Consider the following 105,783-nt stretch of genomic DNA (forward strand, 5'->3'; position numbering starts at 1 on the left):
TGACAGTTTGCGTTCTTCTCTGCCAAAAAATATTCACTATTAAATACTGGGGCCTAAATTAATGCCCTACCTCGGTGGACCTCCTAGGGCACTAATCATCTCTCTATCCATAAAGGCTGGCACACCCAGTGCTGTGTTGTTGACCAGTAACTTCCCCACCAATTAAGTTAAAAAACAACATGGGAGCAGGTAGGCTATGTAACTGGGGTTACATTGCAAAGTACAGAAGACATGAAAAGGCATTTAAAAACATGAACATAACATATTTATATAACGTCCTGCTTTCCATATATGTTTTCACTAAGATAGGAGACACATAATAAAGAGCAGTGGTTTAAACTATGAACTTGGATATGTCACAAACTCATGCACAGAAAACTAAATCATTTTGCAATTTTCTCTGCCTGGCTGGGACATTACCCACTCTTAGTCAGCCTTTTCATAATTTCTTTCTCTGCCCAAAGTAATTGGAAAAATCTTTCTGTATAATAGATAGTTTAATATTTGTTTTATAGCTTTAAATATTAAAGAAGGCTTGGAAGAAATGTCTACACTCACTCCACACTCTACTTCTAATGTCCACTTTCACATCCTCATTTTACGTAAATCACCTGTCCATGGACATAACTCAAGATGCTGTGAAAAAATATCTTTTTGGAATACATTAACATCATTTAAAATTCACTACAATGGTCCAAAGAAAGTGTGGAGTAATATAGAACTTTTGACAGTAAAATGACATTAAGATTTTGCCTTTAGGAAATTAAGTACGGCACCTTTTTGCACACACAACTGTGAGATCTTCAACAGACAATAGTTTTTGCAGTGGCTGAATCACATGATTCAATGGTGTCATAGAAAGAAACCATAGCATCACCACTAAAGTCTCCACTCCTCAAATGGAGATTTCAGTTGATTGTTATGTTTTAGTAACTACACCCAGACGTGGATAGTTCCGGTCCAGAAAGAAAAAATCCAGACCAAGGTTTTGTTTAGGCCAGTCAGTTGTGACTGTGACACTATACTCAACTGGCTGGTTAACACTATACTGTAGGCGCATATATACTGTATGTATACTGTGCTTTACCTTACAAAACAATACTGACCAGAGAAAAAGTGGCAAGTTTGATTTTTGAAAGCAAAGCGCCACAGTCTCTTGCCAGCTACTAATGTACCCATATAATTTTAAACTTACACCAGACGGGCAAAAAGTGAAAGTCAACAGAATTTAATAAGATAAAAAGTGCCTTAAAGTAAGAAGTATGTAAGGTGAAAGTCACTTTTCCTTCAATGTCCTCTATCCCTGTGCTGTGATTTTACACATCACCAGCTTCGGGTGGGGGCAGATATGCAGACATCCCTTTATCTTAAGAAGGTTGAATAGTGAATTTAATTATTCAGAATGGAGAGGTAGAACATGTGTCACTGGAGAAAGGCAGGCTGCGAAAACAGCACTGTGGGAGAATTAATCAGGCTTCTGAACACTCAGCACAATCCTGCGTGGCAGGGAAATGAGATGGAAACCCAGCAGAGAATGGAGTGTTGACATTTGCTCTCCATTACACTTTAATATTTTCTTTTTCCTTTTTGCTTAGATGTTCCTGCATAAAGAATTTCATGTGGATGCTATATACATTTTGGGAAATGTCCCTCAAATTACATATTCATTTAGACTTTAACCTGGGGGTTCCTGGCTGATTTGAGATGGTTCTACTTTATTAAACAGCTCCATTTAATGCCATGGTAAATTGTCACATTTAGTCCAAGGCCATTTTAAAGCAGTGGTAAACCAGCACGTTCCTTAGCGGGAGCAATAAAGGACACGACAACAATATATGTCTTTGTTGTGACTTTTCCCGGATACCTTCGCCTAAGCGCTGCTGTTCTGTCTACGCACTGTATGTTTTCTCTTGTCATTACCATTGAAGATATTAATAATTCTATGGACAAACTTTAAGGGCAAGTCAAGTGACACGTTTACAGTTTTAGACCATTCTGTTTTGATTAAATGGACATTTTTCTATGCGAAATCATCATTTTGTCATTTTATCTTATTTTAATGAAGATATTCAGGTTAACAACTCTTGTCAGAAGTACGACGGACGGGCATCTTCCGACTGTCAGCTTTTTGTGGTACGCCATGCTACAGTAGGCTACACTGCCTCTGAACAGCATTAATTTTAATAAAGAGCCCATTCAAACCGATGCCAAAGGCCTGTTTCTGTATCACAACATTGCAATTGTGAGGTGGTAGGTAAGTAAACAGTAAGCTACAGTACCAGTAAGCAGCTGGATCTGGCTGGTCTTGTGCATCGTCTTGCCAGTTGATCAGCAGCTCATGCCTAAAAATGCCACATGTAATAAAAGTCTTGGCATGATTGGTAAAGATCAACAGTAAAACTGGTATTTCCACTGAAGGTATATGCAGCAATATGGCTGCACTGCAGGACAAAGCAGAGAGACGCCTAAATCAGGATGGGAAATATGTGTCAAATGGAAAGTGCATCTTTTTTTGGCCCTGACTCATCACTCTGCTGAGAACATTGGGGTATCACATTTAGTGTACTTAGTATGTTAAACCAAGCTTCCTTCCTGGGAAGTTATTTATATAAAGATTTAAAGGTTTATTGGATAATGCAGAAATATTTTCTGAGTTTTTTTTCCAGTTAATAACAGAAACATCTTCTCTCCCTACGCATCCAGCTATATCCTGCGAAAACACGGCCTGTCCTTGACAAGTCCAGTCTGCTTTCTGAAAAGCCCGTCTTCCCCTGTCTGTTACGTAATGTTGCTGCCTTGGCTCTGGATTCAAATGCAAGGGTCCAAAGTTTGATCTTCTTGCGGCTCAGGGGAGGTGGGGCTCAGCTGCTGGTGCTGACACACCACATCTTCTGGGCGTTAGCTGCACTTGCCAGCCTAGCAAAAAAAAAAAAAAAAAAAAACTGTGCTAGGTATATTGGCCTCAGTCAGAAATTTAACATTATATTATTCACTTTCTTAGCTGAGCATACAGTTATACACAATTCCAGTTTATACGGTTTGCAGTGTTGCAGTCTTTTCCTTTAACTACATCTATCTTCCATGTATACAGTCACAGTGATGTTACTGTTAGATCACAGTAAGGTCCCAGTGATGTCACAGTGAGGTCCCAGTGATGTCACAGTGAGCCCAGATCCTATCACAGGGCACAGGCCACACACAAGATATGGGTAACTTACTGTACAGTATTTAGAAATCAAGGTTTTAGAATGCAGGAGAAAACTCATGAAAACACAGAAAGGACATACAAACCTGGGGGTGAAAGCTTATTGGACTCACATCCTTGAAGATATGAGACCACAGCACTGCCCACTGAACCACCACATTATTAATGCTTCTGGATATTTTTATTTAACTCATTTAGGTTATTAGTGCACAACAGCATAAATCCTTCTGTGATTCAGCTAGAAAACCCTTTGGTCACTAGTCCAGACCCTTATTCATTATGTGAATGTATGACTTATGCATTTGTTTCCAATCATAAAATTGCCTTCTGAATGAGGATTTGTGATTTTTTTTTCTCCTCCAAGCAAGACCAAGTCACACAGCATATTTAAATCCAAGATTTTAAGAAAAATGTGGCTTAATGTGGTAATGAGCTTAGGCAATATGCATGCATATAAACACTGTCACAGACAGAAACTGGCTTTAACAAATTAAAGAATTAATGACGCTTGTGCTATGCTCGTTCCAGTTATTCATCCCTAAAGCCCATCAAAGGTGTGCCAAGTGACAATGGTACCTTCAGGCTCCATCATCAGTGTCTGTTGGGGAATCTTAACATCTTATAATTTGTTTTTTTTTTCTCTCCCACGTCAAAAAGGTTTCACAATTTATGGCGATATGTTGGTAGACAACAGTCAGATATAGTATAAACACCTGCAGCAACTGTACTATCTATTTTGACCTCAGTGGGCATTTCAGGTATACTTAAACCAAGCCTGTGTTGGGAACATCAGTGCAAAATAGATGGATCGCATGTGGAAATCATACGTATATGATTCTTTACAGCGTTACATTACAGCATAGTTTCAGGCCCAAAATGGGTAGATACATCTATGGAGTTTGTATGATCTCCCCGTGTCATCATGGGGTTTCCTTAAGTGTGAATGTGTGTATGAATGACGTGTGTACCCTGCAACGGGTAGGTGCCATATTCTGGCCTGCCTTCCTCCCATTTATTCAGGATAGGCTCTGTATCCCCACAACCCTGTATAGGACATGTGGTATAGAGATGAATGAATGAATGAATGAATCCTTGTCTGTGAAGCAGTATTAAAAATCTGTCATTTTCTGTGAACCATGCTGTGTGTTTTGGGGCCAAATGGGTTTACAGCTCCCCGGCTTTTAAAGGGGCTCTGTCAGGTCCTTTAACCCCCTTGCTGCATAGTGAAAGGACACAATGTAATGTTTCGTTGACCTTGGCGTTTTCTGTTCCTGTCTCTGAAGTATGGTCATGTGGTTCATCCCTACACAGATGGTTTTTGTTTGTGCAGCTCTCCAATTTAAGCCAACCGTGGGACACCCTGCTTCTGGGTATGCTTGAAGCAATCAACAAGGGGCTGGTGCACATAACGAATTTAATGACTTGGTGCTGCTGACCTCGATTCTTGCTATTCTGTGAATGTATTGAGGAGCTGCATGCCGTCTCCATGCCATGCAAAGGCAGACATTAACATCGATATATTCAGTAAAACATACTAGAGAAAAGGTGCTGTGGTCTGATGGTGTATTGCAATATAATGACAAATAATAAGAAGAGATTATTACTATGCTGCAGATGCATCTGTAATACATACATGGGTATATATATACAAATGACTGACAATATGCACCATTACTTTTCCTTATGAAGCAATATTTACATAAAGAGATACCACATATAGCAGTAGTGTCAATTTTAACAGTATATATGGCTTTAGTTCTTAGTCTTTTGACAAAAATGAATTTAGTTTTAGTCATATAGTCATCTAATTTTTTTTTAGTTTTAATAGAAGAAAATTACCGGATATTCAGTCGACTAAATCTACAGTACATGCAGTCAATGAAACCAACAGATTTCGTCGTAGTCTAATACATCATTTTCATATTTCTTTGAAAATTTTATTTTCTGTATACACACAATTTCACTTAACCTGCTCTGTTACTTTACGTGGTCCTGCCACTTTGTGGCTGAATTTCTGTTGTTCCTAAATGCTTCCACTTTGCAATAATACCACTTACTGTCGACTGTGGCATATCTAGCAGGAAGGAAATTTCACAAACTGACTTATTGCAAAGGTAGCATCCTATGACAGTAGCATGCTTGAATTGGTGTAACATGGATAATAAATATTTCCACTAGCCACTGTGTCAGAGGTGAATATAAAGTGTGCATTTTGGTTTAGTGTCCTGTAACTTTAAAATATTTGGGTAGTTGCCTTTAATAAAACGACGCACCTTACGTTGTGTGTGTGTGAGAGCGGGTTTACCTATCCTAATGGAGACATAATGTCCCCATAACATGATAAATATCCGTTTTTTTTCCCTTATGGGGACCGGTTTCTTGGTCCCCATAAGGGAAAACTCTATTTTATAAAAATCGGTGACTGCTATGAAAAAACTAAAAATGCAAAAACTCTTGTATTTTGTTAGGTTACTTATGGTTATGGTTAGGGCAGGGTAGGGGTTAAGGTTGTCATAATTAGCGTTAGCATTTTTCCCATTGAAATGAATGAGCGGTCCCCATAAGAATATGTTTACCCTACGTGTGTGTGTGTGTGTGGTAAAGTGAGTGTTCTTTATATTTCCAGAACAGTGCTGTGATTGCACTGTTGATCTATTCCACAGGTCCCTATTTAAACAGTAATTCATATTGCTCAGAGGATGCTTTAACCTGTCTGAATGGAAGTCAGTGGTTCAGTGTGTTGGATCTTAGAAGTGGATATCAAATACCTATTAAGGTAGATGATAAAGAGAACAGCTGGACAGAGCTTTCATCTGTCCAGCTGGCTTGTACCAGTTTGAGCAGGTACCAACGGGAGTGTCGCCCCCCCAACCACATTCCAGTGTCTTATGGAAAGGACAGTGGGTGACACGAATCTGTTGGAAGTATTGGTTTACTTAGATAACATCATCATTTTTGGCAAGAGCTTGAAGGAACATGAGAAGAGTCTGGTGAAAGTGCTGGACAGGTTGAAGGAAGAAGGTCTGAAAGTTTTTCAGAACCTCTGTCAGTTATGTGGGGCAAATTGTTTCTCGGAGTGGGATTGCTACGGATCCAGGCAAGATAGAAGCTGTAAGAAGGTGGCCTAAGCCTGAATGTCTGCTTTGAGGTTGTTCCTTGGATTTTGTGAATATTCCAGGCGATTTGTCAAAGATTTTGCAAAAGTTTGTCATCCGTTGAACCAGCTTCTGCAAGGCTGTATCACCAAGAAAAGGCCAAGTGAGCATGATGGCCAAAGGCATTATGCACCCATAGAGCCATTTGGATACCATTGGTATGCTATCTGCGGGGAGCAGAGTGAAATTAAACTGTGCCAGCTGTGGAAGCTAGCATGGATCGGAGTTAAGACCAGCAAAATTAAGCTGCACCATCAGCCGAAGCTAGCCGGACCTCAGCCAGCTTTGGACCTAAATCCTGTCCTGAGTAGTGGACCATTCAGCGTACTGGACTTGGTTTTGTTTACTCCTGCCCAGTAAGACCTCCAACGTGCACCAACTAGCTGGCAAAGTGTGTGATTCAGCACAAAACCTGGGTGTTTCATTTCTTTTCCTTTAGTGATCGATTGTCTGTGTTTTTTGTGGGGTTTCTCCATGAGGGAGAACATTGCAGGTAAATGTACACATGGTTTAAATGTGCCTTGGTTTTATTTTTTTTTGATTGCTTAGAATTGGATATGAAGGCCTGGGGAAACATCACTACCCGAGCCAGTGAGGGCATTTTCTCTTGCACATGGCAGTGTGTGTTGATGCCAAACATCGTGCCACTGGAGAGAGGCACTCTATTAACACGAGAGGGAGGAGCGAAAGGATTGCACAATTTCTCGTGCCTCACACATCACCCGAAACGGACATGGTAATGAATAATGCAATGTTGATATTTGAATATGCTCATTTGATTAATAATATATACCATAATAATTCAGGCAGAACTACATATAATCAAAGCATAGGGGCCATATAATAACCAAAGCTAAAAGAGAAATATCCATTTCATTTTGCTTGACGTTAAGTTATAGATACGTTTGTGATGTATGCTTGTTTGTTCAAATTAAAGTTTTTCTAAGATAATAAAGTTGTGGATTCAGGGAGGTGGCACTGCTAACTAATTACCCATTGGTGTTATTAAATTGTCAGCTTTTCTCTGTTACATGCAGTGAATTATAGCAGTAGAATTTCATAATTGTAAACAATATGAAAAAAGAAAAGCTTTTATTTGCTTTTGTTTGTTCACCTTTGTCCAAAACAACACACAAGTGAGGCAGATAATTGCTTCTTTAGCTCTTAAGGAGTCAGCTTAGGTATAAATGCTGCTCTCCAAAGCTTCCAGTGACTGACCAGTACCAAGTGCAAGATAGTAAGTGAGGGAACATGAGCTATACAAAACAGAACCTAAGATGTGAGCATTACACTAACAATACAGAGATCATGGGTTCATATCCCAGGGAGCATGCATATATTATTACCTTCCCCTCTACTGTAAGTCACTTCAGGTGTTAGAGAAGTATTAAAGAAACAGCATCTGTTAATAATATCCATTGATTCATAAAAACCACCAAAATTGACAATAACATTTCACTATCCTTTTTTACATCTAATGGGAACATGGAAAAAACGTCTTGAATGGTTAATATGTAATATTAATTTAAAATATCATCCATCGATTCACCGACCCATCTTTTTAAACCAGTCGGGATTAAGAATACCGCCTATACAATTTACATTACCAAATTTGATTGCAATTCCAAATTTGTCCACGAGATGGAAACATATATAAGTATCTGTGTCACTTTGCCATTTAACCACAAGATGGAAGCAACGTTTGACTGAAAAAAAAACCGGAGTCCTCAAGATCTTGACAGTAATATCCCTAATTATGATCCATTTCATAAATATACAACCTTAGAAGTAGCACTAATTTCCAAAAACATGTAGCGGCATTGTCAAATTATATAATAGCATAATTATAAGAAATGTCATACAAGTAAACACAGCCTCTGGGTCACAAATCAATTAATTGTTGTGTAATTTACTACCTTGCCATTTCATTCTTTAAATTGATATGTTTGGGGTTTTTTGGGCCAAATATGGCTGTAAGATTTAATAAGAAGTCTGAATATTTAAGGCCCTAAGGAAGTTCAATTTTGGATGTAAAACACTTCATAATGGGCACATTTACAGCTGCATTACCTGTGGTGGCACGTTTTAGTTTTAAGTGTTTCACTTAGTCATAGCAACTGTTTTGCATTTTTTTCCTCTCAGGATGAAAGTATATGTATTATATGTCAAAAGTACTGAGACAACATCTTAACTAACATCTCATTCCAATACCAAGGTCATCGGTATGAAGCCTTTTGCCGCTGTAATAGCCTCTACTCTTCTGGTAAGGCTTTCCACTAGATGTTGGAGCATTGCTGATGGGACTTGTTGCCGTTCAGGCTGGGTATTGACATTGGGCGGTCAGTGCCCTGTACTACGGGGCGGAGTTACTGGCTTATCCGCGTAACCCGTGCCAGCAATGGGCCTGGCTTAATTAGCCAATGGAGGTGTGAGTTACGCTGTAACTTGTTTTACAGAGCATAGATTATCTGAGCTATAATTACATGTAATTTTTCTTGTGGTGCACTTCAGCCATCAAAGAACCACATGCTGTATACCTTCAGTTAAATCAGGTTACTGAAGTATTTCCTTATGGCACAATGAAAAAAAAATGTAAAAAAAAATGCTGTTGTTGAAGTGCAAAATGCAATAAGAGGATTTTGATCCTAGATTATAAAATTTGGATTGAGACACTAGGGCACCTTGGTGGGTGACCATAAACATAAAACTAAATATTATTGTCCTTACAATATACAGATACTATACAGTGACACACGCATATAGATAAATATGTCCTTATAATGAAAGATGCCCTTATAATGAAATGGTGAGGCATTTGATGGCCAAAATATAATAAGTACTTTAAAATATATACACAGCTTTGGAAAAAATTTAAATACCATTCTATATATATATATATATATATATATATATATATATATATATATATTTTTTTTTTTTTTATCTGCATTTTAAATTCTGGTTTAATCCTGGTTCTGCTGGCAGAGGCTACACTGCATGACAGGCTGCTTCCAGGCTCAGAGCTTCTAAGACAGCAGTACATGAGAACAAAGTGAAGCAGGAGACACTGGGAATGACCAAAAACCAGCCAACTAGAGGGCAGAAGCAACTTTCTATGTAAGAGATGACCGTCAACTTATCCATCAGTGCCTCATAAATCAGAGGATGACCTCAAGTGACCTTCAAAAAGAATGGGTACCATTAAGCATTGTGAAGTGCACTGCTAGGACAGTTCATAACAGGCTCCTAGAAGCAGGACTGAAGACCCATAAAGCCAGGAAGAAGCCCTTCATCAGTGAGAAGCAGGGAAGAGCCAGGCTGGAGTAAAATGTGTATTTTACACAGGTGCATAACCATAAATTGAGAAATGAGTGAAACAAAATTTTGCTGTGGTCTCTTAATTTTTTCCAGAGCCGTATAAAGAAATGCAGCATGATCCTGCTAGGAGCAGACAAACGACAGCAAGGAAAAATGTCTGTTTCTCAAACACTATTTCCATAACTTCCAGTACAGCATGATGGTGAGCTTGTTAAAGGGCCCAAGAAGCACAGATGATGAGAGATGAACTCTACCCAGGATGCCATTCAAGTGAGTGAGGTTCTGGATTAGGCCACTGTGCCTGTGATGGAAGGTCATTGGTTCATATCCTAGTGATTCCCTTGAGCAAGGCCCTTAACCCCAATTGCTCTAAGGGTGCTGTTAAAGCCTGCTCTCTAACCCCAGAACTTGCTGTCACTAGTATGTGTGTCCGTGTGTCTCTTAGAAAGCAAGATGCAATAGGAGTAAAACCCGGTTTCCCCACAAGGGTGAATGAAATCACTATTCTTAGCTCACCATAACTCATACAGTTACGCCTACGTTCCTGCACCATGGGATATTTCAAGATGCCCATTCACCTACTGTAACTGTATGTCTTGGGAAAAAGGGAAGGAAACTTGGAAACCCACACAGATACAGAAAGGACATGCAAACTGTACATACACACTGAGATGGGGCAGAAATAAAACCACCAACCACCATTGCTGCAGATGCCTGGGTTCTGTCTTTGCCCACTTTGATGGCTCACCAGAGAATTTGAATACATTTCAATTAGATTTTCTGATCACATACAGTATACTGTATATGCACATACATAAATAAACACTAACTTAACAACAATGCTGTACACATTGTGGGCTCCCAGTGATGATAGTTTACAAATTTAAATTTCAATTTCACTCGAAGGAATGATTTTACAGATCACGTTTCAGTGAGAAATTGATGGTTTTGAATTGTTTTTGTGCTTGCGGTTTAGAGAGTGCAGTGAGCTGTAACCCCACAATGAACTGTGAAAATGAGCCATTCCAAGATGGGAGAACCAGCATCTTTGTTGTAGTTGAACACTACAAATGAAAGTATTACCACCCATATATAGAAAGTATATTTATTTGCTGGTAGCACAGTGGCTGTGACTGAATTCAGGGGCTGCATCCTTTTAAGGTTGCACTCGAAGACCAAGTGTGTCACATCGGCGGGACAAGGCTTCCCCATTTCAAAGGCTCTTTCAATTGTAGCCTAGAAATCCGTCGTCCTATTCCCACGGTGCCAAGGATGCATCCGGTGGATCCGTCGCAGCCCAACATATCCCAGGATTCATTGCACGGATTTTTAGAGAACTTTCAAAGGAAGCAGCCTACAAAGGCTATGCAGAACATGTCCTTCGAAAGATGTAGCCCCTAAATTGGGATGCAGCCAGTGCCTTACACCTCTGCTGTTGAAGGTTTGAATTCTCCTCTGTCTGTGGGTGTGGAATTTGCATGGTCTCCCCATGTTATATGAGCTTTGTTCAACAGCCCTAAGCCTACTTGGTATCATTAAGTTACTCGTATTGTTTGAATACAAGTGCTCTCTGACGGACAGGCATGCTGTTTATAGTATACCCCAGCCTTGTGCTTGGCTGGAAGATGGATCAATAAATTATTTCAAATACACCCAAGAGATTGTACTGCAGATACCACAAAGATACTCAACCATTAAGTCCTTACTTCTCACAAAGAGTACACTGATTAGGAATACTTGAATACTTGATTGAAGTGCTGAAACTCACATTTCTGATCCCCCAGTCCTTATCTTTAACCAAAAAACTCTTCATGTTTTAAGATATTTTCTCAACAGGCCGCCTCTACACATGAATCGATAATCAGTTTCAATTCATGTTCAGTATTATTGCCATATTTAGTCATCTGTCTAAAAACACTCAATAAAATAAATAGGATAAGAATAAAATATATAATTATTGAAACATTCATAGTAGGTTTTACCCACAACACTAAAGTCACATTTCATTAAATAATCAGAAAGGAAAAATATCTGAATAATACTGTAGCATATCGTATTCCGATAAGAACAGGCTACACTGTCACCGAGGACTGGCTAATAGAACTAGCAAGCATTTTTTTTCCATCAGTAATTTTATTTTGTCTAATTTGAAAAGGGACATTTTAGGAATAACTGGACAATGTGGCTCAGGAACACTTCACATTCAGCCCATAACGATATAATTTTTGTCACGAAGGAAATTATAAATTGGCAGAAGGAAAATAGGATGCAAGATTTTGCAGTTTCTGTTTCCTACGCACCTTTTTGTTACAATGGGAACACAGTGCACTAATGTGTTTCCTTGTTAGCACAGATATGAGTAAAGTAACTATTAAAAGTCAAGATAACACTGTGAATATGTTACAGATTTTATTAATGTGTGATATATGCAAGATTTTCTTGACTCCTAATCAAATCCTGTTTTGTGCCAAAAATTATTTTTCCATTTAAAGACCTGCTTCATAAAAACTTAATATTGCATTTATAGTGACATCCAGGATGTTGTCCTGCCTTGTGTCCTGTGTTGGCTGGGAGAAGCAGCACCCCCTCCCCCCCCCATTACGCTGTACTGGATAAAAGGTCAAAAAAGATTGATGGTTGATTATAGAAAAGTGTGTGTGTTTTCTCATTAGCAAATAGACAGTAAAATTGCTTAGAAATCAAAAACCTGACACACATTTGGCATTTTCCATGATTTTTGGCTGCTCTACTCTAATAGCAGCAGTACAGTAAATTATACTAAGCAGCAGATTTCATGTGCAGATCCATTTGCCCTTCTCCTTTAAATTGCATGGTGTGTTTGTTAAACATGACTGTGTAGGCTGATAGCAATGGAATGAGTGTCAAAATGACATCACAATGCGTGACATCACCATCACTGTGACTCATGCCACCACTGTTTCCTGACAGACGAACAGGCCAGCGTGGTCTGTCCTCCTGTACAGCTAGTAGTTTCCGTATTACGGCCTGACTCACTAAGAACGCTACTGTCATTTCTCACACTCTTCTAAAACACCTACCATGACAGAGTATTATAAATGTTATCCATAAAAAATTGTAAACCCAAAATGTCCTTTTCAACGCAAACTCGGTCTAAAGTCTACAACAAGCATTGACATTTCTAGATGTCCTAATCTGATTAAGGATTACTTGTGAGAGGTAAGGAGATCTGTGCTCTGTGACATAATCCCTGATTATAGGCAAAAAAGAGGTGATCAACCTCTACATGTGACTAGCAGCATTTGGGTACATTTCAGTACCCAAATTGCTCTTATGCACACATTGACACTTAATTACATACAACTACACAGTATAGCAAACAGCCTCCTCCTGTTGGCAACAAACCACGAGGCTGAAGCTGAATCTGATGACTAACTGACCATCCACTCACTGTTCAGCTAAACAGGCTAGATGTGTAACTCGATATCTGAAATGGCTGCCCTCCTGAGATTCACACACTGCGGCGGCTATAGTTTAGAGAGAATGGTGCAATAAACGAGAACCACCCAGTTGGTGACGAATCTCTTGTTAATAAGAGACGTCTGAGGAGAATGTTCAGAATTGTCAGAGCTAACAGGAAGGCTACAAGTGTCAAAATAACAGATCCATACAACAGTGTTTCGCAGGAAATAACGTTTATTTTGAGGGATGTTTAATTTCTAATCTGGGATTACACTTCCAAGGTACAGTACCAGTGAAAAGTTTGGACATGCCTACCCGTAAAAAGGTTTATTTGTACTATTCTTTACATTTTAGAATAATAATGAAAATATCAAAACTATAAAGTAACATATGGAATTATTCACTGGCCAACAAAAGTATTAAAGCCAAAACTCTGACCTAAACCCAATACAAATGTGGTGGAAAGGACCTGAAGCATGCGGTTCATTTGAGAAAACTGAGCAGCGGACATTCCTGTATGGAGGAATGTGCTAAAGGTCCTCCAAGCCGATCTGCAGGACTGATCAAGATCATTTTCCTCAATAAGTAAATGACCAAGAAAGATATTCTTGTCTCATTTGTTCAATTGTGTTCTCGTCACCTACTTTTAGGACTTGTGTGAAGATCTGATGAGGTTATATTTACACAGGAATATGGAACTACCTTTCAAGCAGCACTATATACACACACAGACACAGACACACACACACACACAATTTTTTTTCCCGCTTATATTTTAAATGACCTGTTGATACCCGTTGTCAGGTGCAGTATTTGCTCTCTGGATGAAATGATGTAACCCTCTTTGTAGCTGGATTGGCACATCCAAACTTTTGACTGTTACTGTATATAAAATAAAAACTGGGATCTGTTCTCACTGTTTTAGAAAATTCTTAAACTCTTTGTATAACAAACGATCTGCCCTAGTATCGTGACACAATTAGGTGAAGATAGGACCAGAATTATTCAAGTTAAGAAGAGGGGGTTCTTATAGTGATAAACATCATATAACCATTCCATCGGACCTGTGGAACTGATGTCAGCCTAGTTAAGGGCAAACCAGTTTAAAAGCTTTTTGTGCCAGGATATTGTATTACGGCTGCAATGATTCCAGCCCCACCCACCCACACACACACACACTCTCTCACTCACACACACACACGGCCTGCTTTGATGTGACAGGAGTTGTTAAGCTAAGCTGGTTTGAACAATAAGCTATGACCATAAGGTAAATAATTTTGTATGAACACACGCTCAAACTAATATGTTTCTTAAGATTTCCTTGTGCATGAAAACCCTTTTATGTACTTTTTTCATTATTATTACTCACCTGAGCAGAGACTAAAAGTACTAAAGTATGATTTGATTTTTTATCCATTCTGTCCTGGCGTTACGTGGAGGACCATCAGCACACTGAACTACAATTAGTGTTGCTATTTTGTTGTCTAATACTTTATTATTGCTCAAATTAAGGTATTTCGATGAATCATGACTTACTGCTCATCTAACCTAAGGTAGCAGACAATGATATGTATCAATCCATCTTCCAATTACTCATCATGGGAGAAAATTGCACTTAAAGAATTGATTATACATTTCAAGCAATTTTAAATAGAAAAATTGTGAAAAATATCAAAGACTTCTTTTAAAGTATCAAATCTTGTGTAATGAGTGGCCAAGCATAAAAAGGTCTCCTCTCTTTATAGCTACCGATGGACAGGACCTCCACAGTGGCCAGAGAAAGCCGCTTTAATCTCCCTCATTGCACTGGTCATACTCTCATCATGAGTTGCAGTGACTTTGCCAAAGCCAGCCAGAGCAAAGCTGAACAGTCGCATGTCACAGCTGCACCCGCAGTGCTCTTCCGGCTATAATGACAACGAAAAGGGTGAACACTTTCAGGGATTGGTAAAATTCTTATAAAAAGGCTAAACACAATAGGCCGAGGTTTTCGTTTGATCCACTATCTTTCTTGTCACTTCTCTTTAAGATGCAATGCCCCCTGTTGGGTGTGACGTGGAGGCGTCACAGGCATTAAAACAATGAGAAATACGTTTATGAGGCTATTTAATTGTATTAAGAGGCAGGTCAAATATCGAGGACCGAAGGGTAATGGCTGACAAGTTAGCAAGAGACTCTATGCACAGTTTGCAGTGTGACCTTGGCACTGATCTGTAGAGTGTAGCTGTAGTTGGGACAAAGCCAGGTGTTTCAGTCCAAAGAGCTTTTGGCAAGATGATGAACGGATGCCAAAAATGAAAGGACATGCACTCTGCAGATTCCCTCATATAACACGAATCCTTTCTGTTTACGTGGACAGGTTTAGGCCCCATAGTAACCGCCCAGAAAAACACAGATCAAAAGTACCAATGTCAGCAAAACCAGTACAAACAAAGCGCAGGTTCCACAACTAGTTTTGAAATTTATACCAGTGTGGAGGGTCATTGCTGGAGATTTCGGGCCCCATAAAAGCACATTTTATTGGATCCCCAGCCCAGACTAATCCAATTATATTCCAAATTATTTAGGGCCCCTGACTGACAGGAATGGTCATAACCATACACAAAACTGATTTAAAATATTCTACACGGTGGGGTCTTGTAGAAGATCTGAAGTAGACACAAAATATGACAGGTAAAGACCAGGTTATTACAGTTCAAAGTACAGAATTAAGTTCTAGATGGCGTAATTGAAGAGGAATACCACACATATTACCACATGCCACACTACACCCAATCAAGATTAGCCAGTCAGTCCAGTGCCCTAAGATAACCAACTTAGCTATGGAGCAATACATCACCGTGAATGTAAACCTACATGTCGCAATTAGGAAAAACTTGGGGTTAATTACATCACCTTGTTATTACTACAGAGAGGGCTAATAATTATTAAAGAAGTACTCTCCCATAACAGATTAAGCTATCACTCATTTTCCTTCCACAATTTAACCAACAAAAGCAGAGTTCTGTTACAGAATGTTATCCACACCACAGTCCATATTTTCACCTCCCCCAAAAAAGTCTACAAAAGACTGGACTTCAAAAGAAAGTCGCATTTTAAATTGTTATCCATCATTTAATAATAATCATGCCAATAATGAAAAACACATGAATATATAAATAGGACGAGTGTCAGCTATTGTTCTGCGTTTCCTCCACAGCCCTGCTCAGCTGCACCTGTGGCTGAGGGTGGGGAGAGTTTGCAGGAGGGGGCAGGGGAGGGGGGGGGGGGGCAGGATCGCACGAGAAAACAATGGCGAGGCCGCAACATGGAGACAGAGCGAGACAGTGAGTCTGCACAAGGCGCTGGCCATCCAGCCTGCGGGGAATCTCAAGCGGCAGAACAGGAAGAGGTCTCTCTGGGCCACGGTGTGCAGTCAACCAGCGAGAACAATGGAGGGGGCTCTCCTCTGCGTGTGCTGCACCCGGCCACACTGCTGGTGACCGAACACACCCAGCCATACGGACAGCCTGTCTCTGCAGATAGGAAGGGGCACTATCATCACGGGAGCTGAGGCTAGGACAGGCCAGCGCAGGGCTCAGCTCTACTGCCAGCAGCTCTGTTCAGAGGGAACACAGATGGCGCTAAGTGATTAATGGGTGGCATTACAAAGTGGTAGATCACTCATGGCTTGGTCATGTAGTGGACAGCTATATCCATTCACTGGATGGAAAAGATGCCTTCCTTTTGGAGTATTCTGTGTATCTGCATATGGATGACTCAACTTGTGGCCTACTGGGTGTCTACGTAACACTGACGTGTCTGAAACCATGCACTTAGAAGCAACTGTGTCAACTGCATTGTTGCTTCCCACAGTAGGGCAGAGGTCAGCTTATCACAAGACCACATCACAGGTCACGCTGGTTACGGTGTGGGATAAGTCCAGAAGAAACCTTCATCAATGTTTCTTTAAAAAAAAAAAAAAAAACAATGTTCAAAACTGATTCAACATCATCAGAGGCTCTCTAGTAAATGTAAATGTATTCACCCCTCAATAGTATGCATGAATATGTAAAAATAATTTGCTATATGTTCAGAATTATCTGACTGTTCCCTGACTGATTTATTCACTTTTCAGCAAAATATCCCTGCATTCCAGAATGGCATCTTTCAAGAAAACACATAACTCACACAAGCACGAGCAAAAACAATGATGTCTTTGTCTCTCTCATGAATTACTGCCAATTTTGTCCACTATCACAATATATGGCCTTGAGTTATGAAAGCATGCAGCAATTGCTGCTTTCAACATTGGCAAATAGGGACAGTGAGTGATGTAGTAGGACATGACATTACAGTTAAGTTCGTTATATACAGCACTGTGCAAAAGTCCTTGCCGGAAAAAAAACAGATCTTTCAATGAGTTCCTGTTAGTATAAAACTTATACCTTATGCCTGTCAAAGTGAATTAGCCATTTCAAAACTACTACTAAGATCACTCTGATATTTGCAGCAACCATCCAATACAGCCATGCATTTCTTTTATGTGACCGTTAGCACACCTCGTATAGCTAACTAATATTTCATTAACGTTTTTTTTTTTTTACTAATCAAGATACAGAATGGCTGAGGTGGCACGGCGTAGAACTGTTGATCTAGGCATCCAACTAGATTAATAACTTTTTGTTGCTCTTAATTTGTGTATGGTCGAATGCTAAGTTGTGTTTTTTGTTCTGAGAAACAGTGCGCTTACAACCCAGATAAATAGCTTTAAACGTGTCTTTTGGCTGCCTAAGACTTTTGCGCTGTTCTGTATGTAAATGGTAAAGCCCTGAACAAGAAGAGTTCTTTTAAGTTTTGTAAGCTAACACATGAAATAGTAATTTTGAAGCTGTCTGTTTTCGTTGTTTGCTTGCGCATATTAATCCCCTTCTTTTTGTGGGAAAAAGTCCTTTAAGGTTAGAAATAATTCCCCATATTACTCCATTTATTAAAAACCCACATTTGATCTATTTTCAAAATATCTAACTCGTAAACTATGAGGCAATCATGTCTCATTTGAGTTGTCTGGGTGTTGATGCTAACAAATGAGGCAAATTAAAGTTCTTTGGAAGACGACATTTAACAAGGAATTCTAGGAACTGGGTGCTGGTCTTAAGAAACACAACGGTTTCCATTCTGATGTAGATAATATAATTTCGAGGTGTATACATTGCAGTGTTACTTGCTCTGTTTGCATGTGCCGTTCTATTAAATTTGTACTGCTTTGAATTTCTCAAACCATGCTGAAGCCTGTTCTTCATACTGTATTTAGAATCTGTCCTGTAACCTTCAGGATTTTAGGATGTAGTAAGGTGTCATCAGAATAAAAATATGATCACAGAGAAGTCCTACATTATGAAGGTACTAAAGCCTGCACCCACTACTTAACAAAGAACCGCGCAGCTAAAGTTTGCTCTCCATATAAAGGCACTTCCTGTTCGGAGGCCACTGTCTGCATTTTTCTGTGCTTCAACCCGGCTTCCTGTCACCCTGGAAATGGGCTAAACACACAGGCTGGGGAGACCCGTCTGCCATACTGTCTGTGGACATCAAAGTGCCCACCGCTGGAACTGAAGGACAGGAAAAGGGTGGGAATAGCGCAGGCAGTAACATCAGACTCCACAAATGACAGTTAGGACAATTGCCACTTTAAACATTTACCTCCTGTTTCTGGACAGCCATAAATACCAAAGACTGTCAAACAAACCAGGAAGTAAAAATTCAAAATCATTAATAACTGCATTTCTTTTGTAATGGTTTATTATTTCATGTTATAAAAGAAGGTATTAAATATATCAAAAATCCACCCTTGCTGGTTCTGGCTGAAGACAAGAGCAAACAGTTATTTGGAATAATGTTTAAGCCAATGTGTGAGTATGTGAAAATATGTGTTACACGAGAGTATCCTGTTCCACACACACCTCCAAGTACGTGTAAGTGGCTTCACCCACCCATCAATCCATTGTCTATGATCGCATGTCTTATGTACTCACCCTGTGCATTTCAGAGAGGGGGGGGGTGAGTCCTCTCACTAAATTTAGTGAGATCATGGGTGATCAGTAAGTTTCCTTAACTTGGGACCCCATCAGTCAATTTTTCATGATTGAAAAGGGGCAGTTAAACCCTCAAAGGGGAGGGGGGGGGGGGCATTTTCAATCATTTGGCCTAAAGGAGCAGGTGCTTGGGCACCCCAGCCCCCTCTCACATGCATGTGCCTACACACACCTGATTAAAAAATGCCTCAGGGCTGGGTTTCATTTGGAAGGACAGAACAGGGGTCAGGTGACACCTCACTGTTCTCCTCCCTCAGAACCGGTTTGGGCCAGTGGTTGGAATGTCAGCGTGATGAGATTAATAGACACCCAGTTGCCTGCATCTTAGCTATTGAAGCTTGAGGGAAAGGCTGACGTAAATCACTGGCCCTGCGACTAACATTTACATTTCAATATACACTTTGAATTTTTATACATCTCCCAAAAAATGCCGTTTCTGGTGGGGATAGTAGGCCTTTAAGCCCAGAAATATCAGGGGACTCAAACAGCTTTAATTTTCCAAATTCCCAAAAAAATTGTAAAAAGAATTCAACTAATATAAAGCAATATAGTTTGATTCTATGATGTCAAAAGTTGTTCTGCTGTTATTCAGGGACTGATGTTAAATGAATTGTACGTAACACTCATTGACGGTTCCCACATGCAGATTCAAAGGATGAAGAAAAAAAAAGAGAGGACACTGAACTTCTCCCTGCCTCAGCAATGTTCAAATAACAGGCCGCTTATCTGCGGGGTGGGGGCAGATGTAGCACACCTTACACAAATACAGCCCCCGCAGGCAGTTTCATTCTCCAAACTGGTTTGTGCTGGTCAGATAAGCCACAAAACAAGGAACTCAATGGATATGAATGACCTTAGGCAGCCTGTAACAGTACCTCTCCAAATGGCCTCATCTGACACAGGGAATGAACTGAGGCAGTTTCTCTCACTGAATTATTTGCGGTCATTTAGACAAGATAGTGTATGTCCACGACATTTGCTCCTCTTGTTTTTCTTATTAGTCTCTCAATATGTGTTCTTTAATACTAATTGAAAATTTGAATGTGGAAATTGTATGTAGGTAAACAATGACGAACAAAATGTTTTGTAATTCATTTGTTTAATTTCAGATGCAAATGTTTATTTAAACTGGATTTAATATAATTTAAGATGCAAATGTTCATTTAAGCTGCATTTAATATGATTTTAATATGTGATTATATTTAATGTATAACAGCAAATATAATCGTCAGCTTCCTAAATTCAAGTAAATAAATTGAGACGCTTGGGATGTCTGCGGTTTATCAGAGTATATAATACTATCCCCGGCTCAGCCGACAATCAGCAGCTATAGCTTTACTACCCTCATGAGGTGTTCCGTTTACAGGAAGGTCAGAAAGTCAGTGGCTATTGGTGAAATGCAAAACACAAATTTCCATAAAAAAGAGCGGGCAGATTTTGTATAAAGGAATGCTTTGGCGTCAGTTGCATTTAATGTATTCATGCCTGTGGCACGAGCCAGATTTCAAAACATATATATGTGGATATATGTGGCGTAGAATATGCCTTACTGATGAACTGGTATTTTTTCAGATCGGTATAAATACCTGTATTACCAAAAAAGCTAATTAACTAATAAATGTCCCATCCCTCTTTTTTTATAATACTTATAGGCTACATATCTACCGTTAACACCTTTAAGATAAGACCGTCAACAAGGAACAACTTATAGTCAATGAAAAGAATAAAGCGAGTGTTAAGTATAATAATTTATTATCGAAACTGCAAGGTATATGAAACATGTTTTTATTTAATCAAAAATAAATTAGTGATCAATAGCGAACAGTGTTAGAGTATCTATAGCTATGCTAGTTAACAGATACAAAAAGGGCTTTGGCATTGTTCTCATAAAACTGAGGCGTATATCAAGCAATGTCGTCGGCACGAGATAATAGGCAATTTTTGTGTCACCTCTGAGGTGAATTTTACTTCTTGCATTATAACAAATGCATAGGGAACAGCGATCAGGAGTCGTCCGGGGGCTGCATGTTCTGTCCAGGCCATCGATCTCCATCTGTCCGATTGGGATCGCTCATCTGGTCCGGCGCCGCTGACAGGTGCAGCGGTAGCGCCATATGCATGTAACAGTCTGCATCTCGCTTGCTGTCAGCTGGAGGCATCACCTCCGCCTTTGCTGACGCCATTCACTTTCTCCGCCGTCGGCCCCGACTCATCCCTATAGTTCTCTTCAAATCATCTGAGTTTCCCGGAGTTCATACAAGATTCAGCGCAGTTTCAGAAACTGCCTGATTACGCCTGCGATCTGCAGGAACTTGTCCTTCTTCCTCTGCTTTAGTGCCATGAGAGCTTTGGCCGTCTCCTCTGGGTCGTAGGCATAGGAGTAGATGCTCCTCACCCTCTCCTCTGCCTTCATGTCCCCCGTTTTCTGGAAGAGCCTCATCAGCGCATCTTGATGGACGTTCTCGAAGATGTTCGCTGACGCCTTCTTGCGGTTGGCTGTGTCGAATCGGTTCCCGTAAACCGAAGGGCTCACACGGTGGGAGTCGGAAGACAAGTAGGTCGACATGTCTGTCTTTTTAATTTTCCGAGACGCTGAAGCTGTCGATTGCTTCACAAGGTCTTTGGAATAGGTGAATTCTGTGTCGCTCGGTCATGAGTACGAGATCATGGGCTCCGATCGTCCTATATAAAGGGTTCCCGGGATTACTCCAGCCTCCAGACTTATTTACAGAAATGACATCACTAGTGTTTTACACCCCCACCGGGAACGCCCCGCTTGGAAAGCACACGTCGGATGGTAGAAGGTTGCAAAAGAAGTGAAAGCGCACTATTTTAATGCACGATTCCGTTGGTAAGCTTGATGTCATGCTTGTTGTAACATATTTATTGTGGTGAAACAAAGAACGTTTATACCTCATTTGAAATGGTTGCGTGGATTCATTAGCTTTATTTTAATTGTTCCTCAAAATGGCATATTCGGCTTTTAAGGACAACTGAATTGGTACCCTAAAATAGTCAGTGCTTAATTTGCAGCAGTTTGGCAATGAGTGCTTCATTTACACGTTATTAAATTACCGAAATATGAAAACCGAATCATACACTTACTTTTAGAAAAACAGACCAATGAATTAAGTGCTATTTCTTCCTGTTTGTCCTATAAACCCCTGCACGGGTGATAACCAACATACAGCACAACATTTTGTTTTTTCCTCTCGTAGTCAATGTTAAATGTCCACCGATTATTAGAAAAAGGCATCCTCTATGAATCATTTGTTAAACTTCCAGAGAAAAGTATCTAAAATGCCACCAGACCCACAGCTTCATTGGCTATTAAGTTTCCACCTTGTCTAGAATGAAACTCAAATATCGTTACAACTAGTTTACTTCTGTTAAGTACCAATCTTATGTTATAAATGCTATGTTATTCATTTACAGAGAAGCCAGATGTCATGCCTTTCTTCTTTCAGCAAGTGTGGGTGATTTAGAGACGCCTTTTCACCTAACTGCAGAGGCAACTGTCCTACCTGCAGAAGATCTGTGCAACACGGGATGAACATGCATGAACACAGACCAAGGGCAGGACCCTAACTCCCAAACGTGGAGGTGTGAGGTTGCTGAGCTGTCCTCACCATCTCCTCGACCCCACTGGCTAGCCTCATCCCATTCCCATTTTCATACCACGGGGCAAATATCAAGGTAGTACTCAAACATGATCAAATCTGTGATAGACATAGAGCTCAGGTTTGTTGTGATATTGCCATGAGATCTGGGTCAAAATGGCATTACTAGCAAAATCATACAGGTTAGGAATCACACAAAAGGACATACACTCTAGCAAGGTCTTACTACATAAACCATAAGCAGTATTGCAGAAAATATGGCCATTTTCTTCATTTTTGGCAAAATTTATATAATCAACATTATGTTTAAGTTTTATGGTGGGTGAGGTTAATTTAAAAATAATCACCCTGCAATTTTAAGAATCATAATTCACAGATCCTTTCTTTTTTGAACTCCGATCAGCATGCATCTGTGTTATGAGAATGACACAATGCTCAGAAAACAATCTATAAATAGACTGTGTTTTTAAGCTGGAAATCTGTGGGAGAACACAAGGGGGTTTTCTGTCCTGTGCAGTGGGAAACCCTCTTGAGAAAAGGTGTTTTTTTTTCTCTCCTACAGGGTATTTCCAAACCAGAGTTTTCATTTATAATCCTTCCAAGTGGAGTCAGTTCTCACTGTCTCTGGAGAATGGTTACAATCAAATAAGTACGAGGTGCCGTTTCCGGCAAAAGTAGACTTCGTTAGTAATGATGAATAATATTTCACAAGAAGAAGAAGAAAAAGCTGTGCCAGGGATCACGATTATTCTTGCAAAAGCAGGGTGGCTGATCCTGTAAATATTTCTCCAACTGGATAAACAATTCCCAAAAATAGTCCTGTGAGTCGATATGGTCTCATTCCAGGCCCGAAAATAAGTTTGCATCCTGGCAAGTAAGGAAGAGGAATGGCCTGTCTCCTAACCCTGATATCTGTAATGATAAGCAAGAAGGTTAAGCTCACTGGCTACAGCTTCGGAAAGGAATATTTAAAAAGGCAGGCCTAAACATTCAAAGCCTGCGAACAAACTTTCCCAGCTTGTGTTTTCAACATTTCCAAGTGCCCCGCAACTGGGTGTTAGATTAACAGAAAAATTACTATATGCCAGCTTTTGACTTTAAAAATATCATGTTGTCCTTGTTGATATGAAATGCTTATTTGTAACTGTTTCAATTTGGCATATTGCTGTTATATGTCATTTCCTTGCTGGCAACTGTTAATACCAGATATATAGCAACCAGAAGCGATTCTGGGGGCCCTCCAACTCACCCTCCCCAGCATGGTAAAATGTATTATCTTTATTTTACTATGAAGTATAAATTAATAAAATCAACAAAGATAATTTAATAAACACAAGACCATTATTTTCACTTTTGTGAGAAACAGAATAGACAAATAGAGCAGATTTGTCGTTGCAATGTGCTATGCAATCGGACGCCCTCGGGGGCCCCCCTCCCAGCTCGGGGCCCGAGGCCATTGCCTGCCCTGGCCGTCCTGTCACTGCGCCTCTGATAGCGACAGTACTGAAGTGGCTAGCACGGGCTTTAGCCAGGCTCAATTCTTTCTGTATCATAATAGCCCATTCACTTTCCATTCCATTTGAATTTATCTTACTTAAAAACTGCACATTCTCAGACAGACACAAATGTGCCCAGAGACCATAAAGAAAACTAAGGGTCAGGACCGTAGCACATTCTTCACATATTTATCATATCAGTAGCCCAGACTTTGGTTAGGCAGACGGCCCCCAAACAACAGGATCTTACTGCAGGCAACAGGAAGTGGTGACCACAGCTGTCGACCTGGTCCTGCTAGGCCAGCCAGTGCACATCTACAGCCTTAACAAAGAATAGCTAAATAAAGAAGCAGTTGGGGGTTCTGTCATAACTCCCCCCAGAATCGAGCCGTAAGAGACAGGCAGTGGTCTCTCACACGAGTAAACAGTTGCATATAACATTATTCCACTTAAGAGTACATTTCATTTTATACTGCAACTTAGACTACGTGCATTGACTGAACTGAACTACTTACAACCGAAAAAATGATGGGAAGTTAAAACATTTAAATATCAATGAACAGTATTTTTCTATATGTATATGCGGGGGGTGGGGGGGTGGATGAAAAAAGCACTTTCGAAGTGCAATTTCAAACTCAGCTGCAGCGGTGAGTCATTTTAGCTTTCATGGTAATTAGCAGTATTGTTTGACAAATCGCTCTGAAATATGAGCTGGAATGGGCATTATTTTCAAAATAGAATGAGGCAGTTCAAAAGAGGAGAAACTGCCAAATTACAGATGTGTTGGTCACGAATCTAATAAAATATTTAATGTGCCAAGGAGAATAGTTTCAGCATCATGACAGCATAAGTCAAAGGGATAGACTGACCTTTGACAAGATGACTGTTAAACTCCAAGGAATTATGAGGAACACCTTGTAGCCCTACAGTGATTAACTTGAAAATAAACTTTTTTGATGATTAAAAACAAGATTGATAGTTTTGGACCACATTGACTGGGTTAATGTTTCTCATACCACTATGAATTTTCAGTATCGCCCCATGATAAGTGGGATTTATTGGCACAGAAATGTAGCAGCAAAATTTAAATGGACAAACATTCTACTAATAGATCCTATCCTTAGGCTGAAAAGTCAATCATACTCACAGCCAGTTGAGCACATGGGACTATGGGGGTTAATTAAGATTTTAAAATCAGTATGAGAAATGTGATAGATGCAAGTGCGCTACATAGTTTCTACAATTTAATTAATTAATTTCTCCCTGTTGGGACACATTTTTAACGTCCAGAGGTTAAGTTATTAACTATGTCAGATTTTGCTTTGTTTAAAATTTCTTCGAATTCAACTAAAATAATGAAGACATGACCTAAAGACATATCACCTCTGCCGGTCATTTTATTATGTATACCTGCTTTTAAAACACAAAGGCAGGATCAGGAGATTCAGTTATTGTTCACTAAAGCTGTGCAATGGGTACTATGACCTATGCAGTCCTGAATGGGTTGTGATTGTTTGTGCCAGACATGGAGGTTCCAGCATCTAGGAAATAGCTGCCTTCTGGGGATCTCCATACACTGGAGTTGACAGTAAATGGTGCGATAAATGAAACCATCCAGTCAGCATCAGTTTTGCTGCCAAGATCAGCTTGTGGTCAGAGGTAAATAGCCACACTTGCTAAAGCTAACAGAACAGGCTACATTTGCCATACGCAGGGAATATTCCAGCACAATGTTAAATCCATGCTTCAAATAGTCCAGGATATTCTATAGGCAATGGAGCATTACTACTACTGAAGTGGCCAATGAGTGTCGTTAAGTGACCCTTGTATGAAATTTAATTATGAGTATTCATTAGCTGAAAAAAAAAGTTGTTTTTTTGACAGTGATTTAAAAATATCTTCAAAGTAAAATAGACAGACAGTTAAATTTCTTTGGGCATGATTCATGTTTCACAGAAGTTATGTATATCTATTACATTCCCAAAACTACACATGAAAATCGCTAAGAAATTATTTGACGTCTTATAATTAAAGAGAAATGAACACACCTGACTTTAAATCCAAATATACAGTACTTACTTAATTAGCTCGATTTTTTTGACATTTCACTTTCAGCTATAAGCGGATATTTCAGTGGGTTAAGTGGATATTTAAGTGGGTTAAGTGGATATTTAAGTGCATATTTCAGTGCTATTTCTGCAGGAAACACATTGGTGCTAAGAGTACAAATAATTAACTATCATTTAGTATCATAAAAAATCAGAAGCAGCACAGGATAAAGCCCAGCACAGGCTGAGTCTGACATCACTGGAACATAATGTGGGCACAGTTTTGTTAGCATTCTCTCTGGGTCGGAAGGAATCTCAGGAAAGATGGTATCCGTGTGCGGATCATACACAAATACTGCCCATGGCATTGCCCTGGAGAGACCGGGCCCAGGCTGCTGGCTGGACTCTGTGTGGATTGTATCTCCTTGGATGGCAGGTCTATTCCTGGGAGATTAGCGTGTTCAAACAGCACTGACAGGAGCTGTGGGAAGGATCCCTGAGGCCACCATGTCCTGGCTGACAGTGCAGGCAGCCTAGAGGAGTTTCGTTTTATACCTGTACCTCTCCTCTGCAGGCCTGGCCTGCACCAAGCCTGCATCACTGTAAACAGTAGTGGCTTAGCTTTGGTTCAGGAACACAACACCCTCATCCACCAGAACTGCATAATTTACTCAAAGCACAGGAATAATCCACATTGACATTGAGCCGAATGAAGTTTCCTTTACCAGTGTTCCTGTGAAATGCTTAGGCAGTTGGAGTAATAATAATACTAATAACGATAAAATAGTAAGGTGGAAAGTTCAGGTCCAGACAGTACAAATCCAGACCAGGTTTTTTCTTTCAGCCAAACAGTTGAGTATAAAGAGTCACATTCACTCAAGTGGTTGGTTGAAACAAAAACTTAATCTGTATTTGTAGCTTTGAACCTGAACTTGCCATCTCTGATCATACATTTTATTTTAAAACATTTAAATCAATAATCCTCTGTAATTGCCAGTGATACCAAGACTTGTTTAGCTCTGTCATAGTGTAGAAATTGCTCGGAACCAAGAAGAGTCAATGTAATCTGTCTCTGGGACGAGGCAGATGTTCCTGCGTAAATGGCCACAGATGGTGAGCTAGCATGTGTGTACCTGCGTGAGTGCCTGTGTGAATGCTTGTTGCCGCTTTGTAGCACACAGATTAAATGACTCATCGGACCTCACATTAAGCTGGGGCCAGTGGTCTTACGGAGAACCAGCTTAGACCGGATGTGTGCTCTGCTGAACGGGGAATGCCGGCACTGAGGTACATCATCCTGTGCGTCTGTCTCTGCCCTGTGTCACAGGCAAGGTGTTTAAGCACAAGCTAGCGTCATTTGAGGTGGGGGTCACATTCCCCTAATGATTATTAACACGATTAACATACCTCGACCTATTCACCTTATTGTTCTCTGAAACACGAGTTATCTGACCCCCTCCTCTGGAGACACGTGAACGAGACAATGACCCTACACAGTTCATGACTTCTATCTCCTTTGTTCAAGCAAGCTTTTTTTTTGCTGTGGTTTCCCTCAACAAAATGGCAGCATACATGTAAACAATTTTAGGAAAATAAGTACATGCATGAATGAAGGTAAAAAAACTTCCTTTAATACCCAAAATATCTTGAATTAAATTTTTAAGTTGTTTTTTTGCAATTGCATATATAGACTATGTCAAATGTAACATTTAAAAGCCAGAAACAGCACGTACACAAACGCTGACAAAGCCATTTGACTGTATAATGCAGCTGTATAATAACCAGAACTGCACAAACAGCTGTTCGTCATTTGCACTTGCTTGAAATTGGCTGCACTGGGGCGTTTAATAAGTGTTTGTCAAAAAACAGGTACATCTCTGTACCCATGTGCAAGATGGCAGGGTGTGGTCCTCTCCGGTTACAGGCACATGTTCCAGAACAAGGGTGGATCCTGCACCGTGATAGTTGACACCAAACTCCCCATAAAGGATGCATGCGTCCAACAACAATGTATTGATAAGTTTCAGGCTCCTTTTGGACAAAATGAGTGAATCAGATGTTGGAATGCAGACATGAGTGAAGTCAGTGATGTCCTTTCAAGTTATTTTAACACCAGTGAAGAGAGGACTTCACCACTGAGATTGGCTATTAATGTAAATCTTAAGTATAACATTTTAAGCGTATGCAGATTAAATCTTAATACATGAAGAAAACAGACCGCTTTAAATGGATTTTAGAATGACAACTTAAACCAAATTTCAAATCAAAACTCAGTTTTCAGAAAACGAAGCTGCCAAAACTCATAAAAACTGGAATGGATAAGAGGACGTCACGGCGACGACAGGAAGGCTGGATTAGCTCTGTGCTTAATTACCTGGCTGCGGCCCTCGTGTCCCCTGGCTGTGGGCCAGGAAGATCAGGCACCAGAACACTCTATTGTTCCCTGAAGCTGTAGTTCAAGGTCAGGGTGGGTCGGGGCTCCGTGCCATAATGTGCGACTCGTGCCCCCTTTTGTCCCTGTCCCCTGAATGCCCCCCATGCCCCTGGCTCCAGTCTAATCCCCCCAGTTCCTTACTGGATACTTTCACAATGTTAGAGGTGATCGGCCCCCGCCTTTCAGATTGAGGAGATATGGATCACTCCACCGTTAGCCTGGCTGTTTCATTGCAGGTCCGAGTGCAATTGTGCCCTGAATAGGATTCACAAACGAATGCAAATTCATCAATGCAAGTGGCACTTGTTTCAATGAAGGCTCCGCCCAGGACAGAACATGGTAACCCACCTTTCAAAAGAAAGTTTGAAAAGCTGCTCAGAGGAACGTAATGTAAACAACAGTCAACTTTCTTATTTATATTGTATATTATATAGTAGGTCTGTATTTTTATAGACATTGTTAAAAAGAGAAAGAAATCTGAATCAGACTGGAGAATGGGATGAACATCATTCTCCGTGATGACAGACTGGATCAAACCGATTCTTCCATCTCCAGACAAGCTGCAGATGCATAGAAGACACCAAAAACAATAGCAGTCCATGCGCCATGGCAACAGCCTGGCTTTCATCCGCACCACTGGCTTAGTCACCCAGCGTAAAACGGAACGGGTACAGTAAACAAATGTCAGCTGCCGGGACACAGAAAGCGCAGAAAAACAGCTGATGCTGTGTGACATCTCCCTTTGTGTGTCAGGCCGATCTGTCTGTCCAGCAGCAGAAGTGCCAAGGACAGGGCAAGTGTTACAAAATTCAATACAGCTGCTGACTGTGTGTTCAGTCAAAAAAAAATGCCAGTTGTGGTTCTCAGCTAGTTCTAACCGGTTACCCGGAGAAAGAAAATCAATCTTGCGGATGGCTTAATTCCACTAGACCACAGCCGTCCTGGATATCCATCAGCGTGCCAGACACAGGGAAATCACACTCGGCACATTCAGCGCTAGCAGCAGAGTAGTGACAGGGGGAGGAACTCTACTTACACTCAGCCATCAGTCCATCCCAACTCAATTAAAATGCTGTAACCCAAACCCAAATGACACCAGAGAAAAATCGTGTTTGTCACGCTAATTCATAGCTTTTTAATAATTCATACTTCAAACTCAAACATTTATAGTTAACTGATAACATATTTTTTTATTTGACGAATAAAAGCTAAACAAAATGCTTCTTACTCTGTTTATAAAATGTAGTTGTGATATATGCATGACAATGTGTATTCAGAATCTAAAAGCCTCAAATGGAACATTTCTTTGAACAGCACATTTCAAATAAATACATTTGCAGAAAGTTGCTCATGTTGTAATATGGCAGCTGCATCCTCGCTTACATAAAAATCACACAAATGCAGCCTTCCATCGAAAACCAAACCCTGCTGTAAGACTACAGCCAGACACACTACATTTTTTCAAGCTCAATGTCAGTGTCACCTTTTCATCACAACCCATTTACGTTCAAAGACAAATATATCTTAACAGAATGCAAATAAAAGCATGTCTTTTTCCCATACTCCTAAGAAAAATCTGATTCCCAAGGAGGAACGCTGGATCACCTCAAAGTTCCACATAAGTTTTTAATGAACCACTTTCTAACAAAGATACCAGAGAGTCGAAGATCACATAAAGTCTGTAATCTGATCGCCCTCTTGTGGCCACTATAATACAAATTACAGGTATGCACCATTGATGAGTAAAAATGTTATGTGTTAATGAAATTGGAAAGATTAGATGAAAAGCAGTAATAATTAAATGTAACACTCTCATTTCAGACATGAGCAGTACTGTGCAAAAATCATAGGCAGTCAAAATATTTTTTTTACGTTATGTGGGTAGTAAGTGCACTCAGAATAAAAAACTGAATTTAGCATTAGACCATGTTACACAAACAAACTAGTAAGTATTTCTTCTTTTCTCCAAATAGTTATTATTTCTAGCTGGATGGCTGGATGAACACCCTCTACAGCTCCCAAACCGCTCCTCAGGGGCACGTCAGCCATTCCACATGTATTTGTTATATTTCACCACCAAATCTCTTAATCACATAATTTAATCAGTTGAAAAAGTGAGAAAAAATTAGATATTGGTTAGCTATACAAGGTGTACAAGTGGTCAAGTCAAAAAATACATGGGTGTATTGGATGGATGAATATTGGGGTGATTTAACAGCAGTTTTGAAATGGCTGACACACTTTGACAGGCATAATATGATAGTTTTGGACCAACATAAAGATCTAGATTTTCTTTGGCTGCCTAAGACTTTTACACTGTACTCTATACAATGACTGATAAGACTGTAGTAATTGGGACCAAATAGCAATGGTGAAGAGTTGGCGTAGATGTTGATAATAAAAGTTCCAGAGATGTGACTATTGACTGGCAACACTGTTGCAGGAGTGCTTGTCACAGGGGTCGGTCTGCACTGCATACAGCAGTCGGTCCGCACTGCATACAGCAGTCGGTCTGCACTGCATACAGCTACTATGACTTGCATGCACTGAAATAGGGGCTCCCAGCCCCTGGAATGCTGAAGCTTTTGAGTAGCTAAAGTTCAATTCAATCATTCAGGAATAAAGGACGTGTTTCCCTTGATCTGCCGCCAGCAACCCCCCCCCCCCCCCCCCTCCCTTCCCAACAGGTTTAACCGGTCAACAAAAGGTTGGAATCCCTACACTAAAAGATATTAATAGATAACGCCAACAAACAAAACTGATGCAAGACATATGGTAAATACAAAAGGCTTTCGCTCAGAAAGCACTCTTTCCTTAATCCTTCTCCTATTTAACTCTGCCTTGCCACTCTGGCCACATCTGTGGCATGTTAATCTCAGCACACAGACATCTGATCAAACGTGCTAAACCGGCTATGAAAAGACCAGAATATGGCCAGAAGCTACTACCTCAGGCCTGCGGCACAATTTCGATCATACAGATTGTTAGTTGTTGAAGAAGGCTGCTTCTTGTGGTTATTTGACTAATTCAGAGGAGTGTACAGTGTCCAAGCCCTTCAGCACATAAGCCAACCAGAAGCCTTGGTTGCCTACGGTGGTTTGCATGCTGCTGAAAACCAATCATGGTGTCTTCAGATAGAGTGACAACCAAGGGTGGGAAATCCATGGCCACTTCCAGGACACCAGGGCAAGGCAAGTTTATATAGCAAAATTCAGACGCAAGGCAGTTGAAAGTGCTTTACAGAGGCACAGAGATACAGTAAAATAGTGGACATTAAAATCACATTTAAAAGACAAAAAACAAAAGCCTAAAAGCGAAAATAAACAAATAATTAGTTAACTAAGAAGAATTTGCATTGTAGTGGCAGTGTATGAATAAACTCTTGCTGATTTAATTTACTGAAAAGCTGTAGCCCTGGTGTAAGTGAGCTGACAGTTTTAGTAGACCTTCAGGAAGTCTTCCGGAAGCTTGCTCCACAGACAGGGAACAGATACACTAAACACTACTTCACCTTGCTTGGTCTTGAATCTGGAAACACTGAGTAAACCTTTCCCAAATAACGACAGGGGTCTGGATATTTCATAACATTCATTAAATCAGAAATGTGCATCCATTTAGTGCTTTGTACACATGTAATAATATTTTTAAATCAATCCTGTGATGATGGGTGGAGTGGTGACTGAGGCCAGGGATCTGTGCCAGCAATCGGAAGGTTGCTGGTTCAAATCCTGTGAATCCCTGGAGTGATTTCACTCCCTTGGGCCCCTTGGGACTCAGGTTCTCATCCCAGAGGTGGTTTGTTGTGTGGTGGAAATAAACAGACCGTACCTCTGAATCCTGTGATGTAATATCCTGTGATGTGATCAGCACATGTGACAGGGAAACCTCCCTTGTAGACATGCCTGTGAGGAACACCATCGCCCTTCCCATTGATCAGGTACTCAGTCTATCCACTTAAGGCTGCTAGAACAGATACAGGTATCACACCTGACGTGAGGAGTACCCCCAAAGCATAGCCGCTAACTATGTTAGCAACTCACATAACTGGCACCAGGCAACTGAATGGGCTCGACTATGTAAGTTGTAATGGGAGGTTTTGGGAAATGCACCACTGGGCATGTATTCCTATGGCCTCTCAGTGACATAACACAGCATGTCATACACAACCACACACTGAGGCAGGGGTGGCCAGTCTTATCCGCAAAGGGCCGGTGTGTATGCAGGTTTTTGGGGTAACCTTTAGGTCAGCTGTTCAAACCCAGGTGTGAGGACTCTTCAGCCAATCAGTCCTCTGTTTAGTAATATAATTAGGGAGTTGCAGTGAAAATCCGCACACACACCGGCCCTTTCTGGATAAGATTGGCCACCCCTGCACTAAGGACAGGTTAGAGACACCAATTCACCAAAATCACATGTCCCTGGACTGTGGGGGCGACTGGAGTATTTGAAGTAAAGTCAGATGAACACGGGGAGGACATGCCTCCACACACCAAGCTGGGGGCCAAAGTCGAACCCCGGACCCTGGAGGTGTCATACCCACTCAGCCACATCTGCTCATATAGGCAGCTAATACATTTGCATAAATCTAACACAGGTCTTGTCTTAGAATCACACAGTTAAAAATAGCCAGAATAATGGAGAAAAAAAACTGCTTGCATTTTTAATAATAGCAAAGTGCACATCATAGTAATAGCAAACTAGATCATGGCAGAACATGCTAAGTGGAGTATTTACGTATAATTATTTCTCTTCACACACAAAGACAAAAGAAAAGTTTGGTAAAACTTGCCTTACTTGGTAGCAAGTTAAGTGCTGTAAAGTTATTATGACCAATGAGGTTCGTCATGAGCTGATTTGCCCCAGTACGTATTTCCGCTTACATGGTGGATGAGGCTTAGTGAGCAGATAGACTTCCAGCTATGGTTATGAAAGAGGATTTCCTGGATGTTGACTACATTTTATTCTAACCACCTATTTTTATGTATTCACTCACTAATTATTAACTGACATTTTCAACCATACTGTATGGTTTAATTGCTTTGGAGATTCAGAAAAAGATCACAGGTTCTCATTGCTCTTTGTACTGCTATCGTCTGTCTACTAATACTCTGCAAGTCACCGCCTTGTAGATAAGACCGTCTGACGAATTTACAAAAACAAATGGGCATTTAATTTCAGTCAGACAGTGGCACACACTTTATTACATGCTGTTTGCCAGTCTGTTCTATTCTTTTGGTTATGCTGTGATGCGTCAAAAGAATAAAAAAAACGGCAGAAAATCAACTGTGCCGTGTCCAGAAACAAATGCCACTCTTTTGTGTCATTCTGATCTCCTGAATTTGATCAGCCTGTACATATTCCAAAATAAATGGAACACCCACAAGTTCTTTCTTTATTACTTTATTTACACGAAACACAGAATCTGTACTTGAAACAAAAGGTCATCCAGGGAGCACTGCAAACATGTCCCAGAATGCCACAGCCATTTGCACACTGGGTCAATATAGATTGAAAACTCTTGATCGACATTATTACATTATTGTGACTGGAAAGCGAAAAAAAAAAAAAAGCAAAGCACTTCCCAATACTCCTTTAATTTAACCAAAATTAATTCATTTGAGTAAAGGAACAGGTTTGTTTATTTCTGACTTGTGCAAGGTGCCATTCTAAAAACCTTTCAAAACAAATTAAACAAATTAAACAAATGAGAGTGTTACATGTTCTTTCAGTTGAAAGACACTAACTGAAGACATTAGGAAAGGGATACTGAGGAAGAATAAGAGATTCATCATATGGCACCGACTGTGATTAATCTTATACGTCAATGAGTTGGAACTGCATTCCTCTTTCAGTGCCTGGTGCAGCATGTTAACACACGTAAAACATAACAAGGAAGCTGTGCCCTGAAACCCTGGTTGAAAGAGTGACGAAAGAATGAAGGAGTGGCTGAGAGCTGAGAGCCACATGAGGCGGCCACCGATCTATAAACTGCAACTCCTACTTTCATTTAAGTAAAAAGCTTGAGAGAGACTGTGACTAGAATGATCCCCACGTCATGGATCGTTTTGCTGTTGGTTTTATGTGACGCTTCAGGTAAGTGACCAGTTACCTTCTACTGAACAGCTAGTGGTCTATGACAGCAGAATTGTTTTTTAATAACATTGCGATGATTATGTACAACCTGTTAATGTAATACCACATGGGGCGTACAGTTTAAAACATAAATGACTGTCCATTAAAGTTTTGTTTACATGTCTTGAACGCAAGTTCAGTTCCCAATAAGCTGTCTGTCATTGTAAACTGGAATAACAAGACAGGTTAATGGACCTTTTACATGGTGTTCATGGTGTGGAAGCTTCTTAAATACAAAATACAACTGTACCCATATATACAAATTGAGGTGTCATTACAGTTACTCAGGATGCACAGCTCCACATGGGCCTGTATCTAGAAACCTATACGTTAAAAGGTTTTATTTACGAAGACGATTCCTGCTGCCCAATAGATACGGCAAAAAAGGAAAGTTCTCTCATTCTGGTTCTTTAACTAGCAGAGTAATACCTGAAACACACAATTCGAAATACAGGATATACATTTTCAAGAACTGCTTTAGAAAGTCATTGTTCTTATTTTTCTTCCTCTTTTTTGTACTCTTCCATTTTGCATTTCTCTTTTAAATTGCTTGCATTTATCAACATTCCTTAAAGGTCCCATTGTTAATATCATCTTGCAGTTACACACTCAATTAGCCAAGAGGAGAGGAGACTTTGCTCTACATCTGGTCATTGCGCACGCATTTGTGGATAATCCTGACGTTAAGGTTTGCTAGCTTACTTGTGGGCTGAAGAAATACTTGCAGTTTGTTAGTAAATAGTAATGGCCAGTACAATAATCCTTAGTGGTGGCCTTGCTTCCTAAGAATCACATTTTCACAATACTACTGTTATAAGTACATGTTGCAATGTGTCAATTGCCTGTAGAGCCGTGGTGTAATCGGGAACAGGAAAGAACTATTCGTTCTGCGGGAAGCTGTTGCACAATTGCTGTTTGGTTCTTAGCTGGCAGAAAGATGGGAACCTTATATGTATGCATGCGTATATATCAACTATCCCACTGACCTAACTATAATTTATTTACATGCATTATGCTCCTGAAAGAGCATGCTTTTGTTCTTCTAAGGTATAAAGTTAAATTCTGTATATTGTATTTCTTTATATACACAGTACCGTGCAAAATATTTAGGAAGTCAAAAATATGATGTTTAAATGATCTTCACATTGCTGTGAAACTATGATATTATGCCTGTCAAAGTGTGTCAGCTTAGCCGTTTCAAAACCTCTGCTGAAGTCACCCCAGTATTTCCAGCATCCATCCAATGCTCCGGTGTGCTTTTTTTTCAGCTCAATCACCACTCCACCTTGTTTCACTAATCTACATCTCACTGAATTACTAATTAACTAATTTAATTAATTGAAATGGCGTTGAAATTTAGCAAATACATGGAATGGCTCAGGGGACTCTAAGGAGTTTTGGGAACCAAAGTGGCGTTCTTCCAACTCTCCAACAAGATATCAGAAACTTTTTAGAGAACAGAAGAAATTCCTGTTAATTTGCATATGTTCTAATATAGTTTTATATATATATATCTATACACTTACCACCTACAGTACATGAATAGCCTTAATGAAAAATGCTGCAGTCTGTTCTTCGCCCAGTACGGTATATCCATTCATCTTCCAACCACTTATCCTGTTCAGGGTGACAAAGGGACCTGGAGCCTATCTTGGGAAGCATAGGGCACAAAGCAAGTGTCCACCATGGATGGGATGCCACTTCATCGCAGGACAGTATTATGTATCTTTGTATGTACGGAGGCTCACTCAGTAGCACGTCGGGGTACTGATGCCTTGTGCCCTCTCCTGCGTGGAACAGGCTCCTAGGTCCTCCTCATGACCCTGTTCTGGATAAGCAGCCAGAAGAATTATAACGAATAATCTTTTAGTTATCAGTTACCACAACATTTTTGAAATGGCAATATTAGTTCAGCTGTAGTCAAAACTGAACCAGTAGTCCAGCAAAGCCTGTATGATATTCAGTGTAAGTGGTTAGTTTAAAAAGTGCCGTTAGGAAACTTGGTGTTCTAAGTGTAGACACATCCCCATGGAGAACCACAATAGAGGTCATAAAAATACCTCTCTTCCTTCTTTGACCTGCCTCTATAACAGCTGACACTGATCAAATGATAGGTGATGCATTTGATGTGAAACTAAGTCTATATGTGGTTTCAAGGGAGGAAACGAAAATAGGTTGCCATGGTCCAGAGATTCAGCTTGTAAGACCCCAAATAACAACGAAAGAATCAACTCGTTAAATCACCCTGTCAGATCAGCATAACCAATGTCAGCCTGTTTGGTGTCTTTAACTAGCAAAAAGAAACTTGGGATGGGACAGTAACCAGTAACCAGCTTCTTATGCTGTGGTTTCCCCACAGAAAGCCTCCATCCTGAGCCAGAAGGACTGAAGGACCACGTCATCATCAGGCCCGTCAAGCTACATGCTTTGCACAAGAGAAGCACAAGGGTGAGCATTTGCATTTTTCTGATTCCCCCTCTTACTTACAGAACTCAACCATTCCTCAAATCATTGACCCCTTGAATAAAACATTTGAGTAAAGTTTGAGTCTTGCACAAAGGCCAATTTCCCTCTGAAAATCCACACGATCGACATGGAATTCAGGTTGTACTCTGTCTTGTCGCCAGTCGTCCCGACCAGATGTGCTGAAGTATGGGATGCAAGTTAATGGCCAGGATGTGGTGCTGCACCTGGAGAAGAATGAGTAAGTCAATCAATCCAAAAAGTGCAAGGAAAGCACAAATACTCAAGAGAGATAATGCTGAGATGGGGCAGGGTGAGGTAAATAAATAACGATCAAAGACAGACATCCATGCAGCGTCTCTCAGGATGCTCATCAGGCATTTACAGGCCATGTGCCTGCAGATGTTTTGTAAGGACAGTAATGTGCTCATCCTCAGGCTTTTGGGGTCATTACCAATTTTACAAATTACTTCAAAGACAACATACTAGGGTTACATAAATTTAATTGGGTCTGGTAGTAAGGAACAAGATGAGTCAAATTAGAAAAAACAAACTTTTTAGACAATAATAAGGCAGAGTGAAAGAAGCCTGTATTAATTCACAGGCATTAGACGCCCAAATGAACTATGGTTAAGTGATGTTTATGAGAAAGGCTGTTCTTGGTTCAGTGTGGTTTTCATTATCATTGCATCATCATCACCAGTGTACCTCAACCCATCTTGAGCAATCAACCTTTGTGAGAAAGGAAAGAGGCTCATCCAAACTAGTTGCATACTAGTTCCCATATTACATATGATCAGATTGCAGATCCCCGATCACTCTTTACTACGTGGGTACAAGGTTTTTGTGTGTGTGTGTGTGTGTGTTTGCATAGATCACATTTGAGGACCAAATTGTCCCCAAAGTGTAGTAAAACCTGAAATTTCCCTATTTTTGGGGACATCTTTTGAGGTCCCCATCTGAATAACCTCAGTTTTATAAAAATCTGGGAATGCAATCGAAAAAGTAAAAATGCCAAAAGTCTTGTATTTGGGTTGGTTACTTATGGTTTAGGTTAGGGATGGGTAGAGGTTAAGGGTGTCGTGATTGGGATTAGGGTTTTTCCCATAGAAATGAATGGACGGTCCCCATTTAGATGGGAAGACCGACTTGCTGTGTGTGTGTGTGTGTGTGTGTGTGTGTGATACTGTGAAGTTATGACCTTTGAATCATGTGATAAAACTGTTTCCAGGGGCAACCTGAGTACAAGCCAATTTGCCACAGTGTTGCCTCAATGTTTTAATCGATCTAAAACAAAAAAAACTAAGAAATTCTCCTTCTACCGCATTCCATGCCAAGAGAAAGTTAATATTAAGTGGCTGTGTACACTTCATAGCCATTTTCACGGTATTGGGATGTAATGGTGCACAAAATTGAAGGTTTAGTAAAAACGTGGGGTTTGGGTTCACGGTTCTGTGCCATTTCGGTACACCAGGGATAACTGAATTTGTTCTGGGATTATTTATTTTTAAAACAGCAAACACAATTAGGAAAAGCTGTAACCCAGAGGCAATATGTCTGTTGACGTATCTGAATTACAAGACACGCTTATTTAAAATATATATATCATGCTCATCTGCCGGCGGCTCTGGTGCGGGCTTTCGGGCAGTGGGATGGCAGTGTGCCCGGTGCCCTTCTCTCCTGCCGCACCAGCAGACCAGCATCGCGTCCTTGGTCATCCTCCTTACGTGCCGCCGCTTCTCAGCTGCCTGGAGGTCCGCCAAGCTGGAGCGGGGCTTGCCGGATGATCTTGTAGAGCGTGCGCTCTAACCGCACCACTGGGATCGTTTCCAGCATCCCACTGCCAACGCCTATGTAGTGCCGGCTGACCGAGGCGTCGCGAGAGCAGCCAATGACGAGCAGACTTGCCCACTGGCGCTACAATATTACCACTGAGTTATGTCAAGCAATGAGGACTTTATTGTCCATATGAACGTATAGAGTGGCACAAGATAATGTTCCCCCCAGGACAACAGTGCAACATACAGACAGCAAGTGACGAGGGGTGGGATTCATAATAATTTAAATAACCGCAAAACAGAGGACGGCATATGGAAGGGGGCTGGATTTTATACTGTATATACTGAGTGAGCAAATGTCAGTAAAAAAATGGCAATAAATAATTTATTTACATAAATTAATAACAAACACAAACCAAAATTAAGGGCCGAAAAAGCAATCAGACTGGCATCCCATAATACGGAAGTTCTTCTCACGCTGTTCATACAGATACTATCAGAAGTCATTATTTTTAGTTTAAAATTCCCAGAACAGCTGACAAAGCCGCCCCCAAAAAACACATAAAGCACAGTCTCAGTTCCCGTTGTTAAAGGAAAACCGCTCACACAGACATACTTAGTCAACATTCTGACTGCAGTGGTGCATGACCTTGTGGACTGAGACTGTGTCTGTGATTCATGACCACTGGCCCTGGAGCTGGGACAGATTCTCTGGGGAGTGGCTGACCCCACTTTCTGAAAAATGTACATTGCTTTGGATATACGTGTCTGATAAAAATATAAACACGTGATAAAGGCAAACAAGCTGTTTTTCTCCTCCACACGTCAGCAGGATAGGGGGTTCAAATCCCACCTCTGCTCTGCGTGTGTCAAACCTGCATGTTCACCCTGAGGCACACAGATGTTCGCCAGTGTTACTTTCTCCCATGATTGAAAGCATTTTGGCCTCTCTTGGGGAGATGTTCAAATAAATTTGCCCCAGCGAAGGCAGTAGTAGGGATGGAGGTGGGGGTTGCGTTGTGATGTACGAATGATTTTACATAAATTTTTAAATAATAAAGATTTTGCTATTTAAAATAAGACTAACACTTTAGGGTGCAGTCACACAACTAAACATTACTAAATCCAATAACTGATCACCATGATAAAATGATTTTGTCTGATATAGGATTACAATCTTCTTTAGGTATATGTTTTGTCCTTGTGCTCTGAACGTACAACGAATTGGCCTCAATAACATGCAGGAGCACATTTTTAATTGTCTTATCCGTTTCATATATATCATGACACAAATGCATCCAAAAAATGGCATTAAGAACGGTGATCGCAAAACCCAAAAATATCGCAATGTGATTTTTTTTTCAATATCGTATAGGCGTAAATCGAGATCTGTTCATGTGACATTACTGAGGGATATGTAGGTCAGACGTCATGGAGAACAAAATGTGATTTTAACTGAGGAGTAAGAGTGACAGGATGGGGAGGGGATCCGCTGATACCCCCCCCCCCCATTTCCAGCAGCCCTGTGTGTGACTGTGTGTAGGTATAGATATGATGTAAACCAGCCCCACGCCCCCTCCCCCCCCCCCGCACTCTAACACAAGAATTATATTTTGAAGATGGATGGATGGACTAGACTGGTCACAAAAGCCACTTCTCTTTCACATCCTCAATGTCACTCTGTCACTATTGCAGGGAATTACAGCAATACTGAGAGGAAATGCAACACTTCTTTCATCATTGTCGGTCGTCAATGGACAGACGTTAGTCAAATTGCCTGCTTATCGCAGTTACAATCCGCAACTCTGAAATCTTGTGGGTAGTAAAGTAAACATTACCACGATACTCAGCAGTTGATTGGAGACTGTGTCTGGGAAAGTACGCGCTTCCTTTCTGAGGCATTTATGAGGCCGACATCCTGTATGTATCATTATTAGTATCATATTAGTACATTGAAGTTATACCTTTTACAGGGACTTGCTGACTAAAGGTTACAGTGAGACAACCTACAGTGAGAATGGGGCCCCTATCACTGTCACTCCGAAGGACTTGGTATGTAAGAGCACAGAATTCCCCCTGGCAGTAAAGGTTACAGTAACACTTTACTGGAGGCGGTACAAATAATGTAGTACTATGCTATTACTTATGTAATAATTAACCACAAACTTAATCTTATTCACATGCTGATCTCATGTTCATTCATCATGAATGAATTGTGACATACTGTATCTTTTACTACTATATTTCTTCTGTGAATCTTTGCGAACTACCGAAGGAACTACTGAAGAAACTAAAGAAAGAACAAGGAATGGATAAAAGTGAAACACTGATGTCATGATTGTTCATCATTAATGAATTATGATGCATCTTTTATCGGAAATAAAGCAGCAGTTATACAAAAGCACACTAGTGATGTGGTTAACTCCAAAAATAACCAAAATTTAATTTTTACTAAAAGTCTCCAGTTGACACGTAGAGGACAACATGGTTAATGTTAATTTCTTGCACCATTTTCTCCCATACAGGACCACTGCTACTACCATGGAAGAATAGTGAATGACACAGAGTCCATTGCCAGCATCAGCACTTGTGATGGCTTGAGGTAGTGGTTACACCTCTGTGATATTTCTCACTATCCACTCGATAAGGATGAACTGTGCGTAAGAACAAAATAATGCAAGGTAGCCATTGTGAGTGTAAATATGCGTAGTAATTTATACCGGTTCAAAGGCCTGAAGTTATGTCTGTTGGTGGATTATTGCTTTTAAATTGTTGTTTAGACAAAGGCGTTAAAGTCAACAAGGTTGACTTTATAGAAGCAAATAGCTTTGCTTTCTGACCATTGTCACCAGGGGTTATATCCGGACAGCTGCACAGCAGTATCTGATAGAACCGATGTCGGGGGCCGATGATGGAGACCACGCCTTGGCCAGATACGAGGCTCTGAATGAAGACCCTGTAGTGTGTGGAGTCACCAACAGCAGCTGGGACCCCGTCTACCCACCGTCCACAGGCAAAGCGCGTTCCCGCAGCTCAGTAAGACAGCCATCTCACCCAAACACTCACAGTAACCAAACATCCCTGCTCCACCCACAGAGTCACACGCAACTCAAACATCTACATGCCAACATCTTTACTCAGTGCAAACAAAACAAAACAGCCCTGAAAGGACAGAACTCAATGGTGTCATTTGTTTTGTCTACAAACGAGAGCCAAACGAGAGCCAAACGAGAGCCCTCTTTTTGTATTTTCCCTGCAGGGACCATCACTCCTGCAGCAGCAGAAATATGTGGACTTGTTACTCGTTGCAGATAATAGAGAGGTACTGCGAGGAGCAAAGCCGCCTTTCACAGATTTCTACCTAATGATTTCAACACTGCTAGCATATTATTCACCTGTGTCATGAATTCAGAGAAGTCATCATTCATTTAACTCCAAGTACAGTTTACCATGTTTAGAGAAAAATATTTGTGGCGTCCTAGAAAAATGTATTGGATTGTTTTTGAAACAGGTGTTTGCAGATTAAAACCTGTAAAAAATATCTTTTGTCATACTATGAAAGGAGTATTCCATATATGACAGAGACCACATTTCCTTTCAGTACAAGAAGATGAATAGCAACGAAAATGAGTTGAGAAAGAGGATATTTGAAATTGTCAACTACGTCAACCTGGTGAGTCATTGTAATTAATGACTAATTTAAGGAAGAAGAAAAATTCCTAAGACAATTGTATAATTTTTAATGCGAAAAATCATATCACTGGTGACACATTCTGCAGTGTTAGTGATAATCATTGTATTAATCATTGTATTGTTTTATATCCAGTACAAAATATATCCAACCTTCTTCTGGCTGCTTATCCTGGTCTGGGTTGGGGGACGGGGGGTGGCGGAGCTTGGCAGGTAGCACAAAGCACACAAACAGGGACACACCCTGGAATGGAAGTCAGTCCCTGTAGAAAGTAATTCTGCATTTTTTTTTGTGTGAAACAGGGATGATTCTAGGATTTGTTCCATATGGACGCTCAACAAATACAGGATGCCTCCCTCCCCATGAATAAATTTGCCTAGATGAGGGGGGGGGGGGGTATGAAATGTATACAGAAATACAGGGCAAATGACTAAATGGTTTTAAAAAAAAATTCAGGGAAGCTGAAACCAAAAAAATGAGGGGGGGGGGCTCAGGCCTCCCCCCCCCATGGTGTAGTACCGCCTATGGTGTAAGAAAAGAAGTAGCCTTGGAGGGACCTGAAGTACTTCTGTAGGAGTAATTAATTTAGATCAATACCCCCCTTTGGCATATGCGCAGGTCTACAAGCCTCTCAAGACTTTTATTGCCCTCACTGGGCTTGAGGTGTGGACAGACCAGGACAAAATTGCAGTGACACCCCCTGCTGGAGCAACTCTGGATGCTTTCACAAACTGGAGGAAGACTTCTCTGGTGAAGCAACATGACAATGCTCATCTGCTAACGTGGGTCTGAACATTACAGTCACACTGACTAAACATAAATATGTCACCACACTCACAACCGGGTCAGCTATTTACACAGCATCTCCTCACAGGGGCATCGATTTCGAAGGGAGCACCGTGGGACTGGCATACGTGGGCAGTTTTTGCGCAACTCATTCAACAGGAGTGATCCAGGTACTCTTACAGTATCACATCACAGCCACTATGAAATGACATCTTAGAATGACATGTGCATGCATTCCATTAGTTCTGTGCTAACACAAAGTGAGGTAAAGCAACAATCATTGGTGTTGTATGTTCATTTATTTCAATGGCTGACAGACACAGGCATGGAGGAAAGACATTTGCAGAAGAGAAACACAAAGGCACATTTTAGACTGAAAAATCATGCAACTTGCTAACCCACTGAGGAGCATTTGCTGTTTCCAATATGGTCTTCCCCAGGATCACAGCTCCAGTTCCATTGCGGTGGGAGCAACGTTGGCTCATGAGATGGGGCACAACCTGGGAATGAGCCATGACAGCGATTCATGCATCTGCACTGACAAGAGCTGCATCATGTCTGCCGCCCTCTCGTAAGAGCCCCTCCAAATTAATTCCAGTGAGACCAATATAGTGACAAGATTGTGATCTGCAGGCTACCAGTTCTTGGTGGTGATCTTATAGCCAAAATAACTTCTGATGGAGGCCTGTGACAGCTGAAATCAGGACTGGGAGTCCCTGGGTTAATAACAACCGACTTACAGTCAGCTCACACCTATGAATGGACTGCCATAAAGCCTATTACATAAAAAAATCAGGTTACATACATAGCTTTGTGATAATGAATGCATGCACTACTTCTGTGACACTCGTGAAAATATTGCACAGCTTTAGTGCCTTGTCGGCTAGGGATATAGTACCATATGTAGTTACTACAAATACCTACAAACATACCTACAAATTCGACAGATCTCGTTCACAACCTGAAGGCTGCCTATAGTACGTTCCATTATTGTGGCCACTTTATTAGGCACACCTGCTCGCTACACAAGCAGCCTGCTCTTCCTAACAGCCAGTCAAATGGCTGCAACGCAACATATACACCAGAGCGACAGGCTCAAGAGGTTCAGTTACTTCTTGACTAATCGTTAGACTGGCAAGGACATGTGACCTAAGCAATTTTGGACATGGTGGCTCCAGCATCTCAGGAACAGGTACCATCCGGGGACTTGTAAATGTGAGAAGTCAGAGGGAAATGATAACATGAAGAAATGAGCAATCAAGCAGGCCAAGTGCACAGCTCATTACAACAGTTTGTGTGCAAAACGACACGTCTCTATAGCGATTGAACCTTGAAGCAGGGTCCTACCTGGTACTAGATAGGTATATCTAATACAATGGCCATTGGGTACAGTTACAGTAAATCAAGTCATGCACCACTTTCATAGGAAGATCTGTGCGTAACTGAAATGCTCTTTCCAGGTACAACATCCCGAAGCATTTCAGCAGTTGCAGCAGTAACAGCTATGGGGAGTATCTGGATTCCAGAAACCCACAGTGTCTCTTTAACAAGCCGGACTACAACGCGATAATATCGCCGCCCGTGTGCGGGAATGGCTTCGTGGAGAAGGGGGAGGAGTGTGACTGTGGCACAGTTGAGGTACCTCCTTTCTCCTGTCATTTGAAGAAATCATCTCTTACACATTCTCCATATTCAGTAATGGCTGGAAAAGGAACAACAAAAAGCTGAAATGTGTTGAATATCCAGCACTCAGAAGGATATCAGAACAGATACAGTATCCAGTAAAGAAAATGTTATTTAACTACTTTACATAGATTGGTAAGCTATTAGTCCCCTCATTTGAGAGTACTGTAGTAGTTTCTCCTGTGTAGTACTTCAATGTGACAGAAGCCAGGTCATTAACCACCAAGGTCTTGTCCATTCCATAGCTGTTTGAAAATGACCTTCATGTTTTGGAGACCACATGCGGTGTAATCTGCACAATTATTCCATAATTAAATGTGCTGCCTTCTCTGGCTTGAACTTGCCAGTGCATTCTGAAGCTATTATCATTTCAGAGGTTACAGCAAACAAGATCAGAGATAGCATTTGGGTGCTACTTAAACCAGAACACAGTTGGTTAAAACATCCATCTACCGGCGAAAGATTAAGTATCCATCCATCCATCCATCCATCCATCCATCCATCATCCATCCATCTTCTATCCGCTTCTTCTGCTCAGGATTATAGGGGCCTAGAGCCTTTTCCAGGCTGAAAAACTAAATAATCATGCAAATATAAATGTAAGCAATATGAATACATTACCTGAAGAAAGCAAATGAAAATATTTGAACAGTATTTTTTGTGCTTGCAGATTTTGTGACAATTTTGTGACATAATTTAGTTTAAGCCTAGATAGGACAAATCATAAAGACTTCGGGCTCTTGGTGATAATGTCCAGACATGACAGAACATCTTCAAAACTGCTATGGAATTATACTTCAAGACAAGCATGCATTCCAGTGGCCGTCCTGCCGCAACTTGTGAAAGACACTTTCTGCAATCTACCCATAATCCAAAAAACACTCCATGCTGAGGCAGGAAGAACAGGTCTCACTTTCCTAGCACATTCCTATGATACACAAAGGAAATTCCATGGACTTCCAAGATTTCATGTGTGATCTCCAGAATGTAATCATCTCAAAAAATGCATGATACTGTATGAGGCAAAGAGTTTGCCTGGGGCTACTTTCATACTGGTTGTGTTAGAGGCTGAATTTAGAGGCAGGAGAGAATATGACAAGTTGTAATAATCCTGACACTGTTACTGTTTTTTTATATTTGACAGGAATGCAATAATCCCTGCTGCAATGCTACGACCTGCACATTAACGGCCGGGTCACAATGTGAAGAAGGAGAATGCTGTGAAAACTGTAAGGTAAGCTACCTGCCGGCACTGAGGGCAAAGGTCAGGGAAGCCGGGGCTGTCTGTCCACTGCGAAAGCCTAGCAAAGCCTTTTACAGTCATTGAAGATATCATTAGCATTTCATTGATAAATGATTACATTTGTTAAGCATCAGGAGAGGAATACAGTCAAAAGGAGGAATTAATAATGTAATATTCATGTAAAATAAAGGGCTTTAATTGGAATTTAGGGATATAACCCCATACCTGCCTTTGACACCTGAGCCATGCACATTCAAACAGCGCTATGGATTTTACCATCTGCTTCTAAAAAAAAATAAAGAGCACTGTGGTGATGTAACCAGAGGGCTTCAAAAGTCAGAGTTCACAGGTTTATTAGCTTGAGCTTGGAAACTATTTACTGACTGTTTCTGGTAAAAAAAAAGAAAAAAAAAACAGTTAACAGATATATTCCGGTGTTACAACAATCAAACAATGCGATCAAAACAACAATAAACTCCCAGCAACAGGGGATAACCATCCTTTTCACCCCTAGGGGCCAAGCATCAAACTCTGGTAGGGGAACCTCTCTTGGTTCCTTCCCACTAGAAACCTAGTTTTGCACATGTAACAAACAATAGCCATGGATACCATATGACCTTACAAAGTCATGCCAGCAACAGCACTTTACCATTCCGGGAACTTACTGTATATCTCTAATCTTCCCAACTGAAATAAACAAATACATTCCCCCCCTTAAACATCCACATGATCAGCCCCAGCCTTTCCCAGAATTCCTCAGCCAGAGTATAAAAAGGCTCAGGGAAGCCCGTACCACCTCTTTGTCTCTCCACTGAACCACACTTCAGTCATGGCTCCTGGGGGAACTGGTGAGGATACCACAGGAACCCAAGAGAGCAAGAACTATGCAGTTAATAAAAGATCTGATAAATAACTGTTGTCCTTTCCTTAATGAGCATAATAAACTATGCAATTAAATGGTATGTGGGCCTAAATAGGCCTCACAGACGGAAGTCAACTTTCCTGTGTTCAAATATATATTTCAAAATATTAAATTAATTAGAAATTAGACATAGTCAAGTCCAGTTCTGAATTTCTTAGTAAATTTTGCAGGCTAATGAGTTCTTCATGACTCACGCTCTTTCTGCAGCTCATGCCTCCCTCCAGGATGTGTAGATCGCAGAAGGATGAGTGCGACTTGGCTGAGTACTGCACAGGGAAGTCGAAAGATTGCCCAGAGGATGTCTTCTCTGTAAATGGCATTCCCTGCAAGAATGGGCAGGGCTACTGCTACAATGGACAGTGTCCTATGCGTGAAAGTCAGTGCATCAAGATCTGGGGGAGCAGTAAGTTTATTTCCTGTCATGCTCATCTCTTCACTGAAAGTCACTCACTCATCAGGCTCATTCAGCACTCATGCACACAGTAAGTGACAAACCAGCAATATCTAAAAGATCTTTATTCCACAGATGCTCAGCTGGCAGCTGATAGTTGCTACAACCAGAACACCAGAGGGGTCTACTATGGATTCTGCACACGTCCATCCAAAGACACCTATATAGGATGCCAGAAAAAGTATGGACTGACAGTTAGAGCCTCCTATTCAGGACTGTACTCCGTAATGGACTAGGATTTACTGCGCTCTCTCATTTTCCTTGCAGGGATGTGAAGTGCGGAAAGCTGTTCTGTATCAATGGCAAAGACACCCCCAACTATAACCGTCTGGTATCGTTCCCTGGCTGCAAAGCCATATTCAGCGATGACCCGAACACTGACTTTGGACAGGTGGACACTGGGACCAAATGCAGTGATGGACTGGTAAGACAATAGCCATCCTTCTAGGGTTATCTAGAGGTAAACAAGAAAGTGAGTGAAAATAAGCTGTGATTGTGTGAATGTTCCACACTTCGTCAGGATTTTTGTGTCGATTGATCAAACCTGTCATTCCCAGGTCTGCATGAACAACGAGTGTGTAGATCTAGAGGCGGCCTACAGAGCAACCAATTGTTCAGCACGGTGCAAAGGCAATGCAGTAAGCTCACGGGATTTTGGCCGACAGAACATGCTCAATAGGCAGCCTGCTTCTGCAGAACTCAGTGATGAGGGATCCTGCAGGGACAGAACCAGCCCGATTATTCAGATTCAAATGTGACAAGATAAAATCGGTAAAACAGAGCAACAGGAAAAGAGCCTTGGTACTGAATACCGTTTAATCAATACAGAAGTGTTGATCTTGATAGCTGCCACTGCTTCTCATTTTTACTATATCTTGCTGGGCACATTTTGCAAAGCTGCTAATGCTGTATCGTGTCAGTAAGCACTGTTCCATGCCACATATGACTCCAGCAGCCAAACACATGGAATGAAGCAATTTGTAAAGATTTCTCTCATAACATCTCTAGCATCACGGTTATTTATGCGCCCAGCATAAACACAGTGACATCACATCCTACAGGTATGCAACCACAGGCGGGAATGCCAGTGTCAGCCGGGATGGCAGCCCCCTGACTGTGATCGGATGGCTGAGGGCTTCCAGAAACTGGCTCCGGGTCAGTTCACAGCTATTTCCTGCATGTGTCTTAAACTAGATGTCAAACATGAAGTATTACCTCAGGGCAAGCCATTTCACTTTTCTTTTTTTTTCCTTTTTCAACTGGCTGTCCGACTGGCCATTTCATTGTGATATACAGAGGCAGGCATTAACAGAGAGCGGTAGCTTTCACATTTCAATCCACGGTGAAAATGGAGCATATCTGAAGAACAGCAGCTCACTGTTTCCCAACTAATGACATTACCAACTCATGTTCCATAAAGTATTTCAAACCTGACAAGGTCAATGATCTATTGAAAAACATGCAGATAAAAACTCGATATGTTAATTTTCTCTGTGGTAGCAACAGAATGCGACCAGCTGTTTTATGTCAGCCATGATGGGAAATGTTCCAGAAGAAGTATATCAATTAGAATAATCAAGTGTTTTAAATATCCACATATTAACATTTAATATGGCCCTAACATTGCAAAGTGTATTATCATGAGCTGCCAGCACTGACAGAATACCATGTGGTCTTGTTTCAGGAGTGATTATTGCCATCACAGTGGTAATCAGCCTGCTGATTATAATTGCCATTATTGTGGTGCTGCTCTATGTTCTGAAGCGCAAACGCAAAAGCTCAATTCCCCACAGGTACGTGAGTTCAGACACTGTATGCCATGTACACCCTTAGGGACCAGGATCCAAGACAACTCATCCTCCCTCTTTTGTCCCTGCCTCAGACCTGCACGTTACAGGGAGGAGATGGATTCCGGTGTAAACAATCCTGCCTTTAGCCAACGATCGACGCCAAACTTCCAAGTCAAGGTAACAAATTGTCCCAACTCCCTCCACGTGACTGTATTTCAAGTTTCAGTGTCACATGTGTTCCAAGGAACGCAGTGAAATTCTTTTGATATTTGCAGGGGGAAGGATGGGTGTGTGGGTGGACAGAACAAACAGTAGTGCAATAGAAAAATGAGAAATGACAACTAATAAATAGGAAACAGAGAAGCTAGCCGTGCTGAACACAGATTTTCCGTTCCATTCAAAAACCACAAAATGTTCACAAACACTGTAATATTAGCCAGGTCTCAAAAATCTTGTACATCTCTATACTGAGTGTTTGGCTGAGAGATATAATATCGATATGATATCACCCAGCCGTAAGTGTATATTTTGTCATACGCCTTGCCTTCAGCAGTTCCCCATCTACTAAAGCTATGCAAACTGGCACATTTTGGTCACTGACCCAACAAAACTCATTTCAGGTTCCCAAGCCGACTGTAGCTCCACCTATACCTCCACCTCCTGTCTCCTTCAAGCCTGGGTCACAGGCCATTAAATCAGCTGCTACAAGACAGGTAATGATGTCAGATTAATTTAATAATAATAATTTTAAAAACAGGAGAATACCTAGATTTGCCATGAAAACAATATCGATAATAAAGAAATTGTATCAATATGACAATGCTGTCTCACTTTATCCTAAAAGAAAAAAAAAAACAGGAAGTAACTTTTCTCAGTAGTATTTCCACAAATTCTCACTTATGCTATACTGAACAAATTACATATTCATTAAAAAAGAAAAAAAATAACTATTTTCTCTGTTATATTTAAGTGAAGCAAAATGATATTTGGGACACTGACCAAGGCTGCTAAGTCCAATGATTCCATTTAGTACATCTCTATACTGAGTGTTGGACTGGGAGATATAATATCGATATGATATCGCCCAGCCGTAAGTGTATATTTTGTCATACGCCTTGCCTTCAGCAGTTCCACATACTACTAAAGCTATGCAAACTGGCACATTTTAGTCCCTGACCCAACAAAACTCATTTCAGGTTCCCAAGCCGACTGTAGCTCCACCTATACCTCCACCTCCTGTCTCCTTACAGCCTGGGTCACAGGTGATTAACCTAGCTGCTGCAAGAAAGGTAAAGATGGCAGATAAATCATTAACATGGATAAAACCAAGATGGTTTATACCAAAACAAGATCTATAGTAAAGAAATAGTACTCAGGGCCGGTCAATCCTATAGGCCAGTGGTTCTGAACTTGTTTAGCCTCAGGGCATTCATTCATTATACCTTGGTCAGTAAATCACGACACAAATTCATGATAAAAGTTGTCAACCATTGGTGAGTGGGGGGTGTATATTATTTTTTTATAACCATACACTCCATCACCGCTTTTGGGTTGTGACCCACCATTTGAGAAACACTACTATTGGTGACTGCCTAGGGTGCCAAATTAACATACCAGTATCACTTTGTCTTGAACAATGAGCACCGTGCTGTCAAATGAAATCATTTCATTATCAGTTGGCTACATTGATTGGCTGTCTGGTTAAGTTGTAACAAGTTGTCCTCTGTTCTTAGGCTTTGAAGCCACCTCAGGTGTGAAAGCCAACCAGCATGGAAAAGAGATGGGCTTCATGATGTTTACACCAGAGCAGGAACCATGGACCGAAGGGATGAACGCTGATGTCCTAACATCTTTAAATAAGGAAATTCTCAGTGTACATAAATGACATATATGAACAATCTCTCTGCCAGTAGGTCATTTCCATCTTGTTCATGATGATTCATTTTCAACAGGAACACTCCTTCTTCTATCATTCTGTTGTTTAGTGCAGTGGATCTCAACCTTTTTTGCTCCACCACCCAATTTTTACCATGCCAGCTCAGTCACAACCCTATATCAAGTATAGGTTTAAATTAATGCTATGATCAAGCATGCAGTGTAGTCTGCAATTTATGCTAATCAATGCCATTCGCACAAATCTGATAGGATGTGCTAATGAATTTTAAATTAAGCATCTGTGGTTTGGCTTCTTGGATTGGTTGGGTGTTCACTAGTTTTGCACTAAGGATTTGCAGACCAAAGACCTGTTTATATAGGTTAATTCTAGGATTGGAGCTGGGAAATCTGATCATGGATCAGCATAGGAGCTTGTTTTTAAAATGCTTACATTTCCAACTCTGCCATGCGACCCCTTCAGAACATGCTGCGACCCTAATTTGGTTTGTGACCCATAGGTTGAGAATCACTGGTTTAGGGGTAGTGCAATGTAACCTTGACGACGGTTAATCAAACATTTCATTTCAGCAACAGGTGATTATATTTCACAGCCCTACTGCAGTTCTCACTTGTTGTATTACGTGAACAATTAACACTGTCATTAATGATCAAAGTTGCTGCATTCTACAGGGGACATTAGGAACCAGTAATAACTTGCAGCTGAAATTAAGTCCCTGCACCATTTTTTCTGCTGTGTTTATTATTCTGAACAGCTGCACAAAATTGCAGCTTTAATGTTGCACATATTTGTTCTAATTTTTTGATACGTTGAATAGTTGCATATTGCTGTGGTTAATGTTTGCAGTTTTTAAAATGCACTACAATGGCATTTTTATGTTCACCTTCAAACTGCAACAAAATGCAAACTAATGTTTTATATTTAATAAACATAATTTGAAAATGATACTAGTGTAAAGTAATTCAGTAAGCAGCTTTTGTTTTATATATATACTGCACTGCCAATCTCCCTGCTGCTAGCTTATGGTTTTATGCAAAAAAAACATTTTGTTAAAGTGCGAGACTATTGTATACAGTAGATACAACTTACCAATGCAGAAATGATGACTAATATAACAGGTAACAGTTTAACATGTTTATTGCAACAGGGAATAGTTAGTTTGATAAGTTAAACATGTCTGGTTTTAAAAAAAAAAAACACAGGCAGATGTATACTGGTATCTTTCTTAGCAAGCACTACGATAGAAACAGCATTAACTTTTAAAGTCAATTTTTAAACAAGGGTGCATCTATAGTAACCCTGACCTACACAAGTTTGCAAAGGCAGATATACAGCACAACAACTCATTTTAAGAAATGAGCAACTAGATAGTCAGGGCCCCAAAATTACTTAACACCCGAAACCCTTCCCAGGTTGGAAGCCATACTGACCCCTGTTGGCAGCTGATGGGCTAAACAAGCGTCTAAAAACACAAGCAATGAGGCTTCAGTATGCCACCCTCTGGTGGTGACACATGGTAAAGCAGACCAGAGTAGTGCACAGAGTAGACCTTCAGCTGTACTGAGTTTCACTTGGGTTAATCACTGGCACTTTTCTGTCACTGGCAATTTCGCATATATCCTTAGATAGGGTAGGTGTTTTGCTTGAGTTAATAAATACAAAGGCAGTTTAAATAAAAACAATCCTTTTTCTATATTTTATTTTTTTGGAGCAATACATCTACATAAATCATGAATTAGAGAGACCTTGCAGTACAAGCACTTTTCTTCCCTTTTGTACACTTAAGAAATTTTTTAACATACTTTGCACATTCTGAAACTTGGACAAGAGAAATGCAGCCCCCCAACAAGGCCCCATTTCTCCTTATTCTTTAGTATTGTTTGCAGAATCTGCATAGCCCCTTTAGAAAGCAGAGGACATGCCCTGCAATTATAGACCTGGAATAATAATAACAACAATAATAATAATAATAATAACAACAACATCATCAACATTAGCAACAACAGCAACAATAGCAACAACAATAATTAAAAAAGACTTTGGACTGCAAAAAATGATCCACAATCTGAGGTCACTTTAAAACAGGGCCCTCAATTGTACCATTCATCTGAAGACCACATGGACGAATGTTAGTGGCAGGACGGCACCCTGTGATGTCTGTTCAGCCTATGGGTGCTCAGACAGCTCTTCCCCACTGAAATAGCATGGCACGTTTCCTTAATAGAAACGCATTTCAAAAAATAAAAAAATATGGAAAGTCCTGACATGACATTCAATATATCTTTTTCTAATTCACCCCCATAAAAGCTATGAAAACAAAACTGTAGGAGGAAAAGGGCCAAATAAATGTATTAAATCTGTCATACCCACAATTCCACTCCAATGTACTTTGACTAGTGTAACAGAGTGGGGGGGCGGGGAGATAAGGAATCATATTTTCAGGTGAACTACGATAATATTTTGTTGATGATTCAAAGATAGATTATACACATCACTGGCCTTAAATAACATGACTGAAGAATCAGGTGTCAGACATCAAAAAGCACATAAAAAAAAACAAAACTTTTTCTATGGGATGCAAATGTATATTTTGGATTGGTATATGGACTACTATCCAAATGTGGAAAAAATAAACCATAGGTTGGCTTAGGCGAGAGGATAATAATAAATCACAATAGGAAATAGTCCAACAGATGTTTTGCTTTCTGATTGTATGCAAAAACATTTTGCTCTCCATCTACTTGACCTTTGATGGCAAGCAGGCAGGAAAAGCTGAACATCAGCTGAATTATTTACCAGAAAGTGCATTTTCCCCCCTTCACTTGAGAGGCAGCCCAAAGCACTTGCAGAGACTTGCAGACCACACTGCAGCTCCACCTTGTAATCTTGCCACTTGTGGATCAGCTATTCATTTATTCATTCATTCTCGTGAGGAGAGTGCCAAAGCAGAGGTCCGAAGAGATTCCTCAGATGAGATCGAGAGCAGTTGGAGAGAAAGCCTGGCCTCTCTGATTAGCCAATTAAAGCTTTATTTCTGTGTACTAAATCACACGGCAAAGCTACGAAAAACATCGGGTGTCGTCGTTCATCCTAATATTACAGACACATTGTTACCAGTTACCTCACAAAGAACACTTCGGTCCCCATTCTGGTGCCATACCAATAGGAGTGGACAATGTTACAATGTTCTCTCCTCATTTTGGCATGCAGGTGGTGTTCAGAGGAAACTGGACTATTTACCCTTGTTGTTTTGGTATGGTCTTCCGGCTACGTCTGAAGTTCTCTTAATAAGACACACTAGAACTCTCCTTATAAACAGAACATATCAGACCAGCAACCTCACTCAATGTCTTTGCAGAAGAGAAAGATGCTAAAAATATCAGTGCTCATACAGTCCTGGCAGCCGACCATTCATGGAACAGCACTAACAATCCTGTCCTTTTGCATCTTCCTTTGTTTCAGTAATACACAGGTCTGCTGTCTCGCTCTTCACCAGGGAAACACACTGGGGGCAAAAAACAGCAGAGTCCAGAACACGGCGCCGATGGAGAGTGACTGACCAAACGTACAGTCAGCTAGGCAGAGCTCAAAAACAAATGGAAATATGGCATCCTTCAGGCCAAGGGCGCCAAAGACCCAACCCCTTGTTTGGATTCTACCATTTTGATTTCAGTAACATCTTTATTTAGCTCTGTGCCGAATCAATCAGTTACAAAAAATTAACTTTTAAATGACTGCATTTAAGTAGGGGAACGCTCAAATACACATAAATGAGTCTGTATATCAAAGCAGCTCCAGGGAATGTGTCCATTCAAGTTCATCAGATGTTATTTCACCACCAGCTTTATGGCAACGTGGAGCTGCAATATTCTAAATCACTCACCTCCTAGATAAAAAAAAAATGTGATTAACATTGAAATCACCTCCTGTTTTGGGCCAATTCATATTATTTATATCAAAATGTGCAGGTCACATTTGTAAGTGCATATTCAGTAGAATGTTCCTTTGCCAAGCATGTAAGACAACCATAGTGGAATTCAGTCCCTCAGTTCGTTTCAAGTCTTTTTCAATTATATCAACTTATAACTAAACATTTACTATGTGTGGTGGATATTGCCACCAATTTGTTTTACAAATTACTCATTTTATGATATTTACCTAATATATTTCATGTTATGAAGGACAAACTGAAATATGTCTGCTAATTGTTGCTGAGGTGGGCATGTGCATTAACCCAGCCTGTCCGTTGCCTGCAACCAATGGGGGAAACAAGCCTCCGGGGGGGAGAGAGAAAGAGAGAGAGAGAGAGAGAGAGAGAGGGGGGGGGGAACACAAGAGTGACGTGTCTGTGGGGGGGGGGGGGCTACTGTGAATGGAGGTCTGTGCCATTCTTGCTGGGAGAGTTGGCTGCGTTGATGGAGTTGAGGGCACTGTCAGCCTGCTGGCCATCTCTGCGGGGGGGCCTCCTCTCATTTATCCGGTCCAGGCCGCGCGCCTCTTCGAAGCTCCGGATCTTATGCTGGGGAGAAAAGCCCTGGATGGCTGCACCAGAACACACATACACAAGAGGGGGGGGAGGGAGAAAGACCATACAGAGTAAATGCAATAAGTTTCTTGAAAAGAGTGCAAAACTGTCCCGCTGGGTCACAAGCCATGTAACTCACAGACCCTAACTTATATGATGTTTCACTTTTCTCTCTTTCGACAGTCTAAGACCGATCTAAGAGCTCCAGCCCACCACAAAGCAAGTACGGCATCTGGTCCACCTTCTTGGGTCTAACATATTGCTCTTAGTGTTCGGAATCTATGCTGGGTGGAACATGACCCCTGTCCACTCTGATGGAACAAGCCAAACAACAATTCATAAAAGAGAGAAGAATCATGCAATTTATTCACCGATAAAGAACAGGTTGCAAGTGAGTTGAGCTGGGATACTTACCATTACTGTTCAAAATAAAACAGTAAGTCAAAGTAAGCAGTCAATAGCAACATTAAGACAAAATCATTGGGACCTAACACAGATGGGCAGGAGACAGGTGACAATGGAAGGAAAACTTCTTATAATGCTTTTTACTCAGTAGAAGCATAACTTTTATTGAAAAGGTCAAACTAGCAAGTAAATTCAGGCTGTGATGCAATATGATCATTAGTGTTGTCACAAAAGCATGATTCATTAAAAACTATTTTTTCTTATTTTAAAATTGTTAGTGTCAGTATCTACAGGCAACACACACCACCACATGACACTGACTTCGAGAGACAGAACAGAGGGTTTTTCAAATATAAAAAGCATCTGCTGCAAACGCAGGTGACTCTGGAGAAGAGGCTCTGAATGAAACACACTCTAGGATTATTCACCCAGCACTGGCTGGGAAGCCTGTATTATCACAGCCTCAAGAGCTCGCTGTGCATAGGAACTACAAACTGAGGTTCCCCTCGCTGATTACAGCGCTCTGACAAGGGAGGGAACGCTGCTAGACCATCTGTTTACTGTGAGCACCGACCGATGGGGGCAGCAGCTCTGTGGGCTGCATGAGGAGGGAGGTGTTGGAGAAAAATGGGCGGCTAAAGAATCCTTAAATTGCATTGTTTTCTCTGAGGGTGAATTCCAAACAGATGCCCAATCACACTCAGCTTCTGCACACTTGGGGAAATCTGTATTTTAGATATGAAGTTTGTCATCTTTGGATGGATCATCAACATATCCAGCTTACTACTGTAATTCCAACATAACCTTACTTTATACTTCTGCCCTGCAAATACATCTAAATAAGCTGAATAAAAGTTATTCCATCGATGTAAACAAGCAGGAAGAATAAACTGAGCAAAAAATTTGTCCCAAATGTTGCAGTACAACAGCTGATGACTAATTAGTTACACAAATCAGTGTGAGATGCATGCCTTGAATGGTTCACAGAAGCAAATGAGGATGCTCTTCAGAACAGCAAGGACAAGGACGAGCTCTTACCAGAAACAGGTGCACACAGAAACTACATTAAGCACACAGAAAAATGCACAAAAATATTCAGCTATTACAGTCCTCATGACATGACCCTAAATGTATATGCATAGCTATAAGCAAGCTTGTATTATGCATGTGGTAATTATCTGTTTCATTTTTCATCTGAAATAAAACAGCCTTCCAGTAATGTTAGTGAAGGAATAGGGCATGGTCTGCAATAAGTAACAAGAGCAGGGACAAAGGGCATTGAATGACCCGCCTTTACATGTAGCACTTTTCACAAACAGCAGAGGGCGTCTCAACACAACACTCTTACTCTCCCAAATATATGGTGCTCCCTCTGTCCAACACGTTAAGAGCCGTTTAAAATCCCAGGGGATGCGTTTAACATTCACCCACGCACTACACTAGCTGTTTACTAATGTGTTTCAGCAAGACCCAAAACTTACGCTTGCGGCAGACAGGTGCTTTTTATAAAAGATGCTGCTAGTACAACTTTAACGTTAAACTGACAGCTGAACAGGAAATAAAAGAATGACGACAGAGCCACCCGATGGCACCGACAGACACGGCTGACTCGGGGTCAGGTGGGCAACACCCATCCAGGGAATGGCGCTCTTGCACAACCAGGAGTGTGAGGTCAGCGGTGGACAGCAAGGCCCGGAAAAGGTTTAAGGGTGGAAAGGCTATCCCAGACACTCCAAGGCCCCTGTCCGCTACTAGTGTTTGCCTAGTGAGCCCAAAGAGCATGAATGCAGCATTTGGAAGCAAAGCGCTTCCTATCGAGATAAGCGCGTATGCTGCTGAAGGACATAATGAGATTAGGCTCTAAAAATACCCACTAGCTGGAGGCTGGGCTGGAGGTAGAGGGTTTGGGGCAGGTCGCACGTTCTGGAAAACCAGGACATGAGAGCATGGTCTAAAGAAGTGATGTGTTGTTTTCAGCAGGCTTTGGTTAAGTTTGGTCAGCTGGAAATAGCTACTGTACAACAAATAAGAAGCAGTGAAAACACTCAGAGGCAGGGGACTTCTAGCTGGTCTGGGACCAGACAGTCCAACTGGCCACTCTGTAGAGGTCCTCTTGCTCCAGCTGTCATCAGAATTATTTTTTTTTCTCCCCCCCAAGGGGCAAGGAGAAAAAAAAAAAAAACGGGGGGAAACACAAGACACTTTCATGCCTTTTATCAAGCAGTATGTTTTGGTAGCTGTAATCCAATTTCCATCCATTTTCCAAACCGCTTATCCTTCTGGGTCACGGGGGGTCCGGAGCCTATCCCAGAAGTTACGGGCACGAGGCAGGGAACAACCCAGGACAGGGGGGGCAGCCCATCGCAGGGCACACTCACACCTATGGGCAATTTAGTAACTCCAATTAGCCTCAGCATGTCTTTTCCCATTAGAAATAATGGAAACTCATATGATCCGTTCCACAACTAAAAAAATATTCATATAAAAATTATTAATACCAAATATAAAGTAAAAATACATAAAACAAATTAACTTGCGCTTTACCTTTGAAAAGAATCGTGGATGGTGTGAGGGAGACGAGAGAGGAGAAGAGGAGGGTTATTTTGTAGGACGACTTTCACTATAATTAACGGAATCACTGCTATCTGTTGGCTCACTGGAATCTTTTTCTGTTTGTGCGACTTTAACAAGGAACCCATCCAATGACAGCTGCTTTTGCCTCCTTTTCGATTTCGCAAAAATGTGGACATTGCATTGTCTTAAACAGATTCATCGCTCGCACTGCTACACCCTTATTCAGGTGGTGCTTTTCTACTAAATTTTGACTATACGAGTGAGGCATGCCGACTGAGACTGAGCATGGGAGAGGATTACCCACAATTCCGCAGCGTGAGAAAGTGGTTCAGTTGTGATGATGTGCGCTCGGCATCAAAACAAGAAGCGCACGCATGCGCTTCCTGTTTTGAAGCCGAGCGCACGTAAAAACAAGAAAAACAAGGAGCGCATGTGTGCCATATGATTTTTGATGATACTTGGCGCTTGTAAACCAGGACTTGCTCGGTTTCCAATTCAAAATGTATTAAAAATCTTTGCTCGTCTTGCGGAACACTCGTAAACCGCGTTACTCGTAATCCGAGGTTCCACTGTATAGTGATTTGAAAACAATTGTTCAGTTTTTCCATCACCCCACCCTAATAGTTGGAATATACCAATCCAACCCAGGGCCCACCGGCAGGGCAGTGCCTTCACAACCCCTCAGACACAGCAGTCACTGGTGGTGCAAGAGAAGCCCTTCTCCACAAGGTGGTTCAAAAGGACCACACCCAAAATCAACAAGACAACGGAACAATACAGAGAAACAGGTTAATGCAGAAAAGCCCACACCAGGAGACAGACAAAACAGAGAGAGATCCACAGACCACTTGCATTACCTCGTGCCTCTTCTGCTTCTATGGTGGCTGTATAAGCGTGAGTAGTTGAGCCATGCCGAGAACGAATGGAGAAAGAGTGAATTAAAATATCAATGCAGCCAGAGACATCCATTGCATTCCAGGCTACCCCTGCATCACATCCCCCCAAATGCACAGAATTTTCCCCAGGGAAATTAAGCACGCAGAGTAGATCAACGGCTGCAGCAGGTCAAAAATAAGTATGTTCTAGATTAAACCCACAATCAGTTATTACAGGACAGGCAATTAAAGCCCTAGAGCAACTAGGTGATTTGCTGGAAACTGCATGTGTTATAAAACAGTATGATGTCTCGGAGTACCATGCAAGCAGAGAGCATACAGGACACTGATCAGGCACTTCCAGTCCAACAGGCAACCAATCATGCACATATCCATGCGGCATTCACCCTGAACTATGAAGCAACTTTTGTTTTTTTTTTTGTTTTTTTTAAATTGAACACATTCTTAGTAAGCATTAGGGCATATTTTCTGGAATGGTTAAGACATCATTAGCAAGGTGCTACATAAATCCTGATTAAATAAAGGTGTGACCAATAAGGCCTTCCAGCCTTATTACTGATGATTTCCTGAGAAGCAACCGAAGGAGACTGACTCCACAATCACGGTCAATTACGCTAGAAGCTCACCACCGCTCTCGCTGCTGCTGCGCTTTAAGCTTGTTAATGTGACCTTATCATCACAGTTTCAATGACAGGTGAATTAGACCTTGGTGAGTAGGGGAGCACGGCATGACGGAAGCAGCCAGAGGCTTCATACTTTCTCCAGCATTAATCCCATGTAAACAGAGAAATGAGGCTATCAGAAATAACCGTCTAAGGCGGCAAATGATCTGTGTGTGAGCACACATTAAATATTAGATGACATTTCCATCCAGACCTGACACAGAGGTGTTTTTTTTACCCTCCTGTTCCAGCGTTCACATACCATCTGACAACTTTATATCACACAGCACATTACTCCGGGAGGTCAGCATAAAGCTTTAATTTACATGCATGCCCAGATTAATGTGGATAAAAATAACTAGGCTGGCCCTGGCTGCTAATTAACCTGTAACATGCTGATCACATTTCACTTTATTCATTTATAATGACATATGAAAGCTTCACGCAAACAGTGAATTATTGAATAATGCACCACTCCTTACATTACTCCTTAGAAAAATAACAAACATTTTAGCAACTTTTAATATTAAATTTATATTTAGCTTTATTACACGTTGGTGCCGTTAACACTAGATGAGACAGTAAAACAAATTTCTGCTACTGGCCTGTAAACATCCTAAGCCATGCAAACCTAAGTGAAGCTCTCACTGCACCATCAACTGCACCTAAGATTACTTCAGGACATTTCCTGGACTGGGTGGTGGTCAGGATCAGCTGGGGTTGAAACTGGCACTTCAGGTCATTCAGACAGATTAGGAGGACTTACCACTCTCCAGTGTCTGCCGACCTCCCGACAGCACGCCCATGGGCAGGGTCCCGGTGGGCGTCAATCCTTTCAGCTGCAGTACACTCTCGCTCTCCTCTCTAACGAGACAACACACATCAGCAGGGAGCACCGCCATTTACAGACACCCGTCTGGACTGCAACAAGACCGCTGCAAATCCAATTCCGGGAACACCAGGCAAGAGACTTTGGCAAGCGGCCTCCTACGTAGCTTCCAGATGAGAAGCTCAGGTCTCAGGAAGTGGGACGAGAGACCTTAATCCTGTGGATCTGTAACCACATCTGCTGCAGTTACAATGACTACAGATGCACATTATCAAGATCATTCCCACTGTATACAGCCTGGGTGCTTCATCTACCAAATTCTCTCCAAATCATGTACAAGGGAAGATGGTTGGGGGGGGGGAGGACAAGGCAGAGGATGCTCACCGGAGCACGGAGAAGACCCTAGCCATCTTGCCGATGGCACGGATCTTGTTCCTGATGACCTCCTTCCTTGCAGCTGGGGTGCCTCCTATCAGGAGCACAGCTTCAGTTAGACACTGACCTCATTCACTCCACAGGCCAGGGAATTCAACACATTCTAAGGAGCAGTGCCCATCTTTTTTTTCTGAGAAATGAAATTCAAGCCAGTCTTAGCCAAACTGAGCTCCATTAAATTGACTCCATTACACAGGGGATATTCTTCCTATTTGATGAACCAAGAACATCCTCCCGTCTCAGACTTTCACATGTGATGATGTGTGATATGTCCCATTAACCCATTAATGGCTAAAATAGGGGACAGTAAGATGGCAGCAGCTGCACATTATTTCTGGCTGCTCTCAAGAGTCCCCTTAGAGCTCCTGAATGAAATTGTGGATGACCCTCTGGAATGAATGTGTGTGGGAATTAGCAAAATTCAATTTTTAACAATTTGCACCCCCCCCCCCCCATTTAGTCACCCACTGACTGACTGAATATGGTCTTAAAACCACAGGCTTGCTCTGCAAAACACTACTGTTAAAAATGACATACATCCTCTGGCATGCTTGCTGTTTCCCACACTGTCTTTCAAAAACTTGCAAGACTTGGAGCACAATAACTGACCGAAAATGAGCATCGGCAGAATGTTTTGTCAATCAGTTAATATCTGCTTTGGTGGGGAGTCACTGGAGCGTAGAGTGCAACAGATGTTAGACTGGTCAAAAACATCACTGATGTTAGTTACAGCCTTATCTGTTGGGTATCTTGTTTGGTATGAAAAGTGTGAAGCCTGAACTTATTTCTCCCAGTTAGACCCATACCGCAATTGTTAGTGGGAAGCAGCAAATTAGAAAGCGTTAACATTCTTTCACACAGTTTATCAGAAAGATAAACTGATACGCTGGCTTGGGCTCTGCAAACAAACTTAAAAACCAAAATAATATTCACTGGCTACCAATCCCCTTGACAAGGCGCTCACTGTCAAAGCAACATGAAGCTACAGACACACATCTGTAATAAACTCAACTTTGACCTTATACTCCTAGCAGTGCTGCACACACTTCATGCATCCACGCACCTTGGCAAGATCCTTTTGGTAATAAAATGCAATCTATTGCAATCTACTGACATGCCAGCAAAATAGGAGGGCACAACAAACTGCTCAAAGAAAAAAAATAAATTAAACAAAACTAATATTTTATGTGGTACATATCTGCATACAGAAGAGGATATTATATGAAATGCAAAATATATATCACATAAATGGAACACGACAGTCCAAGTGACCAAGAGGTACAATAAAAAGTCTGTAACCACGATGCTCTAGCCAAGTACATCTTGAGGAAGAAGAGAAGCAGATTCACAATCACTCCTCCTCTCACTCTAAGCTATTCTTACCTTCCCCGTGGCCATCACATTTGAACAGCACTGTTATTGGCCAATGCAGCAATCAAAAATAAATGAGGGAAATGATTCGGTATCCTAAACCAAACCAAATTATTTAACCAAAGTATCAACAAATAACAGTTAGGCTTCACTTGCAGAGCTAGTATAAGTATACAGGAGATAGCACTTCCTGACTGTTTACCTGCCAGTGCGGCTGAGAGGCTGAACATGGTACGTTTGCGATGGGAAACACAAACACTGAATATAAACTAACTGGACAGCAAGAACAAAAAGACTCTGAAGACAGCATTAAAGAACGGTAATGAGAGGAATCAGTAAAGCGGGACTCGTCTTCCCACGTTGATGACGTTGAATGGATTTACAGGAGAAATGTAATGGTAATGGTAATGGTAATTAAACCAGATATACAGTATTTTTGAACCATGGTTGGCGAATCAAACTGCTTGTTTTACCCTCGCATGTGTCATCTCCCTCGGACATGAGTTCATCATCAGAGCAGATGTTCAGGACGTTCACCAGCATCTCCGTCACTGTGAGGAAAAAATGAACAGGAAATGAATTAGCTACACAACTGTATCTGTACTGTCAAATATACTCACTCTCTCTCTGACACACACACACACACACACACACACACACACACACACACACACACACACACACACACACACACACACGCACGCACGCACGCACGCACGCACGCACGCACGCACACGCCCAATATTATTCAAAAGAATGCAGTGGTTTTGTGGCTAAAATATTCCTGGGCTTCAGTCTAGAGTTAGTCTAGGATATAAATATCTATTAACTCTTTTCCAGTCCATAAAGCAGTTCATATTGCATCTCAGCATCCCACATATGGAACTATGCTAAACATTTACTGCATTTCTGCAAAGTCTAAACCATTTACCACTGTTTACAATGGCCTATAAATTTCTTTGGACAGTACAAAAATAAGAGACCCAGATCTGCGGACTCTCTCTGTAGCTCCTATTCATTATAGTATAGCATCAAATGCAGTTTCCCCAAAGCACACAAAGAAACAAGTCCAGCATAACAGCTGTTAACATCACTGTTTCAAAGTTGGGAAAATAAGAGCCAGAATAGATACTCAACTCATACAGGAATAAATTAACTGGCGATAAAATGGCAAAAAAGTTTGCCATGCACACTTTCAAAAAGCAATGTTCACCTTTCTCTCCTACAAAGGGCAGCGACCACGTGAAAACATCCATGAAGTTGGGCAGCCAGTATGGGTGAGGAGAGCAGTTAAATTGTCGGATGTTCATTACATTGTTCTCATACTTCAAAACAGCAGCTGTTGAGACAAGGAGAGCTATTACCAAGCGGTGAAAGTCATAAGTGACTGTGCAGCTTTGGTTCAGGTTTGTGAATAAGTTATCAAGCCCTGATAACCCTGCTGTTGATCTAGTGAATGCTAATTCGTATAGAAGTATTCTGGGGCTGGGCAGGATAAAAGAGACAGAGTTCAGCCAGATGGTGATCTATAGCTAGGTGGCTCAGGCATGATACACATCCCAACCAGCAATACACCGCAGGCATGATACACATCCCAACCAGCAATACACCGCAGGCATGATACACATCCCAACCAGCAATACACCGCAGGCATGATACACATCCCAACCAGCAATACACCGCAGGCATGATACACATCCCAACCAGCAATACACCGCAGGCATGATACACATCCCAACCAGCAATACACCGCAGGCATGATACACATCCCAACCAGCAATACACCGCAAATAAGGCATCATCACAGGGAACACAGCAAGACCATTAGGCAGCACGTGGTCCTCTTCGGGATATACGCAAATAAGGCAACAACAACTCCCTCCAATTAGAAAAATTCAGTAAAAGGGCACCTTTATGTTCTCGTACCTTTGTTGTTATACACGTCTAGGTAGTTTGGTGCTGAAAAAATTGTGATTAATGAGGGAAAACCGGTTGTCTGGCTTTTTCTGTACATTCGATACCTAGAAGAAAGGGAGTGAGAAAGAGTATGTAAAAAAAAAACACTGATGAAACACATGGCTAATGATAATTCCACATATAGTGAAATGCAAAATGTATTAATGGCCAGAGGAAGAGAACCATACAATAAATATATAAAATAAAAACTTTTGTTTACCCCGCATCCTGAGCTTCATGTGCTCGTATTACAGACAACAAATTGTTGTTTAGCAAAAAGTCACATACTGCATGATAGCTGCAAGGCAAGAAAAGCACATTAAGAGAGATGGACGACAAAGTCTCATAAAACCCACATTTCATGTGTTTTGAATTTTGCCCGACAGCCATGTAGTAAGGGCCCTGCAAGGGAGCAATTAATATTTTTTGATCTTGCTGACCCTACAATTTTCAGAGCATGGTTTTATTTTCTTTTCTGTGCCATGGTTTCTGAGGCACGGGCTAATGATCTCCTGTATCAGGAGTTGGAGCTGGAGTAATGACTGGGTATGAACGATGCTTGGGGGGATAAAAGACCACATTAAACAGAGAGAGTATCTGGTGCGGTGGTTGGCATTGAGAGGGGTGTTCTCCCAGCTGTCCTGGGGGCAGCTCCAGCAGTCAGAGGACCACCTGCCTTTTGCTAAGCTGGCAGCTCAGTAGGGCTGCAGCATGACGCAGCTGAAAACAGCTCAAAGGGATTTCCCCCACCACGGCTTACACTACATAACACAGGGCACAAGATTACCAGGATTTCCCATTCACACAAGGCTAAATCCTGTCCACTGTAAAGCATGAACCATCAACAATAAAATAAAATATCCATTTAAAAGTACGGTTAATATGGCAAGGATAACACAATAACTGCAATGAGAGATACATATGACTTGTGTGGTTTTTTAAAGTTTGAAAACTATTACTGTGTTCTGGACAATTTTGTTTACCTGATGAAATGTTTTTTTAATGAGGAATTAAATATTAAGGTGACTGAGACATTTAGCAGTGCTTATTTAGAGCAGGTTCACACAGGCTGACACGGTCATGGAGGTCAGATATGACCCGTACCTGAAAAAATAGGAGCAGCCTCTCACAGAGTTGTGGTTGAAGTGTTCAGAGGTCTTCTCGCTGCCATAGTCCTCTCCAGGGTCTGACCACAGCAGGTCACACATGGGCCCAAACGCCGGTGGCTCCTTGAACCTGTCCAACTGCAAAATGCAGCTTGGCCTGACTCCCTAGCACTTGGTGTTCTCAGTGTCAAAAGCCGATCCCAAGTTTAATACAAAATCATACAAGTCGAGAATTCCTACATGATTTTAAAGCTGATATTGCCATTTTACAGGCTTTCTGGAAATAAAGGCATATCACACAGTATGCCATGTTAACTGCGGCAATCTGGTGTACCCATCCATGACCTGAGCAAATAACTGGTACTGCATAAACGTCAGCACATTCTGTCTGAAATGACAATTTTCATAGAGGTGAAAACCGAATCTAAAATTCATTCATAAACCTTTAACTTGAGCACCATATCCAAAATTCAACAGGTACACAAGCAAACTCCTTGTGTGGGGGGAGGTGGTCCTGACCGCGAGACACATACCTTTCGAATGTCGTCTAGGCAGGTGATCTCTGGAGACAGACCTCCATGCACACAGAGAAACTGCTGGTTAAGGAGGGCGGCAAGGGGCAGGCAGTCGAAAGCATCCATACAAGCGTCGTACACCCGCTCAGAATACTTGATCTTACCTGTGGGGGGGGGGGGGGGGGGGGGGTAAGCCAATGGGTGAATACATGGACCCATTTATCTGTGACACTGTTGTCAGCCTTGCTTACGTCATGATAGGTTTTAGAAAAAGACAGTACTTGTTTTTGACTGATTTTGCACAAAGTTGTACCAGCTAGACAGGTGTGTAGAAACCAGAACAGGTGTGTAGAAACCAGAACAGGTGTGTAGAAACCAGAACAGGTGTGTAGACAGGTGTGCAGAAACTAGAACAGGTGTGTAGACAGGTGTGCAGAAACTAGAACAGGTGTGTAGAAACTAGAACAGGTGTGTAGACAGGTGTGCAGAAACTAGAACAGGTGTGTAGACAGGTGTGCAGAAACTAGAACAGGTGTGTAGACAGGTGTGCAGATACTAGAACAGGTGTGTAGACAGGTGTGCAGAAACAGGAAACAGGTATGTAGACAGGTGTGCAGAAACAGGAAACAGGTGTGTAGAAACTTAGTTATAAAAGACATATTTCAGTCATTATACACATACCCAATCCTATGCTGAGTAAAACCTTGGTACATATTCAAAGTAGTGCTCGAGGGAATTGTGCCCTTATTTGGCTAAATTGTACAATTACTTAATAATTCCCTGGAAATTAGTGTGCCATATTAATAGAGGCAACCAAGAACAGAGCAGTGCCATCTTGAAATGTCAGCTGTGGTTCAAATTTACTTTTGAGTAACACACACACACACATTTACACATTTTTTTGGGACACCAATCATCATAACAACCCAATACTAGAATAACAGAAGTTGGTTTTCACCGCCACCCCACACCCAAGCAACCGGCAGTATAACTTGTAATTTCTCATTTGGCAAATATATTGAACAAGTATCGATGAAACTGGAACCTACCCAAAACAACAGAACATTTTCATACCAGATTACCATCCGTTCCTATGTCTGCTAATATTTGGTAAGCGCTATCCAAATTGCCCCAGTTTCCCCTCCTCCCACTAAATCTCCAAACTCATTAATGAGAAAAAAAGTACGATTCCCATGCTGGCAGCCATATTTAAAAGCTTGCATGTGTTTCAGATGGAACTTCACAGCTCAACCGAATTATTCTACATAATGTGTGGCTGGATCATTGCTTTTAGTTAATAGGCTTTTATGCATGCTAATGAGGAATTTGATTACAAACATATTTGCATAAAATGCCATAGCTGCAAGGGAGTCCATGCTCATTTCACTTCATTTACTCTTTGTATCCTATTAACTAACATCAGAACAAGCAAACTGATGTAGTTCTACTTGAGTTTGCATACTAATGTTCCACACCTGCGTGATCACTCCCTTACGATTCACTTCAGACCTTGTTACACGCATAATAGTGCACTTCAGACACATCTATATTTGCTCATCTTCCAAGCACTACATTTCAAATCATACATACAGACTAGCCCAGTTGGCTTTCTATTACAAACCCCAGCTCTCAACAAAGAAACTAAATTTCACAAAGATCGATGAGACCCTGTTCCTGAAGCATCTCTGCAGTTGACAAAGCACACTGTAATGCTGATATACATTGGCTCACATCTTATTTAAGTGACAATTCAATAAGTTTGGATTGGGGGTCTTGATATGTGATTCAACATACTATATTTAGTTTCTTCAGTGTATGTAGTTCAGATATTCAAATGTATCTGAAGCAGTTTTGACACCCATATCACAATACCTACTGCTGATACCACCCCAACCCCCAATCATGCCGGCTCTCCTCTCTGCTGAGGAAAGATTCCTACATGGTTGGACACCAGCATTAAGCAGGAAACTGTACTTTACACCAATTGACAGCAAGACATAAATCCTAAGGGCCTCATTTGTTTTGGATGCGCCAATACCTCTATCCTACCAATATATCGCAATATATCATATAGAGCTTGCAAAGAAACATGACAGTGAACAGGATGATGGACGCTTACTAACGTACAAAGCTTTGTTGAGTTTACAACCCACTGCATGCAGTGACAAATTCACACCAACTCGGGAAGCTGCTCTTACACTCCTGTTTGAAGGTGAAATATTCTGTGAGATGCCGACACTCATGGTTGCCTCTGAGGAGAAAGAGTGTTGTCGGGTGGTTGATCTTGAGGGTCCAAAGGAACAACACACACTGCATGAGAAGAAGAAGAGACAAAGGTTTACAAAACATAACATCACACACATAAACCATGAGAGCGGATCTGTAAATATCACAACTTGTGCTAAATATTGGAGTCGATTGAAACGAAAAGGGGAGGAGCAGCCGACTCGGTAATCAGGGGTCTAACATAAAGATTAAGGTGCGGGACAAACACAGGGATTCCTTAATAATCATTTCTCCCCCTTCACCTTTCCATAGCAGCCAACTAAACTGGCAACAGATCACACAGCTAACAGTCTGCTGGATTACAAGAGCCTGGCTGGGAGGAGACGACACTCCCATTCCCTTAAGGTTTCTGGTACATATGAAAGAAGGGAGGGGGGCTACTGCAGGCTAGAAGTGAGCCACAATCCATGAGGGCTATACAAAACTGAAAAGACCATAAACATGCGCAGACAGAGCGATCCAGTGAAAAGCAGACAAAGGTAGGAAGGAATGGCGAGGGATGACTAGCACTGGCACTTTGCTGGCAGGTAAGACCTGATATTAAGCTTGCAGTTACAGACGCCTCTTCTAAACTACTGAGCTAAAACAGATGAATAGAGTATTACACTGTCACTGTGCCACTCTGATTCTTAGCCAGATCCCAAAAACGCCCCATCATGCGTCTTGTCTTTTCTGTACCGATAGCACAATGGGGAAAAAAATATATACATAGAAGGAAAAATGAGAGGTGAAAACGATAGATACAGCTCCTCAGAAAACATTTAAAATGCCGCCATGAGTCGAGGTATGAAAACATGTTCAGGTAGATCAAAGGGTTGGCGAGCAATAACAGTAGGAAGGGGGTCAAGCAGGGGTGCTGATAGATTGCCTGGGTCAAATTAGCATAAACAAATTACTAGCATAAAATGGTGATCCGATTAGAATGGCAGAAATCAATTTCTCGTCCCGTCACGGAGCTAGCACTTAAGCTCGTTAAAGTTGATTTGGCTCTCCCTGATACATCATGCTCATGTAAATGAAGAGAGGCTCATTGTAAACGCGGGGCCGCAGGATTTGAAACAGTGCCTTGATCAATAGAGCCGTGTGGTGCACGAACTCCCTGCTTTGTTATTAAAGCTGCTTTCGCCTCCTGCTGCTCGCTCCAGGGATCCTGAGCTGCCCAGCCAAAGACCCGACTGACCACTTACATCATGCTATTAGCCTAATTGTAGCTATTTTTATGGGCGGCACATAAAGTGAAGCAGCTTGCCCTGATGAAGACTAACAAGTGATTGCTTATTTTAAGGCCATTATAGGGGTTGCACCTTTATAAAGCTTCAAAGTGTGTCATTTCCATTGGGTCAGCAGCACCGATGACTTCTCAAAACACAGGCTTGCTGTACATATTTACTTGCATCATGCTCATCCTACTCAATATTTAAATTCTAAAATTTTAGACCTGAATTTATAGTCGCTAGCCAATAAAAAACATAGGATTTCCAAAAATCCAGTATTTCAGGAGTGTTAGAAAAAATTCTCTGAAACTACTTAACAAAATAAACCTAAAACAATGTAACGAGACACCTTTAGCACCACAAACAGACGCCTCTTCACTGTTGTCAATGAACGTGGACTTACATGGTTTTCATATCATGCTTTCCAATGGTGCACTGTTAGTCTGAATCTCCTTTTTCCGCTGACTATATTTCAGTAATATGGACAGTTAGTCTAAATGTTAGGACATAATCAGAGCTTTATCTTTCTATTTAATTTTATCTAGCTATCAGCGTTAAAGTTGCTAGAGATACAATGCAATCCATACACGACAATCTTGAATGCAAATGTTTACTAGTACAAACAAATACCATCTTCAAACAAGAAGTGTATGGTGTTACTTTACCATGACAGTGATATTCCACTCAAACTGCAGTGCAAACCTTCTTCTGGTTTTGAGTGACAGCTATCAGCTGAGGCTAAATAGTTGACCCTAGTGCTGCACAACTAACTGTTTTTGAATCTCAGTCTCGATTCACACCACCATGAAATCTCATTCAAGAGTTGAATCATGATCTTGATTCCTATGTAATCTCATTCTTACACAAAGTTCCGCCATGTCTGCATTAGCGAGTAGATCAGTTGCATCAAACCAAACACTCCCTATTTCTCCCTAAGCAGTACCAATACATCACAGGACTGTATTACATCATGTTATAGGAAGAGGGGTCAGAAAATCTGGTGTTAGGGCAGGCGATAAAATAACGACAATTACCGAGATAGTTTTCCTCAATATCAATATGACCAGTGTTAGATGAAAGTTCGACCGGAAATTACATTACTTTCTCTGTGACTGTCTGCAAGGCCCTGCAACTGAACACAAGCGCAGACACAGCCACAAAAACACAGAGAATGCAGTAGGGCAGGCATGGATACGAAAGACAACACACTCAAAATAACAATGCAACTCACCAGGGGAGCAGGCAAGTCCAAAGCAAACCTGTCCAATAAGGGTAATCCAGCAAAATCCAATATGTAAGTCCATTGTAAAATGCAGTTCATGAGAAATCCACACAGCATAATCCACAGAGAATTGAGAAAAGCTAGGAAGAATGTGCACTATGGTGTTCTGTCAGCACTAACTAAAATAACCTGGCCTGCTGCCAATCACAGTGTTTTGAGAATGGACTTATGCACAACAAACGTACAGCAAAGTTTACCAAATCAGCAAAGCACTCCTCATACTGCTGTTCTGGTAATGTCCATGATTCATGGGAGAGAGAAGCTCTCCATCAGAGGAAACTTCAGTGTTGGTGGCAGCAGCCACAACTTTTGAAAAAGGGGATATTGCAGATAAACTAGACAAAAAGACATTGACGGTGTGACGCCTACGACACGCAACAGACTGGTGCTGTGTATTGTAATCTTTCCCAAAAACTAGTAACCAACTAAAACTGGAAAAACTTTACTACAAATGTCACCACTTGAAGCACTGCCATCCAGTAGAAAATACAGAATGCAAGTACTTACAGTTACAGACACTAGCAGTTAGTGTTGCAACTTTCAGTCGTGTCCCATATTGGTTCAAAATGGCAACACTGTTTTATTCTTCAATCTGAGGTGGATGGCAACTATTAGCAATGTCAAATCTGCCCCCTTGCTGGCAGTTAAACTTGGTGAGCTTGAATATGGAATGGACAGATCAGGAACAGGGGACCCAAATGCAAACCAAGCAGGTACTCAAAACACTAAATGAGAATCTATGTAGAGGACGGATGACAATTTAGAAAAAAGGGGCAGTCTATCCAGGGAGTGAAGGGATAAGCAGACACTTGTGCATATGAGGGGATATCAGTACAAGCACAAACAGTCAGAAGGGGATCACGACACGCACTTGCTGGGCTGGGGATGAGGTCATACACTTGCACCTAACCACACACAAAATCATCTGTCAGTATTCTGGTAAATGTGTCCAGGTGAGCAGATGAGAAAATCACAATCAGTATTATTATGGGGGGGAAAATTTTGCAATTCATATTTCACCCAGAATCATCTAACCGTAGCTGACACTCCTCAAAACACGGGGGAGGGAGATATGCAGTTTTGATGGATACTTCTGACATCCAATGGAGATATTAGTTAAATAGATGCCTTCATAAAACATATTTTCATTGGTCAATTACATATCAAATGATATCAGTCGGCAGAGGACAATGGTCGTATTCCATCTATAATAAACAGTCACAATCGTCACAGGTGGACATCAGACTGCAAAGATATATCATTGGTGATGGAAAGCCAACTATTGTAGCTAGTCCCAGTTTCTGCTTGAGAGCCCTGAATGACCAAAGATCATATATGAAAGTCAAGCAGCGTACGCACACGTACACGTACACACACACACACGCACACATACACACACGCACACATACGTACACACACATACACGTACACACACACACACCTGAAAATGCAGGCTGCTTGTGGGAGCAGGGAGAGAGATGCTCACAGAGTTCTACTCATGCATGGTGCTTCATCCATTTACCCCAATTGCTTTTGTCTCTGACATTTGGCTGGATACCCATCAGAAAGCCTGGCTCTGAACACAGGCTTTAGAAACCCATACCTTTAGAATGGGGCATGTCCCAGCCACCCCACCAGGCCTGTTTGAGCTCCTCAGCAAACCACTCAGGTCAACAATCTAACGTGTTTTTTTTCCGAAATCAGTATGGCCCAACAGCAAACTAACCATAGAATTCAGTGAAGAGTGATAAAATTGTGAAAGCAAGGAGTCCCTAGTCATCGTGAAATAAAATCTCCACTAATGTACCTTATTAATTGTATTGATTGTAGCACCACATGTCTGACTGCAGCAAAGATAATCAGCAATTTCTAAACACTGCCTCTCTTTCAGTAAGTCCTTTCAAAGCCAGAAAAAGTAACTAAAACCAGTATAAAAGCACTAAGCTGTTCAGTAAAGCTGCCCATTATCCAGTATAACAGCACAAAACCCTGAAATAATTTTCAGTGAGACTGATGGCAAGTACCACATGAAAAAATAATGAATGTGACTGTAATTGCAGGGTGTGTCATTTTTATAGTGTCTAAAACTGAAAGGCATTGTTTGAGACACATACCCCAAATGAGCCAATCAGCAGCTGCTCGACTGTCCGACCACACAACCAGCCAATCAGCTGCTGCACCCAAAGAGGCTGTCAGGAATTCCTCAGAGTTACCAACTGAATAGAGGAATGTGGAAAACTGTGCCATAGTGCTAGGGATCAATCAACAGAAGAATGTATTATCTGATCCTTTTCTCACAAATTAAACAATTAGAAAAAAACACTTCATGTATCAGTAAGACAAACCAGTTACAAGAAGAGTAGGGAAATTCCTGAAAACTAGTAGGAAAGAGAGTGAGGAACAAGGACGTAATAGGGGAACAAGACCTATTAGCCCAAAGCCCCTGCCAAAGTAGCAGAGCAGAATTGGAACCCCGGCCTATGTTAGAGTGTGATCCAACAATCTCCCTCCTACATCTCAGCAATCCGTCTGTCAGCATCACACGATCTGCCAAATCATTATTTCACATGCACAGCAACCTGGACACTAATTTGATATTTTACTGCTCCGTTGTCTTTTATGACAGAATCTCAAGTGTTAAAGTGGACACTATTCATCCTGTTACAGGGTGAGTAAAGTACAGCCTGTGATGGCATGCTCTTACACAGGCTGTGTAAGTGAGACACAAGTAGAAGATACATCTATTACAACACCCTCTGCGAGACCAATGGAACACGAAGGGAAAGCTGGGAGTCAGCTGAAAATGGCAAGGCACTCTGAAGGAAGCCCCGAGGCACTCTGAAGGAAGCACTCTGAAGGAAGCCCCGAGGCACTCTGAAGGAAGCACTCTGAAGGAAGCCCCGAGGCACTCTGAAGGAAGCCCCGAGGCACTCACCTCAATGCTGAAGTATCCTCGGTCCACATAGTCTCCCAGAAAGAGGTAACGCGTGTTGTTTGGTGAACCCCCGACCTCAAAGAGCTTCATCAAGTCGAAGAACTGTCCGTGAACATCACCACACACTGTCAGCAGAGACAAAGGGTATGGGGCGCAACACGAGAACAAATCTAAGTAAATTAAACAAAATTTGTAACTGTATTGCACCGCCCAGCTGACACCTCTAATTAGCCAGTTATGACATTTTTTTTTCCCCACAGTCCTCCACATAATTTCACAAAGAACTGTATAATTCATGCAATATCTGAACTAATTAGGTAATGGAAATAGGATGTAATAAACCCCTAAATTCCAAACCTTTTGTATATACTGCACAACTATATACATATATAAATTACAAACTAGACAGATAAGAAAAAGAAAAGCAGAAAACACTTTTCCGTTTCTGATAACAGGCACTTTCCCAACGAAGCTCAGGAACCTAGTTCCCGGTTTTGAGTTCCAGGGGATTCTTGACTAGGAACTTTTGTAGTTCCTGGCCACAACCGGAACAGTGACCTATATGCTAAATAAGCATGGAAAATGCAATAAGTTAAACTTTACATGTAATTTCATACGAAACTATACCATCACCCCAAAATAATGGAGGATGACCAAGTCATTTTGTTAGCTATTTGTCCTTTGTCCTAATGGACAGCACCACAGAATACAGACCTGGTCTTGAGTCCAAAACACGAGTCATCACATAAATAAGTAAGCAAGCAAATAAATAAACAAACAAACAAACAAACAAATAAGCAAACAAGCAAGCCAGAGAATGCAGTTAAAATCTAACTTTGGAAAGCTTTTGGCAGAACAGTAAGTTTTTTTCCAGCAAACGCAATCCGGTTTTACTATTAGGGACAGGTTATAATCATAACCTCGCGGCATCTGAAACGACACTCAATAAAACTCATCATTAAAAGTAACTCCTCGGTCAAAATGAATTCATAAAGTACACTTCCCTTTGAACATTCAAGTCAGCTCTGGCCTTGGCCAGGGATTACATTCATTTTACAATCGAGCAGTTCATGGGCGATAGCTGTAGTGCTAGGAAAATGAACGCCTACACCAACATTTGGACAGCATTAATGAAGCTGTACCGAAACAGTTGGCCTCTTGTACATTCCCTCTCCACATGCTTCTATACATGTAGAGGCAGATTCTAAGGTCCAACAGTAGCATGGCTCCTCAAAAATCTGCGCATTTTAAGCACACTGCTTCTCTATATTAAAGAGCAGCATTTTGGTACATCATGGGCAGAAGGTAGTGCACACAGCTCTACCGTGAGCTTTTACCTTTCACTTAATGCTCAAGCATAAGCATCATAGCGTCTAACTTATAAATCCTCAAGTTATTACTCACAACACATGCACCTTACAATGCTGGGAATATTACAAACTTTTAAGAACTATTTGGTGTATAATACTTAAAAAGAAGAAAATTTTAATCTAACACGATTAAACTGATGATGCCTAGAGATTTGCTCTGTACAATTAGTTTGCCAGTATACAAAGAGAAAGAATTCTAGCTATAGCTATTGCTTTCTTGCTTTGCACAAAACACATATCAGTTTAGATTACATTTATTTTGAAATGCACTGAACACACCAAGACTACTGACTTTAAAGTGCTCTATGTACTGAACAGGAACATTTCACAATAAGAAATAGGAAAACTCTGAGATTATCAGGAGTCAGAGATGTGCTGTGACTGCAGAATAATACTGCATGTCCATTACTTGTTACACGACCATGGCATTCTAAAAATTTAACAGCAACATAGTATTCATCAGCTGCCTGACATGTGAACTTAGTGTATGAAGAAGAAAAAAAAGATGCATCCCCCAAGGTTGCTTATATGAACCAAATAATGGCTGCCTTTTCAGGACCATTGACAGAGTTTGGTTTGTTGTTGAATGGGAAATATTTACAACACACCTGAGCAAAGCATCAGGTGGCCTTGAATCCCTTGTGTTCATCTGAATGACCTAAAGTAAGAGATCCTTTGGTCCACCAAGGGGGAATGGTACCTGTGATGGGTGCCTCCACCTCTAGCATGCACTTCTCCTGGCGCAGGATTTTGGCACCGTCGTTGATGATGCGCAGTGCCGCCTCCTCCTCCAGGCGGCCCTCCTTCACAAGGTGGTTCTTCAGTAGTTCCACCTTGGGCTTGCCATCTTCAAACAGCTCCTTCATGGAGAGTCGTTGGTGGGGAGGGAACGGCACTGCTATTGTGGGGAAAATAAAGAGGGTAGGGTTGGTATGTTTATGACAGAGGAACCTGGAACAACCATCACCTGAAAAGTAAGTTCCACTGAATTGATGATGAAATACTTTAAGACACAAACACTGATAAAACAGGGATCATCAAGGCGGTGCAATCCTTCACTTCACAAGAGTATTAAGTAAATAATCAGATTATTAATTAAATTAACATCCACTTAAAGGGTCTTACAAGTACACATGCATAGTATAGATATAGAGTGGCCCGATATTTAAATTTGATCAGCCATTTTCCATAGTGACAGACAAGGGATTTTGTTGGCTTATTCACCATTTAGAACGCGGAGCAAGACTGCCTGACTCAGTAGGAGTTTCTTCCCACAGACCATCAAATTACTGAACTCCATCAACCAGCACACAACATGCTGACCTGTTGTGACTGCTGAATCCCTGAACACACACACACACACACACACACACAAACACACACACACACACACACACAAGAACTCATCTCTCTTAAATTGCTGCTATTTCTGTGCTAGAATGTTTCTTGTTACTTTAACACCATTCACCAAGGTTTTTATTTTTTGTCACACTGTGCAATAATGCAACTACGTGAAATATAACATGCAATATTCTTATGATGGGGACTATTATTTTTTATTTCAGCCTCTATTGGACTATACATGAACGTGTCTGTCTATGCTGTCCATTATGTTTATTTGCTGTTGTATAGCATGCACTTGTATTGTGTCTATGTTTGTACATTGAGCCTAGAGAAACAATTTCATTCAGCTGTGTACTCCTTGTTGTACGATCCGAATGCCAAAGTTCAGTTCAGGATAGGTCATAAAGTACCAGCCCACCTGAACTAATTTAGCAATAGAAAATAGGGTGGAATGAGACCAAATTCCTAACCTGCAACTCCAAACCAGTAACTTTTAATTCATTGTTAAATCTGGCTTGCAGATTGATCTTTCCACTGTTTCACTAATCTCAGTGGGCAATCTCTGCAAGGTTCACTGCTGGCAAGTTCATCCCCAGCCTGGTTTTCATGGTTATCAGTGCACCACTGCTATTACGTCATATCTAAAACACAGCTATATACTGTATAGCCGTCATAACTTGAATAAACTCGACTGCTCAATTTTTCAAAAGCATCAATTAAAACTTGGGTTACTGGGTTTAATTACTTAGCAATATGGCAGAGGGAAGAAGGAGCATAAGGGATCGGGGTCCAAATAAAAATAGAGGGAAAGTCTTAGTTAGGTCAGAGTACTTCACATTAAAAGTAAATGAAAATGCAGTTTGCATACAGAACTTATCACAACAGCAAAATTGCAATGCAACAGCATCTTACAAGACGACATACACAGAGCCACCCATTAATGCATAGTTAGCCATAGACAACTATAAACTATATGGTCCTTTAGCATGTGCGCCATGCTTTATACATACATACACACTCACTACTATTACTTCATATCTAAAACAGTGAGCAAATTCAACTTGACTAAAATGCTATACATGCATGTCATTGCAGATATTACATTATATTATATACACTATATTGCCAAAAGTATAGGGATACCTCTCCAAATAATTGAATTCAGGTGTTCACTTCCATAGCCACACGTGTATAAAATGAAGCGCCTAGGCATGCAGACTGCTTCTACAAACAATGGTTCGCTATCAGGAGCTCAGTGAATTCAATCGTGGTACCGTGATAGGATGCCACCTGTGCAATAAGTCCATTTGTGAAATTTCCTCTCTACTAAATATTCTACGGTCTACTGTTAGTGGTATTATGACAATATATAATCACAAAGCAGGCATGACGTAAGCTGAGGCAAAGTGTGCAGAAGTCGCCAACTGTCAATAGCTACAGACTTCCAAACTTTGTGTGGCCTTCAGATTAGCTCAAGAACAGTGCATAGAGAACTTCATGGAATGGGTTTCCATGGCCGAGCAGCTGTATCCAAGCCTTACATCACCAAGTGCAATGCAAAGTGTCGAATGCAGTGGTGTAAAGCACATTGCCACTGGATTCTAGAGTAGTAGAGACGTGTTCTCTGGAGTGACTAATCACACTTCTCTGTCTGGCAATCTGATGGATACTGTAAGTCTGGGTTTGGCGGTTGCCAGGAGAACGGTACTTGCCTGACTGCACTGTGCCAAAGATAAAGTTTGGTGGAGGGGGGATATTATGCTGTGGGATGGTTTTTCAGGGGTTGGGCTCGGCCCCTTAGTTCCAGTGAAAGGAGCTTGTAATGCTGCAGCATTCTAAGCCATTTTGGACAATGTCATGCTCCCAACTTTGTGGGAACAGTTTGGGGATGGCCCCTTCCTGTTCCAACATGACTGCGCACCAGTGCACAAAGCAAGGTCCATAAGGACATGGATGAGCGAGTTTGGTGTGGAGGAACTTGACTAGCCTGCACAGAGCCCTGACCTCAAACCGACAGAACACTTTTGGGATGAATTAGAGCGGAGACTGAGAGCCAGGCCTTCTCATCCAACATCAGTGCCTGACCTCACAAATGCTCTTCTGGAAGAATAGCCAAAAATTCTTATAAACACACTCCCAAACCTTGTGAACTGCCTTCCCAGAAGAACTGAAGGTGTCATAGTTGCAAAGGGTGGGCCAACTCCATATTAATGCCTATGTATTAAGAATGGGATGTCAAAGTTGATGTGTGTGTAAAGGTAGGTGTCCCAATACTTTTGACAATATAGTGTATACAGCTCTGGAAAACATTAAGAGACCACTCATTTCTCAATTTGTGGGTATGCGTCTGGGTAAAACATACATTTCTTCTTTTTTTTTTTTGCAAACTGCAGCCTGGTTCTCCTCTGTTACTCATGGATGAAAGGGCTTCCGACTTGATTTACGGGACTTCAGTCCTGCTTCTAGGAGTCTGTTACCACTTAATGTTTCCCATTGTTTTTGAAGGTCACTTGATGTCATCCTCCAATTCACGAGGCATTGTCGGATAAGTTGACGGTCATCTCTGCCATTAGAAAGTCGCTTCCGTCCTCTACCTGGCTGGTTTTTGATGGTTTCCGGTGTCTCCTGTTTCACCTTGTTGTTGTGCTCTGCAGTCTTAGAAATTTTCAGCCTGGAAGCAACCTGCCGCTCAGTGTCGCCTTTTGCCAGGAGAACCAGGATTAAACCAAGATTCAAAAAATGTAGATTCTTTAAGAATATGGAGTTCTCATTTTCGTCTAGAGCTGAAGTCTACCTACATGTCTGTCATGGACAGCAAGAATGGGTAGGCTAACAGAGAATTTCCTCATGGAGATCAATAAAGTGCCATTATTATTATTTGTTGTTTACTACTACTACTACTACTACTACGTACGTACTACTACTACTACTACTACTATTATTATTATTATTATTATTATTATTATTATTATTATTATTATTATTATTATTAATAGCAATAATCATATAAAATAAAAAAGCAATAATAATGGTACATTATACATGAAATAAGCATTGTGTGCTAAAGCTTCCCTCAGAGCCGCTGCACATTTTGGCATATCATTTTTCTTATGCCTTACACAAATATACCAAATTATGCACCATCTTTACATATACAACATGCAGTTATGTGATTACTTAAAATTTTCACTGATGAAAATTTTTGTTGTAATACTTCAGTTATTTATCTGAAGAAATACTCAACCTAGGATTCAAAAGCCTAAATATTGGTGCACATATCAAACTAAGGACAAGAACACGGACAAACGTGAAATGAAAACGCAAAAAAACGCATGTGACAAAAAATGCAGTACAACGAGTTACACGTTTCATTGTGTATTTTGGCTTCCCTAGTGTGAACATACCCTTACACTCATGCAGATTGTGAGCTCAGTTTCTGAAACACCACACAGTATTCATGATGCAGTCCATCTACAAGCAGTTACAGCATCCTGAAGGAAATCTAAGTATGTCCCTCTAATGAAAATCAGAAAGAAAAGCAGGTATTTGTAGGCCGATATCGTGACCGGTTACCATTTGCAATAACTTCAGTCTCAAAATGTGATTAGAATGCTCCGCTGTCACCTGGACTAGAAACTGGAATTTCAATTTCAAATTAAAACATGCATTTCAATTCTGAATGCTTAAAAACATTTAACAAAAAAAAATATATATATGCTACTAGACTGCCGAAGGCCATTAAAATTCATTCTTTCAACAAGATTCAAAAGAAGAATCATAAATCGTCCAGTTCTGGCAAATGTTAAATCAATGTATATGCCAAACTATGGCTTAGGCTAATAATCCATTCAATGGTCACAAAAATAATAATTAAAACGGTATGCCGGCAGTGCAGGTTTCTGCATCCCAAAAACACAGGATTTTCTATTTGCAATCTTTAAATTGCCTGTGGTGTGTATGCATCCTGCAATGGACTGGCATCCTGACCAGAATATATCCCTGTCTTGGCCCTGAAGTACCTGGGATAGATGCCAGGGCTCCCTGTTACCTTGTCTAGGATAAACGATAGGAAGCCTGACGGATGGACAATGAGCACAAACATGCTCATGCAGAGCCACAACAGCTCCTGACTTCTAAAAATTAAAGCGTGATGTGCAAAGTATCTGGTGCCTAATATATATATATACATTTTTTTTTTTGCTACTTTTCTATTATTTCAACTCCATTAGCCATAAATCACAAGCAACCAGCTCCATCAGTAACCAGAGTTAATGGCTTCCTGTCAGTCAAGCTTTTTGCATGAGAAACTTGAGTGCCATTCTGACAAGTTATTACTCTAAACTTTAACGAAATGTTATAATACATCACAGATGTGTTATGGCTAATGTGTGCCCTCAGTGCTAAGCCACACCAGGCAATAATCAGTGTATACACAAGTAGATATTGATGTAATTCCCACATTGCTAACAAAACCTCTCCTTTGTAAAAGATGATTACAGAATGAGCCAGCTACCCTCCGTGCTATGAGCCAGCCCCTCCGTGGTACTTTCAGGGGGAAGTGATATCGGGAGAAGGTTAGCCCGGACAAACAGCAAGAGAGGGGATTAGTCAGAAAGACATGGTCCAAATCAACAGCTGGATGGGTTAGGACAAGCAAGCCCAGAATGGGTCCTTGGCGAGCCCTGCCAAAGAGGGACACAGTAGCGATCATAACAGCTCTACTTACTTCATAACAGATGCTCTATCTCATAATAAAAACTCAACCAGCCACCCCATTCATTTAATAACATCAGACCTGCTGGTTTAACAAGGAAAGGTTTAACATTATTTTATAGAGGTGTCACCTCAACTGTCCTTGTGTTTTATCCGTTTATCTGGTAAGTGCACATACACACAGACCATTTCCCAAAGTGATGATGCTTAGCCACTGTGTTTGAGCTACAAATTATACCCAACTCAATGTGAAAAGCAAGCCTGTTTGACTTTTTTTATAATCTGGTTTGGGAATCTTGATGACATCTATGGGGACTGGCTCTCCTTTGTATCGTAATAATCAACACATATGCATGGAAGGAGTTAAAGAACTATCCCTAACAAAAGTTGGGATCTTTGCAAATAGTGGTAATATAAAGAAATGTACTACAAAGATTTTCATATATAAACAAAATTTTCTATTCAAAAGAAAGACAACTATAACTCAATGGCAGTGATACTTAGTACATTATTGTCAAAACTGGCAATATTCAGCACAGGTACAGTAGGAGGTGAAACCACCTGCTTGGTATCTCTGCCTGTTGCACCTTGGGCAGTGCCCTTCTTCCAGCTGCAGGGTCAGCAGCCGGGAACCGCCCTTCACCGATGTTTTGCTCCTTTAATCCCGGAACATCTCTGGGTGGTGGAGCAGTGACAGGGATGTCTCCCTACCGCTGCCTCTAAGATCCCTGCTTCCCCATGGTTTGTCCTTCCTGCGGAGCCAGAGCTAGAAGCTCTCCTGTTCTGCCTCCTCGGCAATACCTCTGATGGCTCTCTTCAGATTGGTACCTCAGATGCCCAGGGACTTGAGGAGACGCTGAGCTGATGTTCCTGCATAGCCTCTGCAATAGGGCTGGGCGATAAAACGATTACGATATGTATCGCGATAGACACGTGATCGATATCAATAAAAAATGTGTTCGATAAAACGTTCGATATTTTTTATTCTTCGTCGGAAGAAAACAGAGGTTGCGAAGCTAGTTTGGATCCGAACAGGTGTTCCGGGCAATTCGGTTTCCCTATGTTTCCCCTGTCTATCGGGAAATAATGTTTCCCCTAATATTAAATCAAAGAGGTATGTGAAATGTCTGAAAATCACTCAAGTACATTATTACATGTGAATACTGTATTGTTATTAGTACCGAGGCCCAGAGTTGCTGTATACCTGTTTTAACAGGGGGGAACCAAATATCCTGGATGTCAGGAAATAATGTTTCTCCTAATATTTAGGCAAATATGTATGTGGGATGTCTGAAAATCACTCAGGTACAGTATTACATGCGAATACAGTAGTTCGTCACGCATAATATAGTCTTATAAGAAATACTATACCGTTTTCATCAAGAAATATCTCTATCCAGCGAATTAAATACTTTCATTTATTATCAGTAAAAACAAAAAACATGTGATGTTTTAAAATATGTGGCTTGTTTACCTCAAGAGCTTCGTAAAAAGACATGAAAACAACAGCGAAACCGTGTACAAATCAGCGCGCGACAGGGGAAACATAGGGAAACTGAATTGCCCGGAACACCGGAAACGCAGCTGTCATAAATGGTCGTAGCACAGCAAAACAACTGCTTTATGGAAGTTCTGCCGGTTTTTTGTGAATCACTGTGACGGTCGCCTCGCCCTTCCCTAACGCCGCTCGCCCCCCCGTCTCCTGAATATTAAGTTATAGGTCTGTATCCTTTCGGTTTGTATGTGTCATGTTGTCCGGTTTTTCGCGTATCCCGTGTTTCGTTTCGAGTCTGCCGTGTCTTTTGTTTCCCCTTCTCTCTTTCCTCTCTGTGTTTACGGCGCACTTCCGGGTTCCGGCTCCCTACGTATCGCGTCTTCCTCGTTAGTGTTTGCATGTGTGTCTTTTCCTAGCACAAAACCTGGACTGAAAATATACTTGAATAGTTCAACTTCAAGTATGATTAGAGTAAGAATAACTTGAAGAGTTACTTTTTCATATTTCTGCAGGTTTTATATTTCAAACAATGTTACTGTACTGTATCAGGTTTGTTTTTTTATATTACAGATGTACTGTATCTCAGTCTACGTCAGTTTTATTTATGTTTACAAAACACTGCACATATTTTAAAAACACTTTATTTTCCATGGTTGTTGACATGTTTAAAATAAAAATGTTTAAATGTAATATATTTTTCTCCTGGTCTTTATTTTAAATGGGTCATAAAAAATGTCAATAATTATCGATATCGACCGATATGAAACACTCATATCGTGATACAGTTTTCAGTCATATCGCCCAGCCCTACTCTGCAACCAACCTCCAGTGGGAATGTGAACACCCTCCACCCGGCCTGTGAGCATGCAGCTGCCAGCTCTGCATACCTGTCCTTCTTCCTCTCGAAGGCAGCCTCCATTCCTTCCTCCCACAGAATGGTCAGCTCGACCATGATGACAGCCTTGGTGAGGGAGGACCAGAGCACTATATCAGGTCGTAGAGAAGTTGGGGTGATCTCCTGAGGGAACCTGAGCAGCTGGTTAAGGTCAGCCGTTAAGTTCCACTCAGCTCAAGGTGTCAAGAGATCATGCCCTATGAGTGTATGACAAGTCCTGGTCTCCTTGCCTAACAAAGTGAATCGATCTCTGAGATGGTACTGGACTGGTCCTGTTCGCTTCAAGCCTACATGCCTCCAGAATTTCAGCCAGCTTGCGCAGGACACGGTCATGATGCCACCTGTCCCGGCCCTGTGGTAACGCTGCCTTACAACCGGAGAGGATGTGCTGCAGGCTTGGGTTCTGGTAGCAGCAGAGTTGGCAGTACTCCTCTGTGCCATACCAGATGTTAATCTTCTGGGGGCCTGGAAGGATGTCATATGTTGCCCTGATCAAAAAGCCGAGTCGGGCTTGAGGTATCCTCCACATGACAGTCCAGGTGATTGTCCTGTTTACCACTGCCTCCCAGGATGTCCACCTCCCTTGGTGGTACTGGCCTACTGCTTTGATCGTATACAATTCCTATGCATAATATATTAATACAATAAATACATTATTAATTACAGTTTCATTAGGTGTTTAAAATGGTTCAAATCTCATGGTTGGTAGAGTAGTCGCATCACTGCTGAGCTCTTCTCTCCAAAAAATGCTCCTTAGCTCTGACACCAAGCTTTGTCTCTTGTATACACGTGTGTGAGAATTCCTATGCAACTGTAATCATACAAATGGCAAATGAAGCATCATTTTTATTACTATAATAAGCTTCTTTTTCTCATGTGGGCTAAAAGCATGCGTAAGCCTGTGTAAAATGACTCCCAAAAAAATCACAGTAGCGTATTCTAAGAATTCTTCATTAACACATTTAATTATCTGACCCACATGTTATGAAGAAGCTCTTACTAATTCAAACAAAAGTGGCTTTACCCTGTAACTCAGATAGAAAATCCGATAACATACCAAAAATGAGAGCTTAAATTTATGCATTAGAATTCTACTTCCAGCCTTGCAAGTGCAAGAAATTAAACGCACAAATAAAGTCACTCCATTCTATTATTGTCAGTAATACTGCCCCTCAGAGTCAAGTGGCACTGTTTTCAGGAACTGAACCTGAACTAATGAACAGATTCAGTAAGAAATAATAAAAAAAAGACAGTTATTTAAATTCATAAAGGACTTAATAGTCATCTAACTACTATTTTTCATGACAGGAATATACAGAAATTTTGTTTTATAGTTTAGGTGTTCGGTTAGTTAGTCAAGTTGATTTTTAACACCATGCCAGCAACAAGGGCTATATTTATGTTGAGAGAATGTGGATCGTAAAACAGACAGAACAATCAAAAAGGGAACAACTTCATAGATTATTATATTGGTACAGACCGTTAATATAAATAAGATGCTTAAGATCTTTTTTCTAAAGAAAAAATTTAAAAGCCGGTTTTAACTTTTAATTGGTTTACAGTTGTCAACACATAATGGCAGTCAATTATTAACTTTGTTAAAGAACTATCCTTTTTTAAATTTAAAACATTCAAAACGACAAGGCTTGATTAACAAAAATAACCCAGTGTTTCCCACACGTATGAAGTGTACTTGTGGTTGTAGCTGGCAGAAAGGGCACAAAAATGGTCCACTACATGTAACGAAGAACAAATATGTGACCTTTAATATAATATTCTGATTAATTGAATATTTCTATTAATTTCACATAACCTCCCTTCCATTTATTCACAAGGGAAGACAAAGAAAACAAAAACAAACAAGAAAAAAAAAACAATAAGAATAAAAGTCTTTAGTATGTACAAAGATGGCACTGTTTGTCAGAGGACTTAAAGGGGCAGTTCACCCCAAAACAGAAAATAGAGATATACTTTATAGGGGCTTTAACACAGACTCCACAGAGCAAAAGATACAAGCACAGGCACCGCAGCAAAATGTTCTGCACAGCGATACGACCTGTGTGTGGATTTCGGAAGACAAAAATACTTCCTACATTAAACTGCTCACTGCAAAGTCAGTGGATTATCTTGAGTAACCGGGTCATAATTTCTGGTAAGAGACACTGCTGTTGAATTCTTCGAATGTATTTTTTTTGGCACTTTAAACACCACAGAAAGAATGCCGTTCAGTCGCATTATATTGCAGAGAAAACCGGCATTTCTACAGCTGATATCTCCAAAACTAGTCAACTCCCAGGAAAACAACCTTGGTGAATACACAGCAAGAAAGCACCTCTAAAACATCTTTTTTAGTTTTGGGGTGAACTGCCCCTTTAATCTTGCTGAGTTTTTCCAAAGAACTCTATTGCCTGTAAATATGGGAGCACATTTGGTGCTGGTCCATTTACTGATGTTCATACAGCCAGGGGCTCCACCCTTTCAGTCCATTTCACAGGTCAGTTTAGAGGCAAAATACATTTAGTGTTGAATGAAAGAGAATATTCACTTAACCTGTTCATGGTTGGAAAATCTAATTAGCTGCCTAAAAAAAGCATACTGTTTTGGGTGTTAAGTGTTTATTACCATATAGAGCTATATTTTTGAAAACAGGGGAATTAGTTTGGCTGTACTGATCAGTAATTTACAAAACAGTATTAAAATCCAATATGGGGGGGGGGGGAAAAAAAAAAAAAAAAAAACTGACCATGGATCATGATCCTGACTTTAAAAATTGCGAATTATTTTTGCTATATCGCCCACCCCTACATGCTTGTACAATATCCACCGTATCATCAAATAAAATTCAAGAGAATCTCTCTCTTCATTTCTCTGCTGATTTTCTCCGCAGACTTTGGTACCCTTCTTGCGATAGCAGAATGAACAGAATGAGAACAGGTAGAGCAAGGTAAAGAGATTGTCCACAAGTTAAATCGACAGCACATGACGTCCTTCTCTCAGTTGGATAACATAAAAATAGCCTAAACAATGCTAAAATTGTTCACCCAATATACTTCAGCAGGTCATTAAGATACCTGGGTGATCCACCCAAATAAAGTCTGTGTGTGGGAAACACTGTAATCTTGATTTAAGGCAAGGTAACAGGATTATCAGACAGACTCACCAGCATCTGAAGCAGCACAAAAAAAATAAAAAATCATGCACTCTCTGGCCAGTTTGACTATGAAGGAGACCTGTGCTGGCTTGTCACACCATGCCGACATGAGCAATGTTTTCTCCAGCTGGTACCACCTTACTTATGCCACCTTCTAGATACCACGTTTTACAAATTCAAGTTTAGGAAATGTACATTCTACCTGAGCCAAAAAAGGTATGCTGTGCTAGTTTCTGCCCTGTAATGCAGGGTTCCAAGGCAATATTACTAGTAAATCGACACTTTCAGACAAGTAACACGAGTGGCAATATCTGACAGCTACTATCCCTTAATTACTGATTTTTTTTTTGGGGAAGCAGGCTTAGGCTACAAAAGCAAGCAAGATAACAGAAGGATTTATGATTTGGCTTTGAATGTAGCATTTTAGCCCACATTGCCTGTTGCAGTTACAGTGTGTTTGTTTACCAGTTGGGAAGCTCAACATTGTCACATCACCAACTTCTATCGTCCAGTCAGCAGCCAGAATGCAAGGCATTCCAGGCGGGAATTTCAAGCTTCCCAATTTACATGAATGTGAACAAAATATGTGCTTATCACTGTCAATTTACTTTCAAGACAAGGAAATTCCTTTGCAGCTCCTTTGATTTATTGGGGGGGAGAGGTCTTCACAGGCTATTAGGGGTGGGAATTGGTAGAGGCCGCCCAAATCGATATTACTGCAGATAAATCGGCCTGAAAATGGGCTGTCAGGTCACTCTGACCGGACTGATCATGGTACTTAGCACAGAACTACAAGTCTTTACAGGTACAATCCCAGGAGAGACCCTGAAGCTGGTCAAGTCCTCCTGGAAGGGATGTGGGTCAATGGCACGTGCTGATGAGAACAGACTGCTGCAGTCAAGGGGCTGAGGGTGTGGTGTAAATAAAAGTGAGCAGGGCCATGAGAGGCCATCAACAGAGAGGGCCATGAAACAGGGGGCCGTATACTCTATGCAAGCACTAAGAGGAGGAGATTAGGCAAAGCTTTTATTAGCACGGGATTCCGGGATCGCAGACCTATTGAAGCGCTGTCAGCTCAACAACTCCAAAGGCATAGATTTTAGTATCACCAGCTGGCGTGTAGGTTAATCTAGGACAGACTGCAATATGCAATCAGCAGAGGGAGTTCCCCCTAGAAGGGGAAAGTGCTTGAAAACTGTTTGCTGGCCCGGATATATATTTTTTTTTAATTATTTTTGGCTTGGTGCGCAAAGATAACTATCATATCAAGAACGAAAAAAACATTCAAGAAGGAAAGCGTGATACGAAACACACACATGCAAATCCTCTTTCTGTGCTTGTGAGTTTCACATTTGCGCTCTGGGGTGAGATATTTATGCACAGGAAATGTTAAAAATTATTTATTGCCCTCTAGTTTGGACACTGATGTGAAACAAATCTCCGACTCATCGTTGTCATTGTCATTAGAGTTTCTCGTTTGCGCGTTTGGCCATGTCTGATCTCTCTTGCTTGTTACTTTTTGTTGTAATGGTGTGCGCACATTATCAGTGTAAATGAAACAAATAACAGTTGTTTTGTTCCTCATATAGGCAAGTCTACAGCATACACATTCATACAAAAAGATTCATTTTTTTAAAACAGAAGGGTAATGGAAATTTAATTTGAGCCTATTTTAATACAATTATGACTGAAGAAATTCAAATTTGTCAGAATTTTATATCTGATTTATACCAGATAATGGAAACTATGACCACAGTATATGGTATTTTCAAGAACTTAAGCAGCATAACCCCTTCTATGTCCATTTTGGGTTGAACCATAAAGACAACATGCTCCTAAACAGTGAATATCATTTGAAACCTTTCCCTGATTAATAGCAAATGGCACAAGGACCACAGGACTAAGCATTTGTGAGGCAAATCTCAATTTAAATGGGTTTCCTAGCAAATATTATGCAAATTGTACCTTCCTAGCAGGTGTGTAGTTTGTGTGCCGATCGTGTACTGGCTACAGAAAACCTTAGTTCTATTCTGCCAGACAGTACATCCACTTGGACTGATTCTGTGCCATTTGTGAGTTTTTAAGAAGCTTTGGAGAGGAAGAGTGTTTCAGTGAATGGATGTGATCCATCTTCCACTCAGTTGTGGTGCGGGGCTCTGTTTGAACTGTCCCTGCGGCAAGGTGATGTGCCGTGTTTCAACTGCCTACACAGATGGTACCTTTTCACACGTTGACACATTCTGGATGAAATTCCCCTTTAAGCTCCTTTGAACAAATCACTTTGTTTTGATTTATGCTTTCAGTTTTCAAACCAGCATGCCTTCAGTTTAACATTTAAATTTAAAGATGAGGTCCCTCCTAAACCTTTTTACTTTTTAGTCCTCTTTTTCCCACAAATTGGGCACTTAAAACGTAAATAATTCTATAAATGGCAAACTCGTTGTGACTTTGGTGTTGACTACCAGCAGTGATCCAAATGTTCAGTATTTCAGTAAACTTGAGGAATGATGTAAAATAAATGCATTTTAGTAGAACTGACTCTGTGTGGGAGTCTTTTGCTGAAGTGAATGGCTGCTGATTGTATTGTGGGGCAGAAATTGGGGAATAATGGTATCAAATATTAGCAGTTTACTTATCTCAGAATACGGTTGGCTTGCATTACGACCCAGTACGTTCTATATTTAGGGTGTTCTACATGCACTCTCAGCAGGCAGGGGCTGCATTCCACTCTTACCTTTCGTGTAAAATGTCATTTTTTTTTTTAATGGAAACTTTCTTGAAAAGGTTAAATGTAACCTTATCAGCATAACTAGAGATGCACCAATTGCATTTTTCTTGGGCAATTCTGATTTTTTTGAGCCTGACCTGCCAATATCAATCTAGGTCGATTTCGATTTTCTTAGTTTAATAATAATTAATAGATTAAACATTTTTAACACTTCTTTAACTTAGCTTTCTGCAAGCAAAATATTTTAAATAACCTTTTCAAATAAAAATTGCCCAGCAAGTGTCGAATTCAATTGGTCATTCCAAATGTTTTCTGCTCACATCTTAGACATTGAATTTAATGTCACTGTAAAGAATCTCCATACAAGATTAGCGTTTTAACTCACCGATGATGCAACATGAGTGGGGGTTGGGAAGGTGAGTGGTGGGGGCCTTGACTGTGGATGGAAACTGAGCTGTAACTAGGGGTGAGTGATATGGGCAAAATGACATTACGCTATTTTTTGTTATAATCATGATCCATAATACAAATAATATTTTTTTAGGAATGGATGCAGTTATGTTAATTATCCATTAAACCAGCAAGTCTATCCTTACACAAAACACCGGTTGTAGCATTATAATAACCTTAATTACTGAGGTATGTAAAATAGTGTACATATAAAATACAGACTCATTATAGAAAACATGCCTTTTTGATTATTTTTAATATGAAAGTTTCAAAAGTCTCGTGTACAAATGACCATTTATCACTTTGGTCAATAATTGCACACTTCTGAACTCAGTTTATAACAAATACAAATAAAAAAAATGGATTAATAAAAAAACTAAAAATATTCAATGTAAGATTTGTATTTGTATTTTTTTCTTTTTTTTTAGCTTCAGTCTGAAGTGTTTACTTTGGTTTGGTTACTTCAGAACATGGGGAAGACCCTGTGTCTGAGGACAATGTGCTCACACCTATACACGTAGCCAGACATTCTGCATGTTTGCCCATGGGCACTAATGTTTCAGTTGGTTAAAAAGATTGATTGTGTTGCCACCTGTTGTACAAACAGTAACTTTGCAAAGTTTGCAAATCACAGTAGATTGGTTTATGTGTGTGAAATTTGATGTCACCAAATACATACAATCAAAGTGGAACCTTTTTTAGAATCAATTTTTCCTCATCAGCCACACACATTATTTCACAGCACAGTCGACCTGACTATCGACTGTGAGTTTACTGGGTAACACAAATACTATATTTTTAGCTGTCCGATGGTATACAGTTTTTTTTTCACCAAGTTAGCTAAATGGTTTATAAGGATCAATTAAGTTTTTAGTTCAAGATCTAGCCACTAATTTAAGATTGACAGACAGATGATTAACAAAGACACACAGACAGTGCTGAAATGTTAGGCAGGCTGAAATTGCTTTGTTTCACATTGGATTGTTTTGGTTGTACTGCTGCAGCCTCTAAACATGCGGGCATTGTGTTGTAGGCTCTTATTCTGTTATTATAATGACTGATATCCACAAATGCAGAACAAATACGACAATTCTTACAGTAAGGCACAACAGATTTCAGGTGTCCTTTCCAACTTAGCACATCAACAGCATATCAGAAAATAAAATTTATAAAAATCCAGAATTGCCAAAATAAGTAGTGATACTGTACTTCTAACTATGGGTTATCTGAGTATTCAAACAAGCAGATTCTGAACAGATTTAGCTTTAGGCAACATACCCTGTCACGACACTACAACTATAAAGCTAGAAAGAAGCTCTTTCAAAAACACCAAGTGCAAAAGTGAAAGAAAGCTAATAAAAATAATAACGTAATAATAAAGCTGTAATACAATTGCATAAATGAGAAAGAAATTACAAGAATGTAACATCTATGTGGCTAGAAGCAACCAAAAATAAAAAAAGAAGCTAATATTGTGCTATGCACAGTGTACTTAGCAAGGTGGCAAGCAAGTATGACTGGTGAGTAGTTATGGACATACATTTATGTCCATATTACCATTCACAACGTGTAGTGCTTGTTGATTACAGCAAAAAATAAACATAATCACAATTATTTTGGTCAATACTGAGATCACGATTAACATGACTGCTCATTGATTTTGAAAACATCATGTGTTTATTGAACTGTTTTACAAACTTGTATTGAACAATGGTTTTCCTTCAACTATAAGCAAAATTCAACTGGAAAGGGGTGTGCTGGATTTATAACAAGACAAGGGGGGGGTGCATCATTGCAAAACTAAATACAGCGCGATAATAGTTTTATGTTGATTATTCAGTTCATTGTAACAAATGTTTTCCTTTAATATCACTATTACCTGTATATGCAAGTAGTAAATGCTTAAAATGCCCCATAATTTTCCTCCCACTTGCAACAGCATCACTTATACTTTGTTGCAATAGCAGCCTCTCACGTAACACAAGCTGTAACAAGTTCAAAAAACAGCCCAAGCTACTGACTCCCAAATCATCTATTGCTTTTTTTCACGTTACGTTGTCTCGCACAACTGCATGTTCTTTGCTTAGTGGGATTTTCTACTAAACGCTACTTCCACCTCTCAAAACTTTGTTTTTACAAAGACTGCAAATCACTGTGCTAATAGTTGTTTCTAAGTATACTTAGAAATCATCACCCTCTCTTATGTTCTTACACTCCTCCTACTGCAATGGGTAAATAAATAAAAAAAAAAAAACACATGACTATTATAATGCTTTTCACAAGCACTGAATGTTCCAGTAATATTGTGTTCACTTGCAAGTTGGGAAGATCGACGTTGTGACATCACAAACCTCTATCGTCCAGTCAGCAGCCAGAATGCGAGGCATTCCAGTCGGGAATTTCAAGCTTCCCAATTTACATGAATGTGAACAAAATAAGTGCTTATCACTGTCAATTTACTTTCAAGACAAGGAAATTCCTTCTTTGCAGCTCCTTTGATTTATTGGGGGGGAGAGGTCTTCACAGGCTATTAGGGGTGGGAATTGGTAGAGGCCGCCCAAATCGATATTACTGCAGAGTCTATATGTATGACAATTTTTTAAACAGATTTTGCTAAAGAGCATTTCAGGTCTACATATAAAGTAAAGACAACGGCAGAAATGGTATACACATACATGATGTGCATTTCAGTTACCTCATTTTCAGTCTGGAATGCGCAATGAAAGGTATTAATACATTTCTTGAATACATTTCTTGGCATGGATGAAACCTAAACTTTGAACAAGTATGAAACACGTAGATGTTCAACGCAGAAAAATTTATGCTAATTATGCTTTGAGTTAGGACTGGACGATATGGCACAAATTTATATCACGATATATTTCTTACTTTTGGTCGATACGATATAATTGCGATATCGATATGGACAATATTAAAAAGACTCAGGAAAAAACTGCCGAGGACACACACAATGGATGTCTGCAAACTGAATTTGCAAAGTCTATAATACCTCCAGGCTCCTCCTATTAAAATTATATAATTTTTTTTTTTTTTATAAAAACAGTACAAAAAAAAATAAGGTTCACTTTATTTGTATTTAGCCTTTACAAACAAGAAATGTGAAATAAACTATCAAATAAATAAAACTCTCAGACTCAGCTTATTAACAATAATATATTTCCATTTAAACTAAAACAGGCTGATTATTCATATACTGTATATTATATGATACAGTATATATGTATATCGAAATATCGGAAATGTGTTTAAAAATCGTATCACCGTTATTGAAAAAAATTATATCGCGATATATATTGATATCGAATTATTGTCCAGCCCTACTTTGAGTTTATTATGACTAATGCTAGAGCTCAAAGACTCTCCTACATCACTCAGTGGTTTGGGAACATTTTGGCTTCGAAATAAATTATGTCTACACCAGAGAGAGAGAGTAGCTGGTAAGACTAAGAATGTCTGTTATACCAAACTCAGGTATTCTTCTGGAAACATGTCCAACATGCAAACTCCTGGTTTTGCCAGGAAATTCATATCGGGCTAAAAAAAAAATAATGTTAAGTAACATCACATGATTTTAGCCCAGATTTCCTTCTTGCTGAAAGTTGCTGGCGATCTCCAACAAAAGCCCCAGATGGGAGGCCAGTGTTTCGTTGGTACTGCCAATCAGCACTTGAGCACTATTAGTTCAAAGACGCGACTGGACAAAGTCGCCAGTGTGTCACAGATGCCCGTCAGATATCTAGCAGGCTAAAAATCTAAACTGTAGTGTGAAAAATGATGCAGCTGGCAATGAGTGTGATGAAGAGCTACAGCCAATGAAATGGCAAGACACGGGTTGAAGTGAAACCTGCGGAAAGAGTTTAAAAGAGGTGAAAATAGTTAAGTTTGTTTTTAAACTGTACTTATTGTTCAGGGAAGTGGTATAGAGATATTCAATGAAAGTTCACATACTTGCAGCTAGTTGTGGCTTTAAACTGAGATGGTGCAGGCAAAGTCTCTGCACACACATACTCATTCATTATAACACCGTACCAAACTCGTGCATGTCAGTCCCTTAACAAAATCAGGCTGTGTGCAACTGGGCTAATATATTAGCAGTATCAGACATGAACATAAGTTCAGTAACCCATATTTAAATTGATGTGTAGTTTTTTTTTTTTTTTTTTTTTTTTTTAAAAACTCGCGGTCACATTAAAATCGGCACCTTGAAGAATGGCAATATGTAACAGAATCACCCCCCCCACCTCTAATAAATATGTATAAAAATGATAAGATGTGCATAGTCTTCCCTACTGTAGGTCTACGTCATTTAATTTTACAGTTATAACTCCACATTACCCTTGATACTTTGAACAGACACTGCAGTTTTTAATAGTAACACAAAAGCATTGCAAGATTTCACTAAAGTACTCTTTCCCCCCCTTGCCTTCTGTTCAATTCTAAGAAAAATCGAAACCCCTAAATTAAGGCACAGCTGTGACTACTGATATAAAAGTAACTTTTGCCCATGTGTACTTCTGTGGTTGGTGTATTTTCACACTTAAATATTGTAAATTATTTTTTTAGGCATCACCCAGCCCTAGTGGATATATTACAAACATATGAATGCGTAAACTGTGGTTCAAACCCCATACAGAAAACTTCAGTGTTACTAAATTAAGACAATTCACAGGGCTCCACACTAACTTTTCCAGTAATAAGACTGGTGCTACCAACTTTCTCAGTTTGTTGCACCAGCACATGACTTGGTAACACCCTATTTTTTTGGTGCAGCATGGTATTAATCAATGACCTTGCATGCTGATGAATAGTTATCTTAATTTGCACACCATAATTTTACTATTGAATGATTAGCATTGACTCAAGATTTGATACAGTAATTTTGCATGTCAAATTTTTCCATTTCCCATCAAGACCTTTTTATATAGGCCTAATACATAAACCTTCTAAATTGTGTCCCTCTCTGTACAAAGTTACAACTGTATGCACTGGGAAAACTACATTTTGGACTCATTATGAAAAATGCTAAAGTAATGGCACTTTAGTTACTGCGAGAAATGCAATATTCCAGGGTCACGAAGACAACTACATGAGACTTTGTTACAGAGACAAAGATGTGTAGCGTACCGCATCCAGAACTTTTACTTAAAGAAAAAGTATGCACTAATAATTATGCATTGGTAATTTTTTTTCTTCCTTGTTGGCATGGGCATATTCCAGGACAAGAATGCCAAGATTCATTGGGTTGGATTGTCAAAGAGTGGTTCAGGGAGCATGAGGAATCATATCCAACGCATGACGCATCACAGAATTGTGAGCTTAACCTCAATGAAGGTCTTTGGGATGTGATGAAGGAGGCTGTATGGAGTGGTTCAACTCACTTGTCAATACAGGATCTCGGTGAGAAATGAATGCAAATCTGGATGAAAATAAAGGGTGAGATGTTGCATAAGCTTGTGGAAACAATGCCATGACAAATGTGCACCATAATCAAAGCTAAAGACGGTCCAACAAAAAATTCAAATGTCAACCTTTTTTTTGGCCGGGCAAATTTCCATTTAATTGCTCATGGGCAACTCATGAGCGACAGAAACCACGAATGTCAAATGGGTTATTGTACTTACAAAATATTTTAATCTGAAAATTAATGTTAACTTAACACTCATCACTACTTGCTTCTGTCTTGGGACCTCTCTGACTCTCCCTTTCCATCAGTCTCCTCCTTTTTCTTCTCATTTTGTTTTTTAAAATAATAAGTTACAGACAACTGCATTTTTGGAACCCATTAACACAACAGCTAAAGGGATTGTTTTGTACATTTTATCATCAGTGTGCGTATACATACATATTCCTACATGCAGGTAGGGGAGATCAAATCAGCAAAAATAAACATCTTAAAAAGACATACTGACCCGGTGAAGAAGAAAACTTCCAATAACAATCTGTTAACGCAGTTCCCGTGCCAGAATAAAACATCCTAATGATCATACACTTGCACAAATGAAACCATGCTGAATTTTAACTCACACACTCTCAAATGGTCCCAGTCTGCAGCCGATTCAAGTCAGGCCTTCACATATCCATCAAACCTATAGTAGTTTATTGCCTATGCACTTCTAAGACTAATAATCTATTAAAAATAATGCATTATATTTTTTTTTCATATATATGTATAGGCATTGTGTTGTTTGAGCATTATGAAATCAAACTGCTCAATTTTAGCACAAATTCAGTGTGCATTTGTATAACAGGTCAGCTCATTTTAAAAAAAACTAATTAGCACAGCTGTCATATTAGACACAGCTTGTAAAAGGAGGTCAGATCATTCTTGGCGATCATGTCTGATTTAGGAAGGACGTTGAACTGGTTCAATTTGACTTTGAACTGGTTCAATATATTTCAGATTGCAGATAAATTTGGATCAGTTATTTCACAACTTTATTCAGGCTTTTATAAATAGATGGCACACACACTGACATACTTAAAGCTTGCATTAATCATTGGGTTGGTTAAAATTCAATCAGATTGCTGGATGCACACAGAGAACATCACAGTCAAGCACAAGCATTAACAGAGCTTCATGAATTTCATATGTAGGCCAGACAAGTCTGCTGAACAGGTCTTGTGAATTTGGCCTACATAAATCCCTTAAGCACCTTCACATTCTGTATTCTTAAAACAGACCAAATGTAGATTCACCGATAATCAAAGCGCTGTCTGCGAGCATATTCCACAATGAGGGCATTTTAATAATCAGAAAACAAAATGCACTCCCCACATATATTAAATGGCACTAGCATTTCTAAAAAAGCTTTAAAATAAACATTAACATGGCTCTTCCATTTCATTGATCAGAGCAAAGAGTCATATTCCTCCTTCCAATAGCCTGACCATGACTGCATGATTATTTAAATGCCAAACTTAGTGGTCTGTATATACATTTTGTAATAGTTAAAAACATTATCTTTTTAGCTCCAGTGGCTCTAGTGATATTAGCAGAATTTTAAGCAATTATAGGATCGCAGGAGATTTTTTTTTTTTTTTTTTTTTAAAGCTAAGCAGGTTGGCTTGTCACTGATTGAAACTTATCTGCTATTGTACTTTATCTCTTTGCTGTTTCACTCCTCTACTTATTTTACTGCATACATCTGGACTATCAAACATCACAATTGAGCAACACACAGCAACATACATGATCAATAAATTAACAGAAAAGAAAAAGAATACTAATGTACGGTAACAACCTACCTATCACAAGAAGAAAAAAATTAAAAGCAGTCAAGCCAAATAATCTTTAGAATGGCAGTGTCAAAACCATTGAAGGGAGGAAAAAAAAATAATAATAAAAATCACAGCACGGCTGGTTTACAGGCTGCACTTTTTTCCAGATTAATACTACTGGGTTCCAATTTTCGAAAACATACAATCATAAAAATCTGTGAAAAAATGTACATCCAAGTCCAAGTTTTACAACCCTGAAAGACAGAACTGAAATGAATGGACTGATAATTAATTCCAAGTGTTATATGAAAACCATAGTTCTCGACTGAAATTCTTCTTTAGAAAGAAAAAGTCCAAAATAAAATCATTATCACTTGTGCTAGGTAGGGACTTGAGTATTTGTTATATGCATCTTTTTTGGTTCACTTTACATGTTTAATCATCACTTTTCCCAATCTGCAACATGAAAGAGCAACTCTCAGGCACAATGTTATTAAACGGTGCAATTTAAGCTGAATGACGAGGCAATTGGTAGCTAACAAGGTTTTATTTATCTTTTCAAATAAACCATTTGCCAAGAACTGAGGTAGAAATGCTCAAATTTAGGAAAATGGGCCAGGTAGCTTAATAGTCAAAGACAGACTTCTTTCAGTTTGTCGATTCAAATGATAGGAAGGGTCTCTGTAGCACTTTCCTTGAGCAATGAACCTGAATTGCTCAAGTAAAACATGCAGCTGAAAAAATGGTTAAAAATGTAAGTAACCTTGTACTGTATTATCACAATCAGTAAATCATCACAATAATAAAACTGATTTGTTTCAGGCCAGCTGGATCTGAATGCATGTCCAAGTATGGGTCTGATGTCTTTTGGAAACAAGTGATGTTGCAGACCATCAAAAGCCAGCTCCCACTTAACACACAGCGTACACTAACAAAAAAACAAAAGTATAATGAGCTTGTTTTATTATAACAGTTGAATGTGTGGAATAGGATGTAAACCACAGCTTTTGACCTCAGGGTGTTCAAATAATCAGTATTACTGCACCAATAATAGATGGTTATAATAATTTTGTAAAAAAAGTTGGTGAGCCATCAAACTTGCTGGGGTGGGAGGGCTATTTCTGGAAATCAAAAATTGTTCATACAATAACAAAGTTTGAAATATGCAATCTCATCCTTCATAACAAAGATTAGAGGCAACAAGGTAGGTTAAACAGCAAGGTCAACCAGTAGTAAATATGACCGTCATAGAACTTTGCTCACAGCAACAGTGTAACCATTCAAAGTAAATAACGCCTTCAGGCTGGACAAAACTTGCAGAATGTGGAAGTAATTGCAAACCCATCCCATGACAAATCCAATTTAGCACCTCAGCATCATCATTCACTATAATCTCTGACCTGGTACTGACTGCTTGCATAACTTGACAATATTATTTAAAACTATATATTCTATCAGAATTTGTTTAGTCCGACCTGGCATACAAAGAATATCATGCTTACTTTTAAAAGGTTCAAAACTTATTATGAGGGATTCTGACAAAGATAGGATGTGGACTAATTTGTTGTGCGCTACAGAGCTATAGGCCCAACATCGAATTCTCCAGTGCAGAACATTCCAAGACCCAGATGCAGGCCAAAGCCTTTCATTTTTTGTAGGTAAATCACACGTGGTTGTACATGCAAAATGATTTAACTATCAAACCTTGTTCCTCATCAATTTCAGATTTGTTCTTCAATACTGTTCTCAGTGATTAGATTTGGCATGGTTCAAACACACTTCACTGTAACAAAGCACAGTCAATAAAGACCAGAAGTTCCAGACATGCATCATTCCTAGATGTAAGACAAACATTTCTTGCTTTCTTATCTTTTAGTCCCAGTGGAGATACCAGTCAGTCAAGGAGTCCTTTACCGTTATGCCCATGACCTTTTCAGTGTAGTTTGATCAACCGCTCAGTTACCTACGCTCACACCCCCTCCCCACACTCTCCTACCATTACCACTTGCTATGACACACCCCACACATTTTATTCAATAATAAAAAAAAAACCTTTTCACAATTCCTCCTCACATGACCTGAGAAGCAAATATGTTCGACGTACATATTCATAAGCCAAGCAGTTTCACAGTGCTGGAGATGTAAGCAATCTCTGCTCTGCTGTACTCCAAAACGACGAGCCGGGTGCCAAAGATGCAGTGGGGCGTCGATAACTCCCTGTCGGTAATGTTCCAACACCCTGAAGACGAGAGCCCTAGTGGAGCGTTACCATAGGGATCACAACACAAGAGAAATAAACAAGCATGCACAAATCAGAGCAGAGTGCAACAGACTCCAGTCCGCTTCTCCTTTACGACTACACATTATCAAAGACACTAGACCAGACATAGGCTTCACATATACCCGTCCTCACATAAAGGGAATTTTAAGGTTTCTGTACAGCTACTGCTTTCACCTTGACGGCCTACAGGGCACGGCTTTCAATAAGAGCAAATAAAAACAAGACCACCATAAATACTTGTCTTAGTAAAATTGCTATTAGAACACAACACAAGCAAGAAACACCACCAAGCTTTCGGCTTTGTTTAAATAGATTCCTTGCTTTACATTTTATAGTTAAAGGCGGCGGACAGGCAGCATCTGGAATTTATAGTGTGTGGAAGTCATTCATATACAGTCCAAGGGGGAACAAATGACAATAGCTTCTGGCCCAATTCACCCAGTGCCCTTCATAAGGGAACAGTGCAGATTTAGAGGACCCAACATGCAGACACTGAGCAGAAATGGTATTCCTGTCAACTGCCACCACTTCCATCTCTATCATGCTCCTCCCCATGACACCAGAAAGTGGGCTCCCTCTGGAGTGCTAGTGGACGGCCTGAAGCTCTAGGCCTCTTGAATACCCCTCCCTCTTTCCCTTGTGCTCATTTGCTCTCTGCATCCCCAGCACTGCAGCTACCTCCATGAGGAACCAATCCTAGGAGCTCAGTGGGGAAGGATTCTCCTTTCAGTTACTCAGCTTTTACTTGCTTGCACACTAAATTATTCATTGACCTGCAAATAAGTTTGCAAGGGCTGATGGGATTCTAGGAGCAGAAATATGGTTGAATGAGGGCTAAAGGAATAACATATTGAGATATCCTAAGCCTGCAACACAGGCCACAGTAGAGAAACACAATTCATAGGGACCAGTATTAATCAAAAGGCAAAGCATCTCACTTTTACCTACACACTGTATTAATATGCCAAGTTCCACAGCATGGGACAAAATTTAATAAGTTTCAGGAGTATATTTTAAATGCAATATAGATGCATATGAAACAGTGCAGTAGGGAAAACATGAGGAAGAGGCAAAAAATAGTTCTCATTAAAATAGCAATGCAGGCAAACATACAGCTTTTCTCCAAATAACTTCTCAATTCATACGACCGTCTACATCACCCACTTGGCTAAGCCAACACAAAGGGTCACTTTCACATACATTCCAAAAGCTGGTTAAACAGCAGCCCATAGCAGAATGACCATCAATGGCTGAGACCAATTGTGAACCCACCAGACAAGGAACACTGGGCTTACGACTGGTATTTCAGCTTGCTCATGCATTGACACTGGTCTTGAGTCGATGAAGGCTTAGAAATAAAATGCTTCAGTTTTTGCAAAGCAGTCCTTAACATGCAGTCTCCACTCTAACATGCATAATACCCAGTAAAGCTGAGATCAATAGATATCATGCAATAAAAATAAATCCACAAAAGTATAAGCAACTGATTATAAATTTAAAGTTAATTTATGTACTTATTTGTCTTTATGTCCAGAACGCGTTATTATTTTTTCCTTCGCTTTAAAGCTTAGTACGTTTTTGCCAGAAACAGCGCACACTGCATGCTTCAAAAAACTCCGCAAGGTATCTTAGTTTCAGCTACAAAAGAAACGCCAAACTTGAGCAAGGAAATTGTTTTTATTTCAAAATTCATTGCAACCTAAAAGATTTTAAGTTTTCATCCAGATTTCATGATCCACTAACAACTAGTTTGTACAGATCGAATCTGCAGTAAATTGCGACGGCCACGTCCAATGGCAATAACAACATATTACAATGCATAAGCAACACATCGCTCATGTAACAGCTTCGCTCCAACTGTTAACAGAAACATTTCATTACTAGGAAACGCGTTTCACTGTTAGCTTTTGTCTGATAGGAAAAGGTTTCTACAAACTTTACAGAGCTCGGCGGCTGTTAAACCGCACTGAGGGTCCTCTCTAGAGACGAGTCTCTCTCATACTAACTGCAGCATGTCACACTTAAAAATAAACGCTTACATTTACTCTGATGGTAAAAAACTTTCAAAACACCCAGCCCCGCATCACAGACCATCTTGTACCAGACAACTGGCGCTGAAAGGTGTGGTTAACTAGTCAATGTAGATAATGTGATATTGTAGTTAAGGCATCGCTCCCGCCGCTATAACAAGCGATGATATTAACTGTCCTTCTCCTGCAAGCGCTAACTTTTATATTAAATGGCGACTTATTGAGTAGGCGTTAAAAACGCTTACCCTTGTTACAAGTAAATACATAATACATACATACATGGCCCCAAGTCACAACATTAATACCAATAAATCCAAAAGTCATCTAAATGTTGCTGTAGATAAGCAGAAGGTTGGACAAAGTTAGCAGCCTTCATTTATTCTCTTTAACAGCAGTATGATGGATCATCGTGGCTAGCTTTCATTAATATTCACCCATCGGATAAGTAAACTGCGCTTCGGCTAGTTAAAAAGTAGATAATTTGTGTCTCGCTAAAAAGGAGTCGGCGCCGTTAAATGGACGCGATTGCCACCTGGGTTTACTGGGCGCTGAGTCGATTCAAACGTGAAAATGCAGAAAATATTGGTAACCAGAGGAAGGGAAAAGCTTAGTACTGAATTAATTGTACACAAACGTGTCGTACTAGCACATAGCCAGACAGCCGAGCAATGCCGCTTGGATGGGTTTTTATGCAAGCTCATTTAACACCGAGGTCGGCCGCAGAAGAGAAGCGCCGAAACGAGATGACAGACAACGGCCAGCCGGCTGCTGATAAATACTCAACCAGCTAAACCAAGACAGCGACTACGGTGAAACTAGAGGAACCGGGCGACCGAGCCGGATAGGGGTCTCCAGTCACAAGGAAACGGGACTGAGTCTTACCTTTAACGAGACGCTCGGTGGTAGACTGTTTATTCGGGTCTGGTCTCCCTGACATTTTCGCTCTCCTCGGGAATTTGATTAGCTCGTCACAATCTGATAAATCCTTCGTTCGGTTGTTAACAATAAAAGTAAATAAGTAAAACGCCTCGTTACCCGCTAGCCAGCCGGTCGGCTAGCAGCCCGAGTTCAAGGATTACAGTTAGACGGGCGTCCCTACCCGGCGAGGTGGGAAGGGAATTAGGGGGACCTTCCCGGACTACAGAAATGCTGTTATTCGTAACACGCTCGCTAACTACCGGTTTCAGCTTTCGCTGGGTAGCTATCCAGCTGCTGTCAATTCCTGTGACTGACGGGATTAGCTAGCTAGCTAGCTACCCGGGGTAGCAAAGTAAAATGCAGACCGTATGGAAAAATGGCTATTTGAAAAATATATAAATTTAATATTTTTAAAAAATCTGTTTCCCCCACTTTGCTTACGATAAAAGAATCACGTTAACTATCTAAATGTCGCAGAATGCCAGTGCCGTTTTATCCTCCAGTCCATCTAGGCACCTGGAAGTGAGACTGCTTCCCTCGCGCCCGTCCACAGGCTGACCCACGGCTAGGTAGCAGACTGCTCTCGTGCTCTTTCTCGTGCTCCCGGATTAAACAAACTCCGTAATCCGCCAGTCCCGCGACGGATTTCCTACAATATGGCGCCAATGAGCGCTGCTGGGCGCTCTAATCTCTGGGTAACGTAGTGCATTGAAGTGTTGACTCAGCAAAAACATTTTCTTTAAAAACCATGTCCCCCAATAAAATTATAATGAACAATAATAAGAAGGAAAAAGTCGACCGGGGCTATAGACCAGTAAACGAATAGATCGTAGTACTACGCACACAGTAATACACAGTACTAAGTACAATTGTGCTTTTTCATCAAACTGTCACATATCAGACAGCTCCAAAATGTAGCCTACATTTTACATTGACTCAAGTATTGAACTGGCTGTATTTGGGGACAATGTGGTTCTGTGGGTTAGGATCAGAATGTCACCAGTTCGAATCCCATGGTTGGCAGAGTGATTTCACTGTTGGGCCTTTGAGGAAGGCTTTTAACCTAGATTGCTCCAGGGACTGGCTGACTCTGCTCTCTTATCCTCACTTGCATGTCACTTTGGGCACAGATTCTACTATATAAATTAATGCAGTAGTTATAGAAGGTGAGTAGCAGAACTTTATGCTGCTTTCTGGCATGTTTTCACAGCAGTATTTCTGTTCATTTCCGCTCCTAGGCCATAATGTGTGAAACACCATCATGGAACTTAGATGATTCCTCAACATGTCACACAACACAATCACTCTTCTAAAGAAGCATGTGGATGCAAAAGTAACGAAGTACAGCAATTCAGATTTGTTTATGACGAGGCATTCCCAAATGGTATGACCATTCTAGATGGATGCAAACTGCATTTCGTTGCCAGGTACTTGTGACATGTGCAATGACAATAAAGCTGAATTCTATTCTATTCATACATGTCTTATAATATCAGTGTTTCATGTCAGTTTGCAGTTCTTATTAACTATACATCTTAGCCACCTATTAAAATGAATGCCTTTTTAAAAAACGTTATGGAAACCCCCTAATAAACCACAGCACATTTTCACAATGGAGAGGGACAGAATTCACTATAGGAGTGCTTCTCCAAAACCAGTTTTCAGTCATATTCATGCAAACATTGTTTGCACAGGTTACAATGATTGATAAACACAGATTCCAGATATCTAAATATTTCTATTTGAATCTATTGAAACTGAAATGGAATTCAACAAATTTTAATTTTTATCCGTTTTCTATTTACATATTTCAGGACACGTCTGTAGATTAAATGCATACTTTTGGCAACACTTTACTTGAGGGGGCACCACTAATATAGTAAGCTCTTACTTTATTGTATTAATTAACCAGAAACAAAGTGTTAGTTATGTACTGATCCCATGCTTGTCCATCATTAGTCAATCATATCATGTATTTTCATTACTATATTTATGATTTGTACTTCAGTAGTAACTGAGCTACAAAGTTACTTGTGCCCCTTCAAGTGAAGTGTTTCATATTTCCCCACACTCAACCCAGCAAAAGTAGTTATTTTTTATAGACCATCATAAATTTCAACATAAAAACGGTATTAAATACGACAAGAAAATCTTAAAATTATGAATTAACATCTGCTCAAATCAGATGGAACCATTTCTTTGTAAGGTTACCCAAAGGTAAAGGTTTTATTCAGTTCTACGATCAGAACAGTGTGGATCAGTTACACAGTACAATTAAGTTGTACAAAAAATAAAATGTACATAGCTCCATTTAAAAGTATGGCTTAAGAAAGAAGTAAAAATGGTCCTTCACATGGCTTGTAAAATAAAACTACAAATAATACTTTGACTAGGCAGGCACAAGTGTTAATAACATGACAGAAAGGACAGAACCTCAAGATTCCAGGAATGAAAATTCACTGGCAACCAAAACTAAAAGAAAAATGTCCACTTCTCCAAAACTGAGAAAATTTGCTGATTTTTGATAATGGTTTTAATGAATCCCTCTTCAAAA

The 105,783-nt window shown here is 40.5% G+C and overlaps 3 protein-coding genes across 5 annotated transcripts; 1 reads left to right on the forward strand and 2 right to left on the reverse strand.

The window, feature by feature from the left end:
• Positions 1–20,928: 20,928 nt before the first annotated feature.
• Positions 20,929–21,885, reverse strand: tcima (transcriptional and immune response regulator a). Its single transcript, XM_023838429.2, has one exon. It carries the CDS (start codon positions 21,757–21,759, stop codon positions 21,457–21,459), a length of 303 nt encoding a protein of 100 aa, XP_023694197.1. The 5' UTR covers positions 21,760–21,885; the 3' UTR covers positions 20,929–21,456.
• A 12,840-nt stretch (positions 21,886–34,725) lies between these two features.
• LOC111857544 (zinc metalloproteinase-disintegrin-like berythractivase) lies at positions 34,726–52,569 on the forward strand. Its single transcript, XM_023838519.2, has 23 exons — positions 34,726–34,884; positions 37,283–37,371; positions 37,551–37,627; positions 41,138–41,216; positions 41,690–41,766; positions 42,017–42,200; positions 42,424–42,486; positions 42,766–42,837; positions 43,474–43,637; positions 43,730–43,811; positions 44,082–44,212; positions 45,102–45,279; positions 46,469–46,558; positions 47,697–47,892; positions 48,016–48,121; positions 48,208–48,364; positions 48,498–48,578; positions 49,002–49,095; positions 49,625–49,733; positions 49,823–49,907; positions 50,351–50,443; positions 50,927–51,019; positions 51,464–52,569. The coding sequence occupies exons 1-23, from the start codon at positions 34,833–34,835 to the stop codon at positions 51,485–51,487; spliced, it is 2,376 nt and encodes a 791-aa protein (XP_023694287.2). The 5' UTR covers positions 34,726–34,832; the 3' UTR covers positions 51,488–52,569.
• A 174-nt stretch (positions 52,570–52,743) lies between these two features.
• On the reverse strand, positions 52,744–103,885 carry LOC111857559 (serine/threonine-protein phosphatase 2B catalytic subunit gamma isoform). Of its 3 annotated transcripts, none has more exons than XM_072704332.1 (15): positions 103,194–103,885; positions 76,686–76,883; positions 74,616–74,740; positions 69,097–69,208; positions 66,917–67,062; positions 66,382–66,521; positions 65,498–65,575; positions 65,248–65,342; positions 64,535–64,660; positions 63,795–63,872; positions 61,900–61,984; positions 61,453–61,550; positions 59,986–60,012; positions 55,992–56,166; positions 52,744–55,510 (listed from the first exon to the last, which is right to left on the reverse strand). In XM_072704332.1, exons 1-15 carry the CDS (start codon positions 103,246–103,248, stop codon positions 55,504–55,506), a joined length of 1,545 nt encoding a protein of 514 aa, XP_072560433.1. In that variant the 5' UTR covers positions 103,249–103,885; the 3' UTR covers positions 52,744–55,503. The 3 variants fall into 3 exon arrangements, with proteins under 3 accessions (XP_072560433.1, XP_072560435.1, XP_072560434.1); XM_072704334.1 differs by having other exon boundaries at positions 103,746–103,882; XM_072704333.1 differs by lacking the exon at positions 59,986–60,012 and having other exon boundaries at positions 103,194–103,884.
• Positions 103,886–105,783: the final 1,898 nt, after the last annotated feature.

Source organism: Paramormyrops kingsleyae, chromosome 2 (assembly GCF_048594095.1).
Source record: "Paramormyrops kingsleyae isolate MSU_618 chromosome 2, PKINGS_0.4, whole genome shotgun sequence".
Taxonomy (NCBI): domain Eukaryota; kingdom Metazoa; phylum Chordata; class Actinopteri; order Osteoglossiformes; family Mormyridae; genus Paramormyrops; species Paramormyrops kingsleyae.

Bases quoted from the DNA above. Each gene is read 5' to 3' on its own strand.
- tcima (XM_023838429.2), bottom strand. From the start codon at position 21,759: ATGTCGACCTACTTGTCTTCCGACTCCCACCGTGTGAGCCCTTCGGTT.
- LOC111857544 (XM_023838519.2), top strand. From the start codon at position 34,833: ATGATCCCCACGTCATGGATCGTTTTGCTGTTGGTTTTATGTGACGCT. The intron at 42,838-43,473 runs GTGAGTCATTGT...GCATATGCGCAG, and splicing joins TTGTCAACTACGTCAACCTG to GTCTACAAGCCTCTCAAGAC. The intron at 50,444-50,926 runs GTAATGATGTCA...AACTCATTTCAG, and splicing joins AATCAGCTGCTACAAGACAG to GTTCCCAAGCCGACTGTAGC.
- LOC111857559 (XM_072704332.1), bottom strand. From the start codon at position 103,248: ATGTCAGGGAGACCAGACCCGAATAAACAGTCTACCACCGAGCGTCTC. The intron at 74,741-76,685 runs GTACCATTCCCC...CTCTGCTGACAG, and splicing joins GGTGGAGGCACCCATCACAG to TGTGTGGTGATGTTCACGGA. The intron at 66,522-66,916 runs GTATGTGTCTCG...TGCATTTTGCAG, and splicing joins GCCTAGACGACATTCGAAAG to TTGGACAGGTTCAAGGAGCC.